The sequence below is a fragment of the Bufo gargarizans genome, chromosome 8 (assembly GCF_014858855.1).
Source record: "Bufo gargarizans isolate SCDJY-AF-19 chromosome 8, ASM1485885v1, whole genome shotgun sequence".
Lineage (NCBI taxonomy): Eukaryota > Metazoa > Chordata > Amphibia > Anura > Bufonidae > Bufo > Bufo gargarizans.
The window spans coordinates 184,670,053-184,814,231 of NC_058087.1; the positions used below are offsets into that span (position 1 = coordinate 184,670,053).

The window sequence follows — 144,179 nt, forward strand, 5'->3', positions numbered from 1 at the left end:
GGTCCATTTTTTACGGATCCGTTGTTCCGTATGTGAGGGTTATTTTTTTCTGATTTAAGTCCTCTTAAGTTCCGTTATTCCACAAAACATATCCGTATGCGATCCGTTTTTTTGCAGATCGGAAATAGAAACAGTAACTTATTAATCACCAAACACATGAGCAAAATGGGCTGGGCTTAGCATTTCTACAGTATGGAACCGCAAAATACGGATTGTGTTCCGTATTTTTTACGGACCCATTGACTTGAATGGGGCCTCGGACCGTGATTTGTGGACAATAATAGGACATGAACTACTTTTTTGCAGACCAGAAATGGAATGCACGCGGAGTACCTTCCGTTATTTTTGCGGACCCATTGAAGTGAATGGTTCCGCATACGGTCCGCAAAAAAAAAAAAAAAAACTGAACGGAAGAGGAAATAAAATACGTTCTTATTACAGTGAGGCCCAGTGCTAGGATTGGCCGGATCATATTGTCTGCTCTCCAATGCGATAGTCGGCACCTGCGCAGCTGGAACCTGGGCACGCTAAATTCAGGCACTTCTTTGCCTTGGGCCTCTTGCACACGAACGTGTTTTCTTTCCATGTCCGTCCCGTTTTTTTTGCAGGCCGTATATGGAACCATTTATTTCAATAGGTCCGCAAAAAAAAACGGAAGGTACTCTGTGTGCATTCTGTTTCTGTTCCGCAAAAAAATAGAACATAGTCCCCATTACAGACAAGAATAGGACTGTTCTATAAAGGGCCAGCTGTTCCGTTCCGCAAAATATGGAATGCACACGGATGTCGTCTGTATTTTTTGTGGACCGCAAAATACATACGGTCGTGTGCAAGAGGCCTTTGTCTGAGAGCCTCTTTGAAATCACATTGACCCCCACCTTCAGTGAGTTTTTATAAGATTCTCTTTGGCTAATATCACATTAAGGCTACATTCACACGTCACTATTTTTCTATATCCCGAATTTCGGTCCGTTTTTTGCGGATCCGTGGTTCCTGAAAATGTTTCCGTATGTCATGTATAAATTTCACAAAGCAAATAAAGTTGTTTGGATTTCTTTGAAAATTTTTTTTTTTTAAAAAGTGGATAAGTGATTTCTGTGGGCAGGATTTAATTTCCAGGAACGGATTCCGCATAAAACGGATGACATACGTAATGACATACGAATGTCATCCGTTTTTTGCAGAACCATTGACTTTGTATTGTACCAGGATCCGATTTTTGCGGAAAAGAATAGGACAAGTTTTATATTTAATCGGACATGCGGAACGGAACAACGGAAACGGACAGCACACATTGTGTTGTCTGATTTTTTCCAGGACCCATTGAAAATGAATGGGTACAGAACTGGTCCAGATCTGTTCCGCAAAAAACGGAACAGATCAGGAAAGAAAAAACGGACGTGTGAATGGACCCTAACACTTATTATTGTTATATGTATGGATATGTGCAATTATGCGAGCACACCTACTTGATGGAAGGTACTTTCCACACCCACCTATATGGTTACTATTCAAAAGGTAAGGGCTCATGCACACGACCGTATGCCCTCTGAGATGTACGGTCCGTGAGTGGGCCATATATCCTGGAGCGGCATACATCGTGCGCACAGCATCATAGATTACAATTATGCTGTGCAGGTCCGGCCGCCCAGTATCATAGTAACCTATGATGCTGTGCGCTCCCATGATGTATGCCGCTCTGGGACATATGGCCCACTCACGGACCGTACATCTCAGAGGGCATACGGTCGTGTGCATGAGCTCTGTCATACATTTGCTAGTGTATTAGAGCTTGGCATGTATACCTGAGTTAGTCTGTCAGTGATTGCCAAAAGATCTGTAATTGCCTTATAATAAATGCTTGTTATGGGGAGGGGGATCTGTGGATGACACATATAGCATAGGATTCTATATAGTGCCATCCACAGATCCCCCTCCCCATAACGGCGCCATCCACAGATCCCCCTCCCCATAACGGCGCCATCCGCAGATCCCCCTCCCCATAACGGTGCCATCCGCAGATCCACCTCCTCATAACGGTGCCATCCGCAGATCCACCTCCCCATAACGGTGCCATCCACAGATCCCCCTCCCCATAACGGCGCCATCCACAGATCCCCCTCCCCATAACGGCGCCATCCACAGATCCCCCTCCCCATAACGGCGCCATCCACAGATCCCCCTCCCCATAACGGCGCCATCCGCAGATCCCCCTCCCCATAACGGCGCCATCCGCAGATCCCCCTCCCCATAACGGTGCCATCCACAGATCCCCCTCCCCATAACGGCGCCATCCGCAGATCCCCCTCCCCATAACGGTGCCATCCGCAGATCCACCTCCTCATAACGGTGCCATCCGCAGATCCACCTCCCCATAACGGCGCCATCCACAGATCCCCCTCCCCATAACGGCGCCATCCACAGATCCCCCTCCCCATAACGGCGCCATCCACAGATCCACCTCCCCATAACGGTGCCATCCACAGATCCCCCTCCCCATAACGGCGCCATCCACAGATCCCCCTCCCCATAACGGCGCCATCCACAGATCCCCCTCCCCATAACGACGCCATCAACAATTTGTTTTAATATGGCCTTTGAACATAATTTTTCAAGTAATATCATATAAACCTCTTTTTTTTGGTCATTTTGGTGTTTTTTCCCGATTAATCGATGAAATTATCGACAACTAATCGATTATTCAAATAATGGTTAGCTGCAGCCCTAGTGTATACGTGATGTGAACACGGCCTTATCTCAATGTTCAGGATATATGTTGGAAAATGCACCCAAGTCTGAGGTTTTTCAAGATTCCTGCTTGCTTTTATTGAACAGAATGGAAACTGATCCCTGAGGTGATGTATTGTTAAAATTTAGCAAAAAAGACTAGAAATTTTGGTAATGGTGTAGGAGCAAAACACAAAACGATTCTGCCAAATGGATAATAATAAAGTATAATTCACAAATAATCCATGAAGGAGTCTGCTGAGAAGCCGTTTGTGTAGTTGTCATGGCAACACCATAGGCTTTAGATGTGAAAATCCATTATATTAAAGCGCAAACGCTGTTTTTCTAGATTTTTTGTCTGCAGGTAGCTTTACTTTGTCCAAAACACATAAATGACATGAAATGGGAACGTGTAATGCTATGGTGGGTTATTACTGATCAGGGGGCTCACCGCCTTCTCAGGGGCATCAGTAACGCAGCTCGATTATACAGTTCATCATTTTATTGCACTTTTCTTCCTTGGTGTGCCCCGCCGCCATGATGATAAAAAAATAAAATAAAAATCCCCTCACTACAAGAGGGATGCTGTTGTCATAGCAACCAGACTAACCCGCAGCGTCCTGCCGCACACAACCAATCACGAGGCGGAACGTCAGCCAATCAGAATCAAAGGAGCGTTTCCCCATCCCGGAAGGGTGTGAGATTTGGCTATGTTACACGTGTCTTTGTACAGTCCCACACGGCCCCCCATCTCAGTGTACAGTCCCACACGCCCCTCCCCCCCATATCAGTGTACAGTCCCACACGCCCCTCCCCCCCATATCAGTGTACAGTCCCACACGCCCCCCCATCTCAGTGTACAGTCCCACACGCCCCCCCCATCTCAGTGTACAGTCCCACACGCCCCCCCCATCTCAGTGTACAGTCCCACACGCCCCCCCCATCTCAGTGTACAGTCCCACACGCCCCCCCCATCTCAGTGTACAGTCCCACACGCCCCCCCATCTCAGTGTACAGTCCCACACGCCCCCCCATCTCAGTGTACAGTCCCACACGCCCCCCCCATCTCAGTGTACAGTCCCACACGCCCCCCCCATCTCAGTGTACAGTCCCACACGCCCCCCCCATCTCAGTGTACAGTCCCACACGCCCCCCCCATCTCAGTGTACAGTCCCACACGCCCCCCCCATCTCAGTGTACAGTCCCACACGCCCCCCCCATCTCAGTGTACAGTCCCACACGCCCCCCCCATCTCAGTGTACAGTCCCACACGCCCCCCCCCCATCTCAGTGTACAGTCCCACACGCCCCCCCCCCCATCTCAGTGTACAGTCCCACACGCCCCCCCCCCCATCTCAGTGTACAGTCCCACACGCCCCCCCCCCATCTCAGTGTACAGTCCCACACGCCCCCCCCCATCTCAGTGTACAGTCCCACACGCCCCCCCCCCCATCTCAGTGTACAGTCCCACACGCCCCCCCCCCCCATCTCAGTGTACAGTCCCACACGCCCCCCCCCCATCTCAGTGTACAGTCCCACACGCCCCCCCCCCCCATCTCAGTATACAGTCCCACACGCCCCCCCATCTCAGTGTACAGTCCCACACGCCCCCCCCCCATCTCAGTGTACAGTCCCACACGCCCCCCCCCATCTCAGTGTACAGTCCCACACGCCCCCCCCATATCAGTGTACAGTCCCACACGCCCCCCCATCTCAGTGTACAGTCCCACACATCTCAGTGTACAGTCCCACACGCCCCCCCCATCTCAGTGTACAGTCCCACACGCCCCCCCCATATCAGTGTACAGTCCCACACGCCCCCCCCATATCAGTGTACAGTCCCACACGCCCCCCCATATCAGTGTACAGTCCCACACGGCCCCCCCCATATCAGTGTACAGTCCCACACGGCCCCCCCCCATATCAGTGTACAGTCCCACACGGCCCCCCCCCATATCAGTGTACAGTCCCACACGACCCCCCAATCTCAATGTACAGTCCCACACGGCCCCCTCAGTGTACAGTCCCACACGCCCCCCCCATATCAGTGTACAGTCCCACACGCCCCCCCATATCAGTGTACAGTCCCACACGCCCCCCCATATCAGTGTACAGTCCCACACGCCCCCCCCATATCAGTGTACAGTCCCACACGCCCCCCCATCTCAGTGTACAGTCCCACACGCCCCCCCCATCTCAGTGTACAGTCCCACACGCCCCCCCCATCTCAGTGTACAGTCCCACACGCCCCCCCATCTCAGTGTACAGTCCCACACGCCCCCCCCATCTCAGTGTACAGTCCCACACGGCCCCCCACATATCAGTGTACAGTCCCACACGGCCCCCCCCATATCAGTGTACAGTCCCACACGCCCCCCCCCCATATCAGTGTACAGTCCCACACGCCCCCCCCCCCCCATATCAGTGTACAGTCCCACACGCCCCCCCAATCTCAATGTACAGTCCCACACGACCCCCCAATCTCAATGTACAGTCCCACACGACCCCCCATCATATACAACCAGTTCACTCCATGTGAAAAAACCTAAACCTTCACACTGTTGGAATCAGCGCGCGCTCTCCAGTTTCCGACCTAGGAGGACCACGTGATGCGGTGACGTCAGCAGCCCCTTCCGGGTATAGTATTAGCCATCACCGGTTTGGCCACGTTACACGTGACCTTTGACAGGCGCGCGCCCCCCCCCCCCCCCGTGAGACCTTTAGCCCCTGACCTCAGCGATGCCCTGACGCCTGTCACACAGTGGCCTCTGAGCGCTGGGAGCACTGGGAGTGCTGGGAGTGCTGCGGGGGGCTCAGCAATCTGGATTATTCTAAGGTAACTGCTGCATGATTTGTAGTGGCCGTGTAATAACAATGGGGGGGTAACTACAATCCCCATTATTTACATTTAAAGGGGTTGTCCACTATCAGTATATTCAGGAACTGAAAGCAAGTAGCAGTTTCCATAGTGATGATGGCTGATTTATTTTTATTTTATTAAAGGGATTGTCCAGAAAAGGCTTTTATCACAAGGCATAGAGTGGGACTGGCGGAAGGGCCTTAACAAGGCTGTTCTGAAACTACAACTCCCAGCATGCTCCATTCATTTCTGTGGCAGTTACAAGAGCAGCTGAGTCGGTGTGCATGCTGGGAGTCGTAGTTTCACAGCAGCTGGGGTGATCCCTGCTGCAGAGTAATGTTCCCCAACCAATGTCTTTCCAGCTATTGCAAAACTACTACTCCAATCATGCTTGTTGGGAGTTGTAGTTTTGCAGTAGCTGAAGAGCCATTGTTCTAGAAATTGCACTTGGCAAAATACACGGGGACTTCCCTGGGGCTGTTCCGCAGTGCGCACGCCTTAAAGGGGTTGTCCAGGATTTTTTTTTATATATATATATATATTTTAATACTTGCTCTGCGCCACTACCTTCCAGCTCCTTGGCTCCCCTGCCGTCTTCACTGGATTTCCAGTCCCCACCTGTTAGCGTCCGCATGGTCGGGGTCATGTGGCGGTGACATGCCTACGAGACCCGACATGGCTGCAGCGGTGCGTGTGGAGGTTGACAGGTGGAGTCCGGGAAGCCGTGGAGGGGAGCAGGTAAATATGTCTAGACATCCCCTCGAAGATCGAGCCTATTTTTGCTTTGACATTTTTTTGATTTTTTTTTTTTTACTTCACCGTGTTCCAATAGCCATAACTTTTTTATTTTTCCGTTCACCTCGCTTTTTGAGGGCTTATTTTTTTGCGGGACAAGATGCATTTTTTTAATGCCGCCATTTAATTTACCATGTATTGTATTGGAAATCAGAAAAACAATTCTTTGTGGGGTAAAATAGAAAAAAAAAACACAATTCCGCCAAGGTTTTTGGGGTTTTGACATCACAGCGTTATCACCGTACCGAGGACAGTGATACAGCTGAATGGATAGGTGCCCGGGGTATGCTGAGAGCATCACGTCGTTATTTAGTTGGGCAGAGGCTGTGAGGAGGGCTGGGACGCCCCCCCCACCCGGGCATCGGCCCCACCAGGAAACTTCCCTGTGGCCAGTCCACCCCTAGACACGGATGACGCATGGACCAAACAAGGATCTTTCACAGATGAACCCCTGACCATCTTGTCGTCGCGGACGAGGCCTAAGAGAGCCTGACGGAATAAGGATCAGGAATGTACAATCTTCTGATCGGGACGTCCTGCTGATTCTGAGCTGGGACCCGGCCTGACGTCAGGGGGCATAGTCCAGAGTCAACGTATGGCTCCTGTGTCCACCATGAGCGTGTCACCGGCCTCTAGGCGTCTCGGCTGCCCCTGCTGAGTCAGGAGGTACTTTGTACCTCAGTGACGTCTTGATTGCCTAGCGAATTGCGAGGGTGACTATTACCGGTGGCTGAACGCTTCAGAACTGACCAACTGTAACTTCTCGTCTTGCAGATTGACCTCTCCATCATGGCGGACCTGTCGCGGTATGTGGAGCTGACGGAATACAACTTCCTGTTCGCTACAGCTTGCATCCTGTTCAATCCGCTGTTCTGGAATGTGGTGAGTGTTCGGATCGGAGGCCGACGAAAGGAGAGGAGAAGTTGTTTTCTGCACAATGTCCCCCCCCGTGGTCGGAATTACACCCGGCCTCCTGTCATCCTCGCCTCTCTTGCCCCTTGTGCTGAAAAGGCTGCAGCTTTTCTTTCGCAGTTTGTATTTTCTGCTGCATTAAAGGGGGAAAATCTGAACAAGCCTGTGCCGCCTGAGGAGGCAGTCTGTTGTCTACAGGTAGAATATGGCAGTGGTTGCTAGGCAACCTAAACTCGCACCTCGCGCCCAATACACTAGGGGAAGGCAACTTTGGGTTATGGAAAGGTATGTAGGTACATGCAGGTAGTTTCTTCAATGTTAGCGTTGAATTAGAGATTAATTTCGTCTCCTCAACCTGGAGTCCTACGCCTTTTGAAGGGGCGTCACCGCAGCTGAAGACTCTGGCGGCTGGCCTTGACAATCTCCCGCCTGCATCACTGCTCCTAGTAGCTGTGCAAGCGCAGAGACTGTGCTTCTTATTCTGGAGTAGCGACTGTTCATGCTCCACTACCCGGAAATGATGTGGCGTATGCACAGTCGCCTCTCCAGTAGCGGAAGCAGAGTCTCTGCTCTTGTGCCGCCACTCGGAACAGTGATTCAAGATGGTCAGGGCCGGGCGAGATGTCCTGCCCTGTCAATCAAGCGGCGGGGGGGGGTGTCTTCAGCTGCGGGGGCACCCCCTCTCGGGTGTAGAGATCGAGTTGATGAGACAAATTGATTCGCTCTTCACTAGATAGGCTTAAAATGGTTGTAATTTTATTTTATTTATTTTTTCTGAAAGTGAATGTCCGTCTATTAACATCCATCGTTCTGTCCTGACTCATTTCATTTCATAATATATTAGAGACAGAGCTTCGGCCCACCTGGATAGATAGTTATATGATAAAACTCTGCCTTCCTGCAGCCACCACTAGAGGGAGTGCTGGAGCTTATTACTGATTGCAGCGTATAAATGGTGGGCAGTGAGCTCCCTCTAGTGGTGAATGCAGGCATCCACAATTTTATAATTTTGAAAGTACCTGTTACTCTGAACCACCACCATGCCGTAATTGATGACCTGACAATCTTTCCGAACATGGCCTGTCTGTTTTTATTTTTCAGATGCAGGAAAAGAGATGTAGTATCTTTTAATACGTCCTGCACTGTGTGCTAATGGCCTGTGAACAGTCTAGCGGGCATTTGTGCATGCTGTCCAGTGTCTGTCCCTGCTCGCCCGGTCTTGATTGACACCTCCCCAGCCGCTGTTGTCACATCCAGGCTCCTCCTTGTGCCGCTGGCTTATCCTCCCCTGCGGCGGCATCCACTGTTTTTATGGCTAATTTAATGTTGTGTGTGTTTTTTATTTTTTTTTTTATCTAAAAGAACATGTTTGGAAAGTTTGTCCTGTAGAGGTGCCGTATAATGGGCCCAGATCTTGGGGATCAGTATTGGTTGGCTGGCATGCCTTCCGTATGGATGCGGCGTTTGCACTGTTCTCTGTGAAGGTAGTGCACCTGTCTAGGACACTGTATGGCCTGATGTATGTAGACAGACACAGCGCTCAGCTATATGAAACTTTTACGTAGAGTTTAGACACCTTTTTGTTCTACCTCCGGTGTTTTTCCGGGATTTCGCAGCTCAGTGTAAGTTCAGGGACCTGATCCTTATTCTTCTTGGCAACACATGTGGGAGATTTTCAGCTATCAAGCTGTTTGAACATTGGAATCTGCAGCTTTCGGAGATGAGAAAACAATACTCCCGGCACATTGCTCGACTGACAGCTTTCCCACCCCTCCCATACACGCTGGGCTCGGCTGATTATGAATGCATTGTGAATGGCGATAGCGGAGCGGGCCAGACGCCCCTGTCATTCCAGGCTCCTCTGGCAGCGGCTTATCTCTCCTGAGAACGGAAGGATCGGACACGGTGTGCTCCATCTTGCCCGATCCTTCTCACCCATCAGAGTCCAGTCCACATTAGGTGGTCTGATGTATGCCTAACGTGTATGAGCAGCTTAAACGTCTTGCTTACCGTAGGCATAATCGCGCAGCTTTCCTCGCTTCATCTGGGAAAGCTGGATGACGTATCCCAACTGAGCCGTATCGGTGACTCGGTTGTCACCCAGCTTTTCCAGAAGCAGATAAACCTAGAAATGATTTGTGCCACTGATTGCATCTGTGATGTGGACGAGGGCACAGATTTACGTGGCGGGTAGAAACCTGGGGCATCCACCTCACGCAGCCGGTGGAGGATGTTACTGTATAGATGACATGTCGCCTGAGGTTTCATAGGAGCGGGCAGGTGCACCGTTACACAGCGGCTACCCAAATCTAGGTGAACTCAATAGCAGCTGCCCACTCCCTGAAGTGCGCCTACACCGTATGTAGAGCACCGGTGTCATTTCATGGAACATGGAGCAGCGCAGCCAGTGTAACCCGCTGATCTGGGGATAGGGGGGGGTCACTTATTAATGCAATTAACTCTCAGTGTACATGTCTAAGGATGGGTGGTCTGATCCAGAGTATCTATGTCTATCATGTGCGATACAGAACTACACGGACTACACTCCCCATCATGTGCTGCTGAGCGAGTGTATCTTAGCCCGTGCTGTATGATACTGTTTTCGAGAACCATAAGACGCTTTACTAATTTATAATATTTTATGCATTTTCATCGACGCTGTGCTACTGATCCACTCTAAGCCTGTCATGTGTGATACAGTCTGCTGAACCTGTGTATCTAAGCCTATCATGCATGATACTGTCTACAGAGGTGTGTATCTAAGGCCTCTTGCACACGACCGTATGTATTTTGCTGTCCGCAAAAAATACAGATGACGTCCGCGTGCATTCCGTGTTTTGCAGAACCGGAACAGCTGGCCCCTAATAAAACAGTCCTATGCGGACAATAATAGGACAAGTTCTATCTGTTAGCGGAAAGGAAATACGGAAACGGAATGCACACGGAGTGTTTTATTTTTTTTGCCGACCCATTGAAATGAATGGTTCTGTATACGGTCCGCAAAAAAAAAACAGAACGGACACTGAATGAAAATACGCTTGTGTGCGAGAGGCCTAAGCCTATCGTGCATAATATTGTCTGCTGAGCTGTGTATCTAAGCCTGTCCTGTATGATATTGTCTGCAGAGCTGTGTATCTAAGCCTGTCCTGTATTATATTGTCTGCAGAGCTGTGTATCTAAGCCTGTCCTGTATGATATTGTCTGCAGAGCTGTGTATCTAAGCCTGTCCTGTATGATATTGTCTGCAGAGCTGTGTATCTAAGCCTGTCCTGTATGATATTGTCTGCAGAGCTGTGTATCTAAGCCTGTCATGTATGATATTGTCTGCAGAGCTGTGTATCTAAGCCTGTCATGTATGATATTGTCTGCAGAGCTGTGTATCTAAGCCTGTCCTGTATGATATTGTCTGCAGAGCTGTGTATCTAAGCCTGTCCTGTATGATATTGTCTGCAGAGCTGTGTATCTAAGCCTGTCCTGTATGATATTGTCTGCAGAGCTGTGTATCTAAGCCTGTCATGTATGATATTGTCTGCAGAGCTGTGTATCTAAGCCTGTCATGTATGATATTGTCTGCAGAGCTGTGTATCTAAGCCTGTCCTGTATGATATTGTCTGCAGAGCTGTGTATCTAAGCCTGTCCTGTATGATATTGTCTGCAGAGCTGTGTATCTAAGCCTGTCCTGTATGATATTGTCTGCAGAGCTGTGTATCTAAGCCTGTCATGTATGATATTGTCTGCAGAGCTGTGTATCTAAGCCTGTCATGTATGATATTGTCTGCAGAGCTGTGTATCTAAGCCTGTCCTGTATGATATTGTCTGCAGAGCTGTGTATCTAAGCCTGTCCTGTATGATATTGTCTGCAGAGCTGTGTATCTAAGCCTGTCATGTATGATATTGCCTGCTGAACTGTGTATCTAAGCCTGTCATGTATGATATTGTCTGCAGAGCTGTGTATCTAAGCCTGTCCTGTATGATATTGTCTGCAGAGCTGTGTATCCGAACCCCGTTTTGTGTGATACGGTCTGCTGAGTGGGTATATCTAAGCCTATCATGTGGTATACGGTCTCCTGAAGCAGCGTATCTAAGCTTTTTATGTTTGGATACTGTCCCAGGGAACCACACAGTATATACCCCCCCAATCCAGGGCTGTGTTCAGAGTTTATCCTGCACCATGCGCGTCTGCTGCTCACGCCCCGTTGACTTGAGGTCATACAGTAGATACTGTACGTAGAATGATTTTGATCATGCGGTAAAACTGCCCTCGGTCTCGCCGTGATTGCTGTGGTTGATGGCCGTGCAGTTTATACACGTGGAATGTTTGATTTTAAGGCCTCATGCACACGACCGTTGTTGTGTTCCGTTCCGCAAAATGGGGTTCCGTTGTTCCGTGATCCGTTTTTGTTTCCGTGTGTCTTCCTTTATTTTTGGAGGATCACCAGACATGAAGGAAAGTAAAAAAAAAGTCTAAGTTAAGTTTGCCTTGCAAATGATAGAAAAAAAACTGACGCGGACACACGGACGTGGATGACAATCTTGTGTGCCTCTGCGTTTTTTCACTGACCTATTGACTTGAATGGGTCCGCAAACCGTTTTCCGTGAAAAAAAATAGGACCGGTTATATTTTTATTTACGGACTGAAACCACGGATCACGGACGCGGATGACAAACGGTGCATTAGCCGAGTTTTCAACGGACCCATTGAAAGTCAATGGGTCCGCAGAAAATCACGAAAAACTGAACAACGGACACGGAATGAAACAACGGTCGTGTGCATGAGGCCTAAACCTGAAAAAAGTATACATATATGTCATATACTGGCTTCTCCTTTCTCCTTATCTGACTGCTCTGATGTCTCCTTATCTGACTGCTCTGATGTCTCCTTATCACTTACCTTTGTTAGATGCAGCACCAAGTCAGATTTAACCCATGCACAGCCTCCCGGACGAGATTACCGTGACATTATCTGTAGGTAAGCAGTGTGAGGGTTAAATCTCCTGACTTGTAGCTACACTAAAAAAACGTTCCTGATAAGGGGCACTAAGGTGAAAGAATCCACATAAATCATTCGCTTCCTCTGTGAAGTACTGCTATCCCCTTTCTTGACGCCCTAGGCACGTGCCCTCATGTGCCTTGTTGCAAATATGACCCTGTCCCCATCGTGTAATATTACTGAATCTCCTTCTACAGGGACAGTGGCGGTCACTATGGCGGTCACTATGGAGTTAATTGCATTGCACTTTGTTAGGCACCATTAATGGGTAGATACTTTGGAGCTTAGATACGTGCCAGGGAAGCCTTAAGGTCCTGTATGTCGTCTATTTCTGACACCTGGAGGAGGTTATGGAGTCAGTGTGACCCGTGGCCAGCTCAGTAGGCTCCTGTAATACTGGGCGGCAGATGTTCCCGCGCGGTGGCCTTCACCCCGGGATATTCCGCACCTCGCTGTCCTCATCATATATCACTCCTATGACGTGGAGATGGAAAAGTGTGTAGGATCGTATTAAGAAGAGAAATACTGATGCAGTTTATGATCTTGGGTTACATTGTGTTTTATGCTCTAGTCACATTCAGAGCTGCGCACATTACTTACAAATCACACCAAAGGGGAATTTTGTACAAAATTTTACGCCGCAGAAGGGAGAGGATAGATTTGCTATCATTTACTCCAGAAACCGGCATGAATTACAGCTCAAGATCTAGGTTTGATTTTTCTGCCAGAAGATGCGCCAAATTCACCACGAGGTCTCATTAAAGGGGTTGTCCCATCCGGACAGTTTCCGCATATCCACAGGGTGCACCCCTCCACAGGATATCCACCTCTGGCACCCGCTTCTTTCTCGAGAACAGGCCCCCCGTCGCGCACTTCCGTGAATGTGCAGACCATGAAGGTAGGTCTTACGGCTACTATGGGACCCCTGGACAGAGGGGGCCCGTTCCCGCTTGGTTTCATCCTCATTTTATTGTTTGGCGAGAACCTGCACTGGGTTTTGGTCTCCCTGGTGCCACAGATAGTAACGTTTTAGTGTCAAGCAGCAGCGTAAAGGAGCCTTATTTTTATAGTATGGGGCCCTGGCGCCTAAGAGGACATCCTCGCTATAAAGAAGACTTGAGGCCTGAGGCACAGTATTTGACACACTTGGGCCTCTTGCAAAGGAATGTTGTGCATCCCTTCCGTGCATTAGGGACCGCAATTTCGGTCCCGAATGCATGGGCAACTTCCATGCGGCGGCCGGGACGGATTAAGACCCATTTAACTTGAATAGAACCATGGGGTTCCGATCCTTGCTTCCATTCGGGATCTCCGTGATTGCGGACCCGTTCAAGTGATGCGGAGTTCACACGGGCCAGAGCCCGTGTATTGCGGACCCGCGGTATGCGGGTCACAATACGGCCACGGGCACACAACATTTGTGCTCAAGAGGCCTTAGTCTGGCAGATGTAAGTTGTCGGGTGATGCTACTCTAAGGCCCCTTTCACACGGGCGAGTATTCCGCGCGGATGCGATGCGTGAGTTGAACGCATTGCACCCACACTGATTACCGACCCATTCATTTCTATGGGGCTGTTCACATGAGCGGTGATTTTCACGCATCACTTATGCGTTGCGTGAAAATCGCAGCATGCTCCTCTTTGCGCGTTGCGGTGCGATAATCCACGCAACGCAGGCCCCATAGAAGTGAATGGGGTTGCGTGAAAATCGCAAGCAAGTGCGGATGCGGTGCGATTTTCACGCACGGTTGCTAGGAGAAGATTGGGATGGAGACCCGATCATTATTATTTTTCCTTATAACATGGTTATAAGGGAAAAGAAGAGCATACTGAATAAAGAATGCATAGTAAAAATAAAAAAATAAAAATTTAACTCGCCTTAGTCCACTTGATTGCGGCCCGGCATCTCCTTCTGTCTCCTTTGTTGAATAGGACCTGTGGTGAGCATTAATTACAGGCCCTTTGATGTCACTCCGCTCATCACATGGTACGTCACATGATCCTTTACCATGGTGACGTACCATGTGATGACCGGAGTGACGTCATCAAAGGTCCTGTTCCTGTAATTAATGCTCACCACAGGTCCTATTCAACAAAGGAGACAGAAGGAGATGCCGGGCCGCAATCAAGTGGACTAAGGTGAGTTAAATTATTATTATCATTTTTTTAACCCCTCCAGCGCTATTGTACTATGCATTCTGAATACAGAATGCTCTTATTTTCCCTTATAACCATGTTATAAGGGGAAATAATACAATCTACAGAACACTGATCCCAAGGCCGAACTTCTGTGAAGAAGTTCGGGTTTGGGTACCAAACATGCGCGATTTTTTTCACGCGAGTGCAAAACACATTACAATGTTTTGCACTCGCGCAGAAAAATTGCGGGTGTTCCCATAACGCACCCGCACATTTTCCCGCAACGCCCGTCTGAAAGGGGCCTAAGGAGTAAGGCAATTGCAGAAACTACAACTCCCTAAAATACTGTTACCAAGGCGGCACTCCCTGCAAGCAGCTGATATCTCCAGAACGTCGGATGCCATTTATGGCATCCTGTATTTTGTCTGTGTAGCAGCAGGCAGAGGCTGCCCTAAAACGGCTATATCTGCGTCCATGTTCTGACTTCCTGCTCAATTTGCACTGCAGTGTAAAGCATGGTGGAGGAAGAAAGCAGGAATTAGAGGCACTGAGGTATGTCTCAGACTACCCCAGGCTCCAGTGGAACATTCAGATAAGCTGGTCGCAGCTGTGCATTATAGAGCAGAGCTAAAGAGCAGTCAGCACTGAAGGAAACAATTCTGCTTTCGCCGAAATAAGGGAGTGCAGGCGATGCTCATCTTATATCTGTCGTGCTCTCATCTGACGTCACTTCTGTGTTGTGACTTTAGTCCGTTCCTGTCCTTCATAGTTCACATCTTATAGCACCCCCTGCTGGTTGAGTCGTCCCTGTACTGAGTATCTGTGGGACGTCATGTCCGCAGCAGTTTGTTGTAGATAAAACTACAGTTCCCACAATGCACTGCCTTGGAGCCCCCCCCCCCCCCCCACCTCCTGTGTTTTTTATTTATTTATTTATTTTTTATGCAGCTTTGGTTGGGACTGGAGAAGCTGTGTAAACCATCAGGTGCGGTATCAATGGATAAAAGGTAATGTTGATGGTGTCCCGGTAGAGAGAGCGCCACCTGACTGCTCTTTGAGATAAGATTATGGAGAAAGTGGAGTATCACCCCTATCGTTGTGTCTCTTAATAATACCAAGGGCTTTGGTTGAGAGATATAGCTCACATAAAGTTCTTAAAAATCGGACACAGAACGCGTTGCTCTGAATATTCTGCTGCTTGTTCAGTGTCTGCACAGAGCATGCCGTACTGTGGTGCAATGTTCACGACTGCAGGACGCGTTGCCCCCCCGGGCCTCGTGTTCTCCCCGGCGCTGCTTCGACGTTCCAGCTTGTTTTATGTCCCCCCCCCCCTCCCTCCCGATGTGTTACGTTCGGATCAAGGCGCTCTTCTCCATTACCGGACCGTTCACCCGATAGCTCCAGGCAGCTCTGTCATTCCTGGGAAATGTTCCAGACTGTGCCTCTACCCAAGAATAGGGAACTCTATCCTGCGCGCTGCGGTCGGGCGCTCGAGAGCCGCTGTCCGGGTGCGATTAGAAGGTTGCGTACATCCAGTGATTGCGGATTTGTTGTGTTGTACCTCCAGGGAGATTGGGTTTCGGCTTGTGTTTGTATCTTGTCATTAGCTCCCCGCTCCAGCAGCTTGTGCAGGTACAGCCTGTCCTTCCCCACTGTAACATTCAACTCCTGTACGTAAAATTAAAAACCGGTTAACCCCTTGAACGCCAAAAGGCAGGGCCGACGGAAAGAGGTGTGGGTGCTCGGGTGTTCGCCTTGTACCCGATGCACAGGACATGACATTCTAGTGGAGGCCTCACGAATCGTGATGTCTGGTTATAATTAAGGGTCATTTTCGTATCCCCGTGTTCTTCAAGGATGGGGTTCTATAAATAATTTTTGGTCTTTCAAGCAATGGTCTTTGTGGTCCAAAAAAGTGGCAATTACTTTTTGATGCTGGTTTTCATGGTGGTCACTTCCTGCTTAAAGGGTAATTCCTATCTCAACCATTATTTTGCAGTGGTATAGAAGGGTTTCAGGGCTACTGTGCATGCTCGGGAAGCGTCCTATACATCTCTATAAGGCTGCCGAGAGGTGGCTGGGCAGGGAACTACTGCACATGCTCGGAAGCCGTCCAATACATTTCTATAGAGCTGCCTAGGAGTAGCTGGGCAAGGAGGTACTGTGCATCCCGGGAACTGTCCTATACACTTGTGTAGAGCTGCCGAGAGGTACCTGTGCAGGGAAGTGCTGCACATCCTCAGGAGCCCTTCTTATACATTTCTATAGCGCCACTTGAGAGGTAGCCGGGCAGGGAAGTGTTGCACATGCTCAGAAGCAGTCTTATGCATTTCTATATAGCTGCTGAGAGGTTGCTGTGCAGGGAAGTGCTGCACATCCTCAGAAGCCTTCTTATACATTTCTATAGCGCCACTTGAGAGGTAGCTGGGCAGGGAAGTGTTGCACATGCTCAGAAGCAGTCTTATGCATTTCTATATAGCTGCTGAGAGGTTGCTGTGCAGGGAAGTGCTGCACATCCTCAGAAGCCTTCTTATACATTTCTATAGCGCCACTTGAGAGGTAGCCAGGCAGGGAAGTGTTGAACACGCTCAGAAGCTTTCTTATGCATTTCTATATACATGCTGAGAGGTAGCCGGGCAGGGAAGTGTTGCACATGCTCAGAAGCAGTCTTATGCATTTCTATATAGCTGCTGAGAGGTTGCTGTGCAGGGAAGTGCTGCACATCCTCAGAAGCCTTCTTATACATTTCTATAGCGCCACTTGAGAGGTAGCTGGGCAGGGAAGTGTTGCACATGCTCAGAAGCAGTCTTATGCATTTCTATATAGCTGCTGAGAGGTTGCTGTGCAGGGAAGTGCTGCACATCCTCAGAAGCCTTCTTATACATTTCTATAGCGCCACTTGAGAGGTAGCCAGGCAGGGAAGTGTTGAACACGCTCAGAAGCTTTCTTATGCATTTCTATATACATGCTGAGAGGTAGACTGACAAGGAAGTGTTGCACATGCTCAGAAGCTGTCATGCATTTCTATATACCTGCTGAGGGGTAGACTGGCAGGGAAGTGCTGCACATGCTCAGGAGCTGGCATATACATTTCTATATACCTGCTGAGGGGTAGACTGGCAGGGAAGTGTTGCACATGCTCAGAAGCTGTCATGCATTTCTATATACCTGCTGAGAGGTAGCCGGGCAGGGAAGTGCTGCACATGCTCAGGAGCTGGCATATACATTTCTATATACCTGCTGAGAGGTAGACTGGCAGGGAAGTGTTGCACATGCTTAGAAGCTTTTTTATGCGTTTCTATATACCTGCTGAGAGGTAGCCGGGCATGGAGGTGCTCCACATGCTCAGGAGCTGGCATATACATTTCTATAGAGCTGTTGAGAGGTGGCTGGGCAGGGAGCCATCCTCTACATTTCTATAGAGCTGGGAGGTACCGTGCAGCCCGGGAACTGTCCTATACACTTGTGTAGAGCTACCGAGAAGTAGCCGGGCAAGGAAGTGCTGCTCATGCTCAGTAGCCATCCTATCCATTTTTATGGAGCTGCTGAGAGGTAGCTGGGCAGGGAGCTACTGTGCATGCTTGCGTGCCGTCCAAAATACATTTTCTATAGAGCTGCCTAGATGTAGCTGGGCAGGTAGGTACTGTGCAGCCCAGGAACTGTCATATACATTTCTATAGAGTTGCTGAGAGGTAGCCAGGCAGGGAGCTACTGCGCATGCAGGAGCAAGGAGGTACTGTGCATCCCAAGAACTGTCCTATCTACTTGTGTAGAGCTGCCAAGCGGTAGATGGGCAGGGAAGTGCTGCACATGCTCAGGAGCCGTCCTATGTTTTTTTTATAGCTCATTTCTATACATTTCTATAGGACTGCTGAGAGGTAGGTGGGCAGAGAAGTGCTGCACATACTCAGAAGCCGTCTTATACATTTCTATAGCACTGCTGAGCATTAGCCGGGCAGGGAGCTACTGCGCATGCTTGGAAGCTGTTCAATACATTTCTATAGAGCTACCTAAATGTAGCTGGGCAGGGAAGCACTGTGCATGCTTGGGAGCTGCCCTATATACTCTTATAGAGCTGCTGAGAGGTGGCAAGGCAAGGAAGTGCTGCACATACTGTGTTGCACATGCTCAGGTGCCGTCTTATACATTTCTATAGAGCTGCTGCGAGGTGGTCGGCAGGGAAGTGTTGCACGTGCTCAGGAACTGTCCTATACATTTCTGTAGAGCAGCTGAGAGGTAGCCGGGCAAGGAAGTGCTGCACATACACAGGAACCATCTTATACATTTCTATAGAGGTGGCCGGGCAGGAAAGTGCTGCACATGCTCAGAAGCAGTCTTATACATTTCTATTGAGTTGCTGAGAGGTAGCCAGGCAGGGAGCTACTGCGCATGCAGGAGCAAGCAGGTACTGTGCATCCCACAAACTGTCCTATGCACTTGTGTAGAGCTGCCAAGCGGTAGATGGGCAGGGAAGTGCTGCACATGCTCAGGAGCCGTCCTATGCATTTCTATAGCTCATTTCTATACATTTCTATAGGACTGCTGAGAGGTAGGTGGGCAGAGAAGTGCTGCACATACTCAGAAGCCGTCTTATACATTTCTATAGCACTGCTGAGCATTAGCCGGGCAGGGAGCTACTGCGCATGCTTGGAAGCCGTTCAATACATTTCTATAGAGCTACCTAAATGTAGCTGGGCAGGGAAGCACTGTGCATGCTTGGGAGCTGCCCTATATACTCTTATAGAGCTGCTGAGAGGTGGCAAGGCAAGGAAGTGCTGCACATACTGTGTTGCACGTGCTCAGGTGCCGTCTTATACATTTCTATAGAGCTGCTGCGAGGTGGTCGGCAGGGAAGTGTTGCACGTGCTCAGGAACTGTCCTATACATTTCTGTAGAGCAGCTGAGAGGTAGCCGGGCAGGAAAGTGCTGCACAGCCCGGGATCTGTCGTGTACGATGTGTAGATGTGGGCGCCTTTACTATTTGCCAGAATTGTTCCTTAGCTTTGGCTTGGGCTACTTTCACACTGGCGTTTTGACTTTCCGTTTGTGAGATCCGCTCAGGGCTCAGCGGTCCAAAACGGATCAGTTTTGCCCTAATGCATCCTGAATGGAAAAGGATCCGCTCAGAATACATCCGTTTTCCTCCGATCAGTCTCCATTCTGCTCTGCAGGCGGACACCAAAACCCTGCCTGATTAAGTGGAGCCAAATGGATCCATTCTGACACACAATGTAAGTCAAAGGGGACGGATCCGTTTTCTCTGACACAATAGAAAACTGGTCCGTCCCCCATTGACTTTCAATGGTGTTAACGTCGGATCCGTCTTGGCTATAGCAGACATAATACAACCGGATCCGTTCATGATGGATGCATGCGTTTGTATTATTGTAATGGAAGTGTTTTTGCAGATCCATGACGGATCCGCAACAACCGCTAGTGTGAAAGTAGCCATGCTGGCTCCACCATTAGAGGAGTGGCGGGGAGCAGCTCCGTGCTGGGTAATGTTGCATCACAGCCCTGGGGCCTTGGGTTCGAATTCAAATCGAAGAAGTTTGTATGTTCTCGGGTTTTGCTTGTGTTTCCTCTAGGTTCTCCAAGCAAGTTTGTTTGTCACTTTCCCGTCCCCCAAGTCCTCTTGGCAGTGCCTATAAAATGCATTACTCCTGCAGGGGGCGACGGTGAGTACAGGAGAAAACAACTACTTGCTGGATAAGGCCTCATGCACACGACCGTTGTTTGGGTCCGCATTCGAGCCGCCAAAAGGGCGGCTCGGATGCGGACCCATTCACTTCAATGGGGCCGCAAAAGATGCGGACAGCACTCCGTGGCTCCGTTCCGTGGCCCTACAAAAAAAAATATAACCTGTCCTATTCTTGTCCGCGCTTTGCGGACAAGAATAGGCATTTATATTGCCGGCACCCGTTCCGTTCCGCAAATTGCGGAAGGCAACACGGACGGCTTCCGTTTTTTGCAGATCCGCGAAAAACGACACGGCCGTGTGCATGAGACCTAAAGACCTTGTAAAAAATGACATTCAGAATAATAAGAAAAACAGTGTTCGAAAATATCTGTCCCCTGTGCCGCTGACGTCCGTATCGGGAGTGATGGACGTGCCCTTTAACTCATTATTTGTGATTTATTTTTAGTTTCCCTTTAATAAAATGTTGAGGGTTTTGGTCTCCAGGAATTGCAGCTGCAGGAATTCTCGTACGTTTTGTGTCGCTGCGGCGAGGACAAGTGAGAACCTAGTGTTCCGCATCTCGATAGCCGACGCTGTATTGTTCCAGTCCGTTTTCTTCGGCGAGCACATTACAGCTTCTTCCGACAGCCTTGAGAAATATGAACTCGTTCCTCTTAGGACGCTTTGTTTTTTTTCCCCTCGTCTGTGTTGTGTTTTATGAGTCTGTTCCGTCCAAGTAGATTTCGTGCCTGCACCTGAGCCCCCGAGCGTCGGAGGTGGCGCCCCCTTGTGATAGTACTGGCCATGTATCACTGCAGATACGCACGATAGTGCAGCATTAGCATTGCCATATTTATCCCTATATCGCACCACTTTATACTGCATTGTAGATGGGTCTGATCGCAGGCTACTGTCCGTGGGCTGCAGATCTGTGTCCGATTATCCAGGACTTAAGGGATTTAAAGGGCATCTGTCAGCAGTTTTGTCCCTATGACTCTCGCTGACCTGTTCCATGTGCACTTGGCAGCTGACGGCATCTGTGTTGGTCCTATGTTCATATGTGTCCGCATTGCTGAGAAAAATGAAGTTTTAATATATGCAAATGAGCCTCTAGGAGCAACGGGGGCGTGGCCGTTACACCTAGAGGCGTTGCTCTCTCTGCAACTGCCGCGCTCTCTGCACTTTGATTGACAGGACCAGGCGTGATCACATTTACACTGCCTGGACGTGTAATAATGGAGCTGTCCTATCTGTTGAGTCTAATACATGGCGGTCACTCTCGACAGGTAGAGCTGCAGTGTAAAGTATGGGGGAGGAATGGAAGCTTGAGCCTCTGAGACAGGGAGACTGATTTCCGACTACTTTAGACTCCATTACACATTTCAGCTATGCAAAAGTCTGTGAACAAGAAAGCTGTAGTGTAAAGCATGGGGGGAAGACTGGGTGATGGATTTCAGACTACCTCAGACTCCAGTAGACAGTGCAGCTATGCTGGATTCAGTGAGCAAGCACAGCTGCCGTGTAAAGCATGGGGGAGGAACAAAATCTAGAGCCTCTGGTGAGACAGGGCGATGGATTTCAGACTGCCATATAGACATAGCAGCTATGCTAGAGTCACTGAACAAGCAAAGCTGCAGTGTAAAGCTGCCACCTGAGGAATTCAGACTATGGCGGACTTCAGTAGGCAATGACGCTGAGCTGGGAGCACTGGTAATAGACAGAGCAGCTGCTGGTAGGTATTATATATATTTATCCCCTTCATTCCTTCCCTTCGTCTAGTTTATCTAATTCATTAAAAACCTCCAACAACAATTTTCTACATTTTAATTTAATTTAAGATAAATTTGTTATTTTATGTCTCAAGGATTCACTTTTATTTGTGCCGAGTGAAGTCAGATGATTTGGCCACAGTGAACTGATTGTCCCAGTTTACATAATCAGCCATCGACCCCCCCCCACCCCCCTCTGGGTCAGAGAATTTTCTATAGGGCGGCACCTGCTGCAGTACGGGGCCCCAGCGGCTCCTGACCGGCAGCCACCTTCCTATACAGTGAAATCCAGAACTCAGTAATTAGACTCCCGTCCTTACTTATTACGCCTGGTGCCATCTCTTCCCCAGGTAAGTGGTACATATGCCCCGGCCGTCCACATGATGTAATGTGATTCCTCAGACCAGGCCGCCTTCTTCCCATAGTGCACCTGGTGCCATCTCTTCCCCAGGTAAGTGGTACATATGCCCCCGGCCATCCACATGATGTAATGTGATTTATCAGACCAGGCCGCCTTCTTCCCATAGTGCACCTGGTGCCATCTCTACCCCAGGTAAGTGACGCTTATGCACCCGGCCGTCCACACGATGTAATGTGATTCATCAGACCAGGCCGCCTTCTTCCCATAGTGCACCTGGTGCCATCTCTACCCCAGGTAAGGCTGCTTTCACACTAGCGTTCGGTATTCCGTTCGTGAGCTCCGTTTGAAGGAGCTCACGAGCGGACCCGAACGCAGCCGTCCACCCCTGATGCAGTCTGAATGGAGGCGGATCCGCTCAGACTGCATCAGTCTGGTGGCGTTCAGCCTCCGCTCCGCTCGCCTCCGCACGGACAGGCGGACAGCTGAACGCTGCTTCAAGCGTTGGGGTGTCCGCCTGGCCGTGCGGAGGCGTGCGGATCCGTCCAGACTTACAATGTAAGTCAATGGGGACGGATCCGTTTGAAGATGCCACAATGTGGCTCAATCTTCAAGCGGATCCGTCCCCCATTGACTTTACATTGAAAGTCTGGACGGATCCGTCCCAGGCTATTTCCACACTTAGCTTTTTTTTGCTAAAATAATGCAGACGGATCCGTACTGAACGGAGCCTCCGTCTGCATTATTATGGGCGGATCCGTTCTGAACGGATCCGCCCGAACGCTAGTGTGAAAGTAGCCTTAGTGGTACATATGCCCCGGCCGTCCACATGATGTAATGTGATTCCTCAGACCAGGCCGCCTTCTTCCCATAGTGCACCTGGTGCCATCTCTTCCCCAGGTAAGTGGTACATATGCCCCGGCCGTCCACATGATGTAATGTGATTCCTCAGACCAGGCCGCCTTCTTCCCATAGTGTACCTGGTGCCATCTCTACCCCAGGTAAGTGGTACATATGCCCCCGGCCGTCCACATGATGTAATGTGATTCCTCAGACCAGGCCGCCTTCTTCCCATAGTGCACCTGGTGCCATCTCTTCCCCAGGTAAGTGGTACATATGCCCCGGCCGTCCACATGATGTAATGTGATTCCTCAGACCAGGCCGCCTTCTTCCCATAGTGTACCTGGTGCCATCTCTACCCCAGGTAAGTGGTACATATGCCCCCGGCCGTCCACATGATGTAATGTGATTCCTCAGACCAGGCCGCCTTCTTCCCATAGTGCACCTGGTGCCATCTCTACCCCAGGTAAGTGGTACATATGCCCCCGGCCGTCCACATGATGTAATGTGATTCCTCAGACCAGGCCGCCTTCTTCCCATAGTGTACCTGGTGCCATCTCTACCCCAGGTAAGTGGTACATATGCCCCCGGCCGTCCACATGATGTAATGTGATTCCTCAGACCAGGCCGCCTTCTTCCCATAGTGCACCTGGTGCCATCTCTACCCCAGGTAAGTGACGCACATGCACCCACCCATCCACATGATGTAATGTGATTCCTCAGACCAGGCCGCCTTCTTCCCATAGTGCACCTGGTGCCATCTCATCCCCAGGTAAGTGGTACATATGCCCCGGCCGTCCACATGATGTAATGTGATTCCTCAGACCAGGCCGCCTTCTTCCCATAGTGCACCTGGTGCCATCTCATCCCCAGGTAAGTGGTACATATGCCCCGGCCGTCCACACGATGTAATGTGATTCATCAGACCAGGCCGCCTTCTTCCCATAGTGCACCTGGTGCCATCTCATCCCCAGGTAAGTGGTACATATGCCCCGGCCGTCCACATGATGTAATGTGATTCCTCAGACCAGGCCGCCTTCTTCCCATAGTGCACCTGGTGCCATCTCATCCCCAGGTAAGTGATGCTCATGCACCCACCCATCCACATGATGTAATGTGATTCCTCAGACCAGGCCGCCTTCTTCCCATAGTGCACCTGGTGCCATCTCATCCCCAGGTAAGTGGTACATATGCCCCGGCCGTCCACATGATGTAATGTGATTCCTCAGACCAGGCCGCCTTCTTCCCATAGTGCACCTGGTGCCATCTCTACCCCAGGTAAGTGGTACATATGCCCCCGGCCGTCCACATGATGTAATGTGATTCCTCAGACCAGGCCGCCTTCTTCCCATAGTGTACCTGGTGCCATCTCTACCCCAGGTAAGTGGTACATATGCCCCCGGCCGTCCACATGATGTAATGTGATTCCTCAGACCAGGCCGCCTTCTTCCCATAGTGCACCTGGTGCCATCTCTACCCCAGGTAAGTGACGCACATGCACCCACCCATCCACATGATGTAATGTGATTCCTCAGACCAGGCCGCCTTCTTCCCATAGTGCACCTGGTGCCATCTCATCCCCAGGTAAGTGGTACATATGCCCCGGCCGTCCACATGATGTAATGTGATTCCTCAGACCAGGCCGCCTTCTTCCCATAGTGCACCTGGTGCCATCTCATCCCCAGGTAAGTGATGCTCATGCCCCCGGCCGTCCACATGATGTAATGTGATTCATCAGACCAGGCCGCCTTTTTCCCATAGTGCACCTGGTGCCATCTCTTCCCCAGGTAAGTGGTACGTATGCCCCCGGCCATCCACATGATGTAATGTGATTCCTCAGACCAGGCTGTTATCTTCCCATAGTGCACCTGGTGCCATCTCTACCCCAGGTAAGTGGTACGTATGCCCCCGGCCGTTCACAGGATGTAATGTGATTCCTCAGACCAGTCCACCTTCTTTCATTGCTCCACGGTCCAGTTCTGATCCCCACGTACCCATTGTAGGCTCTTTCGGGGGTGGACAGAGGTCAGCGTGGGCGCTTTCAATAGTCTGCTGCGACATATCCCCGTATACAGCAAGCTGCGATGCCTTGTATCATCTGACACCTTTCTATCACCGCCCGCAGTAAAGTTGTCGGTAATCTGCTGTGTGATGCATCTTCTGTGGTATTGGGCCAGAGGGGTTAGCTTTGGGCATCCTATCTCCCGCTCACTGGGTGTCCTTCCTAGGATCACTTTTGGTAGGTGCTAACCAGCATATGGGGAACGCACCGCAAGACCGGCGGTTTTGGAGACGGCCGCCCCCGTCATCTACACCACGTCACAATTAGCGGAACTGTACTATAGAAAGCAGATTGTTTTTATGACCGGGAAGCTACAATTTATGGGGCTTTCTGGAGTTTCCCTTTAACCTTTGTCTCGTCTGATGCTCATCTCTTCCACAGACTTTGGATGAGGTGAAGCCGTATTTTGTGGTCAGCCTGGGGGTGAGGGGCGGCACAGGGGGACATGATGGATGTGCAGCTCTATTTCTTCTCCATTTAACCTTTCGTGTAGAAGTCTCTTCCCCTGTGATCGTCTCCGGGTCACTTCGGCTTCTCTCCAGATACTCGGGAAGATGTTCACATCCCATCAAGCAGGTGCGTCCGGGGAGACACAGCACACAAGTCCAATCTGCCTTTCTGTGGAAAGTGTAGGCGAGCGTCTTCTATGGAAGCGGGGCGTCCTCCGGCATGAAATGCGTTAGTTATCTCTGCAAGCGCTGCTCGAATGGCAGACCTCAGGTATATAATGCACGGCTCCCGGAGTGCGGGGAGGATGATCCGAGGTAAATCATCCGCTCACATCCCAGTGTGGAGCTGCTTTGTTAAGGCACTTACTCGCCCATCTGCTGCTTTGGCTGCCGCTTCTGTCGTAGGTCTCTTTAAACTCGACTTGCCTCACTTTTGAATGTTCGCCAGCGACCAGGTTACGCGCTACACGTGAATCCATCTGATTGCCATTGGGTTGAGCCGCCACTGTGCCTGTGTAATGGAAATTTCAGCATTTTTAAAATTGCCGCTTGCTGTCAGTGAATGGGATCACTCTCTTGTTTACAGGTGGAGCCTATAAACCCTTATAGACTTAAAGGGGTTTTCAGAGGCCCATCCTCAGGCTAGATCGTCAGTATATGATCGGCGTGGGTCTGACGATCAGCTCCAGCAAGCACCGCAGCCTCCTTGCAGCTTAAAGAGCACAGCGCCGTCCATTGGATAGTGGCCGTGCTTGGTATTGCAGCTCAGCCCCATTCATTTGAAAGGGACTGACCAGCGCCTAGGCCCTGTGACCAATGATCAGCGTGACGTCACTGGCCTACGAAGAGGCTGCAGCGCTTCAAACAGCTGATCGGCGAGCGTGCCAGGACTCTGACCCCCACCGATCAGATACTGATTACTTTTCCTGAAGATAGGTCATCAGTATTAAACGCAGGGACAATCCCATTAATAACTGCTTGCAGCTGAGGGTTTGTTTCAATGTATCAGTGTAGGCAGTCCTTCAATGGAAACAATCTGATACCATTACCCGGGCGCTGATACATTGTATCAAACTACCAGAACAGGAGATAGACGTTTGCTAGTGATGAATTGGGGCTCCGTTCACATTGGCTTCTGTTTAACTGAGCCATGACAGCTATACTATTGACTTTGGGGGTCCATCCAGGTTCTGCTAGGGTGCTGGTATGGTAAAGCGTGAGAATAGCAATGCAGGCAGTGCTAGCAAAAATGCAAGTGTGAACAGAGCCCAAGCTTACACTGGATACAACTATTATTTAATTTATTTTATGCACTTATATAGCGCTACTATATTCCGTAACGCTTTACAGACATTAGCGTCACACTGTCCCCAATGGGGCTCACAATTTAAGGTACAACTGAAACAAAACCTCAGCTCTAAACCCTGGGCCTTAATGGGACAGGCTTCTCTAGGCAGGATTGAGATATTGGCTTGTATTTTTACTCCCTCTTCATGTTCTGTCTGTCACATCCTAAATCACGGTCTGTGTACTGCGACACGGTGAGAGGTTTGGTCTGGGAAAATAGGTATTTTCCTCCCAGCATGTGCTGCTGGGCTGATTTACAGCCAGGTGAGGTCAAATACTGGACCGGATTTTAAGTGCCGGTCCAGTTTTGGCAGCACCTGGCTGTCCTTAAATAGGCAGCTGGGCTCAGAAGCCAGGTCTATGTGTTGGGATCTGGGAGCCTTGTGTCTGGATGAAGGCTTGCTACCGGTTTGGCTTGAAAAAAGGTTGGTGCTGCTATCAGCAAGGACTCTTTGAGGCGGAATTGCTGCATGGTGTGAATTACCACCAACACCGCAAGGTGACTTTTTGTTTGAATATGACTGTTTGTTTTGTCACTTGCCTAAAGTGTGAATAAAACACTGAACTGTTTGACCCTAGTGCGGTCCACGGAGTATACTGGCCGGAAATTCGGGGTGATGTGCATCCACGGAGACTTAAGACTAAGACCCACTGTGCTGGCACGGTGGCCGGTAGATGGACCCACGAGGTGGCTGTCGCCACAAATCTATATTATGAACTTATAATAGGGAGAGGCTGCTGTGGCCGGCTATGAGAGTAACTTATACCCATGAGACAGGGGTAACCCCAGCAGAGTGGCCCGGCTCAGGGGGGAGACCAGAACCCTGGAAACCTGAGACTGAAGGGCCAGCGGTAGGGGTGACTTAGTATTTGGGGTATGTCATTGGGCGTGGAGTCATCAAACCCCAAGTGAACAAACATAGAGGCGATACAAAATTGGCCCAGACCTGTCACCACTAGGCAAATAAAATAATTCCTGGGAACGGTGGGCTGTTACATGAGGTTTGTTCCCCACTTTGCTACGGTGGCCACGCCCTTGACAGGACTCTTGAAGGGACACAAGTTAATGATGTTTTGCTGGGATGATCGGGTGGAAGAGGCTTTCTCCGCTTTGAAGTCAGCCCTGTGTGGGTCCCTGGTTTTGGTGACGCCCGACTTCAAAAGGGAGTTTATAGTACAGACCGATGCCTCCGAAGTAGGCCTCGGCGCTGTACTGTCTAAGGAAGTCAACGGGGAGGAACATCCCGTTGTCTTCCTCAGCCGTAAGCTCAACCCAGCCGAGACCCGGTACAGTATAGTGGAGAGAGTGCCTGGCTCTCAAGTGGGCACTCGAGTCTCTCCGCTATTTGTTGGGGAGAAGGTTTCGTCTGGTGACCGACCACTCCCCTCTCAAGTGGATGAGCCAGGCCAAGAACAGAATTGCCCGGGTAACCCGATGGTTTCTCTCCCTACAAAACTTAAAGTTTTCGGTGGAACACAGGGCAGGCTGGTTACAGGGCATGTTACTGGGTATGTGACACAGTTAAAGGTTTGGTCTGGGAAAACAGGTATTTTTCTCCCAGCATGTGCTGCTGGGCTGATTTACAGCTATGTAAGGTCAAATCCCGAACCGGATTTTAAATGCCGGTCCGGGTTTTGGCAGCACCTGGCTGTCCTTAAATAGGCAGCTGGAATCGGAAGCCATGTCTCTGTGTTGGGATCTGGATAAAGGCTTTCTACCTGTTTGGCGTGAAAACAGGTTGGTGCTGCTATGAGACTCTTTGAGGCAGAATTGCCGCATGGTCTGGATTACCACCAACATCGCAAGGTGACTTTTTTGTTTGAATATGACTGCTTGTTTTGTCACTTGCCTAAAGTGTGAATAAAACACTGAACTGTTTGATCCAAAGAACTTGTTGCTTCCGCTAATCCTGTCTACCAGAGCGAGTCCCCACAGTACGCACAACGACGCATGGAGAAACCGGGCAAGTTATCAAAGGAGTCTCGGGAGTTTGGCAAATCCCATAGGACTGTGTATTAAAGCATCTGCAAAATACATTTATGGAGCCCTGTACTGCTGCAGGGACGGGACAGGAAGATCAGCTTGTATCTAGAACCAGAATGCACGATCAGATTGTATCTAGAACCGGAATGCATGATTGGATTGTACGTAGAACCAGAATGCATGATCAGATTGTATCTAGAACCAGAATGCACGATCAGATTGTATCTAGAACCGGAATGCATGATTGGATTGTACGTAGAACCAGAATGCATGATCAGATTGTATCTAGAACCAGAATGCACGATCAGATTGTATCTAGAACCGGAATGCATGATTGGATAGTACGTAGAACCAGAATGCACGATCAGATTGTATCTAGAACCGGAATGCATGATTGGATTGTACGTAGAACCAGAATGCATGATCAGATTGTATGTGCACCAGTATCGGTCACATTTGAGTTGTAGATCGTGAATCCTTAAAAATGGCTATTCCTGAAATGTGTCAGTTTGAGGTAGTTTCACCTTAATATTGCGTAGTCTGGCCCGCCCCTTTTCTGCCTTACAGTAGGTGTGAGGGGGCGGTCCAGACTACACAGCAGCAGCCATCTGACTCCTCGGCCTCATGCACACGACCATATTTATTTTCCACCTCGCATTGGATGCGGGCCTGTTCATTTCAGTGGGTACATCACAACGTCTGCTTCCCGCATCTGTATGTCCACACGTCCGTCCTGCGGAAGAATAAAACACGTTTTGCAGGCAAGAATAGTCATTCTGACAAAGGGGCCTGCGGAATATTGCAGGATGCACATGGCCGTTGTCCGTACAGAAGAGCGAGGCTCTTGGGTTTGCTCTGCAACCATTTATCAGCGCTCGCACACATTACTGGCGGGTTTGTTTCGCGAACTTGTATCTAAGTGATAGGAACCAATTAAACATTAGAACTACATGTTTGTACCGCTCACTAGGAAGAGTACGCGGCCCCGCTCAATTACAGGTGAGCAACAGGAGGTCAGACATCGCCTGAGCGGCCAATTAGAGCCCGGGTAACGAGAGTGCGGGTGATGTACAGCGCATGTCATTATCTCATCAGTCCCGGCACCGCTCCCTTCATGGCAGAGAACAGATTAAAATAAACTCATTATGGATTTTTTATTTATTTTTTTATAATTACCATACGCTCGGACAAATTAATTTGCGGCTTCTGTTCTTTTCATCACGTGAAGAATTCATCGCTCCTCGATCGGTTTTCTAAAAACCCAACAGATTCCGGATATTTGCACACCCTCTGGTAGGACCGGCCACCTATGACACGGTGAACTTGCGCTGCGGCCCCGGTCACTAGTTCACCCGACGCTGATCACATTACGAACCTGCACTTTTACTAAGGTTCCCAGAAAGCTATTAAGTCAGGATGTCTCCTGCGATGTTTACGGGGTTGAGCCGGGGGCTTTGTAATTCGATAAATGCCAGTTTTTCAATTATTTGGATGCATTGTTTCCACGGGAACATTTTGATCTGTGTATAAAACTAGTTCATATAATTCCGCTAATGCAACTGGTGATCAGTACCGGCCATCAGCTGCAAGTGCTACATGATTTGGACCAGGACCCCCTTTAATTGACCCACAGCTCCAGCTGCACACCCATCAGTAACAGTACAATCTGTATATGGGTTCTCTCCTGATTAATTTAAAAGATGAAAACCGGACATCATGTACACAATAATTAAAATAAAATAAAAGCTAGAACCAGTCCTGTACCTCGCGTGGATCCGTAGATCTCCCCATTCTTTGCTCTAATTGCTCTCAAGCTGGCAGCTCAGGGGGCGTGTCCTTTCTGCTGCTGCTCAGGGGGGGTGTCATTTCTGCTGCTCATGGGCGTGTCATTTCTGCATCAGCTCTCTCCCTATTCTAGCAAAGGAGGTACTTGAAGGATGAAACTGAGCATGTGCGGCCACCCCTGAAAGGCGGACAAAGAAATAAGAAAAAACAAACGGCGCTCTACAGATACATTTCATTGAATAGCTCAGTGGCTATACTAACTTTTTAATTACATGCAGTGTTCAGAGCCGGGTGCTGGTTTGACATCTGTAGAATGTGTTTGTTTTTCGTGGGACAACCCCATGAATCTTAGTCGCTCATCCTTCTGTTCCTGTTGTGCTATGCTCGCATCACCCTGACCGCGGCTCCAGCTCCTCCACCATCAGGCCTTGGCAGTCCCAGCCGCATACCAGATACGGTCAGCCACGGACAGAGGCACGCGTGCCCCAGGATTAGAATCTTCCACGAGACCATGTTTTAGGCTATGTCTGCAGCGTCCTGGATGTTGAGATGACCGCATGGCCGTGTGAGATGTGCGTCGGTGAGTATGCGTTACCGGCGCGTGACTGATGCAGCTGGAATATTGTACGGAATGTAATCAGATTACGTAGAGACATGGGCAATGACTGCTGTTTGACCAGTGACATTCGCTCGTACTAATGCCCTGTGCAGCTTGAGCTGGCCAAAATGGATGAAGATCCCGAGATTGCGTCCAATCTGCAAAAAAACGAGTCCGTTAATCTGCATGACTGCAATTACGTGCAACAATGGCATGATTACGTTTCCCTATTGAATTTCATAGGGACGTGCTGCTCGTCTAACCCACTAGGCTTGCCGCCCACTATTTTATGTATTGCATTTGAGCTCCCCCTAGTGGTGGCCGCAGGTAGACAGGATTTTGTCATTTACGTCTGGGTTTGTGCAGGGGATCTGGAGCTCAGATTATTAAGAACATTTCCTTTACAAACACTTTCAATCATTTATTATAGGAGAAAGTACCCTAGTGATTCATTAATACGTTGCATGCTGTAGGGTTAGACAGTGAGGCCTGTGGCGGTTGACTCTCATATTACACAGGGTGCACTAAGACACGTGAAAGACATATGTGACCCTGCCCCTGACCGGTCTGGGACAGAAATGACGTGCGCTGAAATCTGGTGCAGCTGGTGTTTCCTACCAGACTCAGGGACACGGACAGCTGACACTCATCGTTGGGTAATACCCTCAGTACACGCCGTGTCGGGAAGCTCATATCTGCCATGACACCTGGTGTTCCCCGCGCTGACTGTGATGTTGAAGGGTGTGTGGACTTTGGCAGCCAAACTTTTATTGCTTTAATTCTTCAGCAATAAAAAAATTAAACAAATAGTTGTGTGTGAAAATCCACAATTTTTTCTTGTGTGTCTCCATGGTTACAGACTACAAAGTCCCCGTGTAGTCTGATCCCGCTATTGTGTGCTACTAACTTCTCTCTGACGTCCCAGGAGGTTGAGGAAGGTAACACAAGATCAGACTACACTAGGTCTGTGTAGGACCTGTGCTTGGAAAGGTAGTTCTACCCTTGAACTCCACCAGAGCGCCCAGAAGGGTTGTCACCCAGCTTTCCTAGGCTTCTGATGGGCAAAATGCATGCTTACGCCTTCATGTTTAAGCAGAAATAGAATAGATTGAAGGGGTCTTTGCAAGACCTCTGACGCCCCTCCAATGAACGGTATTTCTGGGAATCGTTCCATTTGCACCCCTCTGAATCATTACTTCATCTTCTTCATATATCACATGGAAAGAAATTCCGGGAAGATCTACACTAACCCCTATATGAGGAGAGGGCCCCCCGTGCGCCTGCCTCGTGGGGCTGCATGCTGCCCACTTCGCACCCGACCTGTGTGACTGGTATAACTGGGATTCCTGCTTGAGATATTCTACTCTGCATCATTCTGATACACTTTGTTTCACCAAGATCTCTGCTTGCTGTCAGTGAGCGGACACAAAATTGTCGTTGATAGGAAAGGACTGAAAACTCATCCTGACCTGGTCCTCCTGCAGAGGTTTTTGCTACAATGAATCGGTCTAAGTTCATGGGTTTTCAGCCTGTGGTTCTCCAGCTGTTGTACCACTACTATCGGGGCATGCTGGGAGTTGTAGTTGTGCATCAGCTTGGGGTACAGTCCATGTCTCTAAGGGGTGATTATAGTTTTGTGGATGCTTGCCTTCTGTGAGCTAGACACCTCTCTCTGCCCTCCTGTTAGTTTGTTACAATGTATCAGCTTGGAATCCATTCTGTTCACATAGGATTGTCCAGATACAATTGTAACAAACCCTCAGCTAGGTTAAATATTAGGGCATATCCTATTGGAGAATGCATGCAGATTTCGGCCCGTTGACTGCATCAAAACCCGGGTGAAATCTGCCCAAAAAACTCCTCCGGTTGGAACTTCACGTGGGCACGGCGGTGGGGCATTCACATCAGAAATCCAAAAGGTCAGCCTCCGATTTCCGCTGCTGATTTATTTTATTTTATTTTTTTAATACAAATTGCCGTCGGATCAATCAGCGTTGTCTGAACATGCCCTTAGACCTGGATGCGTTTTTCAGCCACACGCACATAAACCAGAGCGTTCGCTGTTCTAACAGCAAGCAGAGATCTTAAATATGGTGAGTAACAAACACATAGAGACTATTGGAAAGTTGCAGAGGTTTTCATATTGGGCACGAGACTGCCCGAGGCCTCTGTCCACAGCCCTCGGACGAGCTCCGTGCCACCCTCAGTCCACATTGGCGCTTTGTCACGTTACCAAGCGGCTTGTCATAACATCCGTCTGCCAGATCCGTGCTCGCTCACTTAGAGACAGGCGCTGTTTATGCCTCTGTTACATTATTAGGGGGGGTTAAGTTTGGGAGTTGTATGTCCTAACGTCACGGTGCGCCGGCCTCTGGCCACACCGAGCTCCTATCTCCTGCCCGGATTGTTTGTTCTCAGTTATGGGTATTTTTTTATATATTTTTTACTTACTGTAAATGGTCATTGTCCCATTTCAGGTCATTAGCCGCTTTGTCCTCTTTTCTATGGGACAGTGCAGAGGAACTCTGGAGTGACGCAGCCGGCGCCCGGCCTTCTCGATAGGCTCTGCGGCATCTGCTTGGATACCTCAGGCTGAGCTAATAAACAAAAACAGCTTGTAGCTAAGGAAATGCGGCCTGTCCCAGTTAGATACCTCAAAAATAGCGTAATCGCCTGGCTGTGTACATAAAACGAGGCAAAGTGGAGATGTAAAACCAGAGGCAGGAGATACAGTTGCATAGGACTAGAAGGCTGCCGCTCCAGTTACATTAAGCCAACGGTTCAATTCAGGCAATACTATCTGATGTGTATGGGTAGCTTAAAGGGGCCGTCCACTTTTAATTAATAACGGATCCCCTTACTCTGTAGGACCTTGTTGTGCGACCCGTTCTATGCTTCCCTAGAGTAACTTTGGTTTTCCCCACAGGTGGCGAGATGGGAGTACCGCACACGAACGCTCTCCAGGACTTTTGGATCCCCGTACGTGGCATGCTACATCTTGGGGGCTGTACTTATATTTCTGGCCATCTTCAGGAGCCACTGGTAAGTCAGTGCATAGGGCAAAGTGGGTAAACTCTCTGGGGCCTTCACTTCACTAGGGGTCTCCATCATCCAATCTTCATGACCCATGACTCATTCTGTACATCTTCTGGAGGACCTGCCCCGACCTTGTGTTCTCAACCTGTTCTGGAGGACCTGCCCCGACCTTGTGTTCTCAACCTGTTCTGGAGGACCTGCCCCGACCTTGTGTTCTCAACCTGTTCTGGAGGACCTGCCCCGACCTTGTGTTCTCAACCTGTTCTGGAGGACCTGCCCCGACCTTGTGTTCTCAACCTGTTCTGGAGGACCTGCCCCGACCTTGTGTTCTCAACCTGTTCTGGAGGACCTGCCCCGGTCTTGTGTTCTCAACCTCTTCTGGAGGACCAGCCTTGTGTTCTTAACATCATCTGAAGGAGCTGCCTTGGTCTTAGGTAATGAGAGTAAGCAGCGGTATTATACTGTCACAGTGTGGCTGTATTATTTGAACACTATTGTAAAAATAAGCCAACCCATGGGTGATGTGAAGTTAGATAAAGGTGTCTAAAAATGCACCAGATTTATCATCCAGAGTGCACCCCAGTGATAAATATGGCACATTTTCAGACTGACTACATGTAAGTCGGGATTAGTAAATCTGCCCCTTTACACCGCCTATTGTTTGCCTTACTGTGCAGCCAAATTTTTGCACACATGGCATGTAAAGCCATGACCTTCCCTTTCCTTTAAGCCATACTCCCTTGAAATAAACCACTCCTGCTTGACTCTTACGGAGCAAAAAGTGTCTAAAACACATAATAAATGTTTTTGCACCTTTTGCATAGTATGCCGCCTAGCAGTGCACACCTGAGATGATGAAGATGGCTCAGGATCTCTGAACATCATCTTCTGCTCCAGAGGTGATGGTGTTAGGGCTCATTCACATGATTTTATGGTCGCCATGCCTGTGTCCCAATACACGGGCATCGGCCATGTGAACGCTGTGTTGCAGATGCAGACCCATTGACTTGAACGGGGCCGCGATCCTCAAAGTAGGGCAAATGATAGGACATTTCTTATCTGTGCAGAGGCGCCGACCTGAAAGCCCACGGAAACACTTGGAAGCGCTTAGATGGGCTTTCAGGTCAAAGGGTATCCGCAACACGGAGTTCACACAGCTGATGCCCGTGTATTGCGGACCGAAACATGGGCACGGCGACCATACGGTCGTGTATATGAGCCCTAGAGAACTATTCTCCCATGGGATCAAGGTCTCGTTAGGCCCTATGTGCATGTTAGGTGGCGCTATTATATGCATGTTCTGTGCCACATTATTGGGCTTTGCGGGTTTTTGGATATCTGATTAAAGGAACTCCTCTTTATGGATGAATCGCCATATAGATATACTTCCCTTATATATGTATAACCTACACATAGTGCAGGGCTACGGGGCCCGGGCATGACCAGCAATTTGCTCAAGCACTGAAGACAAAGGTTATAATACTACGTAATACCGGTGTTACTATGACCGGCATGTCTTCTTTGCATTATCAGCCTGCTGTTACCTGGGTGCACTTCTCATTGCTTCTCATTGACCTTGTTGTCGCAACTCGGCCTTGTCTTTGATTAGTGATTTTTGTATCTTGCGTTCGTCCTATCAGTTGTCGACGTGCTGAACGGTGTTTGCTCACCTCAGTGAATACGAGATCTGAGAAAACTGCCCAGGAGCAAGTGCAAGGGAGAAGAAGCTGCTGAATAACCAGCCAGAACAGCAAATACTTGTACATAGGAGCAGTATTATAGTAGTGATATTCCTGTACATAGGAGCAGTATTATAGTAGTTATATTCTTGTACATAGGGGCAGTATTATAGTAGTTATACTCTTGTACATAGAAGCAGTATTATAGTAGTTATATTCTTGTACATAGGAGCAGTATTATAGTAGTTATATTCCTGTACATAGGAGCTGTATTATAGTAGTTATATTCTTGTACATAGGAGCAGTATTATAGTAGTTATATTCTTGTACATAGGAGCAGTATTATAGTAGTTATATTCTTGTACATAGGGGTAGTATTATAGTAGTTATATTCTTGTACATAGGGGTAGTATTATAGTAGTTATATTCCTGTACATAGGAGGCAGTATTATAATAGTTATATTCCTGTACATAGGAGACAGTATTATAGTAGTTATATTATTGTACATAGGAGCAGTATTATAGTAGTTATATTCTTGTACATACGAGCAGTATTATAGTAGTTATATTCTTGTACATAGGAGGCAGTATTATAGTAGTTATATTCTTGTACATAGGAGGCAGTATTATAGTAGTTATATTCTTGTACATAGGAGGCAGTATTATAGTAGTTATATTCTTGTACATAGGAGCAGTATTATAGTAGTTATATTCTTGTACATAGGAGGCAGTATTATAGTAGTTATATTCTTGTACATAGGAGCAGTATTATAGTAGGTATATTCTTATACATAGGAGGCAGTATTATAGTAATTATATTCTTATACATAGGAGGCAGTATTATAGTAATTATATTCTTGTACATAGGAGCAGTATTATAGTAGTTATATTCTTGTACATAGGAGCAGTATTATAGTAGTTATATTCTTGTACATAGGGAGCAGTATTATAGTAATTATGTTCTTGTACATAGGGGCAGTATTACAAGGGTTTTTATCATATTAATAGGGATGAGCGAATCGACTTCGGATGAAACATCCGAAGTCGATTCACATAAAACTTTATTCTAATACTGTACGGAGCAGGAGCTCCGTACAGTATTAGAATGTATTGGCTCCGATGAGCCGAAGTTATTACTTCACGAAGTCTCGCGAGACTTAACATAATAACTTCATAAATCAATTTCTACTGTAAAAAAACATTTCCCGAACTCTGGTTCGGTTCCAAGGTACCAAAAGCCATGAACAAATGAGCGAGCTCCCATTGACCAGCACCCAACACAAGCGTTGGGTGATGGTAACAAGACATCTTACCCTGATGATGCCCTCAATGGAGCTGAGCTTTTTGTTACATATCTGGATGTTTTTTTAGTCTCCTAGCCCCACCTAAAGGTCAGTACGCATGTACATTTACTTCATACTTCAGGAATGCGGCCAGGTATCAGGTACCTCTAACCAACTACATTACAAGGAATTAAAGGGGATGGAACCACTAAAATGCCATTTGTTTTCATATAAAGGCCGATCTATTTCCATGGTAACAGACAAACCCTGCGTAGTCGGATCTTGCAGTCTACATGCCTTCAATCTTGCTAACCTAACGAATTCAAGGTAATAGGAGTTAGGGGACCAATCACAGGGAGTAGGACTGACTGATCTGACTACACTCAGCTCACTTGTTGTCTGTTACCTTGGAAACCTATAGGTTTTTATAGATGCTGTAGGCAAAAAACAATAGGATATTTTTTATGTTTTTTTTATTTTAGTTGCTTTGGATAAAGCCTTTGAAGAGGTTTTCTGAGATTATGCTATCGATGCCCTATCCTCAGGGTAGTGTCATTAATAATAGATCAGCAGGGGTGCCAGGTGTCAGACTATCCTGAGGATAGGGCATCGATATCGGAACCTCAGAAAACCTCCTTTAAAGGGTTTATCCAAAGCTGCTTGAGGAGGCAGCAGCGCTCCGTTGAGTGTTGCGTCCTCTTCGAAGCTTACCAAGCACAGCGCCACCCATTGACTGTGCTTGGTATTGCAGCTCAGCCACATTCAGTTGAATGGGATTGAGCTACGCCTAGGCCACATGACCAATGAATGTGACGTCAAGGGCCCCGAGTGCCCAAACAGCTGCTCGCCAGGATGGCGGGAGTCGGACCCAGACCAATCTGATATTGATGACTTATCCTGAGCATAGGTCATCAATCTAAAAGTCTGGCCATGGTACTTCATATAGAAGAGATGCTGATACTTGTAGTTCTCCTGTTGCCGTCCAACCTTCCTTGCTTGCTTGTGACTCAGCTGATGAACACGTCTTTCCTGCATCCCGCAGACATTGTCATCAGCAGCTTTGTGTTCAGCCCCGGTCTTTATTTTTATAAAGCTCCATTTTATATAATTACGGAGCCCGCGATATTCAGGCGTCTCGCCGTCGTTGTCTCGCTCGTCATTATTTTTTTTTTCTTCATTGTTAATTTTACTTTCTGGATTAATATAGAAAATCAAAAGGCGCGCGCTCAATCTCCGTGGATGTACCGGGCCCCTGTTGTGTAAAATTAGGTAATTAGGTTAAACGAGTATTTAATTACAGCCGATGCAGGAGCGCAGCGTTTCTGGGCAGATGCCGACTGTTTGCTCTCTCCTGTTTCCGAGCCGTGTTATACATGTCATATGTGACCCACACGGAAATAAATCCTGCGGAGTATTGTCTGAGACCGACTGCCATGTGCCAAGAAGCAGATGGTGTCGAGCTCAGCAGGTTCTGCTTCTCCAAAAGTATGAATTACCTGCGCCGAACGGATCCTTTACTAAGGGAGCAAGGTCTGAAGAACTAGCACTCTAGAGGGCGCTAGAGAGCCCAGAGAGACCCCAATAGTAAAACTGGGCTCCTCTTCTAATCTACATAATGCATTAACCATTCTGCAAGATTCAGAGTTGAAATCTCCCATGCATTTTGGGAAATGTCCTATGTACATGTCATGTGATGTAGGGAAAAAATGAACGTGCCATGTATAGTAGGAACTCGGCTAATGTCTTACAGGCATGTATGATAGCAAGCTTATTGACTGTTTCCAATAACAGCCAGCAGAATAGTGAGTGCAGCTCTGGAGTATAATACAGGATGTAACTCAGGATCAGTACAGGATAAGTAATGTAATGTATGTACACAGTGACTGCACCAGCAGAATAGTGAGTGCAGCTCTGGAGTATAATACAGGATGTGCCTCAGGATCAGTACAGGATAAGTAATGTATGTACACAGTGACTGCACCAGCAGAATAGTGAGTGCAGCTCTGGAGTATAATACAGGATGTAACTCAGGATCAGTACAGGATAAGTAATGTAATGTATGTACACAGTGACTCCACCAGCAGAATAGTGAGTGCAGCTCTGGAGTATAATACAGGATGTAACTCAGGATCAGGACAGGATAAGTAATGTAATGTATGTACACAGTGACTGCACCTGCAGAATAGTGAGTGCAGCTCTGGAGTATAATACAGGATGTAACTCAGGATCAGTACAGGATAAGTAATGTATGTACACAGTGACTCCACCAGCAGAATACTGAGTGCAGCTCTGGGGTATAATACAGGATGTAACTCAGGATCAGTACAGGATAAGTAATGTATGTACACAGTGACTGCACCAGCAGAATAGTGAGTGCAGCTCTGGAGTATAATACAGGATGTAACTCAGGATCAGTACAGGATAAGTAATGTATGTACACAGTGACTGCACCAGCAGAATAGTGAGTGCAGCTCTGGAGTATAATACAGGATGTAACTCTGGTGTAACACAATTTATGTACTAAAGGCATCTGTCACCAGCAACCTCCCATCCAGCTGTTTGCATAGACACATAACTGTGCGTCACCTGATTAAACTGCCGTTTGTTTGTTTTTGTCGATCTCAGACTTCGTTCCCATTTATGATAATTTTTCTTAATATGCAAATTAGGCCTTTGGTGCAAAGAGGGCGTCACCATTGCTCTTTCTGTGGATAGCCCCTCCATCGCTGCTTTACCAATTCCTGGTCCTGTTAATCAAAGCAGCCAGGGAGGGTCTGGCCACAGAAAGGAGCGGAGCTTGGGTGACGCCTTTATTGCACCAAAAGCCTAATTTGCATATTAAGATAACGTATCATAACTCGGGAACCGAGCCTCGGATCCACAATAGAAAAACAGCGTTTTAATCAGGAGAACCACAGCCATGGGTCTTATCTCTCTCTCATTATTTATTTATATATATATATATATATATATATATATATATATATATATATATATATATATATATAATATATATGAATGTCTGTCTGGACGGACGTTCTTTATGCGCGACCAAACGACTGGACCGATCTTCACCAAATGTGGCACACAGGTACATCAGGTATCCGGGAAGGTTTTAGACCAGCTCTCGGCTCTCTAGGACTTATCGTTCCTGAGATAGTCCCAAAAAATTATTTGCATTAGCCAATACAAGCCTGCAAGCCTTTTATATAAATCTGAACTGCCATTTACACGGTCACATGTTCCTTATTAACCAATAGAAGCTCGCAGGTCCTACTCCAGGTTGCCGTAACAACTGATCACAGGTTTTAGCAGTTCGCAGATCCTTAAATATTCAGTCATATGACGTATGACGGCACAACTACACTTCTACATGCATGGAGGGAAGGGGCCACTATTAAACGGACGGCCGCTGTGGAGTTCACTGTTAAAGGGGCGGTCACTGTGTTGGTCAGTGTTAAAGGGGCGGGCACTGTGGAGGTTACTGTAACAGGGGAGGGCATTGTGGTGTTCACTGTTAAAGGGGCAGGCACTGTGGGGGTCATTTTTAAAGGGGCGGGTACTGTAGAGGTCACAGTTATGGGGGATACTGTTGATATCTTATTAGGACACACGGAAACGTGAAATGAAATAGATGAAATATACCTGTATGAAGCCAGGTCCTTTTGCTAATAAAATATATATATCTCTGTCCGGATGGCTCTGTTTTTTATGCGCAACCAAACGACTGAACCGATCTTCACTAAATTTGTCACACAGCTAAATCGGGTGTCCGGGACCGGGTCTCAGCTCTCTAGTACGTACCGTTCCTGAGAGATTCCCAAAAAATGACCCGCATTAGCTAATACAAGCCTGCATGTCTCTCTCTTCAAATCCCATCTGCCATACACACGGTCACATGTACCATATCAGCCAATAGAAGCTCGCAGACCTTAGTCTCCACATACACACAGTTTTACTCCAGGTTTCCATAACAACACAGCCATTTTCCTCACTGCTGTAGGTCAGCTTTAGACTAGGGCTACACATAGGGCACAACTACGCTGCTACATGCATCCATCTTGGATGGATTTTTTGCGGCTATCTTGTCGCAGTCACAGCATGTCACATGTCGCAGTGCGACACCATAGCCTATCATTATAAAAAATGTTGAGACAAAATGTCGCACGACACATGTCGTCGTGTAGCCCTAGCATTAAAAGGGCAGGGCGCTGTGGAGGTCGTTGTTAAAGGGGTGGATGCTTTGGAGGTCACTGTTAAGGGGGCATGGCCCACTATTAAAGGGGCAACTGCTGTGGATGTCACTGTTAAGGCAGCAGGGTACTGTAAGGTCACTGTTAAGGGGGGGCCCCTGAGGAGGTCACTGTCAAGAGAGTAGAGTGCTGTGAAACTCGCTGTTAAAGCTGCGGGCTGCTGTTGAGCTTCTATATTAAAGGGCACTGTGGTGGGGCAGTGTTAAGGGGTGGGGGACTGTGGAGGTCACTGTTAAGGTGGCGGGGTACTGTGCAGGTCACTGTTATGGTAAATACTGTCTATCTATCTTTTAACGACACACAGAAACCTTAAATGAAATATACCCGTGCGAAACCGGGTCCTTCAGCTAGTATATATATAAAAATGAGTTTCTGTCTGTCTGTTCTTTATGCACGACCAAACGACTAGACTGATTTGCACCAAATTTGGCACACAGGTACATCTGGTGTCCGGGAAGGTTTTAGACGGGGTCTCAGCACTCTAGGACGTACTGTTCCTGAGATTTCCCCCCAAAATTGGCAAGTATGGCACCATCACATGACCTGCATTAGCCAATAGAAGCCTGCAGGTCTTTCACTCATATCCCAACTGCCATACACACTGTCACATGACCCTTATCAACCAATAGAAGCTCGTAGGCCCTTAGTCTCCACATACACACAGTTTTACACCAGGTTTCCATAACAACCCAGCCATTTTTCACTGCTGTAGATCACCTTTAAAGGGGCAGGGCGCTGTGGATGACACTGTTAAGGGAGCGGAGTGCTGTGGAGGTCACAGTTAAGGGGGCAGGCTGCTGTGGAGGTCACAGTTAAGGGGACGGTCCACTATGGAGGTCAGTGTTAAGGGTCAGAGTGCTGTGGAGGTCACTGTTAAAGGGGCAGGCACTGTAAAGGTTACTGTTAGGGGGGCAGGGGACTGTGGAGGTAAGTATTAAAGGGGCAGCCACTGTGGGGGTCACTGTTAAGGCAACGGGATACTGTGCCAGTCACTGTTAAAAGGGCAGGTGCATTAAGGTCTCTGTTAAGGGGCAGGGAATGGTGGAGGTCACAGCCTACAGGCACACGAACGTGGTTTGGTTCTGCAACCGAGCCGCAGTTTTTGCGGCTCGGGTGCAGACCCATTCACTTAACGTGTGCTGTCCGCATCCTTTGCTCCGTTCCGTAGCCCTGCAACAAAAAATTGAACATGTCCTATTCTTGTCTGTTTTGCGGACAAGGATAGGAATTGTTACAATGGATCCAGAAAAAAAGGATGCCGGACGGACGTCATCCGTTGTTGTTGTGTTTTTATTTTTTTAGTTTTTTTTGCGGACCGCAAAACACATATGGTTGTGTGCATGTAGCCTTAAAGGGACTCTGTCACCACTTTCTAACCCCCACTTTTAAAACTATAGTTCTGTCCATGGAGCCCCTGTGATTACAATGGTGTTGTTATATGCGAAATCCGCAGGCTCGTTTTGATAAAAAAAACTTTTATCTAACCTGTCAATCATGTGGATAAGGTGCCCAGGGCGTTTCTCCCGGTCTGAACATGCCGCCGCCGTTGGTGCCCAGCTCCTCCTCTGATCCTTTCAGCGCCGCCTGAATGTGAAGAAATACGCCTTCGGCTCTCCCTCAGTCCCCCCTCCTTTTCTAAAATTTCGCGCGTGCACACAGGCCTGTGCCTGATGCGCCCGTGCAGACTTTTCGATTCAGCCTCATTGAGCGAAGTGCGCATGCGCACTTCGCTCAACCTCCCGATAACGCGAACACTGCCGCACGCGCGGGATCTTAGAAAAGGAGGGGGGACTGAGGGAGAGCCGGAGGCGTATTTCTTCACATTCAGGCGGCGCTAATTCAAGGCAAAGGAGGAGCTGGGCACCAACGGCGGCGGCGGCATGTTCAGACCAGGAGAAACGCCCTGGGCACCTTATCCACATGATTGACAGGTTAGATAAAAGTTTTTTTTTATCAAAACGAGCCTGCGGATTTCGCATATAACAACACCATTGAAATCACAGGGGCTCCATGGACAGAACTATAGTTTTAAAAGTGGGGGTTAGAAAGTGGTGACAGAGTCCCTTTAAGTGGACGGTCCACTATGGAGGTCAGTGTTAAGGGGCAGGGTGCTGTAGAGGTCACTGTTAAAGGGGCGGGTTCTGTGTATGTTACTGTTAAGGGGGCAGACCGCTGTGGAGGTCACTGATTAAAGGTTTGGGAACTGTGGAGGTCACTGTTAAAGGGGTGGCTGCTGTGGAGGTCACTGTTAAAGGGGCGGACGCTGTGGAGGTTACTGTTAAGGGGATGGGGGACTGTGCAGGTCACTATTAAAGGGGCAGTTGCTGTGCAGGTCACTGTTAAGGGGGCAAGTTATTGTGGAAATCACTTTTAAGGAGACTGGGTACTGTGGAGGTCACTAATTAATAAAGGGGCAGCCTCTGTGGAGGTCACTAATAAAGGGGCAGGCTCTGTGTATGTTACTGTTAAGGGGGCAGACCGCTGTGGAGGTTACTGATAAAGGGTCGGTCACTGTGGAGGTCACTGTTAAGGAGGCAGGGGACTGTGGAGACGACTATTAAAGGGGCGGCTGATGTGGAGGTCACTGTTAAGGCAGCGGGGTACTGTGGAGGTCACTGTTAAAGGGGCGGCTGATGTGGAGGTCACTGTTAAGGCAGCGGGGTACTGTGGAAGTCACTGTTAAAGGGGCGGCTGATGTGGAGGTCACTGTTAAGGCAGCGGGGTACTGTGGAGGTCACTGTTAAAGGGGCGGCTGATGTGGAGGTCACTGTTAAGGCAGCGGGGTACTGTGGAAGTCACTGTTAAAGGGGCAGGATGCTGTAGAGGTCACTGTATGGAGAACACTGTGTATATCTTTTAACCTCACACACCAACATTAAATGAAATATACCCGTGCGAAGCCGGGTCCTTCTGCTTGTCCATATATGATGTGTGACTTGTGGCTTTTTTGATGACGCTGTTGTCTTTGTCAGTTGAAGGGAAAATGGTTTTGGATCCTGGTGAGCCCATGCGGTCACCTCATTGGAGCCTCCCCTTTAATACAGGGTGCAATGCTGTATGGCGGTATTAGTGTGACCTCCATGCCTGCTGTGTCCTCACAGAGACGTCCCTGGCGCTGGCATCTTCTGGGCGGCAGATTCGTGTTGTTTTCTTGCCTCGTATCTAGCCCATTCACGTGCCCGGGTGTTGTTTATCTCTGAGAAATCAATCATCTGGCTTTTAATGTCTGATTCTCTTCCAGCAAGCGGTTTGTTTTCCTCCATTTCATTGACACTGCCAGCGGTGAATTATCCCGCAGCCGAGATTAATGCCAGGCTGTCCTTTATAATGCTTCTCCTGCAGTAATTAATTAGCGCTGTAAACAGTAGTTATGTGCACGACCGGGCAGATGATAAAGTCGCAGCCATCTCTGCTTATTCCCTCCCGCTACTTTCTAAAGTTCGTTAATTGGAAGTAAAGCAGCAGGCGTTAAAGGGGACCCAAGAGCGCCGTTATACCGTCACCTACCCAAGGTAGCGCTCAGAGGGAGATTTAATGACGTGGTCTGACCACAATAAAGGGCTCAGTATGGGCAGAATTCACACACCCTTAAAGTGTCATTCCACTTTTTACAGAATTTTTCTCTTTTGAATCTAAGCAAAAAGTTGAATTTTTTTGCAAATTGCTTGCTTTACCGTTTTTTTACTGATTTCGAGTTATTTCATGTCCTTTTCTCTATTCCTGCTTTCAGAATTCTGCCCTTGGAGACGGACTGCGGTTTAGCTCCGCCTCTCGGTCAGACATGTGACCTAACCGCTGGTAACTTTGTAACTGTTATTTGCACTCACTGTGGAAAAGGGAAAAGTAGCAGAATTTTCTCAAAATTGATATTTATAAAATGGGGGTATGTCACCCCTCTCCCCCCATTGAGCGCAGTGAAAATTGGGGGAAGGGCCCCCTGACTCCGATCATGAAACTCTTACAGCGCATCTAAATGCTGCAAAGAATAGCAGAGCCTTTGTGGAACCCCGAGGCATGAGGGCCCCTGATCTGATGTGCATGATCAGCTTTTAAAGGGGTGATCCAAAGACGTAAACTTATCCCCTGTCCACATGTTGGGAGTTGTACTCTCGAGGGAGATCTCCAGGTTTGCAGAGTCATCTGAATTTTTTATTTTTCTAGCGGATCTCCAAGTTTGTAGCACAATGGGAGTTGTACTCTTTAGGGAGATCTGGTTTGCAGCGTGATGGATGTTTGTACCCTTCACAGAGATTCACAAGTTTACCCTATGATGGAAGTTGTACTCTTTAAAGAGTTCACTGGTTTGCAAGGGGAGCGGCACTCCTCAGGGAGGACCCCGGGTTTGCAGCCTATTGTACCCTTCAAAGCGACCCAAGGTTTTCGGCATGATGGGAGGTGTAGTGTTCAGTGAGTTTCCTAAGTTTGCAGCGTGATGGGTGTTGTACACTTCCGATAGGTCCCCAGGTTTGCAGCACAATGGGCGTTGTCATTTTCGGGCTATCGGTATGTTTGTAGCATGATGGGAGTTGGTGTTCAGTGAGATTCCTAAGTTTGCAGCATGATGGGTGTTGTACACTTCCGATAGGTCCCCAGGTTTGCAGCACAATGGGCGTTGTCGGCGCTATCGGTATGTTTGTAGCATGATGGGAGTTGTACATTTACAGTAGGTCTCCAGGTTTGCAGCACAATGGCAGTTGTAATTTTCAGTGCTATTGGTATGTTTGCAGCATGATAGGAGTTGTAATTTTCAATGGCATTAGTATGTTTGTAGCACTAGCACAAGGGGAGTTGTACTCTCTGGGTGGATTTGCAGCGTGATGGAAGGGTCAGGGTAACACACAGGGACTATGGTTGGAAGCGGTATCCAGCAGAATTCAGCATGCAGCTCTGGATGTGGCTGGAGTATAAGACGAGAAATGCTTTAAAATTGTTGCTAAAAAAAAATCACTACTGAAGCTTTTGGTGGTGCTGTCCCTTTAAATGGGTGTTCATGCACAACTGCACCCAGCAGGGCGAGGACCATCATGTGCTCTCCCCCGCTGCCCGATGCAGCAGATGGCATCTTCTGGTTGATCCAGAAGCAGCACCATCCCTCCATACGTGAAGTTCCTTCAAGCAGAAAGCAAACAGCGCAGGTGATGACAAAGTGCAGTAATGTGTCAGATAAGAGGCCTGCGAGCTGTGTTGTGTCTGCAGAGCTGAAAGCATGGTGCAGTAACCCTTTCCGTCCTGTAGGCCAGGTGACCACATGATAGGACTGTCTGTGACATTAGAGTGCAAGCTCTCCAGCCAACAGTTTTTTTGGGCCAGCAAAAACATGCAAAAATATTCTGCAGTCCCATGCACTGCTCGTCCTGGTTCAGAAGCCATTAGTGGTTGTCATCCAGTTCCCCTTGTGGGAGGCCAAGACGACTGAGAAAAAAAGCTGACGGTCTTCTTCTCCGTCTGTCCGTGTGCTCGCATCCCCAGATTTTCCTCGCTCGCCAGGTCACATGAGGCTTAATGTTTTGTTTGCCGACTTTGCTCATCTGTAATGTACACTATTATTATGTGTGATCGGAAACTCGCAGCGAGTGGAAGAGTCATCACTCAGGTCTCCAGAGCTGTCGCTCCCTCCTCCTATAGTGGTCATCATTTACCTGGGGTCTAATAAGGTTGCAGTTAGTAAAGCCGTAAACTTTCGTAAAAAAAAAAACAACAACCCTGCAATCGGCAAATGGCAGGTCTGATTAATAAGGCAGCAACAGAAAAATGTGTGTTTTTTATTTAACTTATTTTTGAGCATTTTTGCCTATCGAACGGGAAGGGCAGCCTAGAGGCCGTTAAGTTGCGCCTTTCCCTATGTTCTCTGGCATTAGTAATCTTTTTTTTTTTTTTTTTTTTTTACGTAGGATTTTAAGTTCATACTGCAGGTCGATTTGCGATGCAGATTTTCTGTGAATGACATTTCTTTAAAAATCTCATCCACTTTGCTGGTATGGAAAATCTGCAGCGTCTACGTCGTGTGTGGACGTACTCTTACATGCAGCAGATTTGTTACAGGGAGACAGGCAGATGTTGAGTGCACCGTCCCTTTAAGATCAGATGTTTCCGCAATAAAGCCACTTTCACATACCGCATGGATAACGAGATGAATAGTCCTTGGACAGAATTCAGGAGCTCATTGACCTCGGAGGACGCAGATCTGGATATGGTCCAGCCGTGAGATTTATGGAAAAAATGTCTGTATATAAACACTGGATGGAGTTTATGGTGGAAAGAGGCTGAGAGCGCCGGATCGGCCCTAATAACGACAATTACCGAGTAATCCCACTCCCGCTAAATGGATTTCCAGTGGAAACTGAAACCCATTAACTGCGTGTGACTGTAAATTGTCCAGAGCCTAACAGATATATCTGTGGAAACTTCTCCATCTCCACATTATCTATAGACTGTAACCGCTATTCATCTGTTACCTGGTAGAAATTGTAAAAATCAGATATTACCGGGGTGGAGAGAATCCATAACCCGCACCTACCACGCGGTGCGGACCTCTGCAGACAGTAAATGATGGCACCCCTGAAAAAAGATTTGGCCCCAAACCAGGAGGTTTTTTGCATTGGGGCCCTGTTCTTCCCCTGAAGGCACCATCCGCAGAATACAAGAGCTGAGGTGCTGTTTATGGGAGCCTGTAATCTGTCATTTGAGTGCTGACCCATCCATTGTGACAGCCTGGCTGCAATTCATAGATATGAGAGGGATAGATATGAGAGGGATAGATATGAGAGGGATAGATATGAGAGGGATAGATATGGGAGGGATAGATATGGGAGGGATAGATATGGGAGGGATAGATATGGGAGGGATAGATATGGGAGGGATAGATATGGGAGGGATAGATATGGGAGGGATAGATATGGGAGGGATAGATATGGGAGGGATAGATATGGGAGGGATAGATATGGGAGGGATAGATATGGGAGGGATAGATATGGGAGGGATAGATATGGGAGGGATAGATATGGGAGGGATAGATATGGGAGGGATAGATATGGGAGGGATAGATATGGGAGGGATAGATATGGGAGGGATAGATATGGGAGGGATAGATATCAGATATGGGAGGGATAGATATCAGATATGGGAGGGATAGATATCAGATATGGGAGGGATAGATATCAGATATGGGAGGGATAGATATCAGATATGGGAGGGATAGATATCAGATATGGGAGGGATAGATATCAGATATGGGAGGGATAGATATCAGATATTGGAGGGATAGATATCAGATATTGGAGGGATAGATATCAGATATTGGAGGGATAGATATCAGATATTGAAGGGATAGATATTAGATATCTATGAGATATCGGATAGATGGATATGAGATAGATATTGGATGGATAGATATGAGATAGATATTGGATAGATGGATGAATGTACTTGGTAGTAATGGCATGGTCACATATGGTTCCTCATGGGTGGGGTTTTACCGATCAGGGGCTGAGCTTAGTCTTCCATTATGGGGGTCACCATTTGGGTGTCTTCCAGGTTTGGGACGATTAAAGGGGTTATCCAATATCTTAAACTGTCCCCCCATGTGCCGGGCCCTCACAGGGAATATACTTACCCCGCTCCCTGCGCCGCTCCTGGTCCCTATCCCCACCTGCCATTCCCCCCACCTCCCCCGACACCGGATGTTTTCATCAGCGCACAGGGAGAAGCAGCAGCGGCGGTGCGGGACCAGGAGCGGTCTAGGGAGTGGGGTAAGTATATTCCCTGTGAGGGGCCCGACACATGGGGGCACAGTTTATGATATTGGATAACCCCCTTTAATAATATGCCCCCTTCCCCACACTTTGTTCTTTTTTGCTCTCCGTTATTCTTGTCTCTAGCACCTGGGAGTCTCCGTGTTTCGGGGGGTGATTGTCGCCATCGCGCTCTGTTTATCCTCATTTTTCTCCTGTTTTCTGATTTATTTGCAGCTTCTCAGAAGCGATGTCCCATCAGCCGCACTGGTGGATCCTGAAGAGGCCGGAGTTCTATTATCTTGGAGTGGCGCTGGTGGCGTCGGGTGCCGTGCTCGTCGTCTCCAGCTTCCTGGCGCTCGGCTTTGCTGGAACCTATCTCGGTAATTTCTTCATTTCTGAAATCAGATCTTACTTAATAGACCCCATAATAGAGGAGACCCCACGTGATGTCTGAAGACGTATGTGCCTGTCTGCTTCACACATTACATGGGGCAGAAGCTTCCTGAGATGTGAAAGATGCTGTTTGATCCTGCGGTTCTCCTAGTCCAGTGTTACATCCTATCGGGGGTGCACATACTTTATCACTAGGTTTAAAATGTGGTATTTCTAGTTAAAATGAACAAAACAAAAAGACTGGCCTAAAAATGTACTACCGTTTTGTGTATGCAGTTCCTCTGCAGGCTTATGTGTCTCCATGGTTATAGGCAGCAACCCCTGCGTACTTTTTAATTACGTACACTGATAAGGTTCACAAGAAGTGAGGCCGTACGGCTGCAGGATCGCGGTTTGTTTGTAGTCTGTTCCCATGGAGACACATAAGTCCGACTAGGAGCTGTAGACACTCGACGATCAGAGATTTTGTTTAGCAAAGTTGCTAAAAGGGGTTGCCGAGATTAGAAAACAAGGTCTGCTTGTTCATCCATTCAAAAGTATACATGCCCTTTAACCCCTTAGCACATTGTGCCATACATGTACGTCCGATTTGCGTGTGTAACGGGCTCAGCTTGCTCCATACATGTGTACTGCTAGCACCAGCCTACATTGGCTCTTCCGGAATTTATATATTGATGGCTTGCTCTCAGGATAGGTAATCAGTATGAGATCAGTGGGGGTCCGACTCCCGGTACCCCACCAGTCAGCTGTATGAAGAGGCCAGTGAGCGCTTACGCCATTTTCCTAGGCCAGTGACGTCACCGTACATCGGTCACAGGGCCTATGCGCAGCTCAGTCCCATTCAAGTGAATGGGGCTGAACTGCAATACCAAGCACAGCCACTATACGATGGGCAGCGCTGTGCGTGAGGAGGCTGCAGCGATTACCGGAGCTCAGGTGAGCGCCGTGGCTTCCTTAGACAGCTGATTGATAACCCTCAATATGTAAATCCTGGGGGAACCCCTTTAACTCCGATCCTGGATTTTTAACCCCCTCAGATGCCAATAGTGACCACTGATCGGAGCAGTTAGACCAGACATCCTCAAAATGCGGCCCTCCAGCTGTTGTAAAACTACAACTCCCACAATGCCCTGCCGTAGGCTGTTCGGGCATGCTGGGAGTTGTAGTTTTGCAACAGCTGGAGGGCCGCAGTTTGAGGATGCCTGAGTTAGACAGAGGGAGGAGAGCGTCAGATATTTTACAGTATCGCGTAATTTATCCCACAGGGTACGCAGTGAAATCGAAAATGAGAAAACAATGCAGGAATTGTGTTTTATTTTTTATTTTTTTATTTCCATTCTGCTCAACAAACATTTTTTACATGTTTTTTTTTTTAATAATACATTATATAATATAACCCATTAAAACGGTGCCATTAAAAAAATGCAAAAAAAATAATCCTCCTACGGCCACGTCGACAGAAAAAATAAATAAAAAGTTGCGGTTCCTGGAAGGTGGGGAAGGAAAGAGAAAATTGTCTTGGAAATTAATAACAACAACCATATACAAACTTGACCTAAATAAAACGACCGAAATTACCATTCAGGTGTGTGGGATCCCGAAACGTGCGATTCACCGCCCCTTCAGATTACAGCCATTATAGGGGGAGGGGCAGTTGCAGGGGCTTGGCACTGAAAGGGTTTAATTCTGCCTTATAGACTACAAAACAAGTATTGAAAAAAAATAGTTTTTTATTTCCTAAAAAAACCAAAAACATTTAGTCCGCAGGAGGTTAGAGATTTCCCTTGTGTACGAATTTTTGAAATTCCTCGACGTGGGATCAGCCCGATTTAGTATTTACACAAAACATAGGGACACACAAGGCGTCAGGGGTTCACTTATTTTTTGCCGGTCACAGCAGCTTGTTTGTATCAGTCGGTTCCAGCTGAATGCGATCTGAGCGGCCGGGTTAACCCCCGGGTGAGCGGCCCTGGGCGTCCTGCAGAGCAGCTGCATGCACTGACAGCTTCACCTAAACAGACGCTTGCTAGGAGTACAAGGTATGGCTCTTGTAATCTGCGTGCTTGCGTCACCGGCCCAGTGCAGAGCACAATGACCTTTCTCAGCCAGACTGAGATTATTTTTTTATTTATTTTTTTGCCCTCCTGTTTTTCACCGTCCGCTGCGGTGAATAAGGCCAGGGTTGTATTGGAGGAGGAAAAAATGGAATTTTTAAAAGTGGCGTTAAGATGACATTATCCGCCTCTTACGTAGCTTCGGAATTTATGTCACAACCTGACAAATATTGTTAAGGTTTACAGAAAAAATAAAAAATGCTCTAAAAAGTAAAATCAAACAGGCAGAGCAGAAATGGAGCTGGAAATGTGACCGTGTCTATCTGTGTATTATTCAGTGGTCTGCCGGCAGTAATCGTGACGACCCCTATGGGCCTTGTAAATGCAAAGAGCACCGATCAACCCAATTCAACCAGGGATATTGCGCTGATTAAAATGATACCTGTCTTGTGAAAATCTTTTGTGGCATTCCGGAGGAAAAATACTTTTTATTCTTTACGCTACTCAGGGGCGTGGCCATCACGGGAAAGCTGTGGTGCGCTAAATGGGTAGGCCCCGCCCCTCGGTGCACAGAATTCAGAATTTGCATAAAGAATAAAAAATATTAGTTCTGGGGAACACTGCAACCGATTATTACAAGAAGAGTATCCTTTTAATCAGCCTAGTCAACCCTAACAGGCATTATGCTTGGGTTGATTATGGTAGATCCGGCTGACAGGTGCCCTTTAACTACGTGAAGTCTAAGAAGTGACCAGCCACATTGTGTTAGATCAAAAGGTCCTGACCACCTAGAGCCCTTCAATCACTATAATAGGGGGTCCATGGAAAAGATTTTGAGCATGCGCACTACTATTCCGTGTGGGCGTTGCGGAAATGGCTGAGCATGCGCACTACTATTCCGTGTGGGCGTTACGGAAATGGCTGAGCATGTGCACTACTATTCTGTGTGGACGGTACAGAAATGGCTGAGCATGTGCACCACTATTCCGTGTGGGCGGTACAGAAATGGCTGAGCATGCTCACTACTATTCCGTGTGGGCGGTACAGAAATGGCTGAGCATGCGCACTACTATTCCGTGTGGGCGGTACAGAAATGGCTGAGCATGCGCACTACTATTCAGTGTGGGCGGTACGGAAATGGCTGAGCATGCGCACCACTATTCCGTGTGGGCGTTACGGAAATGGCTGAGCATGCGCACTACTATTCCGTGTGGGCGTTACGGAAATGGCTGAGCATGCGCACTACTATTCCGTGTGGGCGTTACGGAAATGGCTGAGCATGTGCACTACTATTCTGTGTGGACGGTACAGAAATGGCTGAGCATGTGCACCACTATTCCGTGTGGGCGGTACAGAAATGGCTGAGCATGCTCACTACTATTCTATGTGGGCGGTACAGAAATGGCTGAGCATGTGCACTACTATTCCGTGTGGGCGGTACAGAAATGGCTGAGCATGTGCACTACTATTCCGTGTGGGCGGTACAGAAATGGCTGAGCATGCTCACTACTATTCTATGTGGGCGGTACAGAAATGGCTGAGCATGCTCAGCTCACTACTATTCTATGTGGGCGGTACAGAAATGTCTGAGCATGCTCACTACTATTCTATGTGGGCGGTACAGAAATGGCTGAGCATGCGCACTACTATTCCGTGTGGGCGGTACAGAAATGGCTGAGCATGCGCACTACTATTCAGTGTGGGCGTTACGGAAATGGCTGAGCATGCGCACTACTATTCCGTGTGGGCGTTACGGAAATGGCTGAGCATGCGCACTACTATTCCGTGTGGGCATTACGGAAATGGCTGAGCATGCTCACTACTATTCCGTGTGGGGGCGGTACAGAAATGGCTGAGCAAGCTCACTACTATTCCGTATGGGGGCAGTACAGAAATGTCTGAGCAAGCGCCCTACTATTCCGTGTGGGCGGTACAGAAATGGCTGAGCATGCTCACTCCTAGAGTTGTATGGAGAGGAAGTGAGCTTGCTTGACAATAACTTTCTACAAGTCTTCCCAAGTATGGCCGTCCCCTGGTGGGCTGGTGTCCCCTGTTCTAGTGATTGGGGAGGGGGCCAGATTGTTACACCATACCTACCCTTTCATATTCGCCTTCACTCAAAATTTGTCCTATTAGGCGTGACATACCGTCACTTTTTTTATCTGGGGTGTGTCTCCACAGGAGGCCATTGAACCCATTAAGGGGCCACAATTCTAAATTCCACTTTGAGTCCTTGGGGTGGTGGTGAGGGAGAGGAGAAATGATGAAAGGTATAAGCAGGGGCGTTGCCCCTCACCATCAGTCTGCTTACCAGAATGCCCCTGAGGAACGAGAGCTAGAATCTGATTGGATACAGTGGGCAACACCCCCGCTTATCCCTTGCACCAATCTTGAAAGATCTCCCCCTTATTTTCACGGCTTCTTTCCTCGTAGTTTTTCTTTTATTTCTCGTCTCCAGTAGAATCCTCTGATGTCGCTGTGGCCTTTTAGTTTCCTCAGTAGATGACGTACCACGAGGCTGCTGACAGACTGGCGCAGAGCATAGGCAGAACCTCGGTGAAGTAGGAAGTAATAGTCTGCAAAAACATAGCTTTCCGCCCGTGCCCCGGTAAACTGGGCGAAGCCTGAAAATGTCCTAAGCCGAAAAGTCAACAGAAGAAGGAATGAATTCAGTTCCTTGGAATCTGCGATGACCAGGTCTTGTCCCATGAGTGAACACAGAACATCACAGCTCATGCATGGAGAATATATGGACTATGGGAAATGCAGCAATGGTTGACGCTGTCCAGGTCTGCAGAACGCCGGACGCGATTGGCTCAGGCATTGAAATTTGACGTCATTGGGAAATTGCCTCCCTTGTGTGGAATGTGTAGAAAAATATACATCGTAGGTCAAAAAATGTATAAGAGCGAGCAGAGCCCCTGTAAAAGCTGTAGCCACCATCTAGCGTGATCCTGACTCTTTGGAAGCAAAGACGTGTCAGATATGACTTTGGCTGGTGCTTCCCTTTCAGGACATAGTAGATACTGTCTTGGCAGGGAAAGTGTTAAAGGGGTTATGTCATGCAAGCAATTGCCCTAGAGGGGGAGGGGTACACTACACGCACAGGCCTTGTAGGGGAGAAGGTCTCAGGCCATAGGGGACATCATGTCCCACCATATATGCTCCTGCCCATGGCTTTGTCCAGGATACCCTTTGTCCACCAGGTGCTCATATGATCCACCGAACCCTCACAGGCGTTGTATTGTGTCATCCAGTGGCGGTGACAACCATTTCACACATACGGTATGAGGTTGTCACAGCCTCCAGCACCACATGCCATGTGTTCTGCCTGTGGAGCTGCATGCACAGACTCGCCTAAAAAAAACCCGTATATCATGGGAAATCAGCCAGCCGACCTCCTCTAAAGGACGATACGCTGATGAGAGGTATATCGGGGACGTCCTCTGCAGGTAGATGTGTGCGCGCTTGTGCATTCTTACACAGCCTGAAAGTTGGTTTAATCTGGAGCGAAATAATAGCAGTCACAGGCCGTGTTATGATCCTGCGTCCGGTACACGCCAGGTCAGTCCGGCTCTGTAATAGCAGCCGATTCCTTGTAATGTTGTATGTAATTAACTTGTTTTTCTTTGCTAAATGTCCTCGTAAAGCCCGAGGCAGCACGTGAGAGGCTGGGTATACATAATATATCCACACAGTAACTGGGACGCACCAGTAGCAGGTTGGCCAGTGGCTGGTTGCATAGGTGGGCCGTGTTGGGCAAGTGGTTGGCCCATGAAAAACATGGACTCGCACAGATGACCAGAATAGGGGTTCAATGGACTCCTGTTTGAACGGAGCGGTGGCCACGCATGCAATATGTATGGGATGGACTCCGCTATCTCAGTCAGTCCCATAGACATGGAGTGGTGGACATGCATGCGATATGTATGGGATGGACTCCGCTATCTCAGTCAGTCCCATAGACATGGAGTGGTGGACATGCATGCGATATGTATGGGATGGACTCCGCTATCTCAGTCAGTCCCATAGACATGGAGTGGTGGACATGCATGCGATATGTGTGGGATGGACTCCGCTATCTCAGTCAGTCCCATAGACATGGAGTGGTGGACATGCATGCGATATGTATGGGATGGACTCCGCTATCTCAGTCAGTCCCATAGACATGGAGTGGTGGACATGCATGCGATATGTATGGGATGGACTCCGCTATCTCAGTCAGTCCCATAGACATGGAGTGGTGGACATGCATGTGCACTACCACTCCATTCAATGGTATGGACTCCGCTATCTCAGTCAGTCCCATAGACATGGAGTGGTGGCCACGCATGCGATATGTATGGGATGGACTCCGCTATCTCAGTCAGTCCCATAGACATGGAGCGGTGTCCACGCATGCAATATTTATGGGATGGACTCCGATATCTCAGTCCGTCCCACAGACATGGAGTGGTGGCCACGCATGTGCACTACCACTCCATTCAATGGGATGGACTCCGCTATCTCAGTCCAACAGACATTGATTGGAGCGGTAGTGAGCATGCTTTGCACCATTCTCAAGGTCCCCTGTTCATGACCAGTGGTAATCGCGCGTCCAGTGATCATACATCTTTCACCTGTTCTGTGTATAGGTTATAACTGTTTTTTTTATTTGTGGGCCAACCCACTTTGGACAATCCTCTATTCTTAGCAGGGTCCCTTGTAACAAGTTGATCACAGTGATCGGCTCTCATCCGTGGGAGAGCCAGGCAACAAGTGTTCAGTTTCCCTGCAGTGCCACCACAGGAGAAATTAAGTATTACAACACTCTTTGCAATGAATGGGCTGTGTGTGATGTATGGACAGGCTGGGGTCCTCCAGAGCTAGAGATGCTCTTTATAGCTGCCCTGTAGTCCCTGAAGTAGGACCCCGTCCCCCGTTAACTCACAGTTCTCTAATACCATATTTAGAAATGTTTTTTTTTTTTTTTTTCTTAAACTTCTTAGGTTCTAATCAGTACGGCTGGCATCAGGTACTGAATGACTTCATGCCACTTCTAGATCAGTAGGTATCTGATATTCAGGATTCTAGGAAAGCTGGGTGATTTCTCTGGCTGTTGGGCTGTTTCCCCATTATTGCGGTCAGTAGGACACCCAATGAATGGGGAGGAATCGGCTTTTATCCTCCTGTGTCACCGGCGGTCGTCGAGAGGCTGCTCAGGTGAACAATGCAGACCCGGCTCGGATGAAGGTTTCTGTGTCACGGCGAGCAGCACATCAACCTTCGTGTCAGAATGACTGCGTAATGGCCCATTGTCTGCAAGTAGTAGGTCAGCCGGGGTATGGTCCAGAAGACCCTGGAGGGTGCAAGTATTTCCTTCTTATGCCGATCCTAGCATTGCACGGTGTTGCTGCAATGTAGCGTTTGCTGCTGGAGGATAGGCCACAAAATTTCCGCCATTACCGAAAGCGGTCAATATAGATAGTCCATGAATATTAGTGCATTGCTTCAGGCCCCTTTCACACGAGCAAGTTTTCCGCGTGGGTGCAATGCATGACGTGAACGCATAGCGCCCCGCACTGAATCCGGACCCATTCATCTCAATGGGTCTGTGTACATAAGCTTTTTTTTCTTTTTCTTTTTTTTCACACGTCAGTTCTGCGCTGCGTTTTTCACGCAACGCAGAAGTTCTATATTCAGCGTTTTTCACACAGCCCTGGCCTCATAGAAGTGAATGGGGCTTCAGTAAAAAACGCATTGCATCCGGAAGCAAGTGCGGATACAGTGCGTTTTTTACTGATGGTTGCTAGGAGATGTTGTTTGTAAACCTTCAGTTTTTTTTTTTTTTAAACGTGCGTGAAAAACGTATCAAAACGAATTGCACCCGCACGGAAAAAAATGGACGCATTCTCGGACTAAACTGACTGAATTTGCTTGTAAAATGGTGTGAGTTTCCTTGAACGCATCCGGACCTAATCCGTCACGCTCGTGAGAAAAAGGCCTTACGGGTTTTCCATTTACAACACTTATCCACAGAATGAGGGATCATGCACACGCTTATATGTATTTAGCGGTCCGCAAAACGCAGATCCACAAAAAAAAAAAAAAAGGATGACATCCGTGTAACGTTCGTGTTACATCCGTTTTTTTTTTTTACGGATCCGTTGTAACCATGCCTGTCCTTGTCCGCAACATGGAGAAGAGTAGGGAATGTTCTATTTTTTGTGCGGAACAGACTTGCGGACATACGGGCACGGAATGCACATGGAGTCATTTCCGAATGGTTCCGCATACAGGCCGTAAAAATCTGAACGGACAAGGACAAAAAAAATAAGTGTTTGTGCATGAGCCCTTAAAGGGGTTGTCTTATCATAGACAATGGGGGAGGGATATCGCTAGGCTATGCCCCCATTGTCTTATAGGTGCGGGTCCCACCTCTGGGACCCGCACCTATATCGAGAACGGAGCCCCGCAAGGTGGTGGCTGGTGGACATAGAAGTGAATCGGAGCGTACCGCCCATGCACGTCCCCCCGCTCCCATTCATTTCTATGGGGCCGACGGAAATAGCGGAGCCAGTGCTCGGCTATATTCGCCGGCCCCATAGAAAATAAATAGAGGACGGCTGCGCACGCCTTCACTTGCAAGCCTCCGTTCTCGATATAGGTGCAGGTCCCAGCGGTGGGACCCGCACCTATAAGACAATGGGGGCATATCCTAGCGATATGCCCCCAATGTCCATGGTGAGACAACCCCTTTAATGTACGATTGCTGGGGGTCGGACCATTGGGACCACCACTCCATTCACACAAGGGTCTGGAGACCTCCCCCCCCCCCCCCCCCACGCCTCTTTTCCGCACCAGTCCACTCTAATTTATGGAGTGAACCCTTTGCATTATCTTGTATTGATCTTCAGTGCTGTGATACTTTCTTCTCCATTCACGCCTAAAGCAAGGTTTTACAGCTCTACTGGTTTCCGATTATGAAAAAGCAGTGCATTGTGGGAGCTGGGAGGACTGGCCATACACACAGACGAGATAAGAACTGTCTAATGATGATGGGGGTCTTCCTTCGGCTGTTGGAGTTGAACATGCCTGAAGCTGCTTACCCCCCCCCCCCCCCCCCCCTTCCCCATTCAAATATACATGAAATAACTCAAAATCAGAACAGATATTACTAGCGGTGTGTCTTTAAATATTATAAAAAAAATTTAAACATGGATTCCATGACGAAATCCGTTTTGCATCCAACAACCACAATCCCTGTTCCACGCATGTGAGTGGGGTTTTCGCACATGTGGTCACAGGCTATGGAAAACGCGGGATTCGCACCTAAACCCGTTCCACATCCAGTGACGATCCCCATCCCAGGCACGTGAGCGGGGTTCCCACAACCGTAGTCACATGACATGGAACATTTCCGTGCACAAAAAAAATTAAAAAACTGTGAAGTATAAATGGCAAGCGGATTCAGTGTGGATAAGCCTGATTCGAATTTGCCCCCATGGGACTACACGCCGTTCCTCTGCGGCAGAAACGGCGCATTTTGTGCTAATACCTATGTGAACAGAACCTAAGAAACGTAACCGAAAAGGAGAAAACCTTGTCAGGACAGAAGATGTTCCTACGAGTGAATACATTGTATCTCTTTGTCCCAGATCCCATGTTTCTTGCTTTCAGCCCCGGTTACAATGTAACATTTCTTGCAGGTAATAATGGCGGACGTGCGCGGCGCCCCTTTATATAAGCGCTCAGCGTCGTATATCGGCCCCTTATATAAGAAGCTGAATCACTTCTTTTGTGTCCCAGAGACCGAGAAACATTTGGAAAATGCGAGAAGCCTACAATGTAGGTTAAACTGGTGTGACGTCCCCACTGGGTTACTGTGCCACGCCATTTCTTTGCTACCTGCGTCCATTGTTCACGGGCGTCTTTTGTTCTGCTCTCCGCATCCTCATATAGATAATAACTTATCTCTGACGGCCCGGCCGCCCGCACCGCCGCGCTCCCATCGTATTCCTCTTCAGACCTTGTCCTCGTCATTTAAAAAAAAAAAATCTTTGTCTTTCTCTGTCCTACTTTCTGACGTGACATTTATTACAGGTGAATATGCATACATCACATTACCCTCCCCCTCCAGATATAGCAGAGCTGAGGTCCAGAAGTGAGAGCTGGGAATGAACTGAATTTAGGATGCATTTTTCATGTCAGGATTGCTGTACCCCAAATTATTATACATTGCATTCCCCCCCTCCAGAGCTGCACTCACTATTCTGCTGGTGCAGTCACTGTGTACATACATTACATTACTTATCCTGTACTGATCCTCAGTTACATCCTGTATTATACTCCAGAGCTGCACTCACTATTCTGCTGGTGGAGTCACTGTGTACATACATTACTTATCCTGTACTGATCCTGAGTTACATCCTGTATTATACTCCAGAGCTGCACTCACTATTCTGCTGGTGCAGTCACTGTGTACATACATTACATTACTTATCCTGTACTGATCCTGAGTTACATCCTGTATTATACTCCAGAGCTGCACTCACTATTCTGCTGGTGCAGTCACTGTGTACATACATTACATTACTTATCCTGTACTGATCCTGAGTTACATCCTGTATTATACTCCAGAGCTGCACTCGCTATTCTGCTGGTGCAGTCACTGTGTACATACATTACTTATCCTGTACTGATCCTGAGTTACATCCTGTATTATACTCCAGAGCTGCACTCACTATTCTGCTGGTGCAGTCACTGTGTATATACATTACTTATCCTGTACTGATCCTGAGTTACATCCTGTATTATACTCCAGAGCTGCACTCACTATTCTGTACACAGTGACTCCACCAGCAGAATAGTGAGTGCAGCTCTGGAGTATAATACAGGATGTAACTCAGGATCAGTACAGGATAAGTAATGTATGTACACAGTGACTGCACCAGCAGAATAGTGAGTGCAGCTCTGGAGTATAATACAGGATGTAACTCGGGATCAGTACAGGATAAGTAATGTAATGTATGTACACAGTGACTGCACCCAGCAGAATAGTGAGTGCAGCTCTGGAGTATAATACAGGATGTAACTCAGGATCAGTACAGGATAAGTAATGTATGTACACGGTGACTGCACCAGCAGAATAGTGAGTGCAGCTCTGGAGTATAATACAGGATGTAACTCGGGATCAGTACAGGATAAGTAATGTATGTACACAGTGACTGCACCAGCAGAATAGTGAGTGCAGCTCTGGAGTATAATACAGGATGTAACTCGGGATCAGTACAGGATAAGTAATGTATGTACACAGTGACTCCTCCAGCAGAATAGTGAGTGCAGCTCTGGAGTATAATACAGGATGTAACTCGGGATCAGTACAGGATAAGTAATGTATGTACACAGTGACTGCACCAGCAGAATAGTGAGTGCAGCTCTGGAGTATAATACAGGATGTAACTCGGGATCAGTACAGGATAAGTAATGTATGTACACAGTGACTCCACCAGCAGAATAGTGAGTGCAGCTCTGGAGTATAATACAGGATGTAACTCGGGATCAGTACAGGATAAGTAATGTATGTACACAGTGACTGCACCAGCAGAATAGTGAGTGCAGCTCTGGAGTATAATACAGGATGTAACTCAGGATCAGTACAGGATAAGTAATGTATGTACACAGTGACTCCACCAGCAGAATAGTGAGTGCAGCTCTGGAGTATAATACAGGATGTAACTCGGGATCAGTACAATGACTAAGGTCATTTACATGTATGGCCTGAAACACTCTGTGCTGCAGTCTAGGCTAGAGGGTTTGATGCTGTATTTATGATCTGTTCCTCTTAGCGTTGATTCTTTGTGTCACAGCCTCGGGCGGGGGGGGGGGGGAATATGTTATACAGGTCAGCCTGTGATGTTGGAAGTGACTGGAGATGTAAGGAGAGCGATGACTAACAGAACAGCGGAGCCTTTGTACTGGTTCTCGTCACTTGCTTTGGGGGGGGGGGGGCAGACGTCCCAATTAATGCTGCCTTATGGGCACCAGCGATGCTTGCAGGTATAAATATATCTATGTAGAGCAGACCGTCCATAGCATCATTCTCACGCCCCTATAAAAATATACCTTCAGCTTGGCATGTTATTTCAGTCAAGAGGATAAGCGGCTGCCATGCTCACCTGACACCCCTTATCTTCAGGGAAGACAATGGATCGTACAGGTTGAAATCTGCTTGATTTGCGACACGCATTAATAGTCGGATATTTAAGCGGCTCCACAGCCGTAGCGGTGCCTTTAAGGCAGTGACAGAGCCCACAATATAACGGAGTGACCTGCTGCCATCTATTTTCTGACGCGATGCCCACTGAACGACTGGCGTCAGCCTCGGACGCGAGGTGAATGGGGGGGTGGGGGAGCGTTGACACAGATCGTGCATGAAACCAGAGCGCTATACATCGTCTTTAATTGCGCACATGACTAAACGACCTAGAGGCGCAGCGCGGCATACATAATGCATTAAGGCTATTGTGTTCATGTCACGTCTCCTCTTCCCGGTTACCATGCCTATAGCACTGCAAGATCTGTGATTACACAGCCGTCTAAATCCCCCCTGACTGCAAAATGCGGCCTTAAAGGGGCTGTCTGGCCTAGCGAACCCGATTTCTAATGCCTTAATCCAGGCATGCTCAACCTGCGGCCCTCCAGCTGTTGCAAAACTACAACTCCCAGCATGTCTGAACAGCCTACAGCAGGGCATTGTGAGAGTTGTAGTTTTACAACAGCTGGAGGGCCGCAGGTTGAGCATGCCTGCCTTAATCCATCAGTCAGGGGCGTCTATGGCTATGGAGGACCCGGCCTGTCCGTACTTTACACAAACAGCCTATTGATCTCGGTGGACACAGTGTAATACCTTGTGTCCCCTGCGGAGGTGCTGCAGAGACATTGAAACCTGCTGCCGGATTACAGCTGATCACTGAGGGTCCCAGCCACAAGCTGCAGGAGGTCCTGTGTCCATCTTCATATCGGGAGACCCTCCGAACTTAAAGGGGTTATTCCGTTTAGATAAAGCTATCCCCTGTCCACATAGGGGGGGATATATTAGATTGGTGGGGGTTTTACCGCTGGGACCCCCACTGATCAGGAGAACGGGGGGGGGGGGGGGGGGGGGCACTGAAATGGACGGAGCGGCTGATTGGAAATGCGTACCGCAGCTGAATGGAGCAGTGCCGCGCTTTTCCGACTGGCCGTCCCGTCCATTTCTCGGGGGCTCGGTAGTGGTTGCTGAACAGCGGATAGAGGATAACGCTTTATAATCGGAATACCCCTTTAAAGGGATTGTCCAGCTCCCTCCAATTTGCAGTGATACGCTGATACATTCATCTATTTTTCTGTGTCCTCCCAGAGCGTTACTTGGGAGGGACGCGGCACCGTTCATCCTGATCCTCCTGGTTCACGAATAGCATTGTAGGATAGAGGGAGCGGGTGGAAGGGGTGACCACAGCATAGTAATGATGACTAATATAGGGTTCATGTGGACTTGGGGATGTGCGTGCAGCCTGCCCCTGTATGTACGGCTGCGCACGACTCCCGTCCCCGCCATGTCGTGTCAGGCTTGACTTCTCCTCGCTCTTGTACCCTGGCCTCATCTTCCTCGAGGACCACTTCACATGTACCACGCCATGAAGCAGCTGCCTCTTGTGCTGTTTGTGACGGGAGGCTGAAGTACGAGGACCGGCGGCAGAGGTAATGACATCAGATAACGAGCATCCTCGTCCGTAATAACCACCGCTACAGCCGCTCGCTCTGCACCACTCAATATATACGCTATCGAGCACGTCCCCCCCCCCCCCTTCCTAAAATCTCCAGTAAATAGGAGTCCAGTTGGGTAATGTCAACCACGGACGTAGCCATGAGAAATGAATAAGTAGCAGCCGGGCCCTGGCCCATTAGAGGGCCCCGAGATCCTCTGCCGTATAAGAAGAACCTAGTTTTTATAACGGCCACATGGTAGGTGGGGGCGCTGTTACAGAATTTGCAGAAGCTTCAGGTTACACCTCCGATCTCATCATCAGATCTGACCAGGAAGAGGGTGAAGATAAGTGCCCCTAGGGAGGCCATAAAAGAGGTCCTAGCACTTAGGGTGGGCCATTGATGTTTGATGAATGGGGGGTCCGACCCCCCCGGAATCCTGGGCAATCCTCTGAAACTGAAGTCAAGCGAATGGGATTCAGCTGCAGTACCAGGCGCAGCCACATTGTATGCATGGCGCTGTCTCTGTGTCTGCTCCATTCTGCGGTCCTTCATGACCAAACGTTGGTGGCTTATCTTAAAGAGGACCTCTCGCCTCGCATGTCTGTTTTACTAATAGCAATTCCGGAGGATCTATTCTTATGACTGTGTTATGCTTATTCCTACTAGACGTTTTATGAATGAATTCCCAGCAGTCTGCTATGAAGGTCCTGCTGGGTGTTACCAGTGCCCCTGCTCAGCCTGCCAGTGTCATTGCCCAGCTGGTAACACCCATCTGGATCTTTATTGCAAACTGCTAATAATTCCTTCATAACTTCTAGGAGGAATAATACAGGAACGGCACAACGTAGAGTTATAAGACTAGATGCTCCAGAATTGTTATTACACGGGGGATGCAAGTGATTGCTACAACAGACATGTCGGGAGAGGGGAGAGGTCCTCTTTACGTCCTAGAAGACCCCTTTAACTCTCAGATTTTCCCAAACATGACAGAAGTCCCTGCTTCACCGAGCTGCCTTCTCAAGGTCAGAACTAGTCGTGCACCAGCGTGCGACACATTAACGGGCCGCGTTGGCGATGAGTCACCCGCCGCACATTCCTGTGCACTAACATGGTGATTACACCCCATTACAGGCCGCAATTATCTGTGCTGCGATTCTCGGTATTGTTGAGAGTATGCGAGGTGAGTGTTCCACGAAACTGATAATGGTGGCCCCGAACAATCTGCGTCTGCTCCCCGCTCCCTCCCGATCGGTCGTTTTCAGAGCCCCGTGTTGCATGCATGCGCTGCTGTCGCCATGGAGAACGCATTCCTCGAGGAGACGAGAAAATCGCACCTAGGAATCAAATACTGTCTGATCTCACAGAGTCGTGTCACACCCCGCGTCACGTCGCAGGGACCAGCGCCTGCCCAACAAATGCAGAGTAATAGCCGTAAATGTGAGCCGAGAGTGTAATAGTGGAGCCCCCGCTGACGTCCCCCCGACTTCTGAGAAGTCGCACCATCCCCAGCAAAGGAGTCTTCATAAGGAAGATGGTGAACGGAGTGAAAAGTCCAAATGAAGGGCCCCCGATATTGCATTCTATTCCATGCTTCATTATCCTGTACCCCGAGTGTCAGCGTCATTATCCCCTACCCCGAGTGTCAGCGTCATTATCCCCTACCCCGAGTGTCAGCGTCATTATCCCCTACCCCGAGTGTCAGCGTCATTATCCCGTACCCCGAGTGTCAGCGTCATTATCCCGTACCCCGAGTGTCGGTGTCATTATCCTGTACCCCAAGTGTCGGTGTCATTATCCTGTACCCCAAGTGTCGGTGTCATTATCCCGTAACCCAAATGTCAGTGTCATTATCCCGTACCCCGAGTGTCAGCGTCATTATCCCGTACCCCGAGTGTCAGCGTCATTATCCCGTACCCCGAGTGTCAGCGTCATTATCCTGTACCCCGAGTGTCAGCGTCATTATCCCGTACCCCGAGTGTCAGCGTCATTATCCTGTACCCCGAGTGTCAGCGTCATTATCCTGTACCCCGAGTGTCAGCGTCATTATCCTGTACCCCGAGTGTCAGCGTCATTATCCTGTACCCCGAGTGTCAGCGTCATTATCCTGTACCCCGAGTGTCAGCGTCATTATCCTGTACCCCGAGTGTCAGCGTCATTATCCTGTACCCCGAGTGTCAGCGTCATTATCCCGTACCCCGAGTGTCAGCGTCATTTATCCCGTACCCCGAGTGTCAGCGTCATTATCCCGTACCCCGAGTGTCGGCGTCATTATCCCGTACCCCGAGTGTCGGCGTCATTATCCCGTACCCCGAGTGTCGGCGTCATTATCCCGTACCCCGAGTGTCGGCGTCATTATCCCGTACCCCGAGTGTCGGCGTCATTATCCCGTACCCAGAGTGTCGGCGTCATTATCCCGTACCCCGAGTGTCGGCCCCCGAGTGTCGGCGTCATTATCCCGTACCCCGAGTGTCGGCGTCATTATCCCGTACCCCGAGTGTCGGCGTCATTATCCCGTACCCCCAGTGTCGGCGTCATTATCCCGTACCCCCAGTGTCGGCGTCATTATCCCGTACCCCGAGTGTCGGCGTCACTATCCCGTACCCCGAGTGTCAGTGTGTCCTTGTGGTCTGTCTGTAAATGGCCATTGTCCCATTGTGGTATCCGTTGACTAGGTGATTCGGGGTTGTGCAGGGCATTGACCCTATAGATCAGGACGGGGTGTTGTATCCCTGTAGACGGGGGCGCCTAGGATTGTTAGTACCAGAAGAGGTCACAGTGCGGCTTCTAAATGAAGTAAATTGAGTGCTGATGGATTTCTCTCTTCTCCTCAGTTAATTGCTTCATCTTACGTCTGCGAGAATCAATGCGCTGGAGTTTATTTCCGTAGATTGCTGGTTGCTTGTTGTTCTGTCGGCTGACCTGCTGTGCCCCACTTTACCAGGGTGATATTTGTAGAAGTGGGGCAAGAACACATATGGGGCCGGCTCATAGCGTCTGCCAATTATGTGGAATGACTGAGCAGTGAATTGTAAAGGCCCCTACAGATCTGTCAGAAGAAGCCGTTTTCCGCAGAATACAAATAATTTAGCAGGATTTTATATTAAACGCTTTGTTGGCTGTTAAAATATCTCTCAGAAAACAGCGACAGCACGAAGGCCGGAGCGGTGGTATCAGCGCAGAAGGCGCCTTCTTCTGTCCTTTTCTAGCTACATTTCTATTACTTTTATTTTCTTTTTTTCTATGTTTTCCCTCTTTCCCCTTTCCTTCCTTCCTCCCTACTTTTTTTCTTTTTCTTTGTTTGCCTTATTTTTTCATCTTCCCTCCACCTCTTTCTCTATTCTGTTCCTTCCATGTACCCCCTTTCCTTCTTTCTTTTCTTTCTTCCTTCCATTACACTTATTTCCACGCCCGTTCATCTTCCGTCCACTCCCTTCCATTCTGTCCTTCCTTCCTTCCTTCCTTCCTTCCTTTTCGCCTTCTCTCCACCCCTTTCCTTCATCCCTTTCTTTTTCTTCACTGTCCGTCCACCCCTTTCCTTCATTACTTCCTTCCTTTCTCTACACCTTCCATCCATCCCTGTTCATTACTTCCTTCCCTCCTCTTCAACTTAACCCCACCCCCTCTCTTTCCTTCCTTCTTTCCCTTCCTCTTACCATTCTGTCCACGTCCGTTTATTTCTTCCTTCCTTCCTCTCCACCTTCCAACCACACCCTTTCCTTCATTCCTTTCTCATCCCCTTCCATTCACACTCTTTGATTCATGACTTCCTTTTCACCTTCTATCCAACCCTGTTCATGAATTCCTCCCTTCCTTTCTCTTCATCTTCTGTCCACCCCCATTCCTTTCTCATCACCTTCCGTCCACCCTCTTTCCTTCCCTTTTTCCTTTTTACCTTCTGTCCACCCTTTTTCCTTCCTTCATTCCTCTTAACAATCTGCCCATCCACTATGCTTCACTCCTTCCTTTCTCTTCACTTTCCATCCACCCATTCTCCTTAATTCCTTCCTTTCTCTTCACCTCCCGTCTATCTCCTCTCCTTCATGCCTTCCTTCCTTGCTTTCTCTTAGTCTTCACCTTCCATCCACTCCTGTTCATTAATTTCATTCTTCCTTTCTCTTTACCTTCTGTCCACCCCCTCTCTTTCCTTCCTTTCTTCCTTTCTCTTCACCTTCCTCTTTACCTTCCATTAACCCCCTTTCCTCCCTTCCTCTTCACTCCCCGTCTGTCTCCTATCCTTCATTCCTTCTTCCTTTCCCTTCACCTTCTGTCCACCCCCTCTCTTTCCTTCCTTTCTTCCTTTCCCTTCACCTTCTGTCCACCCCCTCTCTTTCCTTCCTTTCTTCCTTTCTCTTCACCTTCCTCTTTACCTTCCATTAATCCCCTTTCCTCCCTTCCTCTTCACTCCCCGTCTGTCTCCTATCCTTCATTCCTTCTTCCTTTCCCTTCACCTTCTGTCCACCCCCTCTCTTTCCTTCCTTTCTTCCTTTCCCTTCACCTTCCTCTTTCCCTTCCATTAATCCCCTTTCCTCCCTTCCTCTTCACTCCCCGTCTGTCTCCTATCCTTCGTTCCTTCTTCCTTTCCCTTCACCTTCTGTCCACCTCCTTCCCTCTGTTATATTTTCCCTCATCCAATGAATGACCCGGATAGCCGTATCTGAGACGGGGAGATGGAGCAGAGGTTGTTAGCAGCCGCCTGACTCTGAGTCACATCGGCCCCGAAGTGAATTTGCTGGTGCAGTTTTGCATTGTCCTGTATGTCATGATGTTGTGTGCGCTTGTTTTGCTGGAGATTGCTGCCCCGGTTATTCATCGTGACTTTGCTGTATTAAAAAGTGTCATCCATCACAGAGGAGCGCAGCCCGTGTGTCAGGACCTAACTGAGGGGCCCGCACGCCACCTAGCGTGCTCCATTTCTAATACTTGGGTGCGACGCCCCCTATGGACACATCCCTGGTAATAATGCCACTGGAGCAGCCAGTCTGAATACCTGTGCAGGATGGTGGGGAAGCTGTGGGACAACCCCATATTGGGAGCTGTAAGTGTGGTCATGTTCATGTCACCCGGCTTTCCCAGGCACAGATACAGTTCCTGAGGATTTTCTATCATTTTTTGGGAGGAAATGTGGTGAGATTTATTCAGGAATGATACATACAGCCCATTTATGCTATCCTCGTCCCCGGGATAAATGTACCTCGTTACCGCGGTATTACGTGTCTGACTACATTATACGCCACGCACATAGATTTCCACGTCTCCCCGGGAGATTGTTCCATCGAACATGTATGTCACCGCATGAAACTGGTGCTTCATTAGTGAGGAGTTTTGCTGGAGACCTCATTACCATCCCAACACAATAACGCGTATCTTTAGACCCTTGACATTTTACCGGATAAAAATTCCCTCCCTCGCTGTGCAGAATTACGTAAGCGCCAATGTAATTGTCGCCATTTGTCATTCAGGACACGGGTCACTTTGTCTTATCCCTTATCCGTAATGTGTTGTATCACTATTATCAGCATTTTGCTGCTAACCCCCCCCCCCCCTATCCTTTAAAAGGGTTGTCCAGCAAATTAAAAATTTCTTATAACAGGGGCACAATGAGTTAAAAAATTTAAAAAAGAGCAATCCGCACCTCGGCATACCACTTCTGACATGACGCTGCCCATGCCCAGCTCATCTCTACCTCCCGGTCCCATCTCAGTTCACAGAAAACGCCTGCTCAGCCAATCACTGCTTGAGACTGGTCACCACTGCGGCCAGTGATTGGCTGAACGGGCGTTTCCTGTGCGACAGGACGGGACCAGGGGTAGCATCAGAAGGGCAGCAGCGCTAGATTGGTGAGGTATTGCTTGTTTAACTTGTTTTTTTAACCCATTTAGCCCCTGAAAGACTTTTATTATTACCCCTTTAATACGTTCAATATTCTGCATTGATTAATATATCTTTATCGCTTGTGTTTCGGACACAGAGCTCCAAATCTCCTGCATAAACATAGTGACGTGTTACCTGCAGCCACCACTAGGGGGAGCTCACTGCATACAGCTTACACGCTGAACACAGTATGCAGTGAGCTCCCCCTAGTGGTGACTGCAAGCAGCAAAATTACTTGTAAGGCTGTGTCTATGGAGGAGAAAAACGGATCATCAGCCACTAAACAGATGGCAAAAGTATCTGAACCAAGGAACTTACTCTTACATTTTGTGTTTGAGGTTTTTTTTTAGGGCGGTCTTATAGCGAAGGCATCTGTAGGATTTAGCAATTTTCAACCTATTTATTAGTGCAAACTAAATGTAATTTGCTTTGTTATCCCCAGGTAAGGCGAGGCTAGACCATACATTGGGTTCATTGAGGCATGAGCTTCAGGGCGCCTCAGTGAGGTCACTAGTGATTGGAATGGCTGGGTCTTCTCATCAGCGCTGGTTCGAGATGACCTCTGTTCTTTTTTATTTTCTTGCAGGTGATTACTTTGGAATCCTGATGGAAGAGAAGGTGACCGGCTTCCCATTCAATGTCATGGAGAATCCAATGTATTGGGGGAGTACTGCCAATTACCTGGGTCTGGCCCTCCTGTAAGTAGTCCTGACCACCGTCTCCTCTCCAGCTGTGGTCCTACTGGTTGTTCCTGATGAGTTCCCCATTGATTGTGTCCACTCGATTTGACTGAGCATGCACGCGTTCTCAATAGGGAGCGGAGTTGACTGTCTCCTTGGAGAATAGAGGGTCCAGCATGTTGAAATTCAGCATGTCCAATCCTTTTTTTCTCTCAACACGTCAAACCAATGGCAGCCAAATGATGGTCGGCAGGTCCTGCCAGAATCTGCAGCTTCACCAATGTATGTCTTATTTGTATGGCCTTCTTTTGTCTGCGCACCTCTGTTTAGGGCATGAAGAATTGGGCAGATAGAAAGATCTGAGATAGATACACGTTGTGCTCATAAGTCTACATACCCTTGCAGAATTTATGATTTCTTAACCTTTGTCCAGAGAATATGAATGATATCACAGACACTTTTCTCTCACTCGTGGTCGGCTGAAGCCATTTATTGTCAGACATCTGTGTTTTACTCTTTTGAAATCGTAATCACAACACAAACTGCCCAAATGACCCTGATCAAAAGTTTACATACCCCAGTTCTTAATACCGTGTATTGCCCCCTTTCACATCAATGACAGCTTGAAGTCTTTTGTGGTAGTTGTGGATGAGGCTCTTTATCTTCTCAGATGGTAAAGCTGCCCATTCTTCCTGGCAAAAAGCCTCCAGTTCCCCTATATTCTTGGGCTATCCTGCATGAACTGCAGGTTTGAGGTCTCCCCAGAGTGGCTCAATGATCTTGAGGTCCGGAGACTGAGATGGCCGCTCCAGAACCTTCACTTTATTCTGCTGTAGCCAATGACGGCCTCGACTTGGCCTTGTGTTTTGGATCCTTGTCCTGTTGGAATGTCCAAGTACGCCCCATGCGCAGCTTCCGGGATGACGAGTGCACATTTTCCTCCAGTATTTGTTGATACATTACTGCATTCATATTGCCATCAATTCTGACCAAATTTCCTGTGCCTTTGTAGCTCACACATCCCCAAAACATCAGCGATCCACCACCAAGTTTCACAGTAGGAAAGGTGAACCTTTCATCATAGGCCTTGTTGACTCCTCTCCAAATGTAGGGTTTATGGTTGTGTCCAAACAGTTCCATTTTAGTCTCATCACTCCAAATGACAGAAGGTTTGAGGCTGGTCTCTGTGCTGTTTGGCACATTGTAAGCGGGATACTTTGTGGCATTTGTGTAGTAATGGCTTTCTTCTGGCAACTCGACCATGCGGACCTTCTTTCTTCAAGTGCCTCCTTATTCTTGAAACAGCCGCACCACATTCTTTCAGAGAGTCCTGAATTTCACCTGAAGTTATTTGTGGGGTTTTCCTTTGCATCCCGAACTATTTTTCTGGCAGTTGTGGCTGAAGGTTCAGTTGGTCTACCTGACCGTGGTGGTTTCAACAGAACCTCTACATTTCCACTTCTTAATTGGAGTTTGAACCCTGCTGGTTGGCATCCTTCAAGTCCTATGATATTTTCTTATATCCCTTTCCTGTTTTATAGAGTTCAACTACCTTTTCCCGCAGATCCTTTCACAGTTCTTTTGCTTTCCCCATGACTTAGCATCCAAACGACATCAGTGCAGCACTGGATGAAGGATGCAAGGGTCGGTCAGGAGTCTAGAAAGTCACCGACCTTCTATTCACAGCCGCTAATTACAAGCAAACAGATCACAGGGGAAGAGGGTTACCTTCAATAGCCATTGTAACCCTTATGTGTCAAGTTGTGTGCATGTTATCAGGCCAAATCACCAGGGTGTGTAAACTTTTGATCAGGGTCATTTGGGCAGTTTGTCTTGTGATTACGATTTAAAAAGAGTAAACGCAGATGTCTGACAATAAATGGCTTCAGCCGACCACTGACCACGAGTGGGAGAAAAGTGTCTGTGATATCATTCATTTTCTCTGGACAAAGGTTAATAAATTCTGCAACTTAGGAGCACAACTTGTAGATAGATAGATATGAGGTGGATAGATAGATATGAGATGGATGGATATGAGATGGATGGATATGAGATGGATGGATATGAGATGGATAGATATGAGATGGATAGATATGAGATGGATAGATATGAGATGGATAGATATGAGATGGATAGATATGAGATGGATAGATATGAGATGGATAGATATGAGATGGATAGATATGAGATGGATAGATATGAGATGGATAGATATGAGATGGATAGATATGAGATAGATGGATAGATATGAGATAGATGGATAGATATGAGATAGATGGATAGATATGAGATAGATGGATAGATATGAGATAGATGGATAGATATGAGATAGATGGATAGATATGAGATAGATGGATAGATATGAGATAGATGGATAGATATGAGATAGATGGATAGATATGAGATAGATGGATAGATATGAGATAGATGGATAGATATGAGATAGATGGATAGATATGAGATAGATGGATAGATATGAGATAGATGGATGAGATAGATATGAGATGGATGGATAGATATGAGATAGATGGATAGATATGAGATAGATGGATAGATATGAGATAGATGGATAGATATGAGATAGATGGATAGATATGAGATAGATGGATAGATATGAGATAGATGGATAGATATGAGATAGATATGAGATGGATGGATAGATATGAGATAGATGGATAGATATGAGATAGATGGATAGATATGAGATAGATGGATAGATATGAGATAGATGGATAGATATGAGATAGATGGATAGATATGAGATAGATGGATAGATATGAGATAGATGGATAGATATGAGATAGATGGATAGATATGAGATAGATGGATAGATATGAGATAGATATGAGATGGATGGATAGATATGAGATGGATGGATAGATATGAGATGGATGGATAGATATGAGATAGATGGATAGATATGAGATAGATGGATAGATATGAGATAGATGGATAGATATGAGATAGATGGATAGATATGAGATAGATAGATAGATATGAGATAGATATGAGATGGATGGATAGATATGAGATGGATGGATAGATATGAGATGGATAGATATGAGATGGATAGATATGAGATAGATAATAGATAGATGTGAGATAGATAGATATCAGATGGATATAGATAGATATTTTGCACTGTACATGTATTATAACCTTCATAGATCAGACTCTGTGTCCTTGATCAGTCAAGCCTACATTTTATTTTTGGTGCTTCTGCCCAGTGAAGGTTAGGAGGAGTCAGTAGGGGGCATCTCATGGTCGTTCTTCTGTTGTCTGTGTATTTAACCACTGAATGTCCAGATTGGCTGGATTCACATCACGTTTTTCCCATCCCATTATGATGCCAGACTGATGCCATCCATTCACCATAGAGTTCTATTGTAAAAAAATAAAAATAAACAAACCTATAAGTTTTTTTCACCGGACTGTGCAGGATACAAGAACGTGGTGCGCTGCGTTTTTTGGATCCTTTTTTTCTAACGTACACGTCAAACGGAGGCAGAAAACGTGATGTGAACCCCGCCTGAGACGGCCAAATACAAACAGTCCATTGCGTTAAAATGGGTGAAAATAGAGTGTCCTGCAGTCAATCAAGTCATGGAACAGGTCACAGCAGCAGAAGGTAAAGCAAATCACAGGAAAGGCCACAGCAGACCTGTTAGGAAATGGGCGGAGATAGAACATTGACTATCCAATGAAATCACTGGAATGGCCACAGCAGACCTGTTAGGAAATGGGCGGAGATAGAACATTGACTATCCAATGAAATCACAGGAATGGTCACAGCAGATCTCTTATGAAGTGGGCGGGGATAGAACACTCACTAACCAATGAAATCACACCAATGGTTACAGCAGATCTGTTATGAAGTGGGTGGGGATAGAACACCCTATAGCCAATCGGCTCTCCACCACTAATTAGCATTATATTGCTATGCTGCCTTGCCCACTCTGATTGGCTACCCCCAGATACCCCAGTGCATGTCTGCAGGTGACTAATGTCACTGAGTAGCCCACCACCCACCCATTAGAAGAAAAAAAGTGGAGCTCTTAACTTTGTATTGCAAACTGTACCTAATCTGTTCTACAAATGAGTCCCTACTGGTAAGTTCTAGAACCTTCCGTATGTCCATCCCCCCCCCCCCCTCCCCCCCACAGGGACACTGAATAAACTGTTCCAGGAGCTCTTCGGCACAGCTGGTGTGCAAAAATCACTAACTGCAGAAAGTACATTGTCTAATTATTGTCCTCATTAGCCGATTATGAACTGATTTAATGTATATCACCAGCCAGTTATAGTAACGAGGCCCCGGTAACATAAGGGAGAAGGCAGGCGGCTCGCCTATAGGCTGTTGTTTAATGAGTTAATGCCGTCTAACCATGCTCGGCCTTTGGGGACCGAGCGCAGTTAGTCAATTACCGCGGCCATGTAAATTTGTTCTCCTTTGCATAAATAAATCAAGGACCTGATAGAAGATGTATTAGTAAAAGCAAGGCTCAGCCAGCGGAACACGGCCTAGAAAGAAAGCCGGAGCGCGGCCAAGCTGTAATAGCGCTGTTCTGTGTAATAAGTCACCGGCAGAAATGTTATTTCATGAAAGTGTAACAGACCAATCCCAGGGGGACGGGGGAATATTGCTGCGCCGAGCTGCCAAGAAACATTGGCGTTTTGGTTGGATATAGACAAAAGAGAGAAAAAAAAACTGTGGAGAATGTTTAGAAAAATTACCAGCAGTAATAATTGTGATAATCCCATAAAACAATGGGGGGGTGGGGGGGTGTCCACTGGTTGGCAGGGATTTCAAAATGCCTGATCCTTTCAACATGACCAAGAGACTGTCACTTTCAGAGGTGGTAGAGGCTTGTTACTCTCTTCCCGCTGAAAATACTTGCACACTTGCCAAGACCGAGTATGCATGTGTATGGGGGGAAAAATAGCTGTTGGTCTAAGCTGTTGAAAGTGTGTGGCCTCTTAAGGCTGCACATGGAAGGCTTCAACAGGACAGGCCGACCTTGATCGTGACATTGAATCCAGTAATCGCCCATAAACTGGTGGCCAAAGCCGTCCAGAACTGGAGGACAGGTTTCCCATGTGTTGGTTGCATCACTTTTAGCTCTGTCCTTAAACTGGCCCTTAAAGGCTATGTACACCTTTGGGGCAATGTTTTTAATTGTTGCATTGTACTCATTTTGAGCTAAAAATATTTTTTCTAGTTGGTCTTTATTAAAAATGTTGAGCCCCTTTCTCTGTACAGCCTTGAGATTCTCTAACACCAGGATTAGTATTTTTATGGCTCCTTATCTCTGCTCTCTGACCTCCTAAACACTCATTATAGCTCAATTCTTATCTTACTGATAAAAACGTGGCTTATGATCTTTTGCTAAGTTAGAATTTAGGGAAGACCGACTGAAAGTGAAAGTACAATTCACACAGCTAGACAATTAACCTTTTGGGACAGAACGGCTGAATATTTTTAATAAAGACCAGTTAAAAAAAAAATTATAGCCCATGATGAATAAAATGCAATCATACAAAAAATCGTCCCCAAAGGTGTACCTAACCTTTAAAGGGGTATTCCCATCTTAGACAATGGGGGCATATCGCTAGGATATGCCCCCATTGTCTGATAGGTGCAGGTCCCACCGCTGGAACCCGCACCTATATCGATGGAATGAGGCGGGGAGTGCTGTGGATTGAGGACCCCAGATTTCCCAGGGTCTGTCCACCACCAATCGCTAATCCCCGCCTCTCCCATAGAAGTGAATGGGAGCGTGCCCCGCATGCGCGGCCCATTAATTTCTATTGGGCAGACTGCAATAGCCGAGCGCTGGCGGTCCCATAGAAATGAATGGAGGGCGGCTGCGCATGCGCAGTGCGCTCTCCTTCACTTTCGGGGCTCCGTTCTCGATATAGGTGCGGGTCCTAGCGATATGCCCCCATTGTCTGAGATGAGAAAATATAGGTAGAGTGTCAGTAAGGGGCACCGAAAGGTCTGATTTCTCTCCTGACAAGTCCCCTCGTCCCATTTCTGTCCTCTGTTCAGTGGCAGCACTTATTTAAAGTGAAGGCCTGAATAATCTACAGACCGGTTGCTAAAGGGGTTCTCCAGAAATGATTTAAAATGGCCGCCAGCAACCTGTCCTAGAAGGTGAGGAGGACTGGCTGCCATCGCTTGCAGGGGAGGAGGGGTGTGTGCCTCACTACACACTACGATCTGCCACTGGTGAGCGTTCCTCTCAGGCTGCTCAGCCACGATGGCATATCCTAGACAGGATCGCTTCATTACTATCTATTGTAGAGCCGCGCAGGTTGTAGTGAGGACACGCTCCCTCACCCCCTTTAGGCAGCTCTACAAATGGTGTAAACCAGCCTTCCTCATATTCTAGGCCATTTAAAATAATTCCTGAGGAACCCTTTAAGGACTCACTGCCTGACAACCTTATTAAGATGACCGTAACTATGGTGACATTTCCCTAGCAACCAGCTTGGCAGACAGACTGCAGACTGGATTTTGAGTCGATAGCAGATAAATAGATGACACCCCTCTTCTCATTCTGCCTTTATTAATCAGATTTTTGTTAAAAAATGTATTTTGGTGGTGAAACTGTTTAGTTGACAGCTTGACAACCTGGTGTCCTATGAGTTCCTGTATATCCAGCATCTCCATTGACCTCGCATGATCTCCGCCGCCATTCCCAAACTCTGTCAATTTCAATCTGTTTCTCCATTATGTAAGACGCCGTCGTCCCTGAGCGCAGAGGCCGAGCAGGTAAACAAGGCAGGACCTTCAGTAACAAGTGGAGCACGCGAGGACACACGACGTCATGTACGCCGAGTTTTTTCAGAGAGCCTTTCATCTAGGCGGTATTAATCAGTTTTCTGGAGCGGTTCAGGCATAACTAGTTGCACAGATGATTCGTGGTTGGCTGCAATTACTGGTCCACCATTGATTATCATGGCTCCTGTACCCAAAGGCTAGGAGTTGTAGTGAGGACAACTTTCTAAGGATAAAACCGCTCAGGATCCCAGTGGCCAGACGCCAACCAGCCAGTGTCTTTAAGACTTCTCCAATTCATAAAGTGACTAGTATGTCACCGTGTGATCAGCCTATTGTTGGGTGGCCTCGTCTAACAAAATAGACTGTCCAAAGTGGAGAACCCCTGACTGTCCAAGATTAGAAAAACTTGGCTGCTTTCTTCCAAAACAGCGCCACCCCTGACCACAGGTCGCGTGGTGTATTGCAGTTTATCCCCTTCGGTGGGAACCACTAGACTATGGACATGGCTGTGTAGCTCCAGCACAGCTGATCTGCAGGGTGTAAGACCCCTGCTGATCAAATATGGATGGCCTCTTCTGAGGAGAGGCCATCAGTAGTAAAATCCTGACAATCCCTTTTAAATATTCTATCCAGTTATCGGTTTCTGAGAAAGCTGGGTGATGGCCAACATCTCATATACAGCCTGAATCAGTTAGATTTTAATTCAAGCAGTTTTCACATGATTCATTTAAAGAATACCCCAAATGGATCCAGAGATCTCCCCATTCATTGCTCCACTTGCCCTGCTGGATTATATATATTTTTTTAGGGGGCGTGTTCTTTCTGCTGCAGCTTTCTTTCTGTAACTGTCACAGATTCAAACAACAGATAAAACTGGAGACAGACGAAGATTTAAACTGAGCATGTGCGACCACCTCAGCGAGGTGGACATAGAAATAAGGAAAAGAACAAACAGCGGGTGACTTGATTTACCTGCAATTATCAAGGTATTCAGGTCTAGGGGCTTGTTTTGAAATATGTAAAATATTTTTTGTGAGATAACCCCTTTAACCTTGTCAGAGCTGACCCTATGGCTGACCACATGCAGCCAAGCCACGCCCACCCATGGGAGCAATGACCGCACGATTACACGGTAAAATCATGCGTCAGTGGACGTGGTTTGGCTGCATGTGGCCAGCTGCACCATCGGGTTGTACCCAGCTTTCCAGGAACAGATATGATAACAGTCGGTAGAACTGGAGATTTATTTTATACAAACGCCCTTTAAGCTGAACCCGGTCACCCGGTCCCTCTCGGATAAGGATGTTTTGTTTCAGACTCGGGGACTGAATCCTGTCATTTAGAGGGGAGGATCTGAACTCTCGGACCCGTCAATCGGTGCACTCCTCTGTGCGGGATGTTCTTGTCCCCATCATTTATACAGGAAACGTTGTCGCGGATCAGGGAGTTTTACCCGTCCGAGTCTTGGCACCTGAACAGGATACGACATCGATGACCAGCGGGCGACGGTGACCAGAGCAGCAAAGTGGCCAGAATAAATCGTCCCTTAAAGGGAACCTGTTATAGGAGATGTAAAGGATTAGAAAAACATGGCTGCCGCCTTCCAGAAACAGTGCCACACCTGTCCACAGGTTGTGTCTGGTATTGCAGCTCACCTGCAATACCACACACAGCCTGTGGGCAGGCGTGGCAGTGTTTTTGATTGTAATGGGGATCCACGCACGCTGCACCCTCACGGCCTGATTGGAAATCCAGTTTTCCGAAAAAAAATAAAAAAGTAATTTGACATGTCCATTCTTGCCGCAGTTTTCCCACGTGGATTGACTCCATTCAACTGGGTCAGATGTACACCTTGCAGCATGAGAACGCCCTCTAAGGAGAATATCCCTCCTTGGCACGACCCTTTAAAGTTTGTTAAAGGAGCCGTCCAGGACTAGAAAAACATGGCTGCGTTCTTCCTAAGGCTCCATTCACACGTCCGCAAAATGGGTCTGCATCCGTTCCGCAATTTTGCGGAACGGGTGCAGACCCATTCATTTTCAATGGGGGCAGAATGTGCTTTGCGGATCCGCACTTCCGCATCCGTGCTTCCGTTTCCGCAAAAAAATAGAACATGTCCTATTCTTGTCTGCAATTGCGGACAAGATTAGGCATTTTCTATTATAGTGCCGGAGATGTGCGGTCTGCAAATTGCGGAATGCACATCGCCAGTGTCCGTGTTTTGCGGATCTGCAAAACACTTGCGGACATGTGAATGGACCCTAAAACAGCAACACACACGGGTCGTGTACGGTATTACTGCTCGGCCGCATTGACTTCAGAGGAGCTGGGCTGCAATTCCACGCTCCATGCGTGGACAAGTGTGGGGCTCTTTTTGGACAGCAGCCATGTTGTTTTTTTTCTAATCCATTTAAACTTTAACACAAAAGGAAAAAAATTAATAAAAATGTGACCTTGATCCATATTGGGAAGAAAAACAAAAAAAAAATCTTTGACACTAAAGTTAGATGAAGCCGGTAATGCGGAAGCTAGGAGAAGATCATCCGGACGGCCGCATCGCGTCACAGCGGTGAATACCGCCAGACAGAAATCAGCCGGATACAACTTCGGGAAGAACGTCTTTCTTACGGCACATCAAAGCCTTTGTATTGTGGTATAGGGAAGGGGTTAAACCTTCAATTCCTTTAAATACGCAGAGTGTCAGGCGTTCAGTGCGTGGCGATTCTTGACACTGCTGTATGGAGGGACACGGCGTCCATATATATACGCCTACAGGGAGGAAGCCTGGACCTGGAGGGATCCAATCGGATCCTATCTAGACAATCCTCTGTGAGCTGAGCTGTCCCGTATACATGCACTGATACATTGTAGCAAAAATGCTAGGACAGGAGAGAGATGCTGACAGGAGGATTGTCAGGACCGATACATGGTAGCAGGATTAGGTCATCTTCCCATCCTCTAGCTCAGGGGTCAGCAACCTCCGGCACCAGCTGTTCTGGAACTACAACTCCCAGCATGCTTTTTTCAATTCTATTGGAGTTACAAGAACAACCAAGCAAGTGTGCAGACTGGGAGTTGTAGTTTCACAGCAGCTGGAGTGCCGAAGGATGCTGACTGCTCTAGCTTTCCTGAACTAGTCCTGCCCACACAGCTGAGGCTTTGCTATCATGTGTCAGTCTAGGATGGCAGTCCTCTGTTAGGTACAGGCAGTAGCATCGGATGGTTTCACTCTTGGAGGATTGTCTAGGCCAGGCATGCTCAACCTGCGGCCCTCCAGCGGTTGCAAAACTACAACTCCCAGCATGCCCTAATAGCTGTAAGCCAGGGATGGCCAACCTGCGGCTCTCCAGCTGTTGCAAAACTACAACTCCCAGCATGCCCAGACAGCCTACAGCAGGGCATGGTGGGGATTGTAGTTTTAAAACAGCTGGAGAGCCTCAGGTTGGCCATCCCTGGCCTGCAGCTATTAGGGCTAGCTGGGAGCTGTAGTTTTGCAACAGCTGGAGGGCTGCAGGTTGGCCATCCCTGGCTTACAGCTATTAGGGCATGCTGGGAGTTGTAGTTTTGCAACCGCTGGAGGGCCGCAGGTTGAGCATGCCTAGCCTAGACTGAATACCATGGTGGCAAACCCTAAGCTGTGAGATGTATCTCGGCAGGTTTTCTTTAAATGCAAACAAGTGTGTTCCTAATGATTGACAGCAAGCAGAGATCTAGAAAATGGTGAAGAATTGAAACACAAAGTATACTAAGATGTTGCAGAACTGTTCAGTATACAATGATTAAAGGGGATGTCCAGGATTAGAAAAACATGGCTGCCTTCAGTTGGTTGTGTGCGGTATTGCAGCTAAGCCTCGTTCAGTTCAGTGGAGCGGAGATGGAATACCAGATACAGCCTATGGACAGGTGTGGGAAGGCGGCCATGTTTTTCTAATCCTGGACAACCCCTTCAAATTGTCATAAAGGGGTTTCCAGGATGTTTTTAATTTACCACCACCCAGCCAAACATATACTCACCGGGCCTTCGTGGTGACTGCAGGGTCATATGCCGCTTGACGACACAACACCGGGGAGGACAGTCATTGGTTGCGCTGTGCAAATGACCACATCCATGTGGAATTTGATGAGTGGGGACCGGACGTCCATCTGGGGAAGAGGGGGATTTAAAAAAAATCCTAGACAACCCCTTTAAGGTGGTCATAGCGTTTAATAGCAGAATGCTCCTTTAGGCCTCTTGCACACGACCGCATGGCTTTTTCAGTATTTTGCGGTCCGCAAAAAATACGAATGGCGTCCGTGTACATTCCGATCAGTTATACAGACAATAATGGGACATATTTTATCTTTGAACGGAAATGCGGAAACTGAAGGCATACGGAGTACTTTCCCGTTTTTTTTTTTTTTTTTTTTTGCGGATCCATTGAAATGAATGGTTCCGTATACGGAAAGCAAAAAAACCTAAGGAAACGGAAAAAAATAATTGTCCGTGTGCAGGAGGCCTTAGTTGTCCAAGGACTGAGGGGGCAGAGCACGACACAGGGATTTTCTTTTTGTAAAACCTTGTGTCATGGACCGCCGCCTCAGGCTAAAAACTGCGCAAGCATGGCCCGTGAGTTTTGGCTCATGTTCATTATGTGATTTTTCACAACCTGAAATCTAAAAATATTCCAGCCATGAAGTGACGTGGTGTTGTAACTTTCACGCCGCCTGATTTCTGATGTCATTATGACTGCCGCTCTATGTGATGATTAATTCGAAACTTAGAACATAGACTTGCCTCTAGCAGTGCGGCGGCTGGAAGTAATAATAGCGCTCACCGCTCACCTGCAGTGATGAATATTTCCCATAGCTCTATATTATGGACTCGCTGTACACTCGCTGCAACAGGGCAGTACTGACATTAATATCACCGCTCTGCCTGCAGCCTCAAAAGTGAGAAAAAACAGCCCTGCACTCATTTATTGTGCCTCAGAAATCCCACACAAATTCAGAGGTGCGAAAAGCAATGCTTCCAGATCATTCTATTATATCTAAATGTACCAAGCTTTGTAGGGTATATGTTCCTTATGTACAAGTGCTATAATACTGCGTATAGGTATGAGAATATTACTACTATAATACTGCTCCTATGTACAAGAATATAACTACTATAATACTGCTCCTATGTACACGATTATAACTACTATAATAATGCTCCTATGTACAAGAATATAACTACTATAATACTGCTCCTATGTACAAGAATATACCTACTATAATACTGCTCCTATGTACAAGAATATAACTACTATAATACTGCCTCCTATGTACAAGAATATAACTACTATAATACTGCTCCTATGTACAAGAATATAACTACTATAATACTGCTCCTCTGTACAAGAATATAACTACTATAATACTGCTCCTATGTACACGATTATAACTACTATAATAATGCTCCTATGTACAAGAATGTAACTACTATAATACTGCTCCTATGTATAAGAATATAACTACTATAATACTGCTCCTATGTACAAGAATATAACTACTATAATACTGCCTCCTATGTACAAGAATATAACTACTATAATACTGCTCCTATGTACAAGAATATATCTACTATAATACTGCTCCTATGTACAAGAATATAACTACTATAATACTGCTCCTGTGTACAAGAATATAACTACTATAATACTGCTCCTATGTACAAGAATATAGCTACTATAATACTGCTCCTATGTACAAGAATGTAACTACTATAATACTGCTCCTATGTACAAGATTATAACTACTATAATACTGCTCCTATGTACAGGAATATAACTACTATAATACTGCTCCTATGTACAGGGATATAACTACTATAATACTGCTCCTATGTACAAGAATATAACTACTATAATACTGCCTTCTATGTACAAGATTATAACTACTATAATACTGCTCCTATGTACAAGAATATAACTACTATAATACTGCCTTCTATGTACAAGAATATAACTACTATAATACTGCTCCTATGTACAAGAATATAACTACTATAATACTGCTCCTATGTACAAGAATATAACTACTATAATACTGCCTACTATGTACAAGAATATAACTACTATAATACTGCTCCTATGTACAAGATTATAACTACTATAATACTGCTCCTATGTACAAGTATATAACTACTATAATACTGCCTCCTATGTACAAGAATATAACTACTATAATACTGCCCCAATGTACAAGGATATAACTACTATAACACTGCCTCCTATGTACAAGAATATAACTACTATAATACCGCCTACTATGTACATGAGTATAACTACTATAATACTGCTCCAATGTACAAGAATATAACTACTATAATACTGCTCCTATGTACAAGAATATAACTACTATAATACTGCTCCTATGTACAAGAATATAACTACTATAATACTGCCTCCTATGTACAAGAATATAGCTACTATAATACTGCCTACTATGTACAAGTATATAACTACTATAATAGTCTCCTATATACAAGAATATAACTACTATAATACTGCCTCCTATGTACAAGTATATAACTACTATAATACTGCCCCCTATGTACAAGAATATAACTACTATAATACTGCTCCTATGTACAAGTATATAACTACTATAATACTGCTCCAATGTACAAGAATATAACTACTATAATACTGCTCCTATGTACAAGTATATAACTACTATAATACTGCCTCCTATGTACAAGAATATAACTACTATAATACTGCCCCAATGTACAAGGATATAACTACTATAACACTGCCTCCTATGTACAAGAATATAACTACTATAATACCGCCTACTATGTACATGAGTATAACTACTATAATACTGCATCCTATGTACAAGTATATAACTACTATAATACTGCTCCTATGTACAAGTATATAACTACTATAATACTGCCTCCTATGTACAAGAATATAGCTACTATAATACTGCCTACTATGTACAAGTATATAACTACTATAATAGTCTCCTATATACAAGAATATAACTACTATAATACTGCCTCCTATGTACAAGTATATAACTACTATAATACTGCCCCCTATGTACAAGAATATAACTACTATAATACTGCTCCTATGTACAAGTATATAACTACTATAATACTGCTCCAATGTACAAGAATATAACTACTATAATACTGCTCCTATGTACAAGAATATAACTACTATAATACTGCTCCTATGTACAAGAATATAACTACTATAATACTGCTCCTATGTACAAGAATATAACTACTATAATACTGCCTCCTATGCACAGGAATATAACTACTATAATACTGCTCCTATGTACAAGAATATACCTACTATAATAGTCTCCTATGTACAAGAATATAACTACTATAATACTGATCCTCTGTACAAGAATATAACTACTATAATACTGCTCCTATGTACAAGAATATAACTACTATAATACTGCTCCTATGTACAAGAATATAACTACTATAATACTGCCTCCTATGTACAAGAATATAACTACTATAATACTGCCTCCTATGTACAAGAATATAACTACTATAATACTGCTCCTATGTACAAGAATATAACTACTATAATACTGCTCCTATGTACAAGAATATAACTACTATAATACTGCCTCCTATGTACAAGAATATAACTACTATAATACTGATCCTCTGTACAAGAATATAACTACTATAATACTGCCTCCTATGTACAAGAATATAACTACTATAATACTGCTCCTATGTACAAGAATATAACTACTATAATACTGCCTCCTATGTGCAAGAATATAACTACTATAATACTGCCTCCGGTGTACTCTCATATGTTCTTGTATATTTTTGGTTTACCGCAGGAACTCCAGCCCGGCCGGACTCGCCCTCACAGCAGTGGTCGCCCTATGCTACAAAGTTGCCATCTGGTTTGAAGGGTAGGTGATCTCCCATGTTTCTTTATGGACACACATCTCTCCAGCTACCGCTCATTTTCAAGCTTTTCCTAGTCTGCTATGCTAATCTATGCTATGAATTAGGGCTGCACGATATGGGAATTTTGTGCGATTGCGATTAGGGCCCTAAAAATTGCAATAACGATATGCGATGCGATATTTTAAGGGAATTGTGCTAGAGGTCTATTTGCTTGGATTTTCAAGGCAAAAGCACACACAAATTACTGATAATGCAGAATGAAATGCACAGTGTTTTTCAAAATAAAACATCTTTTACTAAATTAAATAACATATTTGCATTACTGCAAAAGTACAAAATACAAAACTTGCCATTTTCTTAATAGCGCTGCACAGAACAGATAAATAAAAGAACATTTGTTCATTAAAATAACGACTTGCCTCCAGCCCCTCCCCGCACTGTAACTGATGTGTCGCCGGCCGTGCTGTGCAGCATAGCGGCCGGCGATACATCCGTGTCAACCACGTAAAAAGTCAATCATCGCTTTATAAGGCGCACTGCCATTTTCCCCCCACTTTTGGGGGGGAAAAAGTTTGTCTTATAAAGCGATAAATATGGTAATATAATTGCAGCATTTTTGGGTCGGCCAATTGGCGATTGCGATATGGCGATTAATTGCGATTGTTTGGGCGATATATTGTGCAGGCCTACTATGAATACAATACCAAAATTACGGTTCAAACTGGCACATACATAGAGCAAGAGAAGAGGTGTGTGTGTGAGTTCTGTGCAGGCGTCTCGGCGAGCTGGGTGACAAGGTAATTACGAGGAAATTATGGGATTTTTGCTGCAATTCTCCTCTATTTTTAGCGCTATGAAGTCCACAGCCGGCCGCTAAGACGTCTTTCTATACGAGAGATGAGAAATAGAGTGTGATTATGTGATTTCAGAAATGACGGGCGCACACGTGGAATCTCAGGTCGGAGGAGATGTGAGATATTCCAGCACACGTGTGTCTAGTCCGGGACATTACCGGAAAACAAAGGGAGCGATAGTCACTGAGGCATAATAAGAGGCTGCGCCGCCGCGGACACAGACCTGGCACCACCGCCTGCATCTGGGCTCCATAAGGGGACCGATAATGAGGAATAATGAAGCGTCCACCTGAGGCCCGGACCTGTCCTCACAAGTCCTCAGCAGCGCATCCTGACCGGCCAATTATAAACACTGAGCGGCGGTAATTTAAAGGCCACGCGTAATCCAGCGAGGCCCTTACCCGGGGACCATGAGGGGTCCTCTAAGTTACGTCAGGTGTTGATAGTCCGTCTGCAGCCGTTTCTTATATCAGATTCTGGGAAAGCTGGGTGACCACCACTGCGGAAGTGGCGGTGGCGGCCATATTGGTGGTCACCCAGCTTTTCTAGATGATAATTGAGAATGTCTAACCTCCTGAAACTTGAGGACTTTATGTTTATTATGGATTTTAGGAAGGGGAGAGTGCCCTTTTAAGGAAGCCAGGCTGAGGTTTATGGCCACACCAAGAAAGGACATGTTTTTTCTTATCATGCCTGTAATCCGCAGTCCTCTGTCGAAAACTTTGGGAGGCGGTCTTCGCGTGCGCCAAGTTCCACTGCCCCCTAGTTTGCAGCGTTGCGATGCTCTGCCATTATTGTCCATGTCTCTGACGTCTTCACTTCTTCCTCTATTGTAGGCCTTTTACTGAGAAGATTTACAGGAACAAAGAGAAAAGCAAGAGGAGCCATTAATCGCTGCCACGGTCCAGCACTGCCGCGGTCCAGCACTGCCGCGGTCCAGCACTGCCGCGGTCCAGCACTGCCACGGTCCAGCACTGCCGCGGTCCAGCGAGGGGGGGGGGGAATCGTACATCATATGGGCCAGATGCCTGCAGGCAGCCATTGTGTGCTTCATACAGTAAGCGATTAAACAGTATTCGGGGAAGCAATAACCTGATAGAGGCACCGAGTACCTGATCCCTCAGCTGTCACTTTGTGCTGCTTGTCTGCATCCCCATACAACATGGCTGCCTGCAGGGTTAGTTTTTTTCTAGCTTACGTTATAATACTAGGTTTTACACCATGAAGCTGTTTTACTGTTTACAAGACCATCGAGAGAAAACTTTGTCTAATTCTATGTGTTTTACCTCTTTGGAAAAGTCACGAATAATAAAGTTTTTAACAAAAAATGTTCCTTGGTGGCTGTCATTGACGAGAGAAGGTGGAAATTGTATTCTGTCCTCTGATTATCTAATTTCACATTGAGACATTCCTGGCTAATTAGAGTAATGTTCCCCTACCGGCACATTGTGTCAGCTAATTATACCGCAGGGCTCCTTTTAGTAAGCGGGAAGAAAACATAATTGTCCTGTATGATTGCAGGCGCAGCGAGCGGTATGGCACAATGCCTGCAGACCTCAACCAGCCTCCTGCCCCATCACACAGAGTCACCAAACCAGAGCCACAGCAAAAAGATACACAGATATTATATAGATAGAGAATGCCTTGTACATATAGTATTATTGTATATAGGAGCAGTATTATAATAGTTACTGCCCTTGTATGTACAGGAATATATTATAGAAGTTATATTCTTGTACATAGGAGCAGTATTATAGTAGTTATATTCTTGTACATAGAAGCAGTATTATAGTAGTTATATTCTTGTACATAGGAGGCAGTATTATAGTAATTATATTCCTGTACATAGGAGCAGTATTATAGTAGTTATATTCCTGTACATAGGAGCAGTATTATAGTAGTTATATTCCTGTACATAGGAGCAGTATTATAGTAGTTATATTCTTGTACATAGAAGCAGTATTATAGTAGTTATATTCTTGTACATAGGAGGCAGTATTATAGTAATTATATTCCTGTACATAGGAGCAGTATTATAGTAGTTATATTCCTGTACATAGGAGCAGTATTATAGTAGTTATATTCTTGTACATAGGAGCAGTATTATAGTAGTTATATTCTTGTACATAGGAGCAGTATTATAGTAGTTATATTCTTGTACATAGGAGCAGTATTATAGTAGTTATATTCTTGTACATAGGAGCAGTATTATAGTAGTTATATTCTTGTATATAGGAGCAGTATTATAGTAGTTATATTCTTGTACATAGGGGCAGTATTATAGTAGTTATATTCCTGTACATAGGAGGCAGTATTATAGTAGTTATATTCTTGTACATAGGAGCAGTATTATAGTAGTTATATTCTTGTACATAGGAGCAGTATTATAGTAGTTATATTCTTGTACATAGAAGCAGTATTATAGTAGTTATATTCTTGTACATAGGAGCAGTATTATAGTAGTTATATTCTTGTACATAGGAGCAGTATTATAGTAGTTATAGTCTTGTACATAGAAGCAGTATTATAGTAGTTATATTCTTGTACATAGGAGGCAGTATTATAGTAGTTATATTCTTGTACATAGGAGCAGTATTATAGTAGTTATATTATTGTACATAGGAGGCAGTATTATAGTAGTAATATTTTTGTACATAGGAGGCAGTATTATAGTAGTTATATTCTTAACCAAATCTCTTTTTATTAAGAGGCAAGATGTCAACAAGGACAAGACCTGTCGTCCCGAGAAGCCAGTCACAGCTGGCAGCACAATTCAATATCTAATTCAGTCTCGGACATTGACATCAATCACATTGCGTTATAAAAAGAAAAACGTGTAAACATGAGAAACAGTAGGGGGGTGGACAAGGGGGGAGAATAGGGAGGGGATTAGGAGGGGGGTATGTAGAATGTTGTCTCTCTTGGGAAGCTGAAAATTTCGGAATAGTTTCCAGGGGAGCCATAATTTCAGAAACTGAGATTTAAAATGAGTTTCCCAATGGGCCAGTTCCTCAAATCTAAATATTTAGTCCGTTCTCTCAATCCATGCCGCAGTGGAGGGAGGGGAGTCGTTCTTCCAAAGGAGGGGAATCCATAAGCGAGCCGCGGTGAGAAGCATGGTCGGGAGATTGGATTTAGAGGGAGTCAGAGATCCATTCGGGCACCAAAGCAAAATCAGTTTAGCGTCTGGTTCAACAAATTTTCAACCTGGGACCAAAAAGGGCAGATTTTACTGCAATGCCACCATAGATGGGAGAGCGAGTCAACCTCTGTTACACACCTCCAGCACAGCTCTGAGATGTCAGGATTGAGCCTATGGATAAACTCCGGCGTCTTATACAATCTCGTCAATAATTTTTAGGAATTATCCTGTATCTTGATGCATCGGTTGAAGCCATGGGAGTGTGTAAGGATAAAAGCTTTGTCAGGCTCAGACAGAGTTACTGAGAGCTCTTTCTCCCAGGCCTTCAGAAACTGTAAGTCTGGGGGTGCGGAGGAGAGCAGCTCCTTATATAGTGTAGAGATGGGCTTAGACGGAAGGCGAGTTGAGGAGAGCCTTTTCTCCAGCCAAGAGGGATCATCAGTAGGCCGGAGTGACGTTTCGAGAAGTGTTAAATCCTTCTGAAAGGCCATAGAGGCTAGAAATGAGGCCGTTTTGACCTTTGAAAGGTCAAAGATCTTACTCCAATCTAAATCACCAGTCTCAGAAATAATATCCTGTAGAGTGAGATCCGATAGTATGGGCCATATCCCAGACGGTTCGAGGGTGGCGGGGTGTATATGAAACTGGAGGAGGTGCAAGGGTAGATGTGGGCTAGGGAATTTGAGATCTAGGGACCGATACAATTTGGCCCATTCTACTAGGAGGCCTTTCCATATGGGAGATGGAAACCTATTTTTAGCCGTGCATGAACATGAACCCCATAGGACTAACTTTTCTTTATAGGTGAGTATGTCACGTTCCAGTTGGGAGCAGAGGTTTGACGGTTGACGGGAAAGGAGACTAAATCCTTTACCCAGTATCGAAGCCTTATAATATAGATATATATCGGGAAGACCAAAACCTCCCAGTCTTTTTTTTTTTCCCGTGTCAAAGTAGCATAAGCCATCCCACACGAAAGAGGAGAAAATTTGGCGTACCTCCACAAAGAAGGAATGGGGCAACCAGATGGGTAGTGTCTGAATTAAGTATAAGAGTTTAGGGACTATGAAGGCCTTAAGATAGTTTATTTTTTTTTTTCCTACCTATCCACGAGATGAAGGGAAGCTTTAGGGAACGTAGGTGTGACCTAATAGAACTTAGTAAGGGGGCCTGGTTCAGGATGAACAAGTCTTCAGGGTTTGCCGAGATGTGAGTGCCTAGAAAGGGTATAGATTTAGATGCCCAAGAAAAAGTGTTGGATCGTTTGAGGTCTTTAATTATAGCGGTTGGGCAGGAGGTACGTTTAGGGCCAACGACTTGCTGTAATTAATTTTGAAATTGGAGATCTACCCGTACTCCTCAAAGAGGGCTTGTAGCTTAGGGAAGGAGGTCACGGGACTAAAGGTCATGACCAGAAGGTCATCTGCGAAGGCTGCAGTAAGATGGGTATGCGAGCCCACTCGGATCCCTTCGATATCGGGATCTTGCCTAATTTTAGTGAGCAGGGTTTCCATGACTATGATAAAAAGGGCCGGGGATAATGGGCATCCTTGCCTTGTGCCATTGGTGATGGAAAAGGCAGGTGAAAGGGTACCGTTGACCCTGACCCTGGCAGAGGGGGACGAGTACAAGGAAAAAATAGCTGAGATAAATTGGTCAGGGAGGCCAAATTTTGACAGGGCCCAGGCCATGAAGTGCCAATTGACCCTGTCAAAGGCCTTCTCCGCGTCTGTACTTTGTAAGGCCAGAGGTGCGGAAGCTTGTCTAGCACGAGCTATCAAGTGTATCAAACGGGCCGTATGCTCGCTCCCCTGTCTGTCAGAGACAAAGCTCACTTGCTCCCTATTGATGATATTGGGGAGGACAGCTTGGATCCGTTGGGCCAGGATCTTTGCCCATTATTTTACGTCGGTATTCAATAGGGAAATCGGACGGTAACTACCGCAGCTTAGGGGGACTTTGTTTTCTTTATGGATGACAGTGATATGGGCCGAAAGCGATTGGGGAGGGAACCTCCTGTGAGTAGGTAATTACAAAGGGCCTTGAAATGGGGTACCAATATGTTTAAAGGTTTTGTAGTAGGATATATAAAAGCGGTCGGGGCCCGGACTCTTTCCGGAGGGGATAGAAGAGAGGACCGTAAGGATTCCAGAGTCGGTAATTGGGGCCAACAGCTGGGACGATTGCAAGGGGGTGATGGATGGGAGCTGTAGGGAAGAAAGGAATTTTTCGGTTGCCTCTGAGATGTGCTCCGGCGTGGATTGGTTAGTGGGTGCTAAGTTGTAAAGATCTTTATAGAAAGCACAAAAGGCTTTCGCTATATCAGGGGTAGGTTTATGTAGTGTACCTCTAGCATCTTTGACAGCTGCAATAAAGGAGTCAGTGCATTGTTTTTTTAACTAAGGCTGGCATCAACCTGTTCCCCTTGTCCCCGTGGGCATCGGAACAGAACTTAGAGCGCAAAAGGAGTTTAGCTGAGGTAACATTCAACAAGTTCTGGAGCCTTGCTCGAGCTTCCGAGAGCTCAGCAGCACAATTAAGGGCTTGGGATTGTTTGTGGGCTAGTTCAAGGGTTTCTATGCGAGAAAGCAGCGTAGTCACGGCCTGCGAACGTTGTTTTTTAAGGTGGGCTTCTAGGGCGATCAGTTCCCCCCCCCCCCTTATGACAACTTTATGGATTTCCCATATAATGGACGGGGAGGGGGCAGATGAGCCAGAGGTGTTGTGCCTGAAAAACTAATTTAGTTAAGAGGATGATTTAGAAGCATAAGATGGTTCTAGGATAAGAGTGTCATTGATGCGCCAATTCCATTCCTTCTTTGGGAGGCTTCGCAGGGAAATATTTAAAAAGATAGGGGCATGGTCCGAAAGGGTAATATTCCCTATTTTGGCCAGGGTGACCCTATTGGCATGTGCGTTAAAGAGGAAAAGATAATCCAGTCTGTGGTAGGAGGATTTAGCATTAGAATAAAGTCCCTGTCAGAGGGGTTCATGGTGCGCCACACGTCTAGAACACCTAGCCTCTTCAAAGCAAGTTTCAAGCGTCGTAGACGGGTGTGCGTGATAGCTGACTTGTTGGAGGAGTCTAAGGCCGGTTCAAGGGTGACATGGAAATCGCCCCCTAGAATCACCATACCCTCTTTAAAAGAGGCTAATTGGGCGAGGGTTTGAACAAGCCAAGCTACTTGACCCCGGTTAGGTGCATAAACATTCGCTACGGTAACAGGAGTGTCAGCAATAGTGCCCTTCACAAACAGATAGCGACCCTCAGGGCCTGAAGAGATAGCAGAGTGCTTCAATGGGAGCTGTTTGTGAATCGCTATGCTAACACCCCTGCTAGCCACACTATAGGTGCTGTGAAACCATTGAGAAAACTTTTTGGAAGGTAAGGTAGGAATCTTACGCCCCCGGACGTTGGGAGAAGATATCATGACGGACGCCATTCTAAAGTGTGAGAGCATAGCATGCCTTCTAAACGGTTTTTGGACGACATCTGTTGTGGGGGATGTAAAAAAGACACAAAAGGGAGGTAGGGGAGGAACACAGTGAACAAGTAAAGCAAGAGCAAATACAGAACCAAAAACAATAGCTCCACTGAGCACCTGACTCGAGAAAGACCCTTTTTCATCACGGTGACCAACTGGGGTCTGTCAGGTGGGGGTCCCGTAGAGCTAGTCAGGGCCACTGAACGGCCATCAGGGTAAGGAAAGATCAGACAGATGGAAAAGCCGAGTTAACCCCACTAATTAGGACGGGAAGTGAGCAGGACAACGGTAATAAGTAAGACAACCATGGAACACAAAATTAGTAAACCATGCAATACAGCAGCAAGCTTAAGAGCCGGGGTTCATTTGGCCCAGAGGTGATCAGGTGCTTGCAGAGTTCCAACGGGGCACATAACTAAACAGTCCAGAAAAAGTAGGGCTCTGAGCGAGCGGAATAGAATCATGATGGGTCTCACGTACCGCAGTAAGGATTGTTAGTTCAGGTTTTTGCTGAGAGCGATCGGTCATTCCTGAGCTTGGCCGCTTTTCTGGTCGAGACAGGGCACCATTCTTCCGACCAGGTAGGTGGGAGTGGTGGTTCCTCCAGGTCTGCTGGCATCCATGAGGGAATCTCAATAGGGGTAAGTCCCAGTTGTCCCCACGCTGCTTTTAAATCCACAGGAGATCGGATAGTTATCTGTCGCCCGTTTTTCATGACGGCGAGGCCAAAAGGAAATGGCCACCGGAACGGGGTGGCTTAGGATTTGAGTGCCTCAAGTAGCAGGCAGAGTAGACACCTTTTAGCCAAGCTATAAAAATATATATATATAGTGGCTCACCAGTATTAGTCTTATGGTTAAGGTGCTCTGTTTTTTGGATGGTTCACCTTTTCATCCTAAGTATCAATGTGTATTCAAAAATTCTCAATAAAAACAGGCACTCACCATCTGGTATAGTCTAAATCGATTTTTTACTTGATATAATAGTAGGTTGCATAAAAACATACATATAATTCTACATTAAAATATAGATATAATAACCATTGGATACTGTCTATATGCTGTGATTAGTATATGTTACTTGTTAATGGTTGTAATTTGGGGATAGATCTTGTGTTACCCTTAATCCTAGATGCCCTTAACCTGGTGTTTAAATAATATCCACATCCAATATTGCAAATCAATACATATAGTACACAATGTGCATAAATCACTATAATCAATTTATTGCATAGCATATATCAAAAAAAGGAGGTAGTATTATAGCAGTTATATTATTTTACATAGGAGGCAGTATTATAGTAGTTATATTCTTGTACATAGGAGGCAGTATTATAGTAGGTATATTCTTGTACATAGGAGGCAGTATTATAGTAGTTATATTCTTGTACATAGGAGCAGTATTATAGTAGTTATATTCTTGTACATAGGAGGCAGTATTATATTAGTTATATTGTTGTACATAGGAGGCAGTATTATAGTAGTTATATTCTTGTACATAGGAGGCAGTATTATAGTAGTTATATTCTTGTACATAGGAGCAGTATTATAGTAGTTATATTCTTGTACATAGTAGGCAGTATTATAGCAGTTATATTCTTGTACATAGGAGCAGTATTATAGTAGTTTCTGTATATATTATTATTAATAGGCTTGTGTAGTGATCATTTGTCATCATTTACCATTTTCTGGATCTTTATGTATTTAGTGTAAATGACTCCTTCCTTGAAACTAACATTAACCTGACAAACTCTGTAAGAACCGGTTTCAGTGTCATCTACAGTCAACATGTGGGTGAAGGAGACTTGGCACAGATGCCCCGGGCTTTTACCTTCTGGCTTCTTCGTCATTGTTTATATTTCATTCTCGGCAGGAGAATGTTTGTTTGTTAGTTTTTTTTATTTATGAAGCAAGAAAAATGAGAAGAAGCAACAAGTTCTGAGAAATCTGAAGTGCAGAAGTCTACACACCCCTCCAGAAGCCCCCATATTAGTAACGGCTTCCTTTCTGACTATAAAGTTAATGATATATTTCACAGGATGATTTATCTTATTTTCCGCATGTGTGTTAATTACGCTGTCTCGAGGGTCGTTGGATGGGTGCAGTGACGTTTGGACAACAGTACCTCGCAGGACAATCAGGTATCTCCAGACGGTCCACCAGTCCTACAACATACTAGGTTGCTGACATCAAAGACTCCTGTCCTATTTCTTAGTATGAGCCTTTGCTGTTTTGCAGATCAGCAGAAAAGTACAATAAATATTAACCACATATAGGTCAGGGGGTTCACAAAGTTTTGCCACATGGAGGGAACTTGCCTGCGACCCTTGTAACCTTAGGCTCACGTTCATTGTAATGTTTACACACAACTTCTTGAGAGTCACTTCAAAAGCAAAGACCAAAGGAGCCCTTAGAACTGGAATGTGCCGGGTCCTTACTAACTGGGAGGCCTTTAGGAGGTCAGAAAGGGCTGAGAACTAACGTCTGGAATGAGAGATGTCTCCACGGGTCCACTGCTCCGCACGTGACTACTGGGGGGCTCTGTTTACCTTCAGGAGTCAGACGTCTTGTTTACAAACTACATGAAAAAATTCATGGGAAATGGAAACGAGTGATTCAGGAATAATAAGGAAATGGACGTTCTGGGGTAAAAAAAAAAACATTCAGAGAAGATTCTTCATTGGTTGGTTAATGCAGTGGTTCTCGAAAGTTTGTGAACTCTTCCACACTTTCTATATTTCTGCATAAGTTTGACCTAAAACTACATCAGATTTTCACTTAAATCCTAACAGTAGATAAAGATAACCAAATCAAACAAATAAGTGAAACATTTTAGACTTGGTAATTTATTTATTGATGAAAATGGCCCCCTTTTTGCAGCAATAACTGCAACTAAATGTTTCCAGTAATTGCGGATTAGTTCTGCACATCGGCTTGGACGAATTTTCGCCTATTCCTCCCTACAAAACAGCTTCAGCCCTGCCATGTTGGTGGTCTCCTCCCCTAAACTGCTCACTTCGGCTCCTTCCACAGCATTTCTATTGGATTACGGTCAAGACTTTGACGCAGCCATTCCAAAACTTTAACTTCTTTAGCCATTCTTTAGTAGAACGACTTGTGTGCTTAGGGTCGTTGTCTTGCTGCATGACCTATCTTCTCTTGAAATGAAGTTCACGGGTAGATGTCCTGACATTTTCCTTTAGAGTTTGCTGGTATAATTCATTGTTCCATCGATGATGGCAGAAAGCCCTGGTTGAGATGCAGAAAACAGGCCCAAACCATGATCCTACCAGCATCATGTTTCACAGATAGGATGAGGTTTCTTCTCATTTAAACCACAAAAAATGTATTTTGGTCTCGTCTATCCACTAAGCATTGTTCCAATAACCTTCTCTGCTTGTCTAGGTGATCCTTAGCAAACTGCAGACGGGCAGCAATGTTATTTTTTGAAGAGCAGAGGCTTTCTCCTTGAATTCCTGCCATGCACCCTATTGTTCGGTGAACTCATAAACATTAGCTAATGTGAGAAAGGCCTTTGTGACCTATTACACTATTGCACTTAAATTTCCTCCGTTTGCACAGTGGTGGAGTCCAAACTATAGAGACTGTTTTGTAACCTTTTCCAGCCTGATGAGCATTAACAACTCTTCTTCTGATGTCCTCTGAAATCTCCTTTGTTCTTGTCATAATACACTTCCACATGTTGTGAAGATCAGACTTTTACAAATCCCAGTTCTTTAAATAAAACAGGTCGCCCACTTACACCTGATAGTCATCCCATTGATTGAAAACACCTGACTCTGATATCAACTTCAAATATCTGCTAATCTTAAAGGTTCACAGACATGATCATTTTCCTCAATAATGACTCGTTTGTTTTGGTTATCTTTATCTACTTTTAGGACTTTCGTGAAAATCTGATGTAGTTCTAAGTCGAATTTTTGCAGAAACATAGACATTTCTGAAGGGTTCAAGCACCACTGTATAATATAAGAGGATGGGTAATTAAAGAACGTGGCCACTTAAGGAGCTAAAGTATTTACCCCCTGTGAGCGATCACCATTAAGTAAAGGGATCTTAAACTTTTGAATCGTCATTGAAATCAAGTGGTGGGGTCAAGCACAGCTAGTTGGTACTACTAATGGGCGCCTAGCCCAATAGGTGCCTGGCCCAATTTTATGGGCTTGACGTTTGTCCTAGATGCAGTATTGTCTGATGGGTGCGGCTGATGTAATGGAGGTGGGGTTAGGGTATTTAAAGGGTAGTCCTAAAGCTGAAAAAATTGCTGTCATGCTGTGTGGGCCATCTCTGGTTTAACCTGTGGTCAAATCCTAAAAACAAGCATCCCATTTTATGTTTCTCAGAGTAGCACTTGGTTCTCAGGTGATTTCCTTCAGCACCCTAGACAAAAAAGGATGATATACTGACCACCTTCACCACCCCAGACCACCTGGGATGTCGCATTTACCCCTTCACCACCCTAGACCATCATTGATGTCACAATAACTCCTTGACCAGCCTAGACCACCAGGGATTTTACATAAACCCCTTCACCAACCTAGATCACCAGGGATGATAAGTTAACCCTGTCATTACCATTGATCACTCGATTTGTTACATTAACCCCACCCACCAGGAATGTCACATTAACCTCTTCATTACCCTATACCATTAAGGATGTTTTATTAAAGTGGTTGATCCATGGCAAAAAGGTAAGTGTCACTGGCCTGGGAAGAGGCTGCGGCGCCCAAGAGCACTTCTAACAGCTGATCGCCTGTGGTCGCACCCCCCGCAGATCTGATACTGATGACCTATCTTGAGGATAAGTCATAAACATCTTTTCCTGTATAACCCCTTTAAGTTTAAAATATTATAAATTTTCAAAAATGGCAGACAACAGCCGTCTTCTCTATGATGGGAAGGAGGATTTCATGATTTCAATAAACATTTTTAGGTGATTTGCAGGAGCTCAGAGCAGAAGGTGCAAACATCATTGCATATTAAAATGTCCCTTTAAATATGGAGCATGTGCGTCCTTACTGGAAGTGAGCTGTGAACCCGATGCCCTGAAACATGTGTGTAGTGGAGGGATCACGCTCTGCCAGCATGACATGTCTAGTCACTTACTGGAGGTTAACCATTATAGCGGGGTATTGAAGAGGAGCTAATGTTAATGTCCCAGATGAGACCTACCATAGCCTGTGTTGTGTATATAGGACGGTATGTATATGGGGGCACTTAGTGTTTGCCAGTACAGCCGCACTGACCTCTATATTTTATACTAGTGCATCTCCATAAATTAGAAGATCATCAAAAATGTAATTTATTTCAGTAATTCAATTTAAAAAGTGAGGCTCCTATATTCTATAGATTCCTTACACACAATACTTTATTTCTTTTAATGTTGATGATTATATTTTACAGCTAATAAAACCCCAAAGGTAAGTGCATCAGAAAATCCAAATATTATATAAGGCCAATTTAAAAAAATCCAGAATTTGTTTAATGTTTAATGTTTAATCCAGAATTGTTGGCCTACTAAAAAGTCCAGTATATGCCCTCAATATTTGCATGGATTACTGTGTCAATGCTGTATGGCATGAAGGCGATCAGGTGTTGAGGTGTTATGGACGCCCACGTTGCTTTGATAGTGGCCTTCAGCTCATCTGCATTGTGGGGTCTGGTGTTTCTCATAGGTTCTCCATGTGATTATGGTCAGGCGAGTTTGCTGGTCAATCACGCACATTGAAATCATTGGTGCCAAGTCCTGCTGGAAAATGAAATCAGCGTCTCCTTATCAGCAGAAGGAAGCATGAAGTGCTCTAAAATTTCCTGGTAGACGGCTGCGCTGACTTTGGACTTGATAGAACACAGTGGACCAACACCAGCATATTTTGTTGGCTTAGTACAGTATACTAGACCCCAGTGTTATGTATACACACAATTTGCATGAGTTTTTCTTATAGGTTGGTCCAACACCAGCAGATGACATGGCTCCTCAAACCATCAGTGACTGTGGAAACGTCACAGTGGACCTCAAGAATCTTGGATTGTGCCTCTCCACTCTTCCCCCCAGACTCTGAGACCTTGATTTCCAAATGAAATTCAAAATTTCACCAGAAACGGGACATTAGACCACTGAGCAACAGTCCAGTCCTTTTTCTCCTTAGTTCAGGTAAGACGCTTCTGACGTCTCTGGGTCATGAGTGGCTTGACACAAGGAATGTGACAGTTGTAGCCCCGTGTCCTGGATACGTCTGTGGCTGGTGGATCTTGAAGCACTGACTGCAGACACAGTCTGATCTTTGTGAGTCTCCCTCAAATTCCTGAATGACCTTTTCTTGACAATTCTTTTAAGGCTGCGGTTATCCCAGTTGCTTCTGCACCTTTTCCTTCCACTAAACTTTCAATTAATATGCCTGGATACAACACTCTGTGTACAGCCAGATTCATTAGCAATGACCTTATGTGACTTGGCTTCCTTGTGGAGGGTGTCAATGACTGTCTTCTGGACAACTGTGGAAGTAACCAGCAGCAAGTGTTCAATTTCCAAACAGCTCCTCCCCAGGAGAGATGAGGAATTACAAATGCACTTAGAAATCAATGGCCTGTCCATGTTTGGGTTCTAAAATAAATGAGGTTCCTGAACAGGGGACCCCCCATAACCATTAAATAGAGAGAGAAAAAAAAACAATTTTTATGATATTTTTAAATAAAGAATTAAAATATATATACCGTAATTGCACAGTTGCTGTCAGAGTTGGATATGTAGGACTAAGGTAATTGTGTTGTTTTCTGAGGGTCTGTTAGGGGAACTCTTTATCCTCATAAAAATCTAATTTTCCAAGTAAAAAAACCTTCACTTTCCTTAGAATTTGAGCTTCTGCTTCTCCAGATGTGAAATAGGGATGAACTCAATGAGCTACAGGATGAAATTGAGCAGAACTAACCAGAAACCTACACGCCTGTCTTGCAGAGGTGAGACACGATGGGTGATTCCCATAATTTTAATTAGAAAAGATTTAAAGGGGAAATCCAATGAACTTATATATAGATGTCAGAAAATAGAGGGTCTGGGGGCTGGATACTCCAACATTTCTAGGAACAGATAGGCCACGGCATAAGAGGGGATGTACACGATTCCATGGCCACTGTCTTGCAAAAAAAACAGCTCCACTCCTAACTGCTGGCAGTATGTGGTATCGCACCTCAACCATATTCACTTCAATGGAGTTGAGCTGCAATACCAGGCCTAATCTATGGGCAGGCGTGGCCCGTTTCTGCAAGGAAGAAAGGAGGCCATGTTTTTCTAAACCAGGACAACCGATTTAAGTACAGTTGGAAATTACTACAGGACTACTTTGTTGCATATTTTAATTGACAATCATATGAGTGGGTTCATCTCAGATTTTTGTTTTAAAGTTTTGTTTTTTTTATGATAATCGGATGGCAGGATTTTCTGCAGCAAGGACTCCCAGCAATCAGCTGCGATCGCTAAAAGTAACCAGAAGCAAGTGTTCAGTTTCCCAACAGCTCCACCACAGGGCAGATGAGGAATTACAGGCTGCACTTAGAAATTAATGGACGGTCTATGTAATGCTTGGATGTTTGGGTCCTACTCACCCTACACTCTGACAAATAGATGAGGGTCCTGGACATCTTATTTATGATTTTTTTTTTTTTATTGTATAAAAAAATATATAATTGCACTGTTGCTGTCAGAGTAGGATTTGTAGGACTAAGTTGATTGTGGTGTTTTCTGAAGGTCTGTTAGGTGAACTCTCTAGCCTCATAAAAATGTAAATTTCCAAGTCAAAAAAACTTCACTTTCCATAGAATTTGAGCTTCTGCCTCTCTGCATGTGAAATGGGAATGAACTCAATGAACTATGGGAGGAAATTGAGCGGAACTAACTAAAAACCTATACATGTGTAAACTACTGTCTGGCAGAGGTGAGACACGGTGGGTGAATCCCGTAATAAAAGGCAAAGATTTAAAGGGAAAGCCATGAACTTGTATATAGATGTCCGAAAATAAGGGGTCTGAGGGCTAGAACCTTCAACGTTTCCAGTAAAAGATAGGGGTTGTACAGGATTCGAAAACCATGGCCACTGCCTTGCAAAAAACAGCACCACCCCTGTCTGCTGGCTGTATGTGGTATCGCAATACAGAATGCTTACTAAAATGTCGATTGAGGAGTTAAAAAATAAAAAAAATTAACTCCCGTCATCCACTTGATAGCGCAGCCGACATCGTCTTCTTTCTTCTTCTTCTTTCAGGACCTGCAAAAGGACCTTTGATGACGTAATCACGCTCACCACGCGGTGATGTCAGTGCAGGTCCTGCTGAATGAAGATAGAAGGACCTGCGCTGACGTCACCGCGCTCATCATGTGGTGAGCGCGATTACGTCATCAAAGGTCCTTTTGCAGGTCCTGAAAGAAGACGATGCCGGCTGCGCGATCAAGTGAATAAGGTGATTAAAATTTTTATATTTTTTTTTAACCCCTCAATCGACGTTATCCTAAGCTTTCTGTATTCAGAATGCTATTATTATCCCTTATAACCATGTTATAAGGGAAAATAATAAATTATACAGAACACCGATCCCAAACCCCAACTTCAGTGAAGAAGTCCGGGTTCGGGTCTGGGTACCACATTGAGTTTTTTAAAACGCATTGCACCCGCGCGATAAAAACTGAACAACGTAATCGCAGTCAAAACTGACTTAAATTGCGTGCACACTCGCGCGGGTTTCCCGTGACGCATCCGGAGAAGATCCGGGACGCCCGTGTGAAAGAGGCCTTAGAAAAAGATTTCTTCCAAAACGACTCGTCGGTGGAGTTTATCTAGAAACGAGGCTGATTATCTAGGGCTCCCGAAATAGAAATCTGCACTTCAGAAGAAAATTCCGTTATACCAAATAATAATGAATTCTGACCCCTTCCTGGGATGCAGTGTAAGGTTAGCGCTGCTATGGTCTGTCACGTCTGCTCAGACTCACGTCTCCTGGGACCTTTCTCCATCACTGACCACAACTGCAAGGCCGATTTCCTCAGAATTCTCCCGAGCGGATACTGGCGCTCGTTCAATTCTGGGATTTTCCTAAAATTAGAAAGGTATAGCCCTGTGTAGACTCCGACACGAGCTACATGGACCGTACAGGGGGTCTAGAGAGATGGCTGTTATTCCCTGCATACTGCAGTAGCTCTCACCCACCTTTCCCACTCTCCTGAATGGCAAATCCTTCCGTCATCTAGAAACCACTGGGTGTTGCAGTTTCACCTGGAAAGACTGCAATAAATATGAAGATGGCCTCCATCCTACCTGCCGTAAGGGTGGTCACCCAACTTTCCCAAACTCCTCAACGTCAAATCTGCCCTATGAAGCTGTCAAGACTGTAGTGACCCAATATGGCCTCCATCACCGTTCCCAGCGAGGTCATCATCCAGCTTTCCTGAATGACAAATCTGCTGCGATTTATTAACCCCTGCTATATCACTGCTCAACCAGTCCGATTCAGGATGGTCTCCGTTCACTTGCAATGTGAGGATCGTCATTCGACTCGTGTTGTGATTTATCAAACCCGCTATATAACCAGAATAATGACTGAATGTCAAGGGAAACCAGCATGGCCTCCATAACGACTCATTTCCTACCCAACTATCCAGAGCTCCTGACTGGCAAATCTGTCTTGATATGCTAGCGGTCTAGAAAATCTTTACGATAACCCCTATGGGGTGAGTACTGGCAGCCATATTAATGGTCCTTAAAGGGGTTCTCCAGGAATTTAAGAAAATGAAAATATTTAAATATTACTTTATTATAAATATTTTTCAAAATACCTTTCATTAGTTATAATGGCTCGCTTTATCTAGGGAGCAATCATTAGGAGAAATAAAATGTCTGCTGTCCTATTAGTACACACAGAACCTGTCCTAATCACACAGGTGGACAAGTTACTTTAGAGCACTGAGCTAAAGAGCTGCCTCATCCTCCTCTCTGCTCTGCTTGTCAGGGATTATGATCCGGAATACAGCTGATAAAATCTTCAGCTTAATCTCTGTAGGAATGAAGATCACGAGGAGACATGAAGTACAGAGAGGAGGTTGGAATGTAGTAATGTGCAGCAGCTCTTGTATGCAGTCTCCATTACCACAGCCTGTCCTGTCCGTCCTCCCTGTACTTCATGTCTCCTCATGAACTCCATTCCCACAGAGATTCAGCGGAAGATCTTATCAGCTGTATTCAGGATCATAATCCCTGACAAACAGAGAGGAGGATAAGGCAGCTCTTTAGCTCAGTGCTCTAAAGTAACTTGTCCTCCTGTGTGATTAGGACAGGTTTTGTGTGAACTAATAGGACAGCGGCCATTTTGTTTCTCCTAATGATTGCTCCCCAGACAAAACGAGCCATTATAACTAATTAAAGGTAATTGGGAATATATTTATAATAAAGTAACATTTAAGAATTTTCTTTATTCCCGGAGAACCCTTTTAAAAATGATTTTGGGTGGAAATATTTTGGATTTCCTGGGCGACAGACGAACATTACAGAGATGCCATCTCCTAATCCCTCCTGATGACTTCACAAGGAAACGTTGTTAAAGGGAACCTGTCACCTCAAAATCGCATATAAAACCGCCAGCATTACCTTATAGTAGCCCCCGGTCTGGTAATAATGATGTGTTTGATCCGGTAATCTGATGCTCCATACATGACAAAAACTATGTTCTAATCGCCATCAGCGCCATCTCGCCGGTCAGTCTGAAGTCAAGGGGGCAGCGGCGTCCTTGCTTCAAGTCAAGACAAGCATGCCCCCTCACCGTCCCCTCTTCTGTGTGATTGACACCCTGCAGTGCGGCCTGGGATCGCGTTGCGCGGTGCGCTCCTTGTTACTGCGCGATCCCGACTCTCGCAGACTTCGGACTGACCGGCGAGATGGCGATTAGAACATCGTTTTTGTCATGTATGGAGCATCAGATTACCGGATCAAACACATCATTAATAACAGACCGGGGGCTACTATAAGGTAATGCTGGCGGTTTTATTTGCGATTTTGAGGTGACAGGTTCCCTTAAAAGAGACGGAAATGTCACCTTCTTACTGTAATCTGAGTCCATGGGAGGAAACTTCCCAGCACCTCTCAGAGGGCAAACAAAAAGTTGGCAGGAGCCGGGACGTTATAAGGAAATGTGAGGCTGATGGAGGTTTGACGTGTGACTTTACTGTACAGCAGCCAAGTAGACTGTCCCCCCGAGACCATGGAGAGGACGTCTGCCCTGCACAAAGTGCCTAGGAGCAGAGCAGAGCTGGAAGAGGCTACAGGGCACAGTAAACTGCTATATTATCAGATACCATATAGAGGGGTATAATCACTCTAAACAAAAAAATTTAAAATTACTGTATAACAATGGTAAAATTCTGTCTGCTTGAAGCCACCACTAGGGGGAGCTCACCACAGACTGTGTTATTATTGAGTTTAATTTACTAAAGGGGTTTTCCAGGAGTACAATATGGATGGGCTATCCCTATCTGAATGGTGAGGTTCCATCACCTGGCACTGCCACAGATCCACTATAGCCATGGAGCTCCAGTAACTGTCGCGGCCTCTTCACAGCGCCGCAGATTGTATAGAGTCTGTGCTTGGTACTGCAGCCCAGGTCCATTCTTTGGAATGGGACTAAACTGTGCCGGTCCATGTGACCGATGAACGTGACGTCACAGGCCGAGGAAGAGACCGCGGCACTCACTTCAACGCCGTGAACTTATTCAAACAGCTGATTGGTGGGGGTGCCCAGAGTCGGACCGGACCCCCGCCAATCAGATATTGATGAGCTATCCTGAGGTTAGGCCATCAATATTAAAATCCTGGAAAACCCCTTTAACAGTATGCAGTGAGCTCCCCCTAGTGGTGGCTGCAGACAGAGTTATTTACTTCTGTTCCTGCAGGGGATTTGGAGCTCTGTCATCAGACACAAATGAAGTCCTTGACATTTCTGCTTGCTTTCAGCGAATGGAAACACCCATTCGCGCAACAATGTATCAGAGATCCCCTCGCACCTTTATCACTCATGAACATGAATCATTTGAGGCCTCTGGATGCATTAAACATGTTCCAATCTAGCAAGCAGAGGTATTGAAATGCAAGGTAGATTACAGTAGATTGTTTATTTACATACAACTGGAAAAAAATCTTTGTGTCACTTTTGTCACCTGCTTTTGGGAGGGTTTGGTTGTAACTTATATGACTGCCCTCTCCAATAACAGAAGATTGGCAGATCAGCACCTATGGAAGACGGCTTCCCGGGGAAGAGCTCTCCTGTATGGCGGATATAGCATTAGATGGCACTAGAGAGAGGCTTGGCCCAGGTGGCACCAGTCATGATCGAAGATGGACCTGGGATTTGGGTTTGTCACACCGATGCGGAGGAACATACCAGACATGCCATCATGTTTGTTATTTCTTTAATTAAGGGGAAGTTTCAGATGACTCAGAGATAAACCAACATTGTCTGAGGAGGTGACAATGCATTTATTGTTATGATCACCGGCAGCTCGGGCACGTGCCAGCGAGGGAAAGTGAAGTCACCACCATACAATGAGGTCATTTATTCCTAGGTGCATGCTCATCACCTGTAATGTTCCTCTCAGGGACTCGCACATCTGGTCCGATCCCATGTTATAGCTACTGTCACACAAATTCAAATTTTGGACATTACTGCTGGCAACGATAGAAAGGTGTCAGGATATTGCCGCTTGCTGTGTATGGTGACCCCTGTCCACTACTGAAAGCACCTATGACATGCACATTATTATTATTATTTATTATTTAAGCGCCATTCATTCCATAGCGCTGTACATATGATAAGCGGTGCACATACATAATACAGACAATTGTACTAATCATAAACAAGATGAGTTACAGACTGGTACAGGAGGAGAGGGCCCTGCCCATGAGGGCTTACAATCTACATGGTATGGGAGAAGGACACAGTAGGTGCGGGTTGAGTTGGTCATGGCGGTATAGAGGCAGCAGGGTCATTGGTTGTAGGCTTGTCTGAAGAGGTGGGTTTTCAGGTTTCTTTTGAAGGATTCCACTGTAGGTGAGAGTCTGATGTGTTGGGGTAGCGAGTTCCAGAGTATGGGGGATGCACGGGAGAAATCTTGGAGTCGATTGTGGGAAGAGGCAATAAGAGGAGAGGAGAGAAGGAGGTCTTGTGAGGATCGGAGATTGCGTGTGGGGATGTATCGGGAAAGTAGCTCAGAGATGTAGGGAGGGGACAGGTTATGGACGGCCTTGTATGCATTTGTCAGTACTTTGAAGTGGATTCGTTGGGCAATGGGGAGCCAGTAAAGGGATTGGCAGAGGGGAGAGGCAGAGGAGTAATAAGGTGAGAGGTGGATTAGTCGGGCAGCGGAGTTGAGGATAGATTGGAGGGGTGCGAGGGTGCTAGATGGAAGGCTACAGAGGAGAATGTTGCAGTAGTCTAAGCAGGAGATAATGAGGGCATGTACGAGCATTTTCGCAGATTCGAAGTTAAGGAAAGCACGGATGCGGGAGATGTTTTTGAGTTGGAGGCGGCAGGTGGTGGAAAGGGCTTGGATGTGCGGTCGGAAGGAAAGGGCAGAATCTAAGGTCACTCCAAGGCAGCGGGCTTTTTTGACTGGGGATAATGTGCAGCCATTGATCGTGATAGATAGGTCTGTTGGGAGGGGTTGAACAAGATGGGGGAAAGATTATGAATTCTGTCTTATCCATGTTAAGTTTAAGAAAGCGAGAGGCGAAGAAGGATGATATAGAAGATAGACATTGTGGGATTCTTGATAGTAAGGTGGTGATGTCTGGACCAGAAAGGTAGATTTGTGTGTCATCAGCATAGGAGTGATACTGAAAGCCATGGGACTCTATGAGATGTCCCAGGCCAAAAGTGTAGAGTGAGAAGAGCAGGGGTCCTAGGACAGAGCCTTGCGGGACACCAACAGAGAGGGCATGAGACGAGGAGGTGGTGCGGGAGTGGGAGACGCTAAACGTCCGGTCTGTGAGGTATGATGTGATCCAGGAGAGGGCCAGGTCAGTGATGCCAAGAGATGAGAGAGTTTGCAACAGAAGGGGGTGGTCAACAGTGTCGAAGGCAGAGGACAGGTCAAGGAGAAGGAGGACAGAGTATTGTTTCTTGGTTTTGGCTGTCAGTAGGTCATGAGCATCAATACTGAACCATGGAAGAAACAGGCCCGATGGTCTGGTCTACAACTGTCTGGTCTGGTCTGATGAATCACATTACATCATGTGGACGGCTGGGGGCATGTGCGTCACTTACCTGGGGAAGAGATGGCACCAGGTGCACTATGGGAAGAAGGCGGCCTGGTCTGCTGAATCACTTTACATCATGTGGACGGCCGGGGGCATGTGCATCACCTGGGGAAGAGATGGCACCAGGTGCACTATGGGAAGAAGGTGGCCTGGTCTGAGGAATCTCATTACATAATATGGACAGCCAGGTGCATGTGCGTCACTTACCTGGGGAAGAGATGGCACCAGGTGCACTATGGGAAGAAGGCGGCCTGGTCTGCTGAATCTCATTACATAATATGGACAGCCAGGTGCATGTGCGTCACTTACCTGGGGAAGAGATGGCACCAGGTGCACTATGGGAAGAAGACGGCCTGGTCTGAGGAATCACATTACATCATGTGGACGGCCGGGGGCATGTGCGTCACTTACCTGGGGAAGAGATGGCACCAGGTGCACTATGGGAAGAGGGCGGCCTAGTCTGCTGAATCACATTACATCGTATGGACGGCCGAGGGTATGTGCGTCACTTACCTGGGGAAGAGATGGCACCAGGTGCACTATGGGAAGAAGACAAGCTGGTGGAGGCAGTGTGATACTCTAGGCAATGTTCTTCTGGAAACCTTGGGTCCTGGCACCATGTGGATATGACATGACCACCTACCTATACAATTTACAGACAAGTATCCCCCCTTCATGGCAGCCATATCCCCTCTTTCAGCAGGATAATTCTCCGGTCACACTGATGAAGGTGGTTGGTGACTTGTCTTCACATTCCCAGATCTCAATCTGATCGCCATCTATGGGATGTGCTGAAGAAACAAGTCCATGGAGGTCGCATCGAGCAACTTACAGGACCTGCTTCAAATGTGCCAGATACCACAGGACGCCTTCGCAGGTATTGTGGAGTCCATGTTTCGACAGATCACAGCTGATTCAGCTTCTGGACTTAGGGTTAGCGTCCCTTTCGTGAGAATTCTGGATGAGCTGTGACCGATGGCTGTAGCTGTTTGCTCAGTTGTATAATGGTCGCTGTCCCTGGTGCTGAACAAGATGTGTGTCATGTCCGATCACATAGAGTCCGGGGTCGCCAAAAACTTTAATAGTAATCATCATTACTCCACAATGGCCTAGAGAAGATGGACCTATACAGCACATTCACAGTGATGTCCATAATGTGCCGCGTCTCCCTGTCATCCTCCATGTCGAGATGCTATGTGCTCTCCGCATTGCGCATTTCCGGAGCGCGGCCCCGAACTTCCGAGCCGCAGCTCCGCCAAAAAATAGAACATGTCCTTTTCTTGTCTGCAATTGCGGACAAGAGTCAAGATTATTTGTGCGGTCTCTTCATTTTTCTTTACTTGAGATGCCATAGAGCATTCGTGAAAGAAGAACAGCACTGAAGGTTTAGGGGTAGAAGTATTTTCCAAGGAAAGGAATAGGGCTCAAAGGATATGGACAGTACTTCTAATTTTGTAAGATCATTTTAGATCTTCAGATCAAGGGTTACCGTCTTAGCTCTGACTTCACGTTTCCTAGCAGCCCCTGCTGGTTCAGTTTCTGTAAAGAGCAAAGTTTTTTGCTGTAGTTAATGGAGAAAAAAATACGTCTGCCAAAATGCAATGCAACAGAGGGCACGTGGCCATGTTCATTCTAAGGGGTAGTAGTTTTCTTGGCAAAGAAAATGTCCTTATTCCAACCCAGTTCTTACCTATCTGAATCCTGCTTCTTGTAGATTTTTGCTGCTCCTCTCCTCCCCGTGACCCAGTTTCTGAATCAGTGACTGCATCAAAATAAACTAATAAAATATAGGAAAGTAAATATCTGTAATCCAACACAAAGGGATCCTCAGGCGCTCGGTGAGATGAGGAACATTATCTGTGCTTCGCGTCATTTCTTGCCAATTCCCCTCCGGCAGCTTAGCATAGTGACTCCACCAGCAGAATAGTGAGTGCAGCTCTGGAGTATAATACAGGATGTAACTCAGGATCAGTACAGGATAAGTAATGTATGTACACAGTGACTCCACCAGCAGAATAGTGAGTGCAGCTCTGGAGTATAATACAGGATGTAACTCAGGATCAGTACAGGATAAGTAATGTATGTACACAGTGACTCCACCAGCAGAATAGTGAGTGCAGCTCTGGAGTATAATACAGGATGTAATTCAGGATCAGTACAGGATAAGTAATGTAATGTATGTACACATTAGATATATATGTAAAGTAGATATATAGATTAAAATATACATCTAAACTGTAATACAGTCCTGATCAAAAGTTAAGGACCACTTGAAAAATGGCAAAAAATCCTATTTAGCATGGCTGGATCTTAACAAGGTTCCCAGTAGAGCTTCAGCATGCAACAAGAAGAGATGGGAGGGAGACAGAACATTTTTGGAGCATTCAATTTAATGAAAATAAGGATTAAACTGAAACCGGCTGTTTTTCAGCTGATCCACAGTTTAGGACCACATGCCTTTAAAAGGCCAAATTTTTGCAAAGCTGTGGATTCATTGTCACTTTCTGTCAGGTAGTCACACGTTGTGATGGCAAGGCAAAAAAACTCTCCCTTTTTTAACGTGGTCGGGTTGTTGAACTGCATAACAGGGTCTCTCACAGCGCGCCATCGCTGCTGAGGTGGGACGCAGGAAGACATTTGGAATTTCTTAAATTTGTAAATGATCCTGAGGGTTATAGAACAAAAAAGTCAAGTGGAAGACCCCAAAAAATTTCACCAGCACTGAGCCGGAGGATCCAATTGGCTGTCCGTCAAGACACTGGACGATCCTCGACCCAAATGAAGGCCCATACTGGTGCGGACTGCAGCCCCATAACCATCAGACGGCATCTGAGACTGAAGGGCTTCAAAAACAAAAAACGTCTTCAAAGACCGTGTCTCCTTGAACGCCACAGAACTGCTCGTTTGGACTTTGCAAGAGACACCAAACATGGGACATTCAAAGGTGGAAGAAAGTTTTATTCTCTGATGAGAAAAAATGTAACCTTGATGGTCCTGATGGTTTCCAACGTTACTGGCATGACAAGCAGATCCCACCTGAGATGTTTTCTACGCGCCACAGTGGAGGGGGCGCCATAATGGTCTGGGGGGCTTTTTCCTTCAGTGGAACAATGGAGCTTCAGGAAGTGCAGGGGCGTCAAACGGCCGCTGGCTATGTCCAGATGTTGCAGAGAGCATTCCTCATGACTGAGGGCCCTCGTCTGTGTGGTAACGACTGGGGTTTTCAACAGGACAGCGCTACAGTACACAATGCCCGCAGGACAAGGGACTTCTTGCAGGAGAATAACATCTCTCTTTTGGCCCATCCTGCGTGTTCCCCTGATCTAAATCCAATTGAGAACCTTTGGGGATGGATGGCAAGGGAAGTTTACAAAAATGGACAACAGTTCCAGACAGTAGATGGCCTTCGTGCGGCCGTCTTCACCACTTGGAGAAATGTTCCCACTCACCTCATGGAAACGCTTGCATCAAGCATGCCGAAACCATAACGGCGGAGCTACTCATTACTGAGCTCATGTTTGGGAGTTGGATTTCTGTGTTGGGGGGGGGTTAGTTTTTTTGGAGGTGTGGTCCTAAACTTTGGATCAGCTGTAAAACAGCCTGTTTCAGTTTATTCGATGTTTTTAATTAAATTGAATGCTCCAAAAATCTTTTGTCTCACTCCCATTGTTGCATGCTGAAGCTCTACTTGGAACCTTGTGAAGATCCAGCCATGCTAAATAGGATTTTTTTGCCATTTTTAAAGTGGTCTTAAACTTTTGATCAGGACTGTATAATGTGTGAATATAGACATAAGTCTCAATGTAAATTTCTATGTTGACCCAGCAAACCAGAATATTTGCTGCTCCAGAACCTGGCAGATTTTTTTTTACCTGAAATTAATAATGTGCAGATATCATTTTCTGCTTTCTGTATTATAAAGTATGTGAATATTTTGCCTATCGTTTGTCCTAATAAACTAGATTTCTATAGACCATCAAACCCATTTATGGTTCTACACATTGTTTCTGTATATACGGTAGCTGTCGGGCTGGGTGTTATATACCTCTGACTTCACTCGCTGTGTTCCTGAGAATACATACAACGCGTGAGAGCACTGAAGCCTCAGCCCGGCTCCACAGGGTCACAAACCCCTCATCTACCAACTTGGCAAACGGATAGCCTGAGATTATAATCAGAGATTGTCATTTTCTAATTATACAGAGTTCATTCTCTGAGTAACAACATGTTGCAGGTTATCTGAGAACGAAAAATATAAATTGGGGATTAAGCAGGTGAGCGAGACCTTCTCATGACCTGATCTATTTCATGACCTGACTCCAATTTAGGATTCACCAAGGATCTTTACAGAGTGTTATTTACAACCTATCAAAGAAAGTTTATAGGCATTGTAGCTTTTCTGTTACTTAAAATACAATTCCCAATAATAACAATAACTACTATAATACCGCTCCTATGTACAAGAATATAACTACTATATAGAGGGCTCTGCTTTAAAGATTTGCACTATGTACATGTCCTATGTATCTTTTGCACCAAAATGTCTAATATGCACTGAACATGCATGTACATATCTTACAATGTGTGCCAATGTCTTTGTGCTTTTTCTGATTTGCTGATCAATAAAAAGAAAATTGACAAAGAATATAACTACTATAATACTGCTCCTATGTACAAGAATATAACTATTATAATACTGCTCCTATATACAAGAATATAACTACTATAATACTGCCCCTATGTACAAGAATATAACTATAATACTGCTCCTATGTACAAGAATATAGCTACTATAATACTGCTCCTATGTACAAGAATATAACTACTATAATACTGCTCCTATATACAAGAATATAACTACTATAATACTGCTCCTATGTACAAGAATATAACTACTATAATACTGCTCCTATGTACAAGAATATAACTACTATAATACTGCTCCTATGTACAAGAATATAACTACTATAATACTGCTTCCTATGTACAAGAATATAACTACTATAATACTGCTCCTATGTACAAGAATATAACTACTATAATACTGCTCCTATGTACAAGAATATAACTGCTATAATACTGCTCCTATGTACAAGAATATAACTACTATAATACTGCTCCTATGTACAAGAATATAACTACTATAATACTGCTCCTATGTACAAGAATATAACTACTATAATACTGCTCCTATGTACAAGAATATAACTACTATAATACTGCTCCTATGTACAAGAATATAACTACTATAATACCGCTCCTATGTACAAGAATATAACTACTATGGGGGCGGAGCCTGGCTGCCTAGCTGAATGGCTGTGTGTTGCTGAGCTCCTCAACCTTGCCGGTGAATTAACCCCTATAATTAGCTTACAGCACCGCTCTGATGGGCAAAGTGGGTAGAGACAGATCCAAGGATCAAGCAGATCCCACTCCAGTTCGGTCCAGACAGCCTGACATGGACCAATTTCTAAGAAAACAGCCGAAGCTCAGGTCGGCCGAGACTCCTAAGATGGCGCCTGCTCAGCTAGCTGACATGGAGGAAGATTCAGATGCCGGGAGTGTTTCAGATGCTTCCACCTGCAAATCGCGCAGACAGGGGAGATCTTTCACTAAAGCTGCACTCCTTGAAGTGCTTAATTCAGCACTAGCCCCTATAAAGAAGGACTTATCTGAGATAAAGGAAGACCTCAGAGACATCAGGCGCCGGGTGGCTGACCTTGAGGGCGCACAGGAAGCTGCTCTTCAGAGAGAGGAGAGGTCATATAATGTGATCATCTCCCACACAGACCTGCTAAATGAAGCGCTCTTGAGGATCGAGGATCAAGAGAATCGCAGCCGCAGGAGGAACCTGAGGATTCGTGGCCTCCCGGAAACGATCGCCAATGAAGCGCTGGAAAAAGTCGCGCGCGAAATTTTCGCGAATATTTTGGGTGCCGAAAATTTGCAGCGAATAATAATCGAGCGCATACATCGTGCGCTCAGGCCCAAACCCAAAGCCTCAGATCCTCCACGTGACGTCATCTGCGGCCTCCTTAGCTATGTTGACACAGCTGCGCTGATGAGAGCTGCCAGAGAAGCCGAGAAGCTGCACTATGAAGGTACGCCAGTACTGTTTTTTCAAGACCTAGCCCCTTCCACACTGGCTAAGAGGCGTATCCTTCGCCCCCTCCTGGATGCCCTTAAAGCTGCTGCCACTCCGTTTAGGTGGCTTTATCCTTTTGGCATTGCGGTCCTTAAAAATGGCCGCCAAATCACCATCCGCTCACCAACAGATCTGCAAGCGAGCTGGTCCCAGCTGGGGCTAACCCCCATTGAGATCCCTTCGTGGATGCCAGCCGACCTGGAGGACCCGCCTCTTCCACCGCCCCATGCGGGCGAATGGCGCACTGTCCGCACAAGAAAAGGGCCCAAGACCAGGGCTGAAAATCCTGCTCCAGCTCCGACCTGAATACAGGACCGTAAATAGGCTCTCTACGTTCTATGTTCCTGTTTCATTCTAAGTTTACGGGACTATGTGCCTTATTAGTAATTGTTTAAGGTTTAGTATTGGATCCTCCTTTGTCCAGGCTTTTATGATTTTTATCATGGTCTGGCCCATTCCCACTCCCTGCTCTCAGTTTGCAGGGGTTAACCCGGCATTACCCACGGGTCACCTTCTCCCCTTTTGATGGCCAATCATTGGCCCTCTTTAGCTCTGCGGGACCCCCCACCTGACAGACCCCGGCTGGTAGCCGTTATGAGAAAGGGTCGTCCTACAGTCAGGTGCTCAGTAGAGCTCCCTTTGCAATATGTTTTTGCATTACTGTTGTTGTATACCCTACCTGTGTGTCTTCCCTCCTTCCCTTATGTGTCTTCCCTCCCCCCCCTGCTTCATCAGATGTCATATTTTGCATTTTTAGATGCTGATTGTCTACTTTCTATTTCAGAATGTCGTCTATTGTGATATCATCCTTTAATACCCGGGGAATGAACGAGCCTTGCAAGCGGTCCCAAATCCTGGCCCTCTTACAGAGGGATAAAGTGTCTATAGCATTCTTTCAGGAGACCCACTTCAAGGAGGGTAAGATCCCCAAATTGCCCCCCAAACGGTTTTCCCAATGGTTCCACAGCACGTATAGTTCGGCTAGCAGGGGTGTCAGCATAGCGATCCACAAGCAGCTCCCCTTTAAGCACTCTGCCGTCTCTGCAGACCCTGAGGGTCGTTACCTGTTTGTCAAAGGCACTATCGCTGACACTCCTGTTACCGTAGCAACTGTATATGCCCCCAACAGAGGGCAGGTTGCTTGGCTCGTTCAGACCCTTGGCTTACTGTCTTCCTTCAAAGAGGGAATGGTTATTTTGGGCGGTGACTTCAATGCTACCCTTGAACCTGCATTAGATTCTTCAAATGGGAAATCTGCCATTACACACATTCGCTTAAGACGCCTTAAACGTGCCCTACAGAAGCTGGGAGTTTTAGATATATGGCGTACCACTAACCCCACTGGTAGGGACTTTTCCTTCTACTCAACAGCCAAAATGTCCTATCATCGACTAGATTATCTATTCCTTTCTAAATCCTTTGCTAATAGGGCTATCGGATCCCACATAGGGAACATCACCCTGTCTGACCATGCCCCTGTGTTCTTGGATATTTCTCTGCAGGACCTCCCGAAGAGGGAATGGAATTGGCGTATAAACGAGACCATTATTTCAGACCCCTCTCATGCCACTAAACTGTCCTCTATCATAACTGACTTCTTTTCATCTAATACTTCAGGCCCTGACGCGCCCTCCCCTTCCATTATCTGGGAAACCCACAAAGCGGTCCTGAGAGGAGAACTTATAGCCCTAGGTGCCCATATTAAAAAACAACGGAACCAAGCCATGGTGCAGCTTCTCGCTCAGATCCAGGCTCTAGAGTTATCGCATAAAACCTCACAGGCTCTTAGTTGTGCCTTAGAACTATCAGAAGCTCGCACTAAGCTCAAAAACCTGATGAATGTCACTTCAGCCAAGCTGTTACTTAGAGCTAAATTCCGGTCATATGCCCATGGGGACAAAGGAAATAGGTTGATGTCCGCCCTAGTCAAGAAGCAGAAAACTGACTCCTTTATCGCCGCAATTAAAGATGACAAAGGGGTACTGCATAAAAACACTCCAGACATTGCGAAGTCCTTCTGTGCCTTCTATAGAGACCTTTATAATCTTAAAACACCAAATGAAATGTCACAAGCGCAGCTTGGAGAAGCAACGGAGAAATTTCTCTCCTCCATACGGCTGCCCACTATCACTCCAGCGCAGTCAGCCCAGCTCTTATCTCCCATCACTGATACTGAAATTGGTAAGGTCCTCTCCTCCATACCCTCAGGGAAAAGCCCAGGCCCCGACGGTTTCACCATCTCCTACTACAAAACCTTTAAGCATATATTAATCCCCCAGTTTAACACCCTATGTAACTACTTACTAAAAGGAGGTTCTCTCCCGCCCCAATCGCTCTCAGCCCACATCACGGTTATTCACAAAGAGAATAAAGACCCCCTAAACTGCGGGAGCTACCGCCCTATTTCGCTTCTGAATACAGATGTGAAATGGTGGGCCAAGATTTTGGCTCAACGGATTCAGGCGGTTCTCCCTGGCATTATCAACGAGGAGCAGGTGGGATTCGTGTCTGGCAGGCAAGGGAGTGAGAATACGGTCCGTGTCATACAATTGATTACACATGCCCAACAGCACTCGGTACCTCTTGCCCTTCTAAGTACGGACGCAGAGAAGGCCTTCGACAGGATTAGTTGGCAATTTATGTCTCGAGCCTTGTCAAAGTTTGGCCTCCCGGACCAGTTCATCCAATCCATCTTCTCACTCTATTCGCTCCCTTCTGCCAGGATACGGATCAATGGAACACTCTCCCCATCCTTTCCCATCACTAATGGGACGCGACAGGGCTGCCCACTCTCACCTGCCCTCTTTGTTATTGTCATGGAGACCCTGCTGGCTAAGATCAGGCAAGATCCAGACATTGAAGGGATCAATTTAGAGTCACAGACTCACCTGACGGCTGCTTTTGCAGACGATCTTTTGGTCATAACGTCTAATCCCTTAACCTCTTTCCCCAGACTTCAGGCCCTTTTTGAAGAGTATGGAACGGTCTCAAACTTTAAGATTAATTACACTAAGTCACAGGCCCTGAATATCTCCTGCCCTGCCCCTACCGTCGAGACGCTCAAGGGCTCCACGGCTTTCTCGTGGGCTGCTAAGTCAATCCCATTTCTGGGTACTAATATTTCAGCAAAACCAGAGGAGCTCTTTGAGCTGAATCAAGTCCCCTTATTAAAATCCATTAAATCTCATCTACAATCCCTAAAACTTCCGTTTATTTCATGGATTGGCCGGAAGAACTATGTCAAAGCTTTTATTGTCCCCAGACTACTTTACTTCATCCAAACACTCCCTATATGGCTACCCCATTCCTTCTTCGTGGAGGTCCGCAGAGTCTTTTCAAAATTCGTGTGGGCAGGCAGCTCCCCCAGACTGGCGTATGCCACTCTCACTCGGGAGAGAAGGTTGGGAGGTTTTGGCCTTCCTGACATTTACCTTTACTACAGAGCGTCAATGCTAAATAGAGCCTTGAGCCTCCTCTCCTGGCGCCCTCCTGGCCTCGTCTCCCGACTAGAATGTGCTATGCTCTCTTATAAGGATAGGCTGGTTCTCTGGGGCTTGAGCAGATGTACTGCCAATAATAAGTTTAAGTCGCCTTTATGGAAGGGGTTGTTACTGGAATGGTCCAAACTATATAGGTCTTCGACCCTCAAGTTCCCTAGTATGAACCTTCCCTTGCACTTGCTGCAGGCATACATTCACCCTGCCGCCTCTGGCCCATCAGGAATCTGGGCAATGCTTTCTACTCTTACGCTACAAGACATCTTGACCGAGTCGGGTGCTTTAGACTGGAGTAAGGTTTATGCAATCCCGAGAGTTCAGAAGGCCTCTTTCCTGGCGGTCATGGCTTTCAAAAAAGATTTGGCGCTCTTAGCAGAGCTCCCTAGGCCTACAACGGATCCCTCATGGATAGAAGGGAAACTCTCTACTGCCCTTCGCCCGAAGAAACCTCTCTCCACATTTTACAAGGAGCTGCTCTCCTCCGCACCTCCAGACCTGTGGTTCCTAGTGGCCTGGGAAAAGGAACTGTCCATAACTTTAACGGAACCAGAAAAAGCGTTTATCCTCACACACTCGCACGGTTTTAACCGATGCATTAGGATTCAAGCTAACTCTTATAAATTACTTACAAGATGGTACAAAACGCCAGAATTCCTCCATAAGCTTAATCCCGCTATCCCGGTCGGTTGCTGGAGGTGTGGGGGAGGTACCGGTTCTTTATCTCATATTTGGTGGAGTTGCGAGAAAATCAAGCCTTTTTGGGTAGAAGTGGTGGCAGCTATAAATAAGATATGTAATACTCAGGTTAAGCTAGATGCGAAACTTCTATTGCTTTGGTGCCCTAATAGCACGCTTACCCCTTCCAAGTCTAACTTACCCACCATGCTTATAACAGCGGCCCGATTACTGGTCCCCCTCCTCTGGAAGAATGAGGCGGCTCCCTCGCACGTGATGTGGACCGAGAAAATTGATCAATTATACCGGTTTGAAGAGCTGGCCCACTGGGAGAATCACTCTAGAGCGGCATTTGTTAATATATGGTCCCCCTGGAAGCAATATCGCAAGTTCTAGGCTTTGACATGAAAGTATGTAAGATATGTGATTGACATCTAATTTTCCCCATCCTTCCCTCCCACAGTTTCATCTTCCCCTTTGTCTTGTCGACCCCCCCCCCCCCCCACCAGATATCTGTCTGCACAGGTTATTGGTGTTCTGAGTTATGTATGCCACCATTGAGATGTACTGTGCATACTGATTAAGCTTATACCCAGCTGCGTCTGGTACATGAGATGTATGTTCTTTTACATAACTTTGTGCCTTTCTCAAATAAAAAGAAATTTGATAAAGAATATAACTACTATAATACTGCTCCTATGTACAAGAATATAACTACTATAATACTGCCCCCTATGTACAAGACTATAACTACTATAATACTGCTCCTATGTACAAGAATATAACTGCTATAATACTGCTCCTATCTACAAGAATATAACTGCTATAATACTGCCTCCTATGTACAAGAATATAACTACTATAATACTGCCTCCTATGTACAAGAATATAACTACTATAATACTGCCTCATATGTACAAGAATATAACTACTATAATACTGCTCCTATGTACAAGAATATAACTACTATAATACTGCTCCTATGTACAAGAATATAACTACTATAATAGTGCCTCCTATGTACAAGAATATAACTACTATAATACTGCCTCCTATGTACAAGAATATAACTACTATAATACTGCCTCCTATGTACAGGGATATAACTACTATAATACTGCTCCTATGTACAAGAATATAACTACTATAATACTGCTATTATGTACAAGAATATAACTACTATAATACTGCCTCCTATGTACAAGAATATAACTACTATAATACTGCCTCCTATGTACAGGAATATAACTACTATAATACTGCCTCTTATATACAAGAATATAACTACTATAATACTGCCTCCTATGTACAAGAATATAACTACTATAATACTGCCTCCTATGTACAAGAATATATCTACTATAATACTGCCTCCTATGTACAGGAATATAACTACTATAATACTGCTCCTATGTACAAGAATATAACTACTATAATACTGCCTCCTATGTACAAGAATATAACTACTATAATACTGCCTTCTATGTACAAGAATATAACTACTATAATAGTGCCTCCTATGTACAAGAATATAACTACTATAATACTGCCTCCTATGTACAAGAATATAACTACTATAATACTGCCTCCTATGTACAAGAATATAACTACTATAATACTGCTCCTATGTAGAACAGGTATCACAGTATCAGTCATTAGAGTGTTCTCCTAATTGTATTTTTGTCACTGGAATGCTGCTATCTTTTGCATAAATGTTATCATACTTCTTTCTCTGTGCGGTGTATTCCCGTCACTGGGATGCTATGTGTTACGTATATCAGTGATATGTGTAGTATACATGTCTGGAGAATTGAAATTTCTCATATTCTTATATGTTAATTTTTTGCTGCGATTAATACAGCCTGAACCGCTTAAAGAGGACCTTTCACCGATCCTGACACTGTGAACTAAGAATACAGACATGTAGAGCGGCGCCCGGGGATCTCACTGCACTTACTATTATCCCCGGGCGCCGCTCCGTTTTCCTGCTATGCCCTCCGGTATCTCCGGCCACTAAGTTATAGTAGGCAGAGATTTCAGTCACTAAGTTATAGTAGGCGGAGTCTGCCCTTGTTCTGCTCTAGCGCTGGCCAATCGCAGCACAGAGCTCACAGCCTGGGAGGTTATTTTCTCCCAGGCTGTGAGCTCTGCAATGCGATTGGCCAGCGCTACAGAAGAGCAAGGGCAGACTCCGCCTACTATAACTTAGTGAGCGGAGATACCGGAGGGCATAGCGGGAGAACGGAGCGGCGCCCGGGGATAATAGTAAGTGCAGTGAGATCCCCGGGCGCCGCTCCCCATGTCTGTATTCTTAGTTCACAGTGTCATTATCGGTGAAAGGTCCGCTTTAATGTAAGAACTCTGTTCAAACTGCTTTTCGATGCTCTCTGCACTGAGAGGTGTGCTATTTTGGAGTCAATCGGATTTATTATAAAAAAAAAAAAGTATGATTAAAAATAAAAAAGATTCCTATAGAAATTAATGGTGGATGTTCGGAGAATCTAATTTGAACCGCCATTGACGATCTTACAGTCTAACTACTACCCTATCTCACAGGCACAGCACACAGACAGGGCTCCACTTCTCTGTCACACACACAAACTTTCAGCTCTTTTCAAGCACTATGTACGGCCTTCAGTAAATGCAAATCTAGTTGTATATTGGCCCTTAGATCAGTATATGACGTAGAGTGCTCTTTTGTCATATACCTGTGTCTTTAGAGTGCTCTTTTGTCATATACCTGTGTCTTTAGAGTGCTCTTTGTATTACACCTTTGTCTATAGAGTGCTCTTTGTATTATACCTGTGTCTTTAGAGCGCTCTTTGTATTATACCTGTGTCTTTAGAGTGCTCTTTGTATTACACCTTTGTCTATAGAGTGCTCTTTGTATTATACCTGTGTCTTTAGAGCGCTCTTTGTATTATACCTGTGTCTTTAGAGTGCTCTTTGTATTACACCTTTGTCTATAGAGTGCTCTTTGTATTACACCTGTGTCTTTAGAGTGCTCTTTGTATTACACCTTTGTCTATAGAGTGCTCTTTGTATTATACCTGTATCTTTAGAGTGCTCTTTGTATTGCAACTGTGTCTTTAGAGTGCTCTTTGTATTATACCTCTGTCTTTAGAGTGCTCTTTGTATTACACCTGTGTCTTTAGCACGGGCATTGCTAGGTTGAAACATTCAGGGCCTGGGCCCCTGATGTTTTGTCGCAGGCCCTGAATGTCCTGCCTGCCAGATAGATACAACTGTATTGCCATCTTCAGGACAGCAATACAATTGAATCTAATGCCCTGCAAGAGCTGAAGGACCTGTGGTGACATCACAGGTCATGTGATCAGTTCTAAATGCAGTAGCTGAAAAGGGCCTGCAATGATGTCACCATCATGTGACCAGTGCAGGAAAGGATAGCTGAGCAGTGAAGAGAAGTCCTGGGAAGAAGCTGTGGTGATGTCTGCTACATAAGGAGAGGTAAGTGAAGGGAGAGGCAGAGCAATGCTGGGAGTTGTGATTATGTAACTGTGACTGTATGTTAAGGCTGATGGGAGGGAAGTTATTTACATGGGACTGGAAATTGAGGGGGTGATGTTATTTACATGGGAATGCATGTTGGAGGTTGCTAGGGCAGGGTGATGATATTTACATGGGACTATATGTTGAAGGCGGCTGTGGAAGGGAGTGATGCTATTTACGTGGGACTGTATATTGGAGGGAGCAGGAGAGATGGTGTAATGTTATTTACATGGGACTCTATGATAGAGGGAGGGAAATAATGTTATTTTCATGGGACTGTATGGTGGAGGGGCTGAGGAATTATAATTTCTGAGGACACTAAACGGAGGAATATAAATAGTGGAGGCACTGCAGGGGGCATTATAAATACTGGGGGCGCTTCAGGGTGAGCATTATAACAGTAGGGGCAGTATAAATACACAGGGGCACTTTAGGGGCAATATAACAGTAGGGGCGATATAAATACTGGGGCACGTCAGGGTGAGCATTATAACAGTAGGGGCAGTATAAATACACGGGGGCACTTTAGGGGCAATATAACAGTAGGGGCGATATAAATACTGGGGAACTTCAGGGTGAGCATTATAACAGTAGGGGGCGATATGAATACTGGGGGCACTGTAGAGGCATTATAACAGTAGGGGGCGATATAAATACTGGGGCACTTCAGGGTGAGTATTATAACAGTAGGGGGCGATATAAATATGGGTGCACTGTGGGGCTTAGAGAATTGGTCAATATGCATTGGGGCCTGGGCCCCAGATCTTTTGAGACCCTAGCAACGCCCCTGGTCTTTAGAGTGCTCATTGTATTACACCTGTGTCTTTAGAGTGCTCTGTGTATTACACCTGTGTCTTTAGAGTGCTCTTTGTATTACACCTGTGTCTTTAGAGTGCTCTGTGTATTACACCTGTGTCTTTAGAGTGCTCTTTGTATTACACCTGTGTCTTTAGAGTGCTCTTTGTATTACACCTGTGTCTTTAGAGTGCTCTGTGTATTACACCTGTGTCTTTAGAGTGCTCTTTGTATTACACCTGTGTCTTTAGAGTGATCATTGTATTGCACCTGTGTCTTTAGAGTGCTCTTTGTGTTACACCTGTGTCTTTAGAGTGCTCTGTGTATTACACCTGTGTCTTTAGAGTGCTCTTTGTATTACACCTGTGTCTTTAGAGTGCTCTGTGTATTACATCTGTGTCTTTAGCATGCTCTGTGTATTACACCCGTGTCTTTAGAGTGCTCTGTGTATTACACCTGTGTCTTTAGCATGCTCTTTGTATTACACCTGTGTCTTTAGAGTGCTCTTTGTACTACACCTGTGTTTTTAGAGTGCTCATTGTATTACACCTGTGTCTTTAGAGTGCTCTTTGTATTACACCTGTGTCTTTAGAGTGCTCTGTGTATTATACCTGTATCTTTAGAGTGCTCTTTGTATTACACCTGTGTCTTTAGAGTGCTCTGTGTATTACACCTGTGTCTTTAGAGTGCTCTTTGTATTACACCTGTGTCTTTAGAGTGCTCTGTGTATTATACCTGTGTCTTTAGAGTGCTCTTTGTATTACACCTGTGTCTTTAGAGTGCTCTTTGTATTACACCTGTGTCTTTAGAGTGCTCTGTGTATTACACCTGTGTCTTTAGAGTGCTCTTTGTATTACACCTGTGTCTTTAGAGTGCTCTTTGTTGGATGTGGTAAATCATAATAATCCTTTGAATCAGTTTCTAACGTCTTTAAAATGTAGAGCCAACTACAGGAGTGATATATTATTCTGAGGTCTGGTGGGGACATATACCCTGCGAAGCCCCCTATGCCCAGTGCCAGTCACCAGTGGAGCTGGCATCTTCCTGACCTGACAGTCATCTGCTGATTAAAGCACATTTAATGTCCCTCTTGGGCAGTGAACATAAGGTTTATCGACAGCTATTCTTAGAGCAGAATCAGAGATATTAATAATCGCACCAGGGCTGATAAACCACAATTATTGGGCCATTTGTTCTTGCAAATAACAAGTTACATCCCGGCACTTAGTTTCCTACTTCCTAAATGACAGAAAAGGTTAAATCATAAAATATAAATATGCGGGAAACAAGAGAAGGTGTATAATATTCCAGACTACAACAACCAGAGGAAGACTTCAAACACCTCTGTACATGCTATATCATTTTTTCTGTATACAGTTGTGGTACAGGAGTCACTGTGTACATACATTACATTACTTATCCTGTACTGATCCTGAGGCACATCCTGTATTATACTCCAGAGCTGCACTCACTATTCTGCTGGTGCAGTCACTGTGTACATACATTACATTACTTATCCTGTACTGATCCTGAGGCACATCCTGTATTATACTCCAGAGCTGCACTCACTATTCTGCTGGTGCAGTCACTGTGTACATACATTACATTACTTATCCTGTACTGATCCTGAGTTACATCCTGTATTATACTCCAGAGCTGCACTCACTATTCTGCTGGTGCAGTCACTGTGTACATACATTACATTACTTATCCTGTACTGATCCTGAGTTTTACCTCAAGACACGGAGGCTCCTGTTGCTTTCTCCTTCTTTACTTTCCACCAATAGCAGCAAAGAAGAAATTTACATAATCATAACAATAAAGGATCCACCCCCTATCAGATCCTATAATAAGCAGTGTCCTCTTAGTAACTTCCTCTTTCTTTGCTGCTCCACCAGAGATAAGTCATTTCTGTGTTTTATGGCTGTTATTACATGTTTTATGAGTCTCATTTATTCTATTAACCTGTGTTTTTATTAAGGATTGTCTATTATACATAGCCTTCTACCCTTTTGCTGGGTTTGGTGTTTCCCCTCATTGTGGGTATTTTTCCTTATTTTGGTCTGTTTGCCCCACGCTTATTGCGTTTATCGCTTGGGGGTCTCTCCCCCCCCCTCCCTTTTCCCCCCTGCCCTCCGTTCTTCCTCCCCTGCGTCGGGTTCTAGTGTGTTTCGCCGCTGTTTCTCTTGAGGGGTTTGCTCTGCTTTACCTCCTATCGCTGCGCCGGTTCTCCCCTCTGGTTATCGGCGCTTCAGGTGTCAGCGGCGGGTCCCGCTCGCTTCCCGCGGCTCCGAGATCTCGCGGGATCTCAGCGGCCATCTTGGGGAGCTCCCGCCCTTCCTATCGCGGGATTTCGGACATCACTTCCGGTCTGGTGTTCGGTCGGTCGGCTGGCTGTGCTCCTGCTCCGGTTCGGCGGCGTCTGGGGTGATTAACCCCTAGTTAGTTTAGGTTTTCCTTTTCTATTCTTGGCCATTTTAGCTTAGACCTCCCTACTAGGTTAGGCCTTCAGGCTGGTTATATATATATATATTTACCTTTAGCCATATTATGTCCTCTGATCGCTCCCCCTCTGGGTCAATCCCCCCCCCCATCCACTGGAGACCCCGAGTATTCCAGCCATGAGTGCGCAGGCCCTAGAGCTTCAACGCTCGGTATCCAGCGCTATTATATGAGGCAATGGGATCCATGTCCTCTATGATATCTAAAACCATCTCTCAGGCCCTAGCTGCCCATGCCCCCTGGCCCTCATATCCGCGCCGTGCTTACTAGCCCGCAGCCTACCATTGTTGAACCTCCTGCGCCCCAGGAGACCATGATTGGTGTGATCCAAGCCACCCAGTGATAGCGCGCTTAGATCGCGCAAAAGAGCCTTGCCGCGTCAGGCAGAACGGCGCGAACGTGAAATGTGCTAGAGCACAAACTAGCGATGTGGATTCGGATATTAGAATCCAATATGGAGGCTTACGCGGAGGCGAGCGGCCACTCTGAAGGGGAGATTGAGATGGAATATGAGTTGCCAGGTACCGCTGGCCCTAGGCCTTCCACCTCTGGGTCCGTGGGCGCCTCCGCCACTGCCCCTAACACGGCTTCTACCCTGATGGACCCCTCAGGCATCCCATTATTTGATCCTGATTCCCTCCACCACCCTAGGTCGGCGGAGTGGCTGCCAGTGGCTCATGTGAGCGATTACCTGGAACATTGGGTGCGCCGTCCTCTTAGCAAAGAGGCGCGCAGCAAGCTCCGAGCCGAATGCCCCAGACCATTGATCCCCAACAAGGTCTGTGATACGCCATCTGTGGATCCAAAGATGACCCAGTTCTTGGCTAAAACCGGCTGGAACCCCCGCAAGGGGTTAGATTCCGCAATTAGGAGTTGTCAGGATAAACTCCTTGACATTTTTGGCCCCCTTGCCAAAATTTTTGAGATGGCCGAATCGGCCAGAGCGGACGGCTCTCCGATAGATCCGGAGGAGCTTACGGGCTGGATACAGAGGGCCATTTGTATCGCGGGCAGCACAAACTCCTCCCTGGCCATTGAACGGCGTAAAGCCATTTTGTTTAAAATTGACCCGAAATTGGCCAACCTGGCACTCACTGAGTCAGGAAGGGATGCTCAGGGTCTGCTGTTCGGGGATTCCTTTATTAAGGACCTCAGCAGATACGTAGGGGCATTTACCGCCCTGGACAAGGCCCAGTCCTCCATGAGAAGGGTCTTTCAGGGACGGGTCTCCACTAGGGCCGGCAGTAGTAGGGGCCGTCTGTCCGGCCGCTCCAGTTTCCAGGCCCGCAGCTCGGGCAGAGGCTCCTTCAATCAAAGACCGCCCTTCCAGGACCAAAGGAATCCTCCTCCGTTCTTTCCGGCCAGAGGCGGCCAATGGAGTTCGAGGTCTGTCCGAGGAAATCCTAATTTCCGAAAGTCCTTCGGTAAGTCTTCCCCCAGTGGGGGCTTCTTTGGTTCCTTGTGTAGGGGGCAGACTCCGTCTTTGTTTCCACGTTTGGTCCAGCATTACATCAGACCCGTGGGTTCTGACCACTGTACAGGGGTTCCACATAGAGCTCACGGGTTCACCAAACCTCATTCCTTCTCCCCCACCACTTCCCCTAGCCCCACCAGACAGAGAGCTCGTGGACTTAGAGCTGTTTTCCCTTTTTCAAAAGAGGGCGATCGAGAGGGCCCCTTCCGCCCCGAGGGGCGTGCTCAGCAACATCTTCCTAGTTCAGAAGAAAGGTGGGCAAATGCGTCCGGTTATAAATCTCCGGGCCCTGAACTCCGTGGTGCGCTACCGCCACTTCAAGATGGAGGGTATTCACCTCCTTCGGGACTTACTGATCCCAGGGGACTGGATGGTGAAACTGGACCTCAAAGATGCCTATCTGACGGTCCCTGATTGCCGCTTCGTCCAGGGATCTCCTGCGCTTCTTGTGGAAGGGCGAAGTGTGGCGCTTCACTTGCCTCCCGTTCGACCTTTCTTCGGCGCCATGGTGCTTTACCAAGCTCCTGCGTCCGGTCGTTGCCTGGCTGCGGAGTCGGGGTGTACGTCTAGTCATCTATCTGGACGACATCCTCCTTATGCATCAATGTCAGGCGGCGCTGCTTCGGCACCTTCAATGGACGTCGGACCTCCTTTCGGCTCTTGGTTTTCTACTGAACCCCGAGAAGTCCTGCCTCACGCCGTCTCGACGGATGGAATTCCTGGGCTTCACGGTGGACTCTGTTGCGGAATCTCTCAGTCTCCCGTCAGAGAAATTGCGGACGATCCGCAAGGAATTGAGACATGCCCTTTCAGCGTCGTCCCTGTCCCTGCGTCACCTGGCTCGCATTATTGGCCTGTTGGCCTCCTCCATCCAGGCGGTGTTTCCAGCCCCTCTCCATTATCGGGCCCTTCAGCGCCTGAAGATTGCTCACCTTCATTCCGGGGCCTCGTTCGCGGACATGGTGGTTCTGGATCAGGAGGCTCAGGAGGAACTTCGTTGGTGGTTAGACAACTTGGAAGCCTGGAACGGCAGAGCGATCTTCGGATTTCAACCGGAATTCACGATAGAGTCGGACGCGAGTCTCCTGGGCTGGGGTGCCCACTGCGAAGGTGTCTCCACCGGGGGTCAGTGGTCGGAGGCCGAGGGCCGTCTTCACATCAACGCTCTGGAACTCCTGGCGGGCTCGTTTGCCATCCGCAGTTTCTCCAATGGCATGGCGCATGCCTGCATCCGATTACGTATGGACAATGTGTCGGCGGTCCGCTATGTCAATCACCTGGGCGGCACCCAGTCGGCTACCTTGGCACGACTGGCGAAGGAGTTTTGGTCCTACTGTCTCTCCAGGGACATCATGGTGCAGGCGGAGTACCTTCCGGGTCTACACAACGTCCGGGCGGATCGGAGTTCCCGCTGCTTCACGGACGGCAGCGACTGGAGGCTAGCGCCGGAGATGTTCTCCACGATCTCGGATACCTGGGGCCCTTGCGCCGTGGACCTCTTCGCGTCACGGCTCAATACTCACCTTCCCAGGTTCTTCAGCTGGCGCCCGGATCCGGAGGCGGAGGCGGTGGATGCGTTCCTTCAGGACTGGTCTTCGGCTCTGCAATACGCGTTTCCTCCTTTCGCCATGATCCCGAGGATGCTGCTGCAGGTTCGTCGTCAGGTTGCGGAGTTGGTGGTGGTGATCCCCTTCTGGGGGACTCAAGCATGGTACCCGGTTCTCCTGGAACTCCTGACGGACGTGCCTCTCCTCCTTCCGGGTCGGACGGATCTCCTCCAGGGCCCTCTGGGTGCTCCTCACCCCCTGCTGCTCGACGGCTCCCTTCAGCTCCTGGCGTGCCGGATCTCCGGACTCCCGGAGAGGTCGCAGGCATTTCGGAGGCAACTAGACGCCTCCTGGACAACGCTTGGGCTCCCGGCACCCGAAAATCTTACCGGGCAGCTTGGGGATCTTGGGTTAGCTGGTGCGTGGAACGGAACCTTGATCCCGTTTCGGCGCCTGTGACCCATTTGCTGCAGTTCCTTACATCCCTTTTTGAGGCGGGTAAGGCTTATCGGACCATTAATTTGTTCCGTTCGGCGATTTCTTCGACTCATCAGGGTTTTGATGGCGTTCCGGCGGGTCAACACCCTTCGGTGTCACGCCTGCTACGTGGATCACGCTTGGCTCGGCCTCCTCGGCCTCGCTTCACCACTACGTGGGACGTTTCCCTGGTCCTCTCTTTTCTCTCTGCGTGGCCCGTGAACGCGGCTCTTTCTCTCCGGCAACTGTCGGCCAAGTTGTTGACCCTCTTTTGTCTCATTTCTTGTAAGAGGGTTTCCGATGTCAGGGCTTTGGATCACGACGCTAGGTCCTTTTCTCCCGAGGGCGTCACGTTTAACATTACGCGGCGCACTAAGACTAATATTCGGTCTGTCTCTTATCCCTGTTTCCCGTCTTCCCCGGCGCTCTGTCCGGTAGCCTGTTTGCGGGAGTATGAGTCGCGTACTAGGACTCACCGCTCTGCGGACGTTCCGCAACTGTTCCTCTCCATCCGCCATCCTTTTGGCCCGGTGTCTAGTCCCACATTGGCGCGTTGGATGAAGTGGGTCATGTCCCTGTCTGGGATTGATACGGCGGTCTTTACCGCTCATTCGGCCAGGGGCGCGGCTGCCACTGCCCTGGCCGTTTCGGGGGCTCGTTTGGAGGACATTTTGCGCTTGGCTGACTGGTCTACGGCCACACCGTTCAGAGAATTTTATTTTCGTCCGCCCCCTCATGTGTTTTCATCGATTATTGATCAGCTTTGAACTTGCAATATGAGCCTCCGTGTCTTGAGGTAAAACTAAATGATTTTCCTATTTCATGACGTAAAGTCATAGTTTTATTAAAGACACGGAGGCGAGTATTGCCCGCCCTGGGTTGTTCCTGCCCGCCCTTTTGTGGTTTTCATTTATTGGACTGTTTACATTGTCGTTTATGGTTATTTATTACGTATACTTGCATAGTTGTATTACTGACTGTTTATGGTTCTGTTTTCAGCGACCTTATAATATACGACCGTTTCCTGGGTCGGTTTTTGTTCAATTTCTGCCTGCCTCTTACACTGGCTATATTATTTGCTTTGTTTCAGGTTGAAGGTTCCACGATGTATGGACTTCTGCGTTGTTCCCGGTTTCCGGAGGTGTTAGCCATGTTGGCTTGAGTTCTACGGCGTGATGGACCGGTCGTTTATCATTCTCGGATCCAGTTCCGGTTTCCGGTTTCGGTTCCAGTTCCGGTTATGAAGTTGGTGTTTCGGTTCCAAAGAAAGAGGAAGTTACTAAGAGGACGCTGCTTATTATAGGATCTGAGAGGGGTGGATCCTTTATTGTTATGATTATGTAAATTTCTTCTTTGCTGCTATTGGTGGAAAGTAAAGAAGGAGATAGCAATACTCGCCTCCGTGTCTTTAATAAAACTATGACTTTACGTCATGAAATAGGAAAATCATTTAGTTATATCCTATATTATACTCCAGAGCTGCACTCACTATTCTGCTGGTGCAGTCACTGTGTACATACATTACTTATCCTGTACTGATCCTGAGTTACATCTTGTATTGTACTCCAGAGCTGCACTCACTATTCTGCTGGAGGAGTAACTGTGTACATACATTACTTATCCTGTACTGATCCTGAGTTGCATCCTGTATTATACTCCAGAGCTGCACTCATTATTCTGCTGGTGCAGTCACTGTGTACATACATTACATTACTTATCCTGTACTGATCCTGAGTTACATCCTGTATTATACTCCAGAGCTGCACTCACTATTCTGCTGGTGCAGTCACTGTGTACATACATTACATGACTTATCCTGTACTGATCCTGAGTTACATCCCGTATTATACTCCAGAGCTGCACTCACTATTCTGCAGGTGCAGTCACTGTGTACATACATTACATTACTTATCCTGTACTGATCCCGAGTTACATCCTGTATTATACTCCAGAGCTGCACTCACTATTCTGCTGGTCCAGTCACTGTGTACATACATTACATTACTTATCCTGTACTGATCCTGAGTTACATCCTGTATTATACCCCAGAGCTGCACTCACTATTCTGCTGGTGCAGTCACTGTGTACATACATTACTTATCCTGTACTGATCCTGAGTTACATCCTGTATTATACTCCAGAGCTGCACTCACTATTCTGCTGGTGGAGTCACTGTGTACATACATTACTTATCCTGTACTGATCCTGAGTTACATCCTGTATTATCCTCCAGAGCTGCACTCACTATTCTGCTGGTGCAGTCACTGTGTACATACATTACATTACTTATCCTGTACTGATCCTGAGTTACATCCCGTATTATACTCCAGAGCTGCACTCACTATTCTGCTGGTGCAGTCACTGTGTACATACATTACATTACTTATCCTGTACTGATCCTGAGGCACATCCTGTATTATACTCCAGAGCTGCACTCACTATTCTGCTGGTGCAGTCACTGTGTACATACATTACATTACTTATCCTGTACTGATCCTGAGTTACATCCTGTATTATACTCCAGAGCTGCACTCACTATTCTGCTGGTGCAGTCACTGTGTACATACATTACATTACTTATCCTGTACTGATCCTGAGTTATATCCTGTATTATACTCCAGAGCTGCACTCACTATTCTGCTGGTGCAGTCACTGTGTACATACATTACTTATCCTGTACTGATCCTGAGTTACATCTTGTATTGTACTCCAGAGCTGCACTCACTATTCTGCTGGAGGAGTAACTGTGTACATACATTACTTATCCTGTACTGATCCTGAGTTGCATCCTGTATTATACTCCAGAGCTGCACTCATTATTCTGCTGGTGCAGTCACTGTGTACATACATTACATTACTTATCCTGTACTGATCCTGAGTTACATCCTGTATTATACTCCAGAGCTGCACTCACTATTCTGCTGGTGCAGTCACTGTGTACATACATTACATGACTTATCCTGTACTGATCCTGAGTTACATCCCGTATTATACTCCAGAGCTGCACTCACTATTCTGCAGGTGCAGTCACTGTGTACATACATTACATTACTTATCCTGTACTGATCCCAAGTTACATCCTGTATTATACTCCAGAGCTGCACTCACTATTCTGCTGGTCCAGTCACTGTGTACATACATTACTTATCCTGTACTGATCCTGAGTTACATCCTGTATTATCCTCCAGAGCTGCACTCACTATTCTGCTGGTGCAGTCACTGTGTACATACATTACATTACTTATCCTGTACTGATCCTGAGTTACATCCTGTATTATACTCCAGAGCTGCACTCACTATTCTGCTGGAGGAGTAACTGTGTACATACATTACTTATCCTGTACTGATCCTGAGTTGCATCCTGTATTATACTCCAGAGCTGCACTCATTATTCTGCTGGTGCAGTCACTGTGTACATACATTACTTATCCTGTACTGATCCTGAGTTACATCCTGCATTATACCCCAGAGCTGCACTCACTATTCTGCTGGTGCAGTCACTGTGTACATACATTACATGACTTATCCTGTACTGATCCTGAGTTACATCCCGTATTATACTCCAGAGCTGCACTCACTATTCTGCAGGTGCAGTCACTGTGTACATACATTACATTACTTATCCTGTACTGATCCCAAGTTACATCCTGTATTATACTCCAGAGCTGCACTCACTATTCTGCTGGTCCAGTCACTGTGTACATACATTACATTACTTATCCTGTACTGATCCTGAGTTACATCCTGTATTATACCCCAGAGCTGCACTCACTATTCTGCTGGTGCAGTCACTGTGTACATACATTACTTATCCTGTACTGATCCTGAGTTACATCCTGTATTATACTCCAGAGCTGCACTCACTATTCTGCTGGTGGAGTCACTGTGTACATACATTACTTATCCTGTACTGATCCTGAGTTACATCCTGTATTATCCTCCAGAGCTGCACTCACTATTCTGCTGGTGCAGTCACTGTGTACATACATTACATTACTTATCCTGTACTGATCCTGAGTTACATCCTGTATTATACTCCAGAGCTGCACTCACTATTCTGCTGGTCCAGTCACTGTGTACATACATTACATTACTTATCCTGTACTGATCCTGAGTTACATCCTGTATTATACCCCAGAGCTGCACTCACTATTCTGCTGGTGCAGTCACTGTGTACATACATTACTTATCCTGTACTGATCCTGAGTTACATCCTGTATTATACTCCAGAGCTGCACTCACTATTCTGCTGGTGGAGTCACTGTGTACATACATTACTTATCCTGTACTGATCCTGAGTTACATCCTGTATTATCCTCCAGAGCTGCACTCACTATTCTGCTGGTGCAGTCACTGTGTACATACATTACATTACTTATCCTGTACTGATCCTGAGTTACATCCTGTATTATACTCCAGAGCTGCACTCACTATTCTGTTGGTGCAGTCACTGTGTACATACATTACTTATCCTGTACTGATCCTGAGTTACATCCTGTATTATACTCCAGAGCTGCACTCACTATTCTGCTGGTGCAGTCACTGTGTCCATACATTACATTACTTATCCTGTACTGATCCTGAGTTACATCCTGTATTATACTCCAGAGCAGCACTCACTATTCTGCTGGTGCAGTCACTGTGTACATACATTACTTATCCTGTACTGATCCTGAGTTACATCCTGTATTATACTCCAGAGCTGCACTCACTATTCTGCTGGTACAGTCACTGTGTACATACATTACTTATCCTGTACTGATCCTGAGTTACATCCTGTATTATACTCCAGAGCTGCACTCACTATTCTGCTGGTGCAGTCACTGTGTACATACATTACTTATCCTGTACTGATCCTGAGTTACATCCTGTATTATACTGCAGAGCTGCACTCACTATTCTGCTGGTGCAGTCACTGTGTACATACATTCCTTATCCTGTACTGATCCCGATTTACATCCTGTATTATACTCCAGAGCTGCACTCACTGTTCTGCAGGTGCAGTCACAGTACATACTGTACTTTAAAATTTCTTAATTACACTAATCCAGGTTTACAGTTTGTACTTTATTGTTGAACTCTTGTTCTGCAGAATGCAAATCATGAAAGCCAGCTCTGTGCAGACACTAAACCAGCAGGGAGTGCTGGGAGATTTCAGCTCTTGAGCTGTTGTCTTTGCTTGTCTGTTGTAGGTGCAGGAATCTTGTACCAGCTCTATATCTCTATACTGCCGGTCTGCTTCTCTCCCACACGCTGCCGCGTGGCAATATGTAACGCTCTGGTTATACGGTAACTTGGGATGTGCAGTGAAGTGTTCTACGCGGAGTCACATGACTGTCACACAGGTGCCCAATAAGTGAACCGCAAAACCGCCGCAGCATCAGTCCGGCACCGCTCACATTCCAACGGGGTTCAGTGGTAAATATCAGACTGATATTGTCATGTAGCACGCAGGGTGGTGTGGAAATATGTACATTGCCCGGGGCCCCTGTTTCTTAGGGGCCCCTCACAGATTAGCCCACACATTAAGCCCTTTACTGTTTGCACTGTATAGCGCTATTATTTCTAAACTGAATTACAATTTCATTAGGCATATGTGAGAAACACACTGGAGTGTTATGTGGGCACTATATCATAGTATTATTGGGTTCATGTATGGAGCGCTTATTTAGGCAGCATTATTTGGGCACTATATTATAGTATGATTAGGATACTATATGGAGCTTCTATTTAGGCAGTATATGGCAGCATTATTTGGGCACTATATTATAGTATGATTAGGATACTGTATGGAGCGTTTATTTAGGCAGTATATGGCAGCATTATTTGGGCACTTTATCAGAGTATTATTGGTTTAATGTACAGCAGCATTATTTTGGTTCTATATCATAGTATGATTAGGATACTGTATGGAGCTTTTATTTATGTGGTGTATGGTGGTATTATTTTGGCACTATATCATAGTATTATTGGGGTAATGTATAGAGCTGGTATTTAGGCAGTGTATGGCGGCATTATTTGGGACCTATATTATAGTATTATTATGGTAGATATCAAGCTTTTATTTAGGCAGTGTAGGGTGGCATAGTTTGGGCACTATATCATAGTATTATTGGGATACTGTATGGGGCTGTTAAAGTTAGGCAGTGTATGGCGGCATGTGGATTTGTATGAATGCATTATTTGGTGTAGTATAGCAGTATCTCGAAGTAAATATTTCAGTAATACTTGTAGACTTTTCTTAGGACTCTGAGTTGTGCCGTTCCTCCGTTATTCCTCCAAGAAATGTATGAAAAGGATTGACCACTGGGTGTTACCAGTTGGTGCTGTTTCCCTACACATGTAATTACTAAGACAGATGTGTCAGGAGAGGCGAGAGGTCCTCTGCGACCCAAAGCACACTCACGTGAAGAGCTATAGCAACTATTTTCGCATTATATGTTATTCTCAAGCCCTTCTCGGGCTGCATTCACCGCTTACGAGGATGATGATGCTTTACCTCCCTGCAATCCACGTGTCTGCAGCAAATGCAAACACAAGTCACTGAGCACAACAACTTCACCTCCAATCTGATAGTGAGAAGATCCAAAACAATCAGAGCTCTGGCGCCCTCTAGTGCACAAGGCCCATAATTCATGCCCATCCCTTAAAGGCACAGTGCCCATATAGGAATATTTGACACCTAAGGCGGACAGTGTAGTCACGTCTTTATAGTATCTTATATAAAGATCACTCCAACAGCGTCATGAAGCAATTAGAGGCCCGGACAGGATGTCTCGGGGACAGTCACTGCAGTGGGCACAAATTAATCCATAGATATTCTGCTTGGAGAAAACCTGCAGTTATTCAATAAAAGTGCAAACAGCACATTTACAGTGCAGATCAATAGGACGAGCATTGCAGATAGGGCGGTAATGAGGGAGCATTTGGTGTGAGATGATATCTGCCTATTAAATATTAACAAGATCCCCTGGTCCATTCCCAGGAGCAGTGACAAAACCCAGGGATGTATCACACCGTATCAGGGGAAGGCACGCCAGATACTTTGTCATCCTATTAACAAACAGTTCATTTTGAATAATTGCAAGCTCTTGGGCCCAGCTCCTTTATAGAGCTACAGGTGAAACTCGAAAAATTAGAATATCGTGCAAAAGTCCATTTATTTCAGTAATGCAGCTTAAAATTAGAATTTTGTGAAAAGGTTCAATATCCCAGGCTCAGTGTCGCCCTCCAGTCAGCTGATCGGTCCGCACCCCCTGGAGGTTCACCTGTATACTGATACCCAATGTAGAGGGTTTGTGACACAGAAAGATCGAGGCGCACGCCGATTGTCAGGACATGCATTGGCTGAGAATGACACTTCTGGCCTATAGAGCTGACAATCTGTCTGGGAGAAGGAGCCATTGCTGTTTTATTATCTCATAAAGAGATTTAGTCTGAAAGATATAAAATAGAAGTGGATGGAGTTCTGATCGCTCAGTGAGCGGCTGCTGATCCGCAGTCATCTCCCCGGGTAATGACACCATGAACCTAATGGCTGCAGAATATCATACAGATACCTATTATCTACCCATCCTCTTGTGGTCTCCTGGATATACAGTCTATGTCTATGTGTGCTCTCCTGTGGATATACTATATACCTGTGCTCTCCTGTGGATATACTATATACCTGTGCTCTCCTGTAGATATACTATATACCTGTACTCTCCTGTGGATATACTATATACCTGTGCTCTCCTGCAGATATACTATATACCTGTGCTCTCCTGCAGATATACTATATACCTGTGCTCTCCTGCAGATATACTATATACCTGTGCTCTCCTGCAGATATACTATATACCTGTGCTCTCCTGTGGATATACAGTCTATGTCTATGTGCGCTCTCCTGTAGATATACTATATACCTGTGCTCTCCTGTGGATATACTATATACCTGTGCTCTCCTGTGGATATACTATATATACCTGTGCTCTCCTGTAGATATACTATATACCTGTACTCTCCTGTGGATATACTATATACCTGTGCTCTCCTGCAGATATACTATATACCTGTGCTCTCCTGTAGATATACTATATACCTGTGCTCTCCTGTGGATATACTATATATACCTGTGCTCTCCTGTAGATATACTATATACCTGTACTCTCCTGTGGATATACTATATACCTGTGCTCTCCTGCAGATATACTATATACCTGTGCTCTCCTGTAGATATACTATATACCTGTGCTCTCCTGTGGATATACTATATATACACCTGTGCTCTCCTGTAGATATACTATATACCTGTACTCTCCTGTGGATATACTATATACCTGTGCTCTCCTGCAGATATACTATATACCTGTGCTCTCCTGTAGATATACTATATACCTGTGCTCTCCTGTAGATATACTATATACCTGTGCTCTCCTGTGGATATACTATATACCTGTGCTCTCCTGCGGATATACTATATACCTGTGCTCTCCTGTAGATATACTATATACCTGTGCTCTCCTGTAGATATACTATATACCTGTGCTCTCCTGTGAATATACTATATGCCTGTGCTCTCCTGTGGATATACTATATACATGTGCTCTCCTGTAGATATACTATATACCTGTGCTCTCCTGTAGATATACAATATACCTGTACTCTCCTGTGGATATACTATATACCTGTGCTCTCCTGTAGATATACTATATACCTGTGCTCTCCTGTAGATATACTATATACCTGTGCTCTCCTGTGGATATACTATATACCTGTGCTCTCCTGTGGATATACTATATACCTGTGCTCTCCTGTAGATATACTATATACCTGTGCTCTCCTGTGGATATACTATATGCCTGTGCTCTCCTGTAGATATACTATATGCCTGTGCTCTCCTGTAGATATACTATATACCTGTGCTCTCCTGCAGATATACTATATACCTGTGCTCTCCTGTAGATATACTATATACCTGTGCTCTCCTGCAGATATACTATATACCTGTGCTCTCCTGTAGATATACTATATACCTGTGCTCTCCTGTAGATATACTATATACCTGTGCTCTCCTGTGGATATACTATATACCTGTGCTCTCCTGCAGATATACTATATACCTGTGCTCTCCTGTAGATATACTATATACCTGTGCTCTCCTGTGGATATACTATATACCTGTGCTCTCCTGTGGATATACTATATACCTGTGCTCTCCTGTAGATATACTATATACCTGTGCTCTCCTGTAGATATACTATATACCTGTGCTCTCCTGTAGATATACTATATACCTGTGCTCTCCTGTGGATATACTATATACCTGTGCTCTCCTGTGGATATATGTACCATCTGCATATATACTGTATGCCTGTGTGCTCTCCTATAGATACATCGTATCCTCTGCAGATATACCAGTATACACCTGTGTGTCCTCCTATAGATATACTATATGTACCCTCTGCAGATATACCATACACCTGTGTGTCCTTCTATAGATATACTATATGTACCCTCTGCAGATATACCAGTATACACCTGTGTGTCCTCCTATAGATATACTATATGTATCCTCTGCAGATATACCAGTATACACCTGTGTGTCCTCCTATAGATATACTATATGTACCCTCTGCAGATATACCATACACCTGTGTGTCCTCCTATAGATATACTATATGTACCCTCTGCAGATATACCAGTATACACCTGTGTGTCCTCCTATAGATATACTATATGTATCCTCTGCAGATATACCAGTATACACCTGTGTGTCCTCCTATAGATATACTATATGTACCCTCTGCAGATATACCATACACCTGTGTGTCCTCCTATAGATATACTGTACCCTCTGCAGATATACCAGTATACACCTGTGTGTCCTCCTATAGATGCACTGTATCCTCTGCAGATATACCAGTATGTACCTGTGCTCTCCTATAGATATACTATATGTATCCTCTGCAGATATACCATACACCTGTGTGTCCTCCTATAGATATACTATATGTACCCTCTGCAGATATACCAGTATGTACCTGTGTGTCCTCCTATAGATACACTGTACCCTCTGCAGATATACCAGTATGTACCTGTGTGTCCTCCTATAGATACACTGTACCCTCTGCAGATATACCAGTATGTACCTGTGTGTCCTCCTATAGATACACTGTACCCTCTGCAGATATACCAGTATATACCTGTGTGTCCTCCTATAGATACACTGTACCCTCTGCAGATATACCAGTATACACCTGTGTGTCCTCCTATAGATACATTGTACCCTCTGCAGATATACCAGTATATACCTGTGTGTCCTCCTATAGATACATTGTACCCTCTGCAGATATACCAGTATGTACCTGTGTGTCCTCCTATAGATACACTGTACCCTCTGCAGATATACCAGTATGTACCTGTGTGTCCTCCTATAGATACACTGTATCCTCTGCAGATATACCAGTATGCACCTGTGTGTCCTCCTATAGATACATTGTACCCTCTGCAGATATACCAGTATGTACCTGTGCTCTCCTATAGATATACTATATGTATCCACTGCAGATATACCAGTATACACCTGTGTGTCCTCCTATAGATATACTATATGTATCCTCTGCAGATATACCAGTATGTACCTGTGTGTCCTCCTATAGATATACTATATGTATCCTCTGCAGATATACCATACACCTGTGTGTCCTCTTATAGATACATTGTAGCCTCTGCAGATATACCAGTATATACCTGTGTGTTCTCCTATAGAGACACTGTATCCTCTGCAGATATACCAGTATACACCTGTGTGTCCTCCTATAGACACATTGTACTCTCTGCAGATATACCAGTATATACCTGTGTTTTCTCCTATAGATACACTGTATCCTCTGCAGATATACCAGTATGTACCTGTGTGTCCTCCTATAGATACACTATATTTACCCTCTGCAGATATACCAGTATTTACCTGTGTGTCCTCCTATAGATATACTATATGTACCCTCTGCAGATATACCAGTATATACCAGTGTGTCCTCCTATAGATACACTGTACCCTCTGCAGATATACCAGTATGTACCTGTGTGTCCTCCTATAGATACACTGTACCCTCTGCAGATATACCAGTATGTACCTGTGTGTCCTCCTATAGATACACTGTACCCTCTGCAGATATACCAGTATGTACCTGTGTGTCCTCCTATAGATACACTGTACCCTCTGCAGATATACCAGTATATACCTGTGTGTCCTCCTATAGATACATTGTATCCTCTGCAGATATACCAGTATACACCTGTGTGTCCTCCTATAGATACATTGTACCCTCTGCAGATATACCAGTATACACCTGTGTGTCCTCCTATAGATACACTGTACCCTCTGCAGATATACCAGTATATACCTGTGTGTCCTCCTATAGACACATTGTACCCTCTGCAGATATACCAGTATACACCTGTGTGTCCTCCTATAGATACACTGTACCCTCTGCAGATATACCAGTATACACCTGTGTGTCCTCCTATAGATACACTGTACCCTCTGCAGATATACCAGTATGTACCTGTGTGTCCTCCTATAGATACACTGTACCCTCTGCAGATATACCAGTATGTACCTGTGTGTCCTCCTATAGATACACTGTACCCTCTGCAGATATACCAGTATATACCTGTGTGTCCTCCTATAGATACATTGTATCCTCTGCAGATATACCAGTATACACCTGTGTGTCCTCCTATAGATACATTGTACCCTCTGCAGATATACCAGTATACACCTGTGTGTCCTCCTATAGATACACTGTAGCCTCTGCAGATATACCAGTATACACCTGTGTGTCCTCCTATAGATATACTATATGTACCCTCTGCAGATATACCAGTATATACCTGTGTGTCCTCCTATAGATATACTATATGTACCCTCTGCAGATATACCAGTATATACCTGTGTGTCCTCCTATAGATACATTGTACCCTCTGCAGATATACCAGTATATACCTGTGTGTCCTCCTATAGATATACTATATGTACCCTCTGCAGATATACCAGTATACACCTGTGTGTCCTCCTATAGACACACTGTACCCTCTGCAGATATACCAGTATACACCTGTGTGTCCTCCTATAGATATACTATATGTACCCTCTGCAGATATACCAGTATACACCTGTGTGTCCTTCTATAGATATACTATATGTACCCTCTGCAGATATACCAGTATACACCTGTGTGTCCTCCTATAGATATACTATATGTATCCTCTGCAGATATACCAGTATACACCTGTGTGTCCTCCTATAGATATACTATATGTACCCTCTGCAGATATACCATACACCTGTGTGTCCTCCTATAGATATACTATATGTACCCTCTGCAGATATACCAGTATACACCTGTGTGTCCTCCTATAGATATACTATATGTACCCTCTGCAGATATACCAGTATACACCTGTGTGTCCTCCTATAGATATACTATATGTACCCTCTGCAGATATACCAGTATATACCTGTGTGTCCTCCTATAGATATACTATATGTACCCTCTGCAGATATACCAGTATGTACCTGTGTGCAGCTCTGTGCAGTCTGCGCCCCGTCTCCGCCAGTCCCGGCCAGCAGGCTGCAGTGACTCGGTGACGCAGCAGGGGGCGTGCCCGGCCCCTGTATATAAGCGGCGGCGGCGGCCGGACAGCTCCTCACTCGCAGCTCTTCTCTCTTGTACTCTGGTCCCTATGCTGCTCAGCGCCGGAGCTCTGTGCACAGTCAGAAGCAAACTGACAGCTATGATCAAGATGTGTCCCAACGAGACCGAGCTAAACATCCCTGCCAAGAACTGCTACCGCATGGTCATCCTCGGCTCCTCCAAGGTGGGCAAGACATCCATTGTCTCCCGCTTTTTGAGTGGCCGCTTTGAGGAGCAGTACACCCCGACCATAGAGGACTTCCACCGCAAGTTCTACAGCATCAGAGGGGAGGTGTACCAGCTGGACATCCTGGACACCTCGGGAAACCATCCCTTCCCTGCCATGAGGAGACTATCCATCCTTACTGGTGAGTACTAGTGCATGGCTGGGCACGTAGATGGATTGATAGAGGTCTACTATAGAATTCCTGAGCTGTGTGAGGACTACATCTCCCATTACTACCACCTTTATAGAATAGCTTTAAAGTTATTGAGATGCTACAAGTCCCATAAATAGTCCTTTGTGTTGTATTTATTAATCTGGGAAATACAACTCCCATTATTATCAGTTTTATAGGTTACTTTGGTAACCTACTGAAGTTGCTGAGATACTACAAGCCCCAGAAGTTTCCTCAAATATCTCTAGTATTAGTGCATAAGTCTTCAATTTCCAGAAGTAGGTACTTATTACATAGATCTAGAGCTGATGTGGAACTACAAGTACCAGTGAGTCACATTGCAGTAGATGGTGACTTGTAGATGTGTTGTCAATGCCTCTTTGTTGGGCTTCTTGCTGGGTCCTGTCTCCATTAGTATCTTAAATCCTAAGCCCCTCAGCTTTTAATGTGCAAAGCTCCTCAGTGTCCTCTTCAGCCACTAACGTGTACTTCTTCTTCCCTCTCCAGGTGATGTCTTCATCTTGGTCTTCAGCCTTGACAACCGAGACTCCTTTGAGGAGGTCCAACGCTTGAAGCAACAGATCATTGAGACCAAGTCCTGTCTGAAGAACAAGACCAAGGAGAACATTGATGTTCCTCTGGTCATCTGTGGCAACAAAGGCGACCGAGATTTCTACCGAGAGGTCCAAGCTCATGAGATTGAGCAGTTGGTCGGAGAGGACAATAATTGCTCTTACTTTGAGGTCTCTGCCAAGAAGAATTCCCAGCTGGATGAGATGTTCCAGGCTCTCTTTACCATGGCCAAGCTGCCTAGCGAGATGAGCCCCGACCTCCACCGTAAGGTCTCCGTCCAGTACTGTGAGATCTTGCACAAAAAGTCCTTCAAGGGGAAGAAAGTGAAGGAAGACGGAGACGCCTATGGCATTGTAGCGCCATTTGCCCGTAGACCCAGCATCCATAGTGACTTAATGTACATCAGAGAAAAAGCCATTGGTGGTGGCCAGAGTAAGGACAAGGAACGTTGTGTCATCAGCTAGGGTTGACCAATCCGCCAGCCAAGAGGGCTTTATAAATATATACATAGAGAAACAAAAGATCTGGGCATTTTCGACAAAAAAAAGCCGAGCCGTGGAGGCGTGTCCGTAGAGGGGAATCGTTTTGCTCCCCCATGCCTTCTGGTCGGGCCATCGAAGTTGCCGAGTAGAACGTGGTGGCCAACTTTGCTGACACTGGACAGTGTGACAACATGTCTGTCTCAAACCAAGAAGCAGCAGTGAGAGGTGTTTATAGGACTTGGCGGAGGTCGGTCGAGTTCTGAGGGAGTTGTAGTACTCCGTCCGTCCCCTCCCCACCATCTGGACTTGTATAGTGTGTGTGTGGAGGAGGTGTTAAAGGGAAACCAGCGGACTGTAGGGTGCGAGGACCCGTGGTGACTGTTTACATTGTGCTTCGGCACGTCTCTGGAGTATTGTACTTGGATCTGAACAAATCCACTCGTTTATACCTGGTCACATATTTCATTGTCTGTTTTATGTCTTTTTTTACCTAATAAACAAAAATGAAAACTTTGAAAACTTCTATTTGTGTCTTGTTCTATTAAGATCATGGCTAGTATCACAGAACTAGAACTCCCATCATGCCTCAAACATTAGGGACTTTGCTGAGAGTATTAGTTAATGCACGCTAAATAATTTCCCTGGCAAGAATCTATAGAAATCGCATAGCCTGAACCAAGAGGTGCTGCAGCAGCTTTCACAATACATTGCATTAGATGACTATCTGCCTGAATCCAGCAGAGCTGGCATACAGCGCCACCTGCTGGCCACACGTGGAACTGATGCTGTAAAAAGACAGACTAGATTTGGGTAGAGGTAGTTAGTATGTTGGGAGTTGTAGTGCACTGGAAGAACCTCATTAGAGCAATTATATTAATTTCTAGGTCTAATAACTGGTTTCGCCTAGGCAATAAAATTTTAATGCTTAGATGAAAATTATCTTGGATCATCTCCTTCCTCACCAGGATAATACATTTTAAAGGGCCAGTAACACTAATCTTAGTTGCACATGCCTCTGCACTGGAGGGACGCCACAAAGTAGTGATTATGGAGGAGGGGAGGTTTCCGCCCTTCGGTTCACTTACCTCATGTTCATAAACTATAGTCAGCCCTGAAACGCCTGATAACAGGTATCTATCTTGCCGTATGCTGGGGTCTTAAGGTGGCACCTAAGTAACAGGGGGCTGCAGGTCCCTCACGCACACAGCTGTTGTGCGGCCATTCCATGCATTGGGGACTGCACGCAATTGCGGTCCCCAATGCACGGGCAATATCCGTGCAGCGGGCCGGACCCATTCAACTTGAATGGGTCCGTGGTCAGACCTGTCCTATTTTTCTGCGGTACGGAACAACGGAAAGAAACGCCACGGAAGCACTCCATAGTGCTTTCGATGTTCCGTTCCGTGACCCCCGTTCCGCATCTCCGGAATTGCAGACCCATTCAAGTGAATGGGTCCGCATCCGTGATGCGGGGTGCACACGGCCAGCAGTCGTGAATTGCCGACCCGCCGTACGGCCGTTTGCATGAGGCCTTAAGGTGGCGCTGTTTATTGGTCTATCTAGGTCAGGAATGGCCAACCTGAGGCTCTCCAGCTGTTGCTAAACTACAACTCCCATCATGCCCGGACAGTCTACAGCTATCAGCCTACAGCAGGGCATGGTGGGAGTTGTAGTTTTACAACAGCTGGAGGGCTGCAGGTTGGCCATGCCTGGTCTAGGTCATTGGGTTCCACGTTGTGGCTCTTGCAGAACCACAGCTCTCAGTATGTCCCGACAGCAGGGATGCTGGGCACTGTAGTTTTGCTGCAGCTGACTGTCATAGGTTATGTCTCGGCTGATAAATTTACCTCGGCTATGGTGACGCCCACTCGTGAAAGGTGCACGCCGCGGCCATCTGGTGCCACGTGGTGGGGACCCACACCCTGCGATTACCAGTCATCTCTCCTCACTCCCACTTTTATATGATCCTGGGATGGGGCCGGTGTCATCCGAGGGATTAAACGCGAAGTCACTGTAAACTGGTCCTCAAATGGCGCCATGGAGCGCAGTATGTACATGGAGAGAGCCTCCTGTGGCCTCTGCATTAGGTGACAGCGCCCCCAGGCTGTCCAGGGCGGCATGCGTTATATACTATGGAACAATCACACGCCACAATTTCTTGTAATATCACAAAAGGAATGTTCCAGGGGCTGAAGAGTGTGATATAAGACGTGCGACCCCGTCAGGTCTGCCCCTTTCCCAAGAAGCGCGGTAGGCGTCTGCTGGCGGCTCAACCTGTTTCCACCATTAGAGAAACATGGCTGCTTTCTTCCAAAACAGCGCCACACCTACCCCCAGGTTCCAAGTAGTATTGCAGCCACTAGGAGCATGAGTAGTCTGGCAGCAAATAGCCATGTTTCACTGCAAAACCCCCTTTAAAGGGGCTGTCCAGAATTTGAAAAAAGCATTGCCACAAGTCCTGGACAGCCCCTTTAAGCAGCTAGGTCATAACTGTGTCATCAGGGTAGACTGACCACCTCCAGGGCGAGGCAGGCCACTGCCACTACGCTAGCGGGTGCGCCCCCTGTGCCATTTTGGAGAACATCTGAACTCTAACGCTGGGTTCAGACCTGAGCGTTCGGAAACGAGCGCTCTGTATGCGCGATTGTACGGGCGTTTACAATCGCGCATACAGAGACTGGCGTTCACACATTGTCGCGCGTTCCCGAATTTCTATGTGCGGGAACGCGCGACAAACGCCCAAAAAAAAAGCTCAAGCACTTGTTTGAGCGTCGGGCGTTTTACAGCGCGATCGTACGCGCTGTAAAACGCCCAGGTGAGAACCATTCCCATAGGGAATCATTGGTTCTTGCCTGTTGTGCGTTTTACAGCGCGTAGGAACGCGCTGTAAAACGCTCAGGTGTGAACCCAGCGTCA

General features: G+C 46.3%; 2 protein-coding genes across 2 annotated transcripts; both read left to right on the forward strand.

The window, feature by feature from the left end:
• Positions 1–5,407: 5,407 nt before the first annotated feature.
• Positions 5,408–86,900, forward strand: PEMT (phosphatidylethanolamine N-methyltransferase). Its single transcript, XM_044304894.1, has 7 exons — positions 5,408–5,562; positions 7,156–7,263; positions 34,220–34,335; positions 49,512–49,657; positions 69,912–70,023; positions 84,641–84,715; positions 86,404–86,900. The coding sequence occupies exons 2-7, from the start codon at positions 7,171–7,173 to the stop codon at positions 86,456–86,458; spliced, it is 597 nt and encodes a 198-aa protein (XP_044160829.1). The 5' UTR covers positions 5,408–5,562; positions 7,156–7,170; the 3' UTR covers positions 86,459–86,900.
• Positions 86,901–139,832: 52,932 nt separating this feature from the next.
• RASD1 (ras related dexamethasone induced 1) lies at positions 139,833–141,780 on the forward strand. Its single transcript, XM_044304244.1, has 2 exons — positions 139,833–140,178; positions 140,716–141,780. The coding sequence occupies exons 1-2, from the start codon at positions 139,860–139,862 to the stop codon at positions 141,243–141,245; spliced, it is 849 nt and encodes a 282-aa protein (XP_044160179.1). The 5' UTR covers positions 139,833–139,859; the 3' UTR covers positions 141,246–141,780.
• The last annotated feature ends 2,399 nt before the right edge of the window (positions 141,781–144,179 follow it).

What these genes read in the sequence shown, in the direction of transcription:
- PEMT (XM_044304894.1), top strand. Translation starts at nt 7,171, where the DNA reads ATGGCGGACCTGTCGCGGTATGTGGAGCTGACGGAATACAACTTCCTG. An exon ending in GCCATCTTCAGGAGCCACTG is followed by an intron (nt 34,336 to 49,511) that starts GTAAGTCAGTGC and finishes ATTTATTTGCAG; the next exon opens with CTTCTCAGAAGCGATGTCCC. An exon ending in CTTTGCTGGAACCTATCTCG is followed by an intron (nt 49,658 to 69,911) that starts GTAATTTCTTCA and finishes ATTTTCTTGCAG; the next exon opens with GTGATTACTTTGGAATCCTG.
- RASD1 (XM_044304244.1), top strand. Translation starts at nt 139,860, where the DNA reads ATGCTGCTCAGCGCCGGAGCTCTGTGCACAGTCAGAAGCAAACTGACA. An exon ending in GAGACTATCCATCCTTACTG is followed by an intron (nt 140,179 to 140,715) that starts GTGAGTACTAGT and finishes TTCCCTCTCCAG; the next exon opens with GTGATGTCTTCATCTTGGTC.